Below are 144,179 nucleotides of genomic sequence, written 5' to 3'. Positions count from 1 at the left end.
ACCACCGTCGCTGGCAGTGCATTCCATGTACCTAACGAACAGTCTCTGAAAAGACCCTGATTGTATCCACCTTTAACACCGTCGCTGGCAGCGCATTCCATGTACCTACCGAATCGTTTCTGAAAAGACCCTGATTGTATCCACCTTTAACACCGTCGCTGGTAGTGCATTCCACGTACCTACCGAACACTGTCTGAAAAGACGCTGATTGTACCCACCTTTACCACCGTCGCTGGTAGTGCATTCCACGTACCTATCGAACAGTGTCTGAAAAGACCCTGATTTTACCCACCTTTAACACCGTCGCTGGCAGTGCATTCCACGTACCTATCGAACAGTGTCTGAAAAGACACTGATTGTACCCACCTTTACCACCGTCGCTGTCAGTGCATTCCACGTACCTACCGAACAGTGTCTGAAAAGACCCTGATTGTACCCACCTTTACCACCGTCGCTGGCAGTGCATTCCACGTACCTACCGAACAGTGTCTGAAAAGACCCTGATTGTACCCACCTTTACCACCGTCGCTGGCAGTGCATTCCACGTACCTACCGAACAGTGATTGAAAAGACCCTAATTGTATCCACCTTTAACACCGTCGCTGGCAGTGCATTCCACGTACCTATCGAGCAGTGTCTGAAAAGACCCTAATTGTACCCACCTTTACCATAGTCGCTGGCACTGCATTCCACGTACCTACCGAACAGTGTCTGAAAAGACCCTGATTGCATCCACCTTTACCACCGTCGCTGGCAGTGCAGTCCACGTTCCTACCGAACAGTGTCTGAGAAGACCCTGATTGTTCCCACCTTTACCACCTTCGCTGGCAGTGCATTCCACGTACCTACCGAACAGTGTCTGAAAAGACCCTGACTGTAGCCACCTTTACCACCGTCGCTGGCAGTGCATTCCACGTCCCTACCGAACACTGTCTGAAAAGACGCTGATTGTACCCACCTTTACCACCGTCGCTGGCAGTGCATTCCACGTACCTACCGAACAGTGATTGAAAAGACCCTAATTGTCTCCACCTTTAACACCGTCGCTGGCAGTGCATTCCACGTACCTATCGAGCAGTGTCTGAAAAGACCCTGATTGTACCCACCTTTACCATAGTCGCTGGCACTGCATTCCACGTACCTACCAAACAGTGTCTGAAAAGACCCTGATTGCATCCACCTTTACCACCGTCGCTGGCAGTGCAGTCCACGTTCCTACCGAACAGTGTCTGAAAAGACCCTGATTGTTCCCACCTTTACCACCTTCGCTGGCAGTGCATTCCACGTACCTACCGAACAGTGTCTGAAAAGACCCTGATTGTACCCACCATTACCACCGTCGCTGGCAGTGCATTCCACGTACCTACCTAACAGTGTCTGAAAAGACCCTGATTGTATCCACCTTTACCACCGTCGCTGACCGTTCATTCCATGTACCTACCGAACAGTGTCTGAAAAGACCCTGATTGCATCCACCTTTAACACCGTCGCTGACCGTGCATTCCATGTACCTACCGAACAGTGTCTGAAAAGACCTTGATTGTACCCACCTTTACCACCGTCGCTGGCAGTGCACTCCATGTACCTACCGAACAGTCTCTGAAAAGACCCTGATTGTACCCACCTTTACCACCGTCGCTGGTAGTGCATTCCACGTACCGATCGAACAGTGTCTGAAAAGACCCTGATTGTATCCACCTTTAACACCGTCGCTGGCAGCGCATTCCATGTACCTACCGAATCGTTTCTGAAAAGACCCTGATTGTATCCACCTTTAACACCGTCGCTGGCAGCGCATTCCATGTACCTACCGAATCGTTTCTGAAAAGACCCTGATTGTATCCACCTTTAACACCGTCGCTGGTAGTGCATTCCACGTACCTACCGAACACTGTCTGAAAAGACGCTGATTGTACCCACCTTTACCACCGTCGCTGGTAGTGCATTCCACGTACCTATCGAACAGTGTCTGAAAAGACCCTGATTTTACCCACCTTTAACACCGTCGCTGGCAGTGCATTCCACGTACCTATCGAACAGTGTCTGAAAAGACACTGATTGTACCCACCTTTACCACCGTCGCTGTCAGTGCATTCCACGTACCTACCGAACAGTGTCTGAAAAGACCCTGATTGTACCCACCTTTACCACCGTCGCTGGCAGTGCATTCCACGTACCTACCGAACAGTGTCTGAAAAGACCCTGATTGTACCCACCTTTACCACCGTCGCTGGCAGTGCATTCCACGTACCTACCGAACAGTGATTGAAAAGACCCTAATTGTATCCACCTTTAACACCGTCGCTGGCAGTGCATTCCACGTACCTATCGAGCAGTGTCTGAAAAGACCCTAATTGTACCCACCTTTACCATAGTCGCTGGCACTGCATTCCACGTACCTACCGAACAGTGTCTGAAAAGACCCTGATTGCATCCACCTTTACCACCGTCGCTGGCAGTGCAGTCCACGTTCCTACCGAACAGTGTCTGAGAAGACCCTGATTGTTCCCACCTTTACCACCTTCGCTGGCAGTGCATTCCACGTACCTACCGAACAGTGTCTGAAAAGACCCTGACTGTAGCCACCTTTACCACCGTCACTGGCAGTGCATTCCACGTACCTACCTAACAGTGTCTGAAAAGACCCTGATTGTATCCACGTTTACCACCGTCGCTGGCAGTGCATTCCACGTACCTACCTAACAGTGTCTGAAAAGACCCTGATTGTATCCACGTTTACCACCGTCGCTGACCGTTCATTCCATGTACCTACCGAACAGTGTCTGAAAAGACCCTGATTGTATCCACGTTTACCACCGTCGCTGGCAGCGCATTCCACGTACCTACCGAATCGTTTCTGAAAAGACCCTGATTGTATCCACCTTTAACACCTTCGCTGGTAGTGCATTCCACGTCCCTACCGAACACTGTCTGAAAAGACGCTGATTGTACCCACCTTTACCACCGTCGCTGGCAGTGCATTCCACGTACCTATCGAGCAGTGTCTGAAAAGACCCTGATTGTACCCACCTTTACCACAGTCGCTGGCAGTGCATTCCACGTACCTACCGAACAGTGTCTGAAAAGACCCTGATTGTACCCACCTTTACCACCGTCGCTGGCAGTGCATTCCACGTTCCTACCGAACAGTGTCTGAAAAGACCCTGATTGTACCCACCTTTACCACCGTCGCTGGCAGTGCATTCCACGTTCCTACTGAACAGTGTCTGAAAAGACCCTGATTGTACCCACCTTTACCACCGTCGCTGGCAGTGCATTCCACGTTCCTACCGAACAGTGTCTGAAAAGACCCTGATTGTACCCACCTTTACCACCGTCGCTGGCAGTGCATTCCACGTACCTACCTAACAGTGTCTGAAAAGACCCTGACTGTATCCACCTTTACCACCGTCGCTGACCGTTCATTCCATGTACCTACCGAACAGTGTCTGAAAAGACCCTGATTGTATCCACGTTTACCACCGTCGCTGGCAGTGCATTCCACGTACCTATCGAATAGTGTCTGAAAAGACCCTGATTGTACCCACCTTTACCACCGTCACTGGCAGTGCATTCCACGTACCTACCGAACAGTGTCTGAAAAGACCCTGACTGTAGCCACCTTTACCACCGTCACTGGCAGTGCATTCCACGTACCTACCTAACAGTGTCTGAAAAGACCCTGATTGTATCCACGTTTACCACCGTCGCTGGCAGTGCATTCCACGTACCTACCTAACAGTGTCTGAAAAGACCCTGATTGTATCCACGTTTACCACCGTCGCTGACCGTTCATTCCATGTACCTACCGAACAGTGTCTGAAAAGACCCTGATTGTATCCACGTTTACCACCGTCGCTGGCAGCGCATTCCACGTACCTACCGAATCGTTTCTGAAAAGACCCTGATTGTATCCACCTTTAACACCTTCGCTGGTAGTGCATTCCACGTCCCTACCGAACACTGTCTGAAAAGACGCTGATTGTACCCACCTTTACCACCGTCGCTGGCAGTGCATTCCACGTACCTATCGAGCAGTGTCTGAAAAGACCCTGATTGTACCCACCTTTACCACAGTCGCTGGCAGTGCATTCCACGTACCTACCGAACAGTGTCTGAAAAGACCCTGATTGTACCCACCTTTACCACCGTCGCTGGCAGTGCATTCCACGTTCCTACCGAACAGTGTCTGAAAAGACCCTGATTGTACCCACCTTTACCACCGTCGCTGGCAGTGCATTCCACGTTCCTACTGAACAGTGTCTGAAAAGACCCTGATTGTACCCACCTTTACCACCGTCGCTGGCAGTGCATTCCACGTTCCTACCGAACAGTGTCTGAAAAGACCCTGATTGTACCCACCTTTACCACCGTCGCTGGCAGTGCATTCCACGTACCTACCTAACAGTGTCTGAAAAGACCCTGACTGTATCCACCTTTACCACCGTCGCTGACCGTTCATTCCATGTACCTACCGAACAGTGTCTGAAAAGACCCTGATTGTATCCACGTTTACCACCGTCGCTGGCAGTGCATTCCACATACCTATCGAATAGTGTCTGAAAAGACCCTGATTGTACCCACCTTTACCACCGTCACTGGCAGTGCATTCCACGTACCTATCGAATAGTGTCTGAAAAGACCCTGATTTTACCCACCTTTACCACCGTCACTGGCAGTGCATTCCACGTACCTACCGAACAGTGTCTGAAAAGACCCTGATTGTACCCACCTTTACCACCGTCGCTGTCAGTGCATTCCACGTACCTACCGAACAGTGTCTGAAAAGACCCTGATTGTACCCACCTTTACCACCGTCACTGTCAGTGCATTCCACGTACCTACCAAACAGTGATTGAAAAGACCCTAATTGTATCCACCTTTAACACCGTCGCTGGCAGTGCATTCCACGTACCTATCGAGCAGTGTCTGAAAAGACCCTGATTGTTCCCACCTTTACCACCGTCGCTGGCAGCGCAGTCCACGTTCCTACCGAACAGTGTCTGAAAAGACCCTGATTGTATCCACCTTTACCACCGTCGCTGGCAGCGCAGTCCACGTTCCTACCGAACAGTGTCTGAGAAGACCCTGATTGTACCCACCTTTACCACCGTCGCTGGCAGTGCATTCCACGTACCTACCGAACAGTGTCTGAAAAGACCCTGATTGTACCCACCTTTACCACCATCGCTGGCAGTGCATTCCACGTACCTACCGAACAGTGTCTGAAAAGACCCTGACTGTATACACCTTTACCACCGTCGCTGGCAGTGCATTCCACGTACCTACCTAACAGTGTCTGAAAAGACCCTGATTGTATCCACGTTTACCACCGTCGCTGAACGTTCATTCCATGTACCTACCGAACAGTGTCTGAAAAGACCCTGATTGTATCCACGTTTACCACCGTCGCTGGCAGTGCATTCCACGTACCTACCGAACAGTGTCTGAACAGACGCTGATTGTACCCACCTTTAACACCGTCGCTGACCGTGCATTCCATGTACCTACCGAACAGTGTCTGAAAAGACCTTGATTGTACCCACCTTTACCACCGTCGCTGGCAGTGCATTCCATGTACCTAACGAACAGTCTCTGAAAAGACCCTGATTGTATCCACCTTTAACACCGTCGCTGGCAGCGCATTCCATGTACCTACCGAATCGTTTCTGAAAAGACCCTGATTGTATCCACCTTTAACACCGTCGCTGGTAGTGCATTCCACGTACCTACCGAACACTGTCTGAAAAGACGCTGATTGTACCCACCTTTACCACCGTCGCTGGTAGTGCATTCCACGTACCTATCGAACAGTGTCTGAAAAGACCCTGATTTTACCCACCTTTAACACCGTCGCTGGCAGTGCATTCCACGTACCTATCGAACAGTGTCTGAAAAGACACTGATTGTACCCACCTTTACCACCGTCGCTGTCAGTGCATTCCACGTACCTACCGAACAGTGTCTGAAAAGACCCTGATTGTACCCACCTTTACCACCGTCGCTGGCAGTGCATTCCACGTACCTACCGAACAGTGTCTGAAAAGACCCTGATTGTACCCACCTTTACCACCGTCGCTGGCAGTGCATTCCACGTACCTACCGAACAGTGATTGAAAAGACCCTAATTGTATCCACCTTTAACACCGTCGCTGGCAGTGCATTCCACGTACCTATCGAGCAGTGTCTGAAAAGACCCTAATTGTACCCACCTTTACCATAGTCGCTGGCACTGCATTCCACGTACCTACCGAACAGTGTCTGAAAAGACCCTGATTGCATCCACCTTTACCACCGTCGCTGGCAGTGCAGTCCACGTTCCTACCGAACAGTGTCTGAGAAGACCCTGATTGTTCCCACCTTTACCACCTTCGCTGGCAGTGCATTCCACGTACCTACCGAACAGTGTCAGAAAAGACCCTGACTGTAGCCACCTTTACCACCGTCGCTGGCAGTGCATTCCACGTACCTACCTAACAGTGTCTGAAAAGACCCTGATTGTATCCACGTTTACCACCGTCGCTGGCAGTGCATTCCACGTACCTACCTAACAGTGTCTGAAAAGACCCTGATTGTATCCACGTTTACCACCGTCGCTGACCGTTCATTCCATGTACCTACCGAACAGTGTCTGAAAAGACCCTGATTGTATCCACGTTTACCACCGTCGCTGGCAGCGCATTCCACGTACCTACCGAATCGTTTCTGAAAAGACCCTGATTGTATCCACCTTTAACACCTTCGCTGGTAGTGCATTCCACGTCCCTACCGAACACTGTCTGAAAAGACGCTGATTGTACCCACCTTTACCACCGTCGCTGGCAGTGCATTCCACGTACCTACCGAACAGTGATTGAAAAGACCCTAATTGTCTCCACCTTTAACACCGTCGCTGGCAGTGCATTCCACGTACCTATCGAGCAGTGTCTGAAAAGACCCTGATTGTACCCACCTTTACCATAGTCGCTGGCACTGCATTCCACGTACCTACCAAACAGTGTCTGAAAAGACCCTGATTGCATCCACCTTTACCACCGTCGCTGGCAGTGCAGTCCACGTTCCTACCGAACAGTGTCTGAAAAGACCCTGATTGTTCCCACCTTTACCACCTTCGCTGGCAGTGCATTCCACGTACCTACCGAACAGTGTCTGAAAAGACCCTGATTGTACCCACCTTTACCACCGTCGCTGGCAGTGCATTCCACGTACCTACCTAACAGTGTCTGAAAAGACCCTGATTGTATCCACCTTTACCACCGTCGCTGACCGTTCATTCCATGTACCTACCGAACAGTGTCTGAAAAGACCCTGATTGCATCCACCTTTAACACCGTCGCTGACCGTGCATTCCATGTACCTACCGAACAGTGTCTGAAAAGACCTTGATTGTACCCACCTTTACCACCGTCGCTGGCAGTGCACTCCATGTACCTACCGAACAGTCTCTGAAAAGACCCTTATTGTACCCACCTTTACCACCGTCGCTGGTAGTGCATTCCACGTACCGATCGAACAGTGTCTGAAAAGACCCTGATTGTATCCACCTTTAACACCGTCGCTGGCAGCGCATTCCATGTACCTACCGAATCGTTTCTGAAAAGACCCTGATTGTATCCACCTTTAACACCGTCGCTGGCAGCGCATTCCATGTACCTACCGAATCGTTTCTGAAAAGACCCTGATTGTATCCACCTTTACCACCGTCGCTGGTAGTGCATTCCACGTACCTACCGAACAGTGATTGAAAAGACCCTAATTGTATCCACCTTTAATACCGTCGCTGGCAGTGCATTCCACGTACCTATCGAACAGTGTCTGAAGAGACCCTGATTGTACCCACCTTTACCACCGTCGCTGTCAGTGCATTCCACGTACCTACCGAACAGTGTCTGAAAAGACCCTGATTGTACCCACCTTTACCACCGTCGCTGGCAGTGCATTCCACGTACCTACCGAACAGTGATTGAAAAGACCCTAATTGTATCCACCTTTAACACCGTCGCTGGCAGTGCATTCCACGTACCTATCGAGCAGTGTCTGAAAAGACCATGATTGTACCCACCTTTACCATAGTCGCTGGCACTGCATTCCACGTACCTACCGAACAGTGTCTGAAAAGACCCTGATTGCATCCACCTTTACCACCGTCGCTGGCAGTGCAGTCCACGTTCCTACCGAACAGTGTCTGAGAAAACCCTGATTGTTCCCACCTTTACCACCTTCGCTGGCAGTGCATTCCACGTACCTACCTAACAGTGTCTGAAAAGACCCTGATTGTATCCACGTTTACCACCATCGCTGACCGTTCATTCCATGTACCTACCGAACAGTGTCTGAAAAGACCCTGATTGTATCCACGTTTACCACCGTCGCTGGCAGCGCATTCCACGTACCTACCGAACAGTGTCTGAAAAGACCCTGATTGTACCCGCCTTTACCACCTTCGCTGGCAGTGCATTCCATGTACCTACCGAACAGTGTCTGAAAAGACCCTGATTGTACCCACCTTTACCACCGTCGCTGGCAGTGCATTCCACGTACCTACCGAACAGTGATTGAAAAGACCCTAATTGTCTCCACCTTTAACACCGTCGCTGGCAGTGCATTCCACCTACCTATCGAGCAGTGTCTGAAAAGACCCTGATTGTACCCACCTTTACCATAGTCGCTGGCACTGCATTCCACGTACCTACCAAACAGTGTCTGAAAAGACCCTGATTGCATCCACCTTTACCACCGTCGCTGGCAGTGCAGTCCAAGTTCCTACCGAACAGTGTCTGAAAAGACCCTGATTGTTCCCACCTTTACCACCTTCGCTGGCAGTGCATTCCACGTACCTACCGAACAGTGTCTGAAAAGACCCTGATTGTACCCACCTTTACCACCGTCGCTGGCAGTGCATTCCACGTACCTACCGAACAGTGTCTGAAAAGACCCTGATTGTACCCACCTTTACCACCGTCGCTCGCAGTGCATTCCATGTACCTACCTAACAGTGTCTGAAAAGACCCTGATTGTATCCACCTTTACCACCGTCGCTGACCGTTCATTCCATGTACCTACCGAACAGTGTCTGAAAAGACCCTGATTGCATCCACGTTTACCACCGTCGCTGGCAGTGCATTCCATGTACCTACCGAACAGTGTCTGAAAAGACCTTGATTGTACCCACCTTTACACCGTCGCTGGCAGTGCATTCCACGTACCTACCGAACAGTGTCTGAAAAGACCCTGATTGTACCCACCTTTACCACCGTCGCTGGCAGTGCATTCCATGTACCTACCGAACAGTGTCTGAAAAGACCTTGATTGTACCCACCTTTACCACCGTCGCTGGCAGCGCATTCCATGTACCTACCGAACAGTGTCTGAAAAGACCTTGATTGTACCCACCTTTACCACCGTCGCTGGCAGCGCCTTCCATGTACCTACCGAATCGTTTCTGAAAAGACCCTGATTGTATCCACCTTTAACACCGTCGCTGGCAGCGCATTCCATGTACCTACCGAATCGTTTCTGAAAAGACCCTGATTGTATCCAGCTTTACCACCGTCGCTGGTAGTGCATTCCACGTACCTACCGAACAGTGATTGAAAAGACCCTAATTGTATCCACCTTTAATACCGTCGCTGGCAGTGCATTCCACGTAACTATCGAACAGTGTCTGAAAAGACCCTGATTGTACCCACCTTTACCACCGTCGCTGTCAGTGCATTCCACGTACCTACCGAACAGTGTCTGAAAAGACCCTGATTGTACCCACCTTTACCACCGTCGCTGGCAGTGCATTCCACGTACCTACCGAACAGTGATTGAAAAGACCCTAATTGTATCCACCTTTAACACCGTCGCTGGCAGTGCATTCCACGTACCTATCGAGCAGTGTCTGAAAAGACCCTGATTGTACCCACCTTTACCACCATCGCTGTCAGTGCATTCCACGTACCTACCGAACAGTGTCGGAAAAGACCCTGATTGTACCCACCTTTACCATAGTCGCTGGCAGTGCATTCCACGTACCTACCGAACAGTGTCTGAAAAGACCCTGATTGTACCCACCTTTACCATAGTCGCTGGCAGTGCATTCCACGTACCTACCGAACAGTGTCTGAAAAGACCCTGATTGCATCCACCTTTACCACCGTCGCTGGCAGTGCAGTCCACGTTCCTACCGAACAGTGTCTGAGAAGACCCTGATTGTTCCCACCTTTACCACCATCGCTGGCAGTGCATTCCACGTACCTACCGAACAGTGTCTGAAAAGACCCTGATTGTATCCACGTTTACCACCGTCGCTGGCAGTGCATTCCACGTACCTTCCTAACAGTGTCTGAAAAGACCCTGATTGTATCCACGTTTACCACCGTCGCTGACCGTTCATTCCATGTACCTACCGAACAGTGTCTGAAAAGACCCTGATTGTATCCACGTTTACCACCGTCGCTGGCAGTGCATTCCACGTACCTACCGAACAGTGTCTGAACAGACCCTGATTGCATCCACCTTTACTACCGTCGCTGTCAGTGCATTCCACGTACCTACCGAACAGTGTCTGAAAAGACCCTGATTGTACCCACCTTTACCACCGTCGCTGGCAGTGCATTCCACGTACCTACCGAACAGTGTCTGAAAAGACCCTGATTGTATCCACCTTTACCACCGTCGCTGAACGTTCATTCCATGTACCTACCGAACAGTGTCTGAAAAGACCCTGATTGTATCCACGTTTACCACCGTCGCTGGCAGTGCATTCCACGTACCTACCGAACAGTGTCTGAAAAGACCCTGATTGCATCCACCTTTAACACCGTCGCTGACCGTGCATTCCATGTACCTACCGAACAGTGTCTGAAAAGACCCTGATTGTATCCGCCTTTACCACCGTCGCTGGCAGTGCATTCCACGTACCTACCGAACAGTCTCTGAAAAGACCCTGATAGTACCCACCTTTACCACCGTCGCTGGCAGTGCACTCCATGTACCTACCGAACAGTCTCTGAAAAGACCCTGATTGTATCCGCCTTTACCACCGTCGCTGGCAGTGCATTCCACGTACCGATCGAACAGTGTCTGAAAAGACCCTGATTGTACCCACCTTTAACACCGTCGCTGGCAGCGCATTCCACGTACCTACCGAATCGTTTCTGAAAAGACCCTGATTGTATCCACCTTTACCACCGTCGCTGGCAGTGCATTCCACGTACCTACCGAACCGTGTCTGAAAAGACCCTGATTGTATCCACCTTTACCACCGTCGCTGGCAGTGCATTCCACGTACCTACCGAACAGTGTCTGAAAAGACCCTGATTATACCCACCTTTACCACCGTCGCTGGCAGTGCATTCCACGTACCTACCGAACAGTGTCTGAAAAGACCCTGATTATACCCACTTTTACCACCGTCGCTGGCAGTGTAGTCCATGTACCTACCGAACAGTGTCTGAAAAGACCCTGATTGTATCCACCTTCAACACCGTCGCTGGCAGTGCATTCCACGTACCTACCGAACACTGTCTGAAAAGACGCTGATTGTACCCACCTTTACCACCGTCGCTGTCAGTGCATTCCACGTACCTACCGAACAGTGTCTGAAAAGACCCTGATTGTACCCACCTTTAACACCGTCGCTGGCAGTGCATTCCACGTACCTACCGAGCAGTGTCTGAAAAGACCCTGATTGTACCCACCTTTACCATAGTCGCTGGCACTGCATTCCACGTACCTACCGAACAGTGTCTGAAAAGACCCTGATTATACCCACTTTTACCACCGTCGCTGGCAGTGCAGTCCACGTACCTACCGAACAGTGTCTGAAAAGACCCTGATTATACCCACCTTTACCACCGTCGCTGGCAGTGCATTCCACGTACCTACCGAACAGTGTCTGAAAAGACCCTGATTGTACCCACCGTTACCACCGTCGCTGTCAGTGCATTCCACGTACCTACCGAACAGTGTCTGAAAAGTCCCTGATTGTATCCACCTTTAACACCGTCGCTGGCAGTGCATTCCACGTACCTACCGAACAGTGTCTGAAAAGTCCCTGATTGTACCCACCTTTACCACCGTCGCTGGCAGTGCATTCCACGTACCTACCAAACAGTGTCTGAAAAGACCCTGATTGTACCCACCTTTACCACCGTCGCTGGCAGTGCATTCCACGTACCTAGCAAACAGTGTCTGAAAAGACCCTGATTGTACCCACCTTTACCACCGTCGCTGGCAGTGCATTCCACGTACCTAGCAAACAGTGTCTGAAAAGACCCTGATTGTACCCACCTTTACACCTTCGCTGGCAGTGCATTCCATGTCCCTACTGAACCGTGTCTGAAAAGACCCTGATTGTACCCACCTTTACCACCGTCGCTGGCAGTGCATTCCACGTCCCTACTGAACCGTGTCTGAAAAGACCCTGATTGTACCCACCTTTACCACCGGCGCTGGTAGTGCATTCCACGTACCTACCAAACAGTGTCTGAAAAGACCCTGATTGTACCCACCTTTACCACCGGCGCTGGTAGTGCATTCCACGTACCTACCGAACAGTGTCTGAAAACACCCTGATTGTATCCAGCTTTACCACCGTCGCTGGCAGTGCATTCCACGTACCTACCTAACAGTGTCTGAAAAGACCCTGATAGTACCCTCCTTTACCACCGTCGCTGGCAGTGCATTCCAAGTACCTACCGAACAGTGTCTGAAAAGACCCTGATTGTACCCACATTTACCACCGTCGCTGGCAGTGCATTCCACGTACCTACCGAACAGTGTCTGAAAAGACCCTGATTGTATCCACCTTTACCACCGTTGCTGGCAGTGCATTCCACGTACCTACCGAACAGTGTCTGAAAAGACCCTGATTGTACCCACCTTTACCACCGTCGCTAGCAGTGCATTCCACGTACCTACCGAACAGTGTCTGAAAAGACCCTGATTGTACCCACCTTTACCACCGTCACTGGCAGTGCAGTCCACGTACCTATCGAACAGTGTCTGAAAAGACCCTGATTGTACCCACCGTTACCACCGTCGCTGGCAGTGCATTCCACGTACCTACCGAACAGTCTCTGAAATGACCCTGATTGTACCCACCTTTACCACCGTCGCTGGCAGTGCCTTCCACGTACCTACCGAACAGTGTCTGAAAAGACCCTGACTGTATCCTCCTTTACCACCGTCACTGGCAGTGCATTCCACGTATCTACCGAATAGTGTCTGAAAAGACCCTGATTGTACCCACCTTTACCACCGTCGCTGGCAGTGCATTCCACGTACCTACCAAACAGTGTCTGAAAAGACCCTGATTGTACCCACCTTTACCACCGTCGCTGGCAGTGCATTCCACGTACCTACCAAACAGTGTCTGAAAAGACCCTGATTGTACCCACCTTTACACCGTCGCTGGCAGTGCAGTCATGTACCTACCGAACAGTGTCTGAAAAGACCCTGATTTTATCCACCTTTACCACCGTCGCTGGCAGTGCATTCCACGTACCTACCGAGCAGTGTCTGAAAAGACCCTGATTGTACCCACCTTTACCACCGTCGCTGGCAGTGCATCCCACGTACCTACCGAACAGTGTCTGAAAAGACCCTGATTGTACCCACCTTTACCACCGTCGCTGGCAGTGCATCCCACGTACCTACCGAACAGTGTCTGAAAAGACCCTGATTGTACCCACCTTTACCACCTTCGCTGGCAGTGCATTCCATGTACCTACCGAACAGTGTCTGAAAAGACCCTGATTTTATCCACCTTTACCACCGTCGCTGGCACTGCATTCCACGTACCTACCGAACAGTGTCTGAAAACACCCTGATTGTAACCACCTTTACCACCGTCACTGGCAGTGCATTCCACGTACCTACCGAACAGTGTCTGAAAAGACCCTGATTGTACCCGCCTTTACCACCGTCACTGGCAGTGCATTCCACGTACCTACCGAGCAGTGTCTGAAAAGACCCTGATTGTACCCACCTTTACCACCGTCACTGGCAGTGCATTCCACGTACCTACCGAGCAGTGTCTGAAAAGACCCTGATTGTACCCACCTTTACCACCGTCACTGGCAGTGCATTCCACGTACCTACCGAACAGTGTCTGAAAAGACCCTGATTGTACCCACCTTTACCACCGTCGCTGGCAGTGCATTCCACGTACCTACCGAGCAGTGTCTGAAAAGACCCTGATTGTACCCACCTTTACCACCGTCGCTGGCAGTGCATTCCACGTACCTACCGAACCGTGTCTGAAAAGACCCTGATTGTACCCACCTTTACCACCGTCGCTGGCAGAGCATTCCACGTACCTACCGAACAGTGTCTGAAAAGACCCTGATTGTACCCACCTTTACACCGTCGCTGGCAGTGCATTCCATGTCCCTACTGAACCGTGTCTGAAAAGACCCTGATTGTACCCACCTTTACCACCGTCTCTGGCAGTGCATTCCACTTACCTACCGGACAGTGTCTGAAAAGACCCTGATTCTACCCACCTTTACCACCGTCGCTGGCAGTGCATTCCATGTCCCTACTGAACCGTGTCTGAAAAGACCCTGATTGTACCCACCTTTACCACCGTCTCTGGCAGTGCATTCCACGTACCTACCGAACAGTGTCTGAAAACACCCTGATTGTACCCACCTTTACCACCGTCGCTGGCAGTGCATTCCACGTACCTTCCTAACAGTGTCTGAAAAGACCCTGATTGTACCCACCTTTACCACCGGCGCTGGTAGTGCATTCCACGTACCTACCTAACAGTGTCTGAAAAGACCCTGATTGTACCCACCTTTACACCGTCGCTGGCAGTGCATTCCACGTACCTACCGAACAGTGTCTGAAAAGACCCTGATTGTACCCGCCTTTACCACCGTCGCTGGCAGTGCATTCCACGTACCTATCGAACAGTGTCTGAAAAGACCCTGATTGTATCCACCTTTACCACCGTCGCTGGCAGTGCATTCCACGTACCTACCTAACAGTGTCTGAAAAGACCCTGATTGTACCCACCTTTAACACCGTCGCTGACCGTGCATTCCATGTACCTACCGAACAGTGTCTGAAAAGACCTTGATTGTACCCACCTTTACCACCGTCGCTGGCAGCGCATTCCATGTACCTACCGAATCGTTTCTGAAAAGACCCTGATTGTATCCACCTTTAACACCGTCGCTGGCAGCGCATTCCATGTACCTACCGAATCGTTTCTGAAAGGACCCTGATTGTATCCAGCTTTACCACCGTCGCTGGTAGTGCATTCCACGTACCTACCGAACAGTGTCTGAAAAGACCCTGATTGTACCCACCTTTACCACCGTCGCTGTCAGTGCATTCCACGTACCTACCGAACAGTGTCTGAAAAGACCCTGATTGTACCCACCTTTACCACCGTCGCTGGCAGTGCATTCCACGTACCTACCGAACAGTGATTGAAAAGACCCTAATTGTATCCACCTTTAACACCGTCGCTGGCAGTGCATTCCACGTACCTATCGAGCAGTGTCTGAAAAGACCCTGAATGTACCCACCTTTACCACCATCGCTGTCAGTGCATTCCACGTACCTACCGAACAGTGTCTGAAAAGACCCTGATTGTACCCACCTTTACCATAGTCGCTGGCAGTGCATTCCACGTACCTACCGAACAGTGATTGAAAAGACCCTGATTGTACCCACCTTTACCACCGTCGCTGGCAGTGCATTCCACGTACCTACCGAACAGTGTCTGAAAAGACCCTGATTATACCCACCTTTACCACCGTCGCTGGCAGTGTATTCCACGTACCTACCGAACAGTGTCTGAAAATACCCTGATTGTACCCACCTTTACCACCGTCGCTGGCAGTGCATTCCACGTACGTACCGAACAGTGTCTGAAAAGACTCTGATTGTATCCACCTTCACCACCGTCGCTGGCAGTGCAGTCCGTGTACCTACCTAACAGATTCTGAAAAAACCCTGATTCTACCCACCTTTACCACCGTCGCTGGCAGTGCATTCCACGTCCCTACCGAACAGTGTCTGAAAAGACCCTGATTATACCCACCTTTACCACCGTCGCTGTCAGTGCATTCCACGTACCTTCCGAACTGTGTCTGAAAAGTCCCTGATTGTATCCACCTTTACCACCGTCGCTGGCAGTGCATTCCACGTAACCACCGAACAGTGTCTGAAAAGACCCTGATTATACCCACCTTTACCACCGTCGCTGGCAGTGTATTCCACGTACCTACCGAACAGTGCCTGAAAATACCCTGATTGTACCCACCTTTACCACCGTCGCTGGCAGTGCATTCCACGTACCTACCGAATCGTTTCTGAAAAGACCCTGATTGTATTCACCTTTAACACCGTCGCTGGTAGTGCATTCCACGTACCTACCGAACACTGTCTGAAAAGACGCTGATTGTACCCACCTTTACCACCGTCACTGTCCGTGCATTCCACGTACCTACCGAACAGTGTCTGAAAAGACACTGATTATACCCACTTTTACCACCGTCGCTGGCAGTGCAGTCCACGTACCTACCGAACAGTGACTGAACAGACCCTGATTGTATCCACCTTTACCACCGTCGCTGGCAGTGCATTCCACGTACCGATCGAACAGTGTCTGAAAAGACCCTGATTGTACCCACCTTTACCACCGTCGCTGGCAGTGCAGTCCACGTACCTACCGAACAGTGTCTGAAAAGACCCTGATTGTATCCACCTTTACCACCGTCGCTGGCAGTGCATTCCACGTACCGATCGAACAGTGTCTGAAAAGACCCTGATTGTACCCACCTTTACCACCGTCGCTGGCAGTGCATTCCACGTACCTACCGAACAGTGTCTGAAAAGACCCAGATTGTACCCACCTTTACCATCGTCGCTGGCAGTGCATTCCACGTACCTACCGAACAGTGATTGAAAAGACCCTGATTGTACCCACCTTTACCACCGTCGTTGGCAGTGCATTCCACGTAACTATCGAGCAGTGTCTGAAAAGACCCTGATTGTACCCACCTTTACCATAGTCTCTGGCACTGCATTCCACGTACCTACTGAACAGTGTCTGAAAAGACCCTGATTGCATCCACCTTTACCACCGTCGCTGGCAGTGCAGTCCACGTTCCTACCGAACAGTGTCTGAAAAGACCCTGATTGTTCCCACCTTTACCACCGTCGCTGGCAGTACATTCCACGTACCTACCGAACAGTGTCTGAAAAGACCCTGACTGTATCCACCTTTACCACCGTCGCTGGCAGTGCATTCCACGTACCTACCTAACAGTGTCTGAAAAGACCCTGATTGTATCCACGTTTACCACCGTCGCTGACCGTTCATTCCATGTACCTACCGAACAGTGTCTGTAAAGACCCTGATTGTATCCACGTTTACCACCGTCGCTGGCAGTGCATTCCACGTACCTACCGAACAGTGTCTGAACAGACCCTGTTTGCATCCACCTTTAACACCGTCGCTGACCGTGCATTCCATGTACCTACCGAACAGTGTCTGAAAAGACCTTGATTGTACCCACCTTTACCACCGTCGCTGGCAGTGCACTCCATGTACCTACCGAACAGTCTCTGAAAAGACCCTGATTGTATCCGCCTTTACCACCGTCGCTGGCAGTGCATTCCACGTACCTACCGAACAGTGTCTGAAAAGACCCTGATTGTATCCACCTTTAACACCGTCGCTGGCAGCGCATTCCACGTACCTACCGAATCGTTTCTGAAAAGACCCTGATTGTATCCACCTTTAACACCGTCGCTGGCAGTGCATTCCACGTACCTACCGAATCGTTTCTGAAAAGACCCTGATTGTATTCACCTTTAACACCGTCGCTGGTAGTGCATTCCACGTACCTACCGAACACTGTCTGAAAAGACGCTGATTGTACCCACCTTTACCACCGTTGCTGTCAGTGCATTCCACGTACCTACCGAACAGTGATTGAAAAGACCCTAATTGTATCCACCTTTAATACCGTCGCTGGCAGTGCATTCCATGTACCGAACAGTGTCTGAAAAGACCCTGATTGTATTCACCTTTACCACCGTCGCTGGCAGTGCATTCCACGTACCTACCGAACAGTGTCTGAAAAGACGCTGATTGTACACACCTTTACCACCGTCACTGTCCGTGCATTCCACGTACCTACCGAACAGTGTCTGAAAAGACACTGATTATACCCACTTTTACCACCGTCGCTGGCAGTGCAGTCCACGTACCTACCGAACAGTGACTGAACAGACCCTGATTGTATCCACCTTTACCACCGTCGCTGGCAGTGCATTCCACGTACCGATCGAACAGTGTCTGAAAAGACCCTGATTGTACCCACCTTTACCACCGTCGCTGGCAGTGCAGTCCACGTACCTACCGAACAGTGTCTGAAAAGACCCTGATTGTATCCACCTTTACCACCGTCGCTGGCAGTGCATTCCACGTACCGATCGAACAGTGTCTGAAAAGACCCTGATTGTACCCACCTTTACCACCGTCGCTGGCAGTGCAGTCCACGTACCTACCGAACAGTGTCTGAAAAGACCCTGATTGTATCCACCTTTACCACCGTCGCTGGCAGTGCATTCCACGTACCGATCGAACAGTGTCTGAAAAGACCCTGATTGTACCCACCTTTACCACCGTCGCTGGCAGTGCATTCCACGTACCTACCGAACAGTGTCTGAAAAGACCCAGATTGTACCCACCTTTACCATCGTCGCTGGCAGTGCATTCCACGTACCTACCGAACAGTGATTGAAAAGACTCTGATTGTACCCACCTTTACCACCGTCGTTGGCAGTGCATTCCACGTAACTATTGAGCAGTGTCTGAAAAGACCCTGATTGTACCCACCTTTACCATAGTCTCTGGCACTGCATTCCACGTACCTACTGAACAGTGTCTGAAAAGACCCTGATTGCATCCACCTTTACCACCGTCGCTGGCAGTGCAGTCCACGTTCCTACCGAACAGTGTCTGAAAAGACCCTGATTGTTCCCACCTTTACCACCGTCGCTGGCAGTGCATTCCACGTACCTACCGAACAGTGTCTGAAAAGACCCTGACTGTATCCACCTTTACCACCGTCGCTGGCAGTGCATTCCACGTACCTACCTAACAGTGTCTGAAAAGACCCTGATTGTATCCACGTTTACCACCGTCGCTGATCGTTCATTCCATGTACCTACCGAACAGTGTCTGAAAAGACCCTGATTGTATCCACGTTTACCACCGTCGCTGGCAGTGCACTCCATGTACCTACCGAACAGTCTCTGAAAAGACCCTGATTGTATCCGCCTTTACCACCGTCGCTGGCAGTGCATTCCACGTACCTACCGAACAGTGTCTGAAAAGACCCTGATTGTATCCACCTTTAACACCGTCGCTGGCAGCGCATTCCACGTACCTACCGAATCGTTTCTGAAAAGACCCTGATTGTATCCACCTTTAACACCGTCGCTGGCAGTGCATTCCACGTACCTACCGAATCGTTTCTGAAAAGACCCTGATTGTATTCACCTTTAACACCGTCGCTGGTAGTGCATTCCACGTACCTACCGAACACTGTCTGAAAAGACGCTGATTGTACCCACCTTTACCACCGTTGCTGTCAGTGCATTCCACGTACCTACCGAACAGTGATTGAAAAGACCCTAATTGTATCCACCTTTAATACCGTCGCTGGCAGTGCATTCCATGTACCGAACAGTGTCTGAAAAGACCCTGATTGTATTCACCTTTACCACCGTCGCTGGCAGTGCATTCCACGTACCTACCGAACAGTGTCTGAAAAGACCCTGATTGCATCCACCTTTACCACCGTCGCTGGCAGTGCAGTCCACGTTCCTACCGAACAGTGTCTGAAAAGACCCTGATTGTTCCCACCTTTACCACCGTCGCTGGCAGTGCATTCCACGTACCTACCGAACAGTGTCTGAAAAGACCCTGATTGTACCCACCGTTACCACCGTCGCTGTCAGTGCATTCCACGTACCTACCGAACAGTGTCTGAAAAGTCCCTGATTGTATCCACCTTTAACACCGTCGCTGGCAGTGCATTCCACGTACCTACCGAACAGTGTCTGAAAAGTCCCTGATTGTACCCACCTTTACCACCGTCGCTGGCAGTGCATTCCACGTACCTACCAAACAGTGTCTGAAAAGACCCTGATTGTACCCACCTTTACCACCGTCGCTGGCAGTGCATTCCACGTACCTAGCAAACAGTGTCTGAAAAGACCCTGATTGTACCCACCTTTACCACCGTCGCTGGCAGTGCATTCCACGTACCTAGCAAACAGTGTCTGAAAAGACCCTGATTGTACCCACCTTTACACCTTCGCTGGCAGTGCATTCCATGTCCCTACTGAACCGTGTCTGAAAAGACCCTGATTGTACCCACCTTTACCACCGTCGCTGGCAGTGCATTCCACGTCCCTACTGAACCGTGTCTGAAAAGACCCTGATTGTACCCACCTTTACCACCGGCGCTGGTAGTGCATTCCACGTACCTACCAAACAGTGTCTGAAAAGACCCTGATTGTACCCACCTTTACCACCGGCGCTGGTAGTGCATTCCACGTACCTACCGAACAGTGTCTGAAAACACCCTGATTGTATCCAGCTTTACCACCGTCGCTGGCAGTGCATTCCACGTACCTACCTAACAGTGTCTGAAAAGACCCTGATAGTACCCTCCTTTACCACCGTCGCTGGCAGTGCATTCCAAGTACCTACCGAACAGTGTCTGAAAAGACCCTGATTGTACCCACATTTACCACCGTCGCTGGCAGTGCATTCCACGTACCTACCGAACAGTGTCTGAAAAGACCCTGATTGTATCCACCTTTACCACCGTTGCTGGCAGTGCATTCCACGTACCTACCGAACAGTGTCTGAAAAGACCCTGATTGTACCCACCTTTACCACCGTCGCTAGCAGTGCATTCCACGTACCTACCGAACAGTGTCTGAAAAGACCCTGATTGTACCCACCTTTACCACCGTCACTGGCAGTGCAGTCCACGTACCTATCGAACAGTGTCTGAAAAGACCCTGATTGTACCCACCGTTACCACCGTCGCTGGCAGTGCATTCCACGTACCTACCGAACAGTCTCTGAAATGACCCTGATTGTACCCACCTTTACCACCGTCGCTGGCAGTGCCTTCCACGTACCTACCGAACAGTGTCTGAAAAGACCCTGACTGTATCCTCCTTTACCACCGTCACTGGCAGTGCATTCCACGTATCTACCGAATAGTGTCTGAAAAGACCCTGATTGTACCCACCTTTACCACCGTCGCTGGCAGTGCATTCCACGTACCTACCAAACAGTGTCTGAAAAGACCCTGATTGTACCCACCTTTACCACCGTCGCTGGCAGTGCATTCCACGTACCTACCAAACAGTGTCTGAAAAGACCCTGATTGTACCCACCTTTACACCGTCGCTGGCAGTGCAGTCATGTACCTACCGAACAGTGTCTGAAAAGACCCTGATTTTATCCACCTTTACCACCGTCGCTGGCAGTGCATTCCACGTACCTACCGAGCAGTGTCTGAAAAGACCCTGATTGTACCCACCTTTACCACCGTCGCTGGCAGTGCATCCCACGTACCTACCGAACAGTGTCTGAAAAGACCCTGATTGTACCCACCTTTACCACCGTCGCTGGCAGTGCATCCCACGTACCTACCGAACAGTGTCTGAAAAGACCCTGATTGTACCCACCTTTACCACCTTCGCTGGCAGTGCATTCCATGTACCTACCGAACAGTGTCTGAAAAGACCCTGATTTTATCCACCTTTACCACCGTCGCTGGCACTGCATTCCACGTACCTACCGAACAGTGTCTGAAAACACCCTGATTGTAACCACCTTTACCACCGTCACTGGCAGTGCATTCCACGTACCTACCGAACAGTGTCTGAAAAGACCCTGATTGTACCCGCCTTTACCACCGTCACTGGCAGTGCATTCCACGTACCTACCGAGCAGTGTCTGAAAAGACCCTGATTGTACCCACCTTTACCACCGTCACTGGCAGTGCATTCCACGTACCTACCGAGCAGTGTCTGAAAAGACCCTGATTGTACCCACCTTTACCACCGTCACTGGCAGTGCATTCCACGTACCTACCGAACAGTGTCTGAAAAGACCCTGATTGTACCCACCTTTACCACCGTCGCTGGCAGTGCATTCCACGTACCTACCGAGCAGTGTCTGAAAAGACCCTGATTGTACCCACCTTTACCACCGTCGCTGGCAGTGCATTCCACGTACCTACCGAACCGTGTCTGAAAAGACCCTGATTGTACCCACCTTTACCACCGTCGCTGGCAGAGCATTCCACGTACCTACCGAACAGTGTCTGAAAAGACCCTGATTGTACCCACCTTTACACCGTCGCTGGCAGTGCATTCCATGTCCCTACTGAACCGTGTCTGAAAAGACCCTGATTGTACCCACCTTTACCACCGTCTCTGGCAGTGCATTCCACTTACCTACCGGACAGTGTCTGAAAAGACCCTGATTCTACCCACCTTTACCACCGTCGCTGGCAGTGCATTCCATGTCCCTACTGAACCGTGTCTGAAAAGACCCTGATTGTACCCACCTTTACCACCGTCTCTGGCAGTGCATTCCACGTACCTACCGAACAGTGTCTGAAAACACCCTGATTGTACCCACCTTTACCACCGTCGCTGGCAGTGCATTCCACGTACCTTCCTAACAGTGTCTGAAAAGACCCTGATTGTACCCACCTTTACCACCGGCGCTGGTAGTGCATTCCACGTACCTACCTAACAGTGTCTGAAAAGACCCTGATTGTACCCACCTTTACACCGTCGCTGGCAGTGCATTCCACGTACCTACCGAACAGTGTCTGAAAAGACCCTGATTGTACCCGCCTTTACCACCGTCGCTGGCAGTGCATTCCACGTACCTATCGAACAGTGTCTGAAAAGACCCTGATTGTATCCACCTTTACCACCGTCGCTGGCAGTGCATTCCACGTACCTACCTAACAGTGTCTGAAAAGACCCTGATTGTACCCACCTTTAACACCGTCGCTGACCGTGCATTCCATGTACCTACCGAACAGTGTCTGAAAAGACCTTGATTGTACCCACCTTTACCACCGTCGCTGGCAGCGCATTCCATGTACCTACCGAATCGTTTCTGAAAAGACCCTGATTGTATCCACCTTTAACACCGTCGCTGGCAGCGCATTCCATGTACCTACCGAATCGTTTCTGAAAGGACCCTGATTGTATCCAGCTTTACCACCGTCGCTGGTAGTGCATTCCACGTACCTACCGAACAGTGTCTGAAAAGACCCTGATTGTACCCACCTTTACCACCGTCGCTGTCAGTGCATTCCACGTACCTACCGAACAGTGTCTGAAAAGACCCTGATTGTACCCACCTTTACCACCGTCGCTGGCAGTGCATTCCACGTACCTACCGAACAGTGATTGAAAAGACCCTAATTGTATCCACCTTTAACACCGTCGCTGGCAGTGCATTCCACGTACCTATCGAGCAGTGTCTGAAAAGACCCTGAATGTACCCACCTTTACCACCATCGCTGTCAGTGCATTCCACGTACCTACCGAACAGTGTCTGAAAAGACCCTGATTGTACCCACCTTTACCATAGTCGCTGGCAGTGCATTCCACGTACCTACCGAACAGTGATTGAAAAGACCCTGATTGTACCCACCTTTACCACCGTCGCTGGCAGTGCATTCCACGTACCTACCGAACAGTGTCTGAAAAGACCCTGATTATACCCACCTTTACCACCGTCGCTGGCAGTGTATTCCACGTACCTACCGAACAGTGTCTGAAAATACCCTGATTGTACCCACCTTTACCACCGTCGCTGGCAGTGCATTCCACGTACGTACCGAACAGTGTCTGAAAAGACTCTGATTGTATCCACCTTCACCACCGTCGCTGGCAGTGCAGTCCGTGTACCTACCTAACAGATTCTGAAAAAACCCTGATTCTACCCACCTTTACCACCGTCGCTGGCAGTGCATTCCACGTCCCTACCGAACAGTGTCTGAAAAGACCCTGATTATACCCACCTTTACCACCGTCGCTGTCAGTGCATTCCACGTACCTTCCGAACTGTGTCTGAAAAGTCCCTGATTGTATCCACCTTTACCACCGTCGCTGGCAGTGCATTCCACGTAACCACCGAACAGTGTCTGAAAAGACCCTGATTATACCCACCTTTACCACCGTCGCTGGCAGTGTATTCCACGTACCTACCGAACAGTGCCTGAAAATACCCTGATTGTACCCACCTTTACCACCGTCGCTGGCAGTGCATTCCACGTACCTACCGAATCGTTTCTGAAAAGACCCTGATTGTATTCACCTTTAACACCGTCGCTGGTAGTGCATTCCACGTACCTACCGAACACTGTCTGAAAAGACGCTGATTGTACCCACCTTTACCACCGTCACTGTCCGTGCATTCCACGTACCTACCGAACAGTGTCTGAAAAGACACTGATTATACCCACTTTTACCACCGTCGCTGGCAGTGCAGTCCACGTACCTACCGAACAGTGACTGAACAGACCCTGATTGTATCCACCTTTACCACCGTCGCTGGCAGTGCATTCCACGTACCGATCGAACAGTGTCTGAAAAGACCCTGATTGTACCCACCTTTACCACCGTCGCTGGCAGTGCAGTCCACGTACCTACCGAACAGTGTCTGAAAAGACCCTGATTGTATCCACCTTTACCACCGTCGCTGGCAGTGCATTCCACGTACCGATCGAACAGTGTCTGAAAAGACCCTGATTGTACCCACCTTTACCACCGTCGCTGGCAGTGCATTCCACGTACCTACCGAACAGTGTCTGAAAAGACCCAGATTGTACCCACCTTTACCATCGTCGCTGGCAGTGCATTCCACGTACCTACCGAACAGTGATTGAAAAGACCCTGATTGTACCCACCTTTACCACCGTCGTTGGCAGTGCATTCCACGTAACTATCGAGCAGTGTCTGAAAAGACCCTGATTGTACCCACCTTTACCATAGTCTCTGGCACTGCATTCCACGTACCTACTGAACAGTGTCTGAAAAGACCCTGATTGCATCCACCTTTACCACCGTCGCTGGCAGTGCAGTCCACGTTCCTACCGAACAGTGTCTGAAAAGACCCTGATTGTTCCCACCTTTACCACCGTCGCTGGCAGTACATTCCACGTACCTACCGAACAGTGTCTGAAAAGACCCTGACTGTATCCACCTTTACCACCGTCGCTGGCAGTGCATTCCACGTACCTACCTAACAGTGTCTGAAAAGACCCTGATTGTATCCACGTTTACCACCGTCGCTGACCGTTCATTCCATGTACCTACCGAACAGTGTCTGTAAAGACCCTGATTGTATCCACGTTTACCACCGTCGCTGGCAGTGCATTCCACGTACCTACCGAACAGTGTCTGAACAGACCCTGTTTGCATCCACCTTTAACACCGTCGCTGACCGTGCATTCCATGTACCTACCGAACAGTGTCTGAAAAGACCTTGATTGTACCCACCTTTACCACCGTCGCTGGCAGTGCACTCCATGTACCTACCGAACAGTCTCTGAAAAGACCCTGATTGTATCCGCCTTTACCACCGTCGCTGGCAGTGCATTCCACGTACCTACCGAACAGTGTCTGAAAAGACCCTGATTGTATCCACCTTTAACACCGTCGCTGGCAGCGCATTCCACGTACCTACCGAATCGTTTCTGAAAAGACCCTGATTGTATCCACCTTTAACACCGTCGCTGGCAGTGCATTCCACGTACCTACCGAATCGTTTCTGAAAAGACCCTGATTGTATTCACCTTTAACACCGTCGCTGGTAGTGCATTCCACGTACCTACCGAACACTGTCTGAAAAGACGCTGATTGTACCCACCTTTACCACCGTTGCTGTCAGTGCATTCCACGTACCTACCGAACAGTGATTGAAAAGACCCTAATTGTATCCACCTTTAATACCGTCGCTGGCAGTGCATTCCATGTACCGAACAGTGTCTGAAAAGACCCTGATTGTATTCACCTTTACCACCGTCGCTGGCAGTGCATTCCACGTACCTACCGAACAGTGTCTGAAAAGACGCTGATTGTACACACCTTTACCACCGTCACTGTCCGTGCATTCCACGTACCTACCGAACAGTGTCTGAAAAGACACTGATTATACCCACTTTTACCACCGTCGCTGGCAGTGCAGTCCACGTACCTACCGAACAGTGACTGAACAGACCCTGATTGTATCCACCTTTACCACCGTCGCTGGCAGTGCATTCCACGTACCGATCGAACAGTGTCTGAAAAGACCCTGATTGTACCCACCTTTACCACCGTCGCTGGCAGTGCAGTCCACGTACCTACCGAACAGTGTCTGAAAAGACCCTGATTGTATCCACCTTTACCACCGTCGCTGGCAGTGCATTCCACGTACCGATCGAACAGTGTCTGAAAAGACCCTGATTGTACCCACCTTTACCACCGTCGCTGGCAGTGCAGTCCACGTACCTACCGAACAGTGTCTGAAAAGACCCTGATTGTATCCACCTTTACCACCGTCGCTGGCAGTGCATTCCACGTACCGATCGAACAGTGTCTGAAAAGACCCTGATTGTACCCACCTTTACCACCGTCGCTGGCAGTGCATTCCACGTACCTACCGAACAGTGTCTGAAAAGACCCAGATTGTACCCACCTTTACCATCGTCGCTGGCAGTGCATTCCACGTACCTACCGAACAGTGATTGAAAAGACTCTGATTGTACCCACCTTTACCACCGTCGTTGGCAGTGCATTCCACGTAACTATTGAGCAGTGTCTGAAAAGACCCTGATTGTACCCACCTTTACCATAGTCTCTGGCACTGCATTCCACGTACCTACTGAACAGTGTCTGAAAAGACCCTGATTGCATCCACCTTTACCACCGTCGCTGGCAGTGCAGTCCACGTTCCTACCGAACAGTGTCTGAAAAGACCCTGATTGTTCCCACCTTTACCACCGTCGCTGGCAGTGCATTCCACGTACCTACCGAACAGTGTCTGAAAAGACCCTGACTGTATCCACCTTTACCACCGTCGCTGGCAGTGCATTCCACGTACCTACCTAACAGTGTCTGAAAAGACCCTGATTGTATCCACGTTTACCACCGTCGCTGATCGTTCATTCCATGTACCTACCGAACAGTGTCTGAAAAGACCCTGATTGTATCCACGTTTACCACCGTCGCTGGCAGTGCACTCCATGTACCTACCGAACAGTCTCTGAAAAGACCCTGATTGTATCCGCCTTTACCACCGTCGCTGGCAGTGCATTCCACGTACCTACCGAACAGTGTCTGAAAAGACCCTGATTGTATCCACCTTTAACACCGTCGCTGGCAGCGCATTCCACGTACCTACCGAATCGTTTCTGAAAAGACCCTGATTGTATCCACCTTTAACACCGTCGCTGGCAGTGCATTCCACGTACCTACCGAATCGTTTCTGAAAAGACCCTGATTGTATTCACCTTTAACACCGTCGCTGGTAGTGCATTCCACGTACCTACCGAACACTGTCTGAAAAGACGCTGATTGTACCCACCTTTACCACCGTTGCTGTCAGTGCATTCCACGTACCTACCGAACAGTGATTGAAAAGACCCTAATTGTATCCACCTTTAATACCGTCGCTGGCAGTGCATTCCATGTACCGAACAGTGTCTGAAAAGACCCTGATTGTATTCACCTTTACCACCGTCGCTGGCAGTGCATTCCACGTACCTACCGAACAGTGTCTGAAAAGACCCTGATTGCATCCACCTTTACCACCGTCGCTGGCAGTGCAGTCCACGTTCCTACCGAACAGTGTCTGAAAAGACCCTGATTGTTCCCACCTTTACCACCGTCGCTGGCAGTGCATTCCACGTACCTACCGAACAGTGTCTGAAAAGACCCTGACTGTATCCACCTTTACCACCGTCGCTGGCAGTGCATTCCACGTACCTACCTAACAGTGTCTGAAAAGACCCTGATTGTATCCACGTTTACCACCGTCGCTGATCGTTCATTCCATGTACCTACCGAACAGTGTCTGAAAAGACCCTGATTGTATCCACGTTTACCACCGTCGCTGGCAGTGCACTCCATGTACCTACCGAACAGTCTCTGAAAAGACCCTGATTGTACCCACCTTTACCACCGTCGTTGGCAGTGCATTCCACGTAACTATTGAGCAGTGTCTGAAAAGACCCTGATTGTACCCACCTTTACCATAGTCTCTGGCACTGCATTCCACGTACCTACTGAACAGTGTCTGAAAAGACCCTGATTGCATCCACCTTTACCACCGTCGCTGGCAGTGCAGTCCACGTTCCTACCGAACAGTGTCTGAAAAGACCCTGATTGTTCCCACCTTTACCACCGTCGCTGGCAGTGCATTCCACGTACCTACCGAACAGTGTCTGAAAAGACCCTGATTGTATCCACCTTTACCACCGTCGCTGGCAGTGCATTCCACGTACCGATCGAACAGTGTCTGAAAAGACCCTGATTGTACCCACCTTTACCACCGTCGCTGGCAGTGCAGTCCACGTACCTACCGAACAGTGTCTGAAAAGACCCTGATTGTATCCACCTTTACCACCGTCGCTGGCAGTGCATTCCACGTACCGATCGAACAGTGTCTGAAAAGACCCTGATTGTACCCACCTTTACCACCGTCGCTGGCAGTGCATTCCACGTACCTACCGAACAGTGTCTGAAAAGACCCAGATTGTACCCACCTTTACCATCGTCGCTGGCAGTGCATTCCACGTACCTACCGAACAGTGATTGAAAAGACCCTGATTGTACCCACCTTTACCACCGTCGTTGGCAGTGCATTCCACGTAACTATTGAGCAGTGTCTGAAAAGACCCTGATTGTACCCACCTTTACCATAGTCTCTGGCACTGCATTCCACGTACCTACTGAACAGTGTCTGAAAAGACCCTGATTGCATCCACCTTTACCACCGTCGCTGGCAGTGCAGTCCACGTTCCTACCGAACAGTGTCTGAAAAGACCCTGATTGTTCCCACCTTTACCACCGTCGCTGGCAGTGCATTCCACGTACCTACCGAACAGTGTCTGAAAAGACCCTGACTGTATCCACCTTTACCACCGTCGCTGGCAGTGCATTCCACGTACCTACCTAACAGTGTCTGAAAAGACCCTGATTGTATCCACGTTTACCACCGTCGCTGATCGTTCATTCCATGTACCTACCGAACAGTGTCTGAAAAGACCCTGATTGTATCCACGTTTACCACCGTCGCTGGCAGTGCACTCCATGTACCTACCGAACAGTCTCTGAAAAGACCCTGATTGTATCCGCCTTTACCACCGTCGCTGGCAGTGCATTCCACGTACCTACCGAACAGTGTCTGAAAAGACCCTGATTGTATCCACCTTTAACACCGTCGCTGGCAGCGCATTCCACGTACCTACCGAATCGTTTCTGAAAAGACCCTGATTGTATCCACCTTTAACACCGTCGCTGGCAGTGCATTCCACGTACCTACCGAATCGTTTCTGAAAAGACCCTGATTGTATTCACCTTTAACACCGTCGCTGGTAGTGCATTCCACGTACCTACCGAACACTGTCTGAAAAGACGCTGATTGTACCCACCTTTACCACCGTTGCTGTCAGTGCATTCCACGTACCTACCGAACAGTGATTGAAAAGACCCTAATTGTATCCACCTTTAATACCGTCGCTGGCAGTGCATTCCATGTACCGAACAGTGTCTGAAAAGACCCTGATTGTATTCACCTTTACCACCGTCGCTGGCAGTGCATTCCACGTACCTACCGAACAGTGTCTGAAAAGACCCTGATTGTACCCACCTTTACCACCGTCGCTGCCAGTGCATTCCACGTAACTACCGAACAGTGTCTGAAAAGACCCTGATTGTACCCACCTTTACCACCGTCGCTGGCAGTGCATTCCACGTACCTACCGAACAGTGTCTGAAAAGACCCTGATTGTACCCACCTTTACCACCGTCGCTGGCAGTGCATTCCACGTACCTACCGAACAGTGTCTGAACAGACCCTGTTTGCATCCACCTTTAACACCGTCGCTGACCGTGCATTCCATGTACCTACCGAACAGTGTCTGAAAAGACCTTGATTGTACCCACCTTTACCACCGTCGCTGGCAGTGCACTCCATGTACCTACCGAACAGTCTCTGAAAAGACCCTGATTGTATCCGCCTTTACCACCGTCGCTGGCAGTGCATTCCACGTACCTACCGAACAGTGTCTGAAAAGACCCTGATTGTATCCACCTTTAACACCGTCGCTGGCAGCGCATTCCACGTACCTACCGAATCGTTTCTGAAAAGACCCTGATTGTATCCACCTTTAACACCGTCGCTGGCAGTGCATTCCACGTACCTACCGAATCGTTTCTGAAAAGACCCTGATTGTATTCACCTTTAACACCGTCGCTGGTAGTGCATTCCACGTACCTACCGAACACTGTCTGAAAAGACGCTGATTGTACCCACCTTTACCACCGTTGCTGTCAGTGCATTCCACGTACCTACCGAATAGTGATTGAAAAGACCCTAATTGTATCCACCTTTAATACCGTCGCTGGCAGTGCATTCCATGTACCGAACAGTGTCTGAAAAGACCCTGATTGTATTCACCTTTACCACCGTCGCTGGCAGTGCATTCCACGTACCTACCGAACAGTGTCTGAAAAGACCCTGATTGTACCCACCTTTACCACCGTCGCTGCCAGTGCATTCCACGTAACTACCGAACAGTGTCTGAAAAGACCCTGATTGTACCCACCTTTACCACCGTCGCTGGCAGTGCATTCCACGTACCTACCGAACAGTGTCTGAAAAGACCCTGATTGTACCCACCTTTACCACCGTCGCTGGCAGTGCATTCCACGTACCTACCGAACAGTGTCTGAAAAGACCCTGATTGTACCCACCTTTACCACCGTCGCTGGCAGTGCATTCCACGTATCTACCGAACAGTGTCTGAAAAGACCCAGATTGTACCCACCTTTACCACCGTCGCTGGCAGTGCATTCCACGTACCTACCGAACAGTGATTGAAAAGACCCTGATTGTACCCACCTTTACCACCGTCGCTGGCAGTGCATTCCACGTACCTATCGAGCAGTGTCTGAAAAGACCCTGATTGTACCCACCTTTACCATAGTCGCTGGCAGTGCAGTCCACGTTCCTACCGAACAGGGCCTGAAAAGACCCTGATTGTATCCACGTTTACCACCGTCGCTGACCGTTCATTCCATGTACCTACCGAACAGTGTCTGAAAAGACCCTGATTGTATCCACGTTTACCACCGTCGCTGGCAGTGCATTCCACGTCCCTACCAAACAGTGTCTGAAAAGACCCTGATTGTACCCACCTTTACCACCGTCGCTGGCAGTGCATTCCACGTCCCTACCAAACAGTGTCTCAAAAGACCCTGATTGTACCCACCTTTACACCGTTGCTGGCAGTGCATTCCACGTACCTACCGAACAGTGTCTGAACAGACCCTGTTTGCATCCACCTTTAACACCGTCGCTGACCGTGCATTCCACGTACCTACCTAACAGTGTCTGAAAAGACCCTGATTGTATCCACGTTTACCACCGTCGCTGGCAGTGCATTCCATGTACCTACCGAACAGTGTCTGAAAAGACCTTGATTGTACCCACCTTTACCACCGTCGCTGACCGTTCATTCCATGTACCTACCGAACAGTGTCTGAAAAGACCCTGATTGTACCCACCTTTACCACCGTCGCTGGCAGTGCAGTCCACGTACCTACCGAACAGTGTCTGAAAAGACCCTGATTGTATCCACCTTTAACACCGTCGCTGGTAGTGCATTCCACGTACCTACCGAACACTGTCTGAAAAGACGCTGATTGTACCCACCTTTACCACCGTCGCTGGCAGTGCATTCCACGTACCTACCGAACAGTGATTGAAAAGACCCTAATTGTATCCACCTTTAACACCGTCGCTGGCAGTGCATTCCACGTACCTATCGAGCAGTGTCTGAAAAGACCCTGATTGTACCCACCTTTACCACCGTCGCTGGCAGTGCATTCCACGTACCTACCGAACAGTGTCTGAAAAGACCCAGATTGTACCCACCTTTACCATCGTCGCTGGCAGTGCATTCCACGTACCTACCGAACAGTGATTGAAAAGACCCTGATTGTACCCACCTTTACCACCGTCGTTGGCAGTGCATTCCACGTAACTATTGAGCAGTGTCTGAAAAGACCCTGATTGTACCCACCTTTACCATAGTCTCTGGCACTGCATTCCACGTACCTACTGAACAGTGTCTGAAAAGACCCTGATTGCATCCACCTTTACCACCGTCGCTGGCAGTGCAGTCCACGTTCCTACCGAACAGTGATTGAAAAGACCCTGATTGTACCCACCTTTACCACCGTCGTTGGCAGTGCATTCCACGTAACTATTGAGCAGTGTCTGAAAAGACCCTGATTGTACCCACCTTTACCATAGTCTCTGGCACTGCATTCCACGTACCTACTGAACAGTGTCTGAAAAGACCCTGATTGCATCCACCTTTACCACCGTCGCTGGCAGTGCAGTCCACGTTCCTACCGAACAGTGTCTGAAAAGACCCTGATTGTTCCCACCTTTACCACCGTCGCTGGCAGTGCATTCCACGTACCTACCGAACAGTGTCTGAAAAGACCCTGACTGTATCCACCTTTACCACCGTCGCTGGCAGTGCATTCCACGTACCTACCTAACAGTGTCTGAAAAGACCCTGATTGTATCCACGTTTACCACCGTCGCTGATCGTTCATTCCATGTACCTACCGAACAGTGTCTGAAAAGACCCTGATTGTATCCACGTTTACCACCGTCGCTGGCAGTGCACTCCATGTACCTACCGAACAGTCTCTGAAAAGACCCTGATTGTATCCGCCTTTACCACCGTCGCTGGCAGTGCATTCCACGTACCTACCGAACAGTGTCTGAAAAGACCCTGATTGTATCCACCTTTAACACCGTCGCTGGCAGCGCATTCCACGTACCTACCGAATCGTTTCTGAAAAGACCCTGATTGTATCCACCTTTAACACCGTCGCTGGCAGTGCATTCCACGTACCTACCGAATCGTTTCTGAAAAGACCCTGATTGTATTCACCTTTAACACCGTCGCTGGTAGTGCATTCCACGTACCTACCGAACACTGTCTGAAAAGACGCTGATTGTACCCACCTTTACCACCGTTGCTGTCAGTGCATTCCACGTACCTACCGAACAGTGATTGAAAAGACCCTAATTGTATCCACCTTTAATACCGTCGCTGGCAGTGCATTCCATGTACCGAACAGTGTCTGAAAAGACCCTGATTGTATTCACCTTTACCACCGTCGCTGGCAGTGCATTCCACGTACCTACCGAACAGTGTCTGAAAAGACTCTGATTGTACCCACCTTTACCACCGTCGCTGCCAGTGCATTCCACGTAACTACCGAACAGTGTCTGAAAAGACCCTGATTGTACCCACCTTTACCACCGTCGCTGGCAGTGCATTCCACGTACCTACCGAACAGTGTCTGAAAAGACCCTGATTGTACCCACCTTTACCACCGTCGCTGGCAGTGCATTCCACGTACCTACCGAACAGTGTCTGAACAGACCCTGTTTGCATCCACCTTTAACACCGTCGCTGACCGTGCATTCCATGTACCTACCGAACAGTGTCTGAAAAGACCTTGATTGTACCCACCTTTACCACCGTCGCTGGCAGTGCACTCCATGTACCTACCGAACAGTCTCTGAAAAGACCCTGATTGTATCCGCCTTTACCACCGTCGCTGGCAGTGCATTCCACGTACCTACCGAACAGTGTCTGAAAAGACCCTGATTGTATCCACCTTTAACACCGTCGCTGGCAGCGCATTCCACGTACCTACCGAATCGTTTCTGAAAAGACCCTGATTGTATCCACCTTTAACACCGTCGCTGGCAGTGCATTCCACGTACCTACCGAATCGTTTCTGAAAAGACCCTGATTGTATTCACCTTTAACACCGTCGCTGGTAGTGCATTCCACGTACCTACCGAACACTGTCTGAAAAGACGCTGATTGTACCCACCTTTACCACCGTTGCTGTCAGTGCATTCCACGTACCTACCGAACAGTGATTGAAAAGACCCTAATTGTATCCACCTTTAATACCGTCGCTGGCAGTGCATTCCATGTACCGAACAGTGTCTGAAAAGACCCTGATTGTATTCACCTTTACCACCGTCGCTGGCAGTGCATTCCACGTACCTACCGAACAGTGTCTGAAAAGACCCTGATTGTACCCACCTTTACCACCGTCGCTGCCAGTGCATTCCACGTAACTACCGAACAGTGTCTGAAAAGACCCTGATTGTACCCACCTTTACCACCGTCGCTGGCAGTGCATTCCACGTACCTACCGAACAGTGTCTGAAAAGACCCTGATTGTACCCACCTTTACCACCGTCGCTGGCAGTGCATTCCACGTACCTACCGAACAGTGTCTGAAAAGACCCTGATTGTACCCACCTTTACCACCGTCGCTGGCAGTGCATTCCACGTATCTACCGAACAGTGTCTGAAAAGACCCAGATTGTACCCACCTTTACCACCGTCGCTGGCAGTGCATTCCACGTACCTACCGAACAGTGATTGAAAAGACCCTGATTGTACCCACCTTTACCACCGTCGCTGGCAGTGCATTCCACGTACCTGTCGAGCAGTGTCTGAAAAGACCCTGATTGTACCCACCTTTACCATAGTCGCTGGCAGTGCAGTCCACGTTCCTACCGAACAGGGCCTGAAAAGACCCTGATTGTATCCACGTTTACCACCGTCGCTGACCGTTCATTCCATGTACCTACCGAACAGTGTCTGAAAAGACCCTGATTGTATCCACGTTTACCACCGTCGCTGGCAGTGCATTCCACGTCCCTACCAAACAGTGTCTGAAAAGACCCTGATTGTACCCACCTTTACCACCGTCGCTGGCAGTGCATTCCACGTCCCTACCAAACAGTGTCTCAAAAGACCCTGATTGTACCCACCTTTACACCGTTGCTGGCAGTGCATTCCACGTACCTACCGAACAGTGTCTGAACAGACCCTGTTTGCATCCACCTTTAACACCGTCGCTGACCGTGCATTCCACGTACCTACCTAACAGTGTCTGAAAAGACCCTGATTGTATCCACGTTTACCACCGTCGCTGGCAGTGCATTCCATGTACCTACCGAACAGTGTCTGAAAAGACCTTGATTGTACCCACCTTTACCACCGTCGCTGACCGTTCATTCCATGTACCTACCGAACAGTGTCTGAAAAGACCCTGATTGTACCCACCTTTACCACCGTCGCTGGCAGTGCAGTCCACGTACCTACCGAACAGTGTCTGAAAAGACCCTGATTGTATCCACCTTTAACACCGTCGCTGTCAGTGCATTCCACGTACCTACCGAACAGTGTCTGAAAAGACCCTGATTGTATCCACCTTTAACACCGTCGCTGGCAGCGCATTCCACGTACCTACCGAATCGTTTCTGAAAAGACCCTGATTGTATTCACCTTTAACACCGTCGCTGGTAGTGCATTCCACGTACCTACCGAACACTGTCTGAAAAGACGCTGATTGTACCCACCTTTACCACCGTCGCTGGCAGTGCATTCCACGTACCTACCGAACAGTGATTGAAAAGACCCTAATTGTATCCACCTTTAACACCGTCGCTGGCAGTGCATTCCACGTACCTATCGAGCAGTGTCTGAAAAGACCCTGATTGTACCCACCTTTACCACCATCGCTGTCAGTGCATTCCACGTACCTACCGAACAGTGTCGGAAAAGACCCTGATTGTACCCACCTTTACCATAGTCGCTGGCAGTGCATTCCACGTACCTACCGAACAGTGTCTGAAAAGACCCTGATTGCATCCACCTTTACCACCGTCGCTGGCAGTGCAGTCCACGTTCCTACCGAACAGTGTCTGAGAAGACCCTGATTGTATCCACCTTTACCACCGTCGCTGGCAGTGCATTCCACGTACCGATCGAACAGTGTCTGAAAAGACCCTGATTGTACCCACCTTTACCACCGTCGCTGGCAGTGCATTCCACGTACCTACCGAACAGTGTCTGAAAAGACCCAGATTGTACCCACCTTTACCATCGTCGCTGGCAGTGCATTCCACGTACCTACCGAACAGTGATTGAAAAGACCCTGATTGTACCCACCTTTACCACCGTCGTTGGCAGTGCATTCCACGTAACTATTGAGCAGTGTCTGAAAAGACCCTGATTGTACCCACCTTTACCATAGTCTCTGGCACTGCATTCCACGTACCTACTGAACAGTGTCTGAAAAGACCCTGATTGCATCCACCTTTACCACCGTCGCTGGCAGTGCAGTCCACGTTCCTACCGAACAGTGTCTGAAAAGACCCTGATTGTTCCCACCTTTACCACCGTCGCTGGCAGTGCATTCCACGTACCTACCGAACAGTGTCTGAAAAGACCCTGACTGTATCCACCTTTACCACCGTCGCTGGCAGTGCATTCCACGTACCTACCTAACAGTGTCTGAAAAGACCCTGATTGTATCCACGTTTACCACCGTCGCTGACCGTTCATTCCATGTACCTACCGAACAGTGTCTGAAAAGACCCTGATTGTATCCACGTTTACCACCGTCGCTGGCAGTGCATTCCACGTACCTACCGAACAGTGTCTGAACAGACCCTGTTTGCATCCACCTTTAACACCGTCGCTGACCGTGCATTCCATGTACCTACCGAACAGTGTCTGAAAAGACCTTGATTGTACCCACCTTTACCACCGTCGCTGGCAGTGCACTCCATGTACCTACCGAACAGTCTCTGAAAAGACCCTGATTGTATCCGCCTTTACCACCGTCGCTGGCAGTGCATTCCACGTACCTACCGAACAGTGTCTGAAAAGACCCTGATTGTATCCACCTTTAACACCGTCGCTGGCAGCGCATTCCACGTACCTACCGAATCGTTTCTGAAAAGACCCTGATTGTATCCACCTTTAACACCGTCGCTGGCAGTGCATTCCACGTACCTACCGAATCGTTTCTGAAAAGACCCTGATTGTATTCACCTTTAACACCGTCGCTGGTAGTGCATTCCACGTACCTACCGAACACTGTCTGAAAAGACGCTGATTGTACCCACCTTTACCACCGTTGCTGTCAGTGCATTCCACGTACCTACCGAACAGTGATTGAAAAGACCCTAATTGTATCCACCTTTAATACCGTCGCTGGCAGTGCATTCCATGTACCGAACAGTGTCTGAAAAGACCCTGATTGTATTCACCTTTACCACCGTCGCTGGCAGTGCATTCCACGTACCTACCGAACAGTGTCTGAAAAGACCCTGATTGTACCCACCTTTACCACCGTCGCTGCCAGTGCATTCCACGTAACTACCGAACAGTGTCTGAAAAGACCCTGATTGTACCCACCTTTACCACCGTCGCTGGCAGTGCATTCCACGTACCTACCGAACAGTGTCTGAAAAGACCCTGATTGTACCCACCTTTACCACCGTCGCTGGCAGTGCATTCCACGTACCTACCGAACAGTGTCTGAAAAGACCCTGATTGTACCCACCTTTACCACCGTCGCTGGCAGTGCATTCCACGTATCTACCGAACAGTGTCTGAAAAGACCCAGATTGTACCCACCTTTACCACCGTCGCTGGCAGTGCATTCCACGTACCTACCGAACAGTGATTGAAAAGTCCCTGATTGTACCCACCTTTACCACCGTCGCTGGCAGTGCATTCCACGTACCTATCGAGCAGTGTCTGAAAAGACCCTGATTGTACCCACCTTTACCATAGTCGCTGGCAGTGCAGTCCACGTTCCTACCGAACAGGGCCTGAAAAGACCCTGATTGTATCCACGTTTACCACCGTCGCTGACCGTTCATTCCATGTACCTACCGAACAGTGTCTGAAAAGACCCTGATTGTATCCACGTTTACCACCGTCGCTGGCAGTGCATTCCACGTCCCTACCAAACAGTGTCTGAAAAGACCCTGATTGTACCCACCTTTACCACCGTCGCTGGCAGTGCATTCCACGTCCCTACCAAACAGTGTCTGAAAAGACCCTGATTGTACCCACCTTTACACCGTTGCTGGCAGTGCATTCCACGTACCTACCGAACGGTGTCTGAACAGACCCTGTTTGCATCCACCTTTAACACCGTCGCTGACCGTGCATTCCACGTACCTACCTAACAGTGTCTGAAAAGACCCTGATTGTATCCACGTTTACCACCGTCGCTGGCAGTGCATTCCATGTACCTACCGAACAGTGTCTGAAAAGACCTTGATTGTACCCACCTTTACCACCGTCGCTGACCGTTCATTCCATGTACCTACCGAACAGTGTCTGAAAAGACCCTGATTGTACCCACCTTTACCACCGTCGCTGGCAGTGCAGTCCACGTACCTACCGAACAGTGTCTGAAAAGACCCTGATTGTATCCACCTTTAACACCGTCGCTGTCAGTGCATTCCACGTACCTACCGAACAGTGTCTGAAAAGACCCTGATTGTATCCACCTTTAACACCGTCGCTGGCAGCGCATTCCACGTACCTACCGAATCGTTTCTGAAAAGACCCTGATTGTATTCACCTTTACCACCGTCGCTGGCAGTGCATTCCACGTACCTACCGAACAGTGATTGAAAAGACCCTAATTGTATCCACCTTTAACACCGTCGCTGGCAGTGCATTCCACGTACCTATCGAGCAGTGTCTGAAAAGACCCTGATTGTACCCACCTTTACCACCATCGCTGTCAGTGCATTCCACGTACCTACCGAACAGTGTCGGAAAAGACCCTGATTGTACCCACCTTTACCATAGTCGCTGGCAGTGCATTCCACGTACCTACCGAACAGTGTCTGAAAAGACCCTGATTGCATCCACCTTTACCACCGTCGCTGGCAGTGCAGTCCACGTTCCTACCGAACAGTGTCTGAGAAGACCCTGATTGTTCCCACCTTTACCACCATCGCTGGCAGTGCATTCCACGTACCTACCGAACAGTGTCTGAAAAGACCCTGATTGTATCCACGTATACCACCGTCGCTGGCAGTGCATTCCACGTACCTTCCTAACAGTGTCTGAAAAGACCCTGATTGTATCCACGTTTACCACCGTCGCTGACCGTTCATTCCATGTACCTACCGAACAGTGTCTGAAAAGACCCTGATTGTATCCACGTTTACCACCATCGCTGGCAGTGCATTCCACGTACCTACCGAACAGTGTCTGAACAGACCCTGATTGCATCCACCTTTACTACCGTCGCTGTCAGTGCATTCCACGTACCTACCGAACAGTGTCTGAAAAGACCCTGATTGTACCCACCTTTACCACCGTCGCTGTCAGTGCATTCCACGTACCTACCGAACAGTGATTGAAAAGACCCTAATTGTATCCACCTTTAACACCGTCGCTGTCAGTGCATTCCACGTACCTACCGAACAGTGTCTGAAAAGACCCTGATTGCATCCACCTTTACCACCGTCGCTGGCAGTGCATTCCACGTACCTACCGAACAGTGTCTGAAAAGACCCTGATTGTATCCACCTTTACCACCGTCGCTGAACGTTCATTCCATGTACCTACCGAACAGTGTCTGAAAAGACCCTGATTGTATCCACGTTTACCACCGTCGCTGGCAGTGCATTCCACGTACCTACCGAACAGTGTCTGAAAAGACCCTGATTGCATCCACCTTTAACACCGTCGCTGACCGTGCATTCCATGTACCTACCGAACAGTGTCTGAAAAGACCCTGATTGTATCCGCCTTTACCACCGTCGTTGGCAGTGCATTCCACGTACCTACCGAACAGTGTCTGAAAAGACCCTGATTGTACCCACCTTTACCACCTTCGCTGACAGTGCATTCCATGTACCTACCGAACAGTGTCTGAAAAGACCCTGATTTTATCCACCTTTACCACCGTCGCTGGCACTGCATTCCACGTACCTACCGAACAGTGTCTGAAAACACCCTGATTGTAACCACCTTTACCACCGTCGCTGGCAGTGCATTCCACGTACCTAGCAAACAGTGTCTGAAAAGACCCTGATTGTACCCACCTTTACACCTTCGCTGGCAGTGCATTCCTTGTCCCTACTGAACCGTGTCTGAAAAGACCCTGATTGTACCCACCTTTACCACCGTCGCTGGCAGTGCATTCCACGTCCCTACTGAACCGTGTCTGAAAAGACCCTGATTGTACCCACCTTTAACACCGTCGCTGGCAGTGCACTCCATGTACCTACCGAACAGTCTCTGAAAAGACCCTGATTGTATCCGCCTTTACCACCGTCGCTGGCAGTGCATTCCACGTACCGATCGAACAGTGTCTGAAAAGACCCTGATTGTACCCACCTTTAACACCGTCGCTGGCAGCGCATTCCACGTACCTACCGAATCGTTTCTGAAAAGACCCTGATTGTATCCACCTTTACCACCGTCGCTGGCAGTGCATTCCACGTACCTACCGAACCGTGTCTGAAAAGACCCTGATTGTATCCACCTTTACCACCGTCGCTGGCAGTGCATTCCACGTACCTACCGAACAGTGTCTGAAAAGACCCTGATTATACCCACCTTTACCACCGTCGCTGGCAGTGCATTCCACGTACCTACCGAACAGTGTCTGAAAAGACCCTGATTATACCCACTTTTACCACCGTCGCTGGCAGTGTAGTCCATGTACCTACCGAACAGTGTCTGAAAAGACCCTGATTGTATCCACCTTTAACACCGTCGCTGGCAGTGCATTCCACGTACCTACCGAACACTGTCTGAAAAGACGCTGATTGTACCCACCTTTACCACCGTCGCTGTCAGTGCATTCCACGTACCTACCGAACAGTGTCTGAAAAGTCCCTGATTGTACCCACCTTTAACACCGTCGCTGGCAGTGCATTCCACGTACCTACCGAGCAGTGTCTGAAAAGACCCTGATTGTACCCACCTTTACCATAGTCGCTGGCACTGCATTCCACGTACCTACCGAACAGTGTCTGAAAAGACCCTGATTATACCCACTTTTACCACCGTCGCTGGCAGTGCAGTCCACGTACCTACCGAACAGTGTCTGAAAAGACCCTGATTGTATCCACCTTTACCACCGTCGCTGGCAGTGCATTCCACGTACCTACCGAACAGTGTCTGAAAAGACCCTGATTATACCCACCTTTACCACCGTCGCTGGCAGTGTATTCCACGTACCTACCGAACAGTGTCTGAAATGACCCTGATTGTATCCAACTTTACCACCGTCGCTGGCAGTGTATTCCACGTACCTACCGAACAGTGTCTGAAAAGACCCTGATTGTATCCACCTTCACCACCGTCGCTGGCAGTGCAGTCCGTGTACCTACCTAACAGATTCTGAAAAAACCCTGATTCTACCCACCTTTACCACCGTCGCTGGCAGTGCATTCCACGTCCCTTCCGAACAGTGTCTGAAAAGACCCTGATTGTACCCACCTTTACCACCGTCGCTGTCAGTGCATTCCACGTACCTACCGAACAGTGTCTGAAAAGACCCTGATTGTACCCACCTTTACCACCGTCGCTGGCAGTGCATTCCACGTACCTACCGAACAGTGTCTGAAAAGACCCTGATTGTACCCACCGTTACCACCGTCGCTGTCAGTGCATTCCACGTACCTACCGAACAGTGTCTGAAAAGTCCCTGATTGTATCCACCTTTAACACCGTCGCTGGCAGTGCATTCCACGTACCTACCGAACAGTGTCTGAAAAGTCCCTGATTGTACCCACCTTTACCACCGTCGCTGGCAGTGCATTCCACGTACCTAGCAAACAGTGTCTGAAAAGACCCTGATTGTACCCACCTTTACCACCGTCGCTGGCAGTGCATTCCACGTACCTAGCAAACAGTGTCTGAAAAGACCCTGATTGTACCCACCTTTACCACCGTCGCTGGCAGTGCATTCCACGTACCTAGCAAACAGTGTCTGAAAAGACCCTGATTGTACCCACCTTTACACCTTCGCTGGCAGTGCATTCCTTGTCCCTACTGAACCGTGTCTGAAAAGACCCTGATTGTACCCACCTTTACCACCGTCGCTGGCAGTGCATTCCACGTCCCTACTGAACCGTGTCTGAAAAGACCCTGATTGTACCCACCTTTACCACCGGCGCTGGTAGTGCATTCCACGTACCTACCAAACAGTGTCTGAAAAGACCCTGATTGTACCCACCTTTACCACCGGCGCTGGTAGTGCATTCCACGTACCTACCGAACAGTGTCTGAAAACACCCTGATTGTATCCAGCTTTACCACCGTCGCTGGCAGTGCATTCCACGTACCTACCTAACAGTGTCTGAAAAGACCCTGATAGTACCCTCCTTTACCACCGTCGCTGGCAGTGCATTCCAAGTACCTACCGAACAGTGTCTGAAAAGACCCTGATTGTACCCACCTTTACCACCGTCGCTGGCAGTGCATTCCACGTACCTACCGAACAGTGTCTGAAAAGACCCTGATTGTATCCACCTTTACCACCGTCGCTGGCAGTGCATTCCACGTACCTACCGAACAGTGTCTGAAAAGACCCTGATTGTACCCACCTTTACCACCGTCGCTAGCAGTGCATTCCACGTACCTACCGAACAGTGTCTGAAAAGACCCTGATTGTACCCACCTTTACCACCGTCACTGGCAGTGCAGTCCACGTACCTATCGAACAGTGTCTGAAAAGACCCTGATTGTACCCACCGTTACCACCGTCGCTGGCAGTGCATTCCACGTACCTACCGAACAGTCTCTGAAATGACCCTGATTGTACCCACCTTTACCACCGTCGCTGGCAGTGCCTTCCACGTACCTACCGAACAGTGTCTGAAAAGACCCTGACTGTATCCACCTTTACCACCGTCACTGGCAGTGCATTCCACGTACCTACCGAATAGTGTCTGAAAAGACCCTGATTGTACCCACCTTTACCACCGTCGCTGGCAGTGCATTCCACGTACCTACCGAACAGTGTCTGAAAAGACCCTGATTGTATCCACCTTTACCACCGTCGCTGGCAGTGCATTCCACGTACCTACCAAACAGTGTCTGAAAAGACCCTGATTGTACCCACCTTTACCACCGTCGCTGGCAGTGCATTCCACGTACCTACCAAACAGTGTCTGAAAAGACCCTGATTGTACCCACCTTTACACCGTCGCTGGCAGTGCAGTCATGTACCTACCGAACAGTGTCTGAAAAGACCCTGATTTTATCCACCTTTACCACCGTCGCAGGCAGTGCATTCCACGTACCTACCGAGCAGTGTCTGAAAAGACCCTGATTGTACCCACCTTTACCACCGTCGCTGGCAGTGCATTCCACGTACCTACCAAACAGTGTCTGAAAAGACCCTGATTGTACCCACCTTTACACCGTCGCTGGCAGTGCAGTCATGTACCTACCGAACAGTGTCTGAAAAGACCCTGATTTTATCCACCTTTACCACCGTCGCAGGCAGTGCATTCCACGTACCTACCGAGCAGTGTCTGAAAAGACCCTGATTGTACCCACCTTTACCACCGTCGCTGGCAGTGCATTCCACGTACCTACCGAACAGTGTCTGAAAAGACCCTGATTGTATCAACCTTTACCACCGTCGCTGGCAGTGCATTCCACGTACCTACCGAACAGTGTCTGAAAAGACCCTGATTGTACCCACCTTTACCACCTTCGCTGACAGTGCATTCCATGTACCTACCGAACAGTGTCTGAAAAGACCCTGATTTTATCCACCTTTACCACCGTCGCTGGCACTGCATTCCACGTACCTACCGAACAGTGTCTGAAAACACCCTGATTGTAACCACCTTTACCACCGTCGCTGGCAGTGCATTCCATGTACCTACCGAACAGTGTCTGAAAAGACCCTGATTGTACCCGCCTTTACCACCGTCACTGGCAGTGCATTCCACGTACCTACCGAGCAGTGTCTGAAAAGACCCTGATTGTACCCACCTTTACCACCGTCACTGGCAGTGCATTCCACGTACCTACCGAACAGTGTCTGAAAAGACCCTGATTGTACCCACCTTTACCACCGTCGCTGGCAGTGCATTCCACGTACCTACCGAGCAGTGTCTGAAAAGACCCTGATTGTACCCACCTTTACCACCGTCACTGGCAGTGCATTCCACGTACCTACCGAACAGTGTCTGAAAAGACTCTGATTGTATCCACCTTTACCACCGTCACTGGCAGTGCATTCCACGTACCTATCGAACAGTGTCTGAAAAGACCCTGATTGTACCCACCTTTACCACCGTCGCTGGCAGTGCATTCCACGTACCTACTGAACCGTGTCTGAAAAGACCCTGATTGTAACCACCTTTACCACCGTCGCTGGCAGAGCATTCCACGTACCTACCGAACAGTGTCTGAAAAGACCCTGATTGTACCCACCTTTACACCGTCGCTGGCATTGCATTCCACGTACCTACCAAACAGTGTCTGAAAAGACCCTGATTGTACCCACCTTTACACCGTCGCTGGCAGTGCATTCCATGTCCCTACTGAACCGTGTCTGAAAAGACCCTGATTGTACCCACCTTTACCACCGTCTCTGGCAGTGCATTCCACTTACCTACCGGACAGTGTCAGAAAAGACCCTGATTCTACCCACCTTTACCACCGTCGCTGGCAGTGCATTCCACGTTCCTACCGAACAGTGTCTGAAAAGACCCTGATTGTACCCACCTTTACCACCGGCGCTGGTAGTGCATTCCACGTACCTACCGAACAGTGTCTGAAAAGACCCTGATTGTACCCACCTTTACCACCGTCGCTCGCAGTGCATTCCACGTACCTACCTAACAGTGTCTGAAAAGACCCTGATTGTATCCACCTTTACCACCGTCGCTGACCGTTCATTCCATGTACCTACCGAACAGTGTCTGAAAAGACCCTGATTGTACCCACCTTTACCACCGTCGCTCGCAGTGCATTCCACGTACCTACCTAACAGTGTCTGAAAAGACCCTGATTGTACCCACCTTTAACACCGTCGCTGACCGTGCATTCCATGTACCTACCGAACAGTGTCTGAAAAGACCTTGATTGTACCCACCTTTACCACCGTCGCTGGCAGCGCATTCCATGTACCTACCGAATCGTTTCTGAAAAGACCCTGATTGTATCCACCTTTAACACCGTCGCTGGCAGCGCATTCCATGTACCTACCGAATCGTTTCTGAAAAGACCCTGATTGTATCCAGCTTTACCACCGTCGCTGGTAGTGCATTCCACGTACCTACCGAACAGTGTCTGAAAAGACCCTGATTGTACCCACCTTTACCACCGTCGCTGTCAGTGCATTCCACGTACCTACCGAACAGTGTCTGAAAAGACCCTGATTGTACCCACCTTTACCACCGTCGCTGGCAGTGCATTCCACGTACCTACCGAACAGTGATTGAAAAGACCCTAATTGTATCCACCTTTAACACCGTCGCTGGCAGTGCATTCCACGTACCTATCGAGCAGTGTCTGAAAAGACCCTGATTGTACCCACCTTTACCACCATCGCTGTCAGTGCATTCCACGTACCTACCGAACAGTGTCTGAAAAGACCCTGATTGTACCCACCTTTACCATAGTCGCTGGCAGTGCATTCCACGTACCTACCGAACAGTGATTGAAAAGACCCTGATTGTACCCACCTTTACCACCGTCGCTGGCAGTGCATTCCACGTACCTACCGAACAGTGTCTGAAAAGACCCTGATTATACCCACATTTACCACCGTCGCTGGCAGTGTATTCCACGTACCTACCGAACAGCGTCTGAGATGACCCTGATTGTATCCAACTTTACCACCGTCGCTGGCAGTGTATTCCACGTACGTACCGAACAGTGTCTGAAAAGACCCTGATTGTATCCACCTTCACCACCGTCGCTGGCAGTGCAGTCCGTGTACCTACCTAACAGATTCTGAAAAAACCCTGATTCTACCCACCTTTACCACCGTCGCTGGCAGTGCATTCCACGTACCTACCGAACAGTGTCTGAAAAGACCCTGATTGTACCCACCTTTACCACCGTCGCTGTCAGTGCATTCCACGTACCTACCGAACAGTGTCTGAAAAGACCCTGATTGTACCCACCTTTACCACCGTCGCTGTCAGTGCATTCCACGTACCTTCCGAACAGTGTCTGAAAAGTCCCTGATTGTATCCACCTTTACCACCGTCGCTGGCAGTGCATTCCACGTAACCACCGAACAGTGTCTGAAAAGACCCTGATTATACCCACCTTTACCACCGTCGCTGGCAGTGTATTCCACGTACCTACCGAACAGTGTCTGAAAATACCCTGATTGTACCCACCTTTACCACCGTCGCTGGCAGTGCATTCCACGTACGTACCGAACAGTGTCTGAAAAGACTCTGATTGTATCCACCTTCACCACCGTCGCTGGCAGTGCAGTCCGTGTACCTACCTAACAGATTCTGAAAAAACCCTGATTCTACCCACCTTTACCACCGTCGCTGGCAGTGCATTCCACGTCCCTACCGAACAGTGTCTGAAAAGACCCTGATTGTACCCACCTTTACCACCGTCGCTGTCAGTGCATTCCACGTACCTTCCGAACAGTGTCTGAAAAGTCCCTGATTGTATCCACCTTTACCACCGTCGCTGGCAGTGCATTCCACGTAACCACCGAACAGTGTCTGAAAAGACCCTGATTATACCCACCTTTACCACCGTCGCTGGCAGTGCAGTCCACGTACCTACCGAACAGTGTCTGAAAAGACCCTGATTGTATCCACCTTTACCACCGTCGCTGGCAGTGCATTCCACGTACCGATCGAACAGTGTCTGAAAAGACCCTGATTGTACCCACCTTTACCACCGTCGCTGGCAGTGCATTCCACGTACCTACCGAACAGTGTCTGAAAAGACCCAGATTGTACCCACCTTTACCATCGTCGCTGGCAGTGCATTCCACGTACCTACCGAACAGTGATTGAAAAGACCCTGATTGTACCCACCTTTACCACCGTCGCTGGCAGTGCATTCCACGTAACTATCGAGCAGTGTCTGAAAAGACCCTGATTGTACCCACCTTTACCATAGTCGCTGGCACTGCATTCCACGTACCTACTGAACAGTGTCTGAAAAGACCCTGATTGCATCCACCTTTACCACCGTCGCTGGCAGTGCAGTCCACGTTCCTACCGAACAGTGTCTGAAAAGACCCTGATTGTTCCCACCTTTACCACCGTCGCTGGCAGTGCATTCCACGTACCTACCGAACAGTGTCTGAAAAGACCCTGACTGTATCCACCTTTACCACCGTCGCTGGCAGTGCATTCCACGTACCTACCTAACAGTGTCTGAAAAGACCCTGATTGTATCCACGTTTACCACCGTCGCTGACCGTTCATTCCATGTACCTACCGAACAGTGTCTGAACAGACCCTGTTTGCATCCACCTTTAACACCGTCGCTGACCGTGCATTCCATGTACCTACCGAACGGTGTCTGAAAAGACCCTGATTGTACCCATCTTTACCACCGTCGCTGGCAGTGCATTCCACGTAACCACCGAACAGTGTCTGAAAAGACCCTGATTATACCCACCTTTACCACCGTCGCTGGCAGTGTATTCCACGTACCTACCGAACAGTGCCTGAAAATACCCTGATTGTACCCACCTTTACCACCGTCGCTGGCAGTGCATTCCACGTACCTACCGAATCGTTTCTGAAAAGACCCTGATTGTATTCACCTTTAACACCGTCGCTGGTAGTGCATTCCACGTACCTACCGAACACTGTCTGAAAAGACGCTGATTGTACCCACCTTTACCACCGTCACTGTCAGTGCATTCCACGTACCTACCGAACAGTGTCTGAAAAGACACTGATTATACCCACTTTTACCACCGTCGCTGGCAGTGCAGTCCACGTACCTACCGAACAGTGACTGAACAGACCCTGATTGTATCCACCTTTACCACCGTCGCTGGCAGTGCATTCCACGTACCGATCGAACAGTGTCTGAAAAGACCCTGATTGTACCCACCTTTACCACCGTCGCTGGCAGTGCAGTCCACGTACCTACCGAACAGTGTCTGAAAAGACCCTGATTGTACCCACCTTTACCACCGTCGCTGGCAGTGCAGTCCACGTACCTACCGAACAGTGTCTGAAAAGACCCTGATTGTATCCACCTTTACCACCGTCGCTGGCAGTGCATTCCACGTACCGATCGAACAGTGTCTGAAAAGACCCTGATTGTACCCACCTTTACCACCGTCGCTGGCAGTGCATTCCACGTACCTACCGAACAGTGTCTGAAAAGACCCAGATTGTACCCACCTTTACCATCGTCGCTGGCAGTGCATTCCACGTACCTACCGAACAGTGATTGAAAAGACCCTGATTGTACCCACCTTTACCACCGTCGCTGGCAGTGCATTCCACGTAACTATCGAGCAGTGTCTGAAAAGACCCTGATTGTACCCACCTTTACCATAGTCGCTGGCACTGCATTCCACGTACCTACTGAACAGTGTCTGAAAAGACCCTGATTGCATCCACCTTTACCACCGTCGCTGGCAGTGCAGTCCACGTTCCTACCGAACAGTGTCTGAAAAGACCCTGATTGTTCCCACCTTTACCACCGTCGCTGGCAGTGCATTCCACGTACCTACCGAACAGTGTCTGAAAAGACCCTGACTGTATCCACCTTTACCATCGTCGCTGGCAGTGCATTCCACGTACCTACCTAACAGTGTCTGAAAAGACCCTGATTGTATCCACGTTTACCACCGTCGCTGACCGTTCATTCCATGTACCTACCGAACAGTGTCTGAACAGACCCTGTTTGCATCCACCTTTAACACCGTCGCTGACCGTGCATTCCATGTACCTACCGAACGGTGTCTGAAAAGACCCTGATTGTACCCATCTTTACCACCGTCGCTGGCAGTGCATTCCACGTACCTACCGAACAGTGTCTGAACAGACCCTGTTTGCATCCACCTTTAACACCGTCGCTGACCGTGCATTCCATGTACCTACCGAACAGTGTCTGAAAAGACCTTGATTGTACCCACCTTTACCACCGTCGCTGGCAGTGCACTCCATGTACCTACCGAACAGTCTCTGAAAAGACCCTGATTGTATCCGCCTTTACCACCGTCGCTGGCAGTGCATTCCACGTACCTACCGACCAGTGTCTGAAAAGACCCTGATTGTATCCACCTTTAACACCGTCGCTGGCAGCGCATTCCACGTACCTACCGAATCGTTTCTGAAAAGACCCTGATTGTATCCACCTTTAACACCGTCGCTGGCAGTGCATTCCACGTACCTACCGAATCGTTTCTGAAAAGACCCTGATTGTATTCACCTTTAACACCGTCGCTGGTAGTGCATTCCACGTACCTACCGAACACTGTCTGAAAAGACGCTGATTGTACCCACCTTTACCACCGTTGCTGTCAGTGCATTCCACGTACCTACCGAACAGTGATTGAAAAGACCCTAATTGTATCCACCTTTAATACCGTCGCTGGCTGTGCATTCCATGTACCGAACAGTGTCTGAAAAGACCCTGATTGTATTCACCTTTACCACCGTCGCTGGCAGTGCATTCCACGTACCTACCGAACAGTGTCTGAAAAGACCCTGATTGTACCCACCTTTACCACCGTCGCTGCCAGTGCATTCCACGTAACTACCGAACAGTGTCTGAAAAGACCCTGATTGTACCCACCTTTACCACCGTCGCTGGCAGTGCATTCCACGTACCTACCGAACAGTGTCTGAAAAGACCCTGATTGTACCCACCTTTACCACCGTCGCTGGCAGTGCATTCCACGTACCTACCGAACAGTGTCTGAAAAGACCCTGATTGTACCCACCTTTACCACCGTCGCTGGCAGTGCATTCCACGTATCTACCGAACAGTGTCTGAAAAGACCCAGATTGTACCCACCTTTACCACCGTCGCTGGCAGTGCATTCCACGTACCTACCGAACAGTGATTGAAAAGACCCTGATTGTACCCACCTTTACCACCGTCGCTGGCAGTGCATTCCACGTACCTATCGAGCAGTGTCTGAAAAGACCCTGATTGTACCCACCTTTACCATAGTCGCTGGCACTGCATTCCATGTACCTACCGAACAGTGTCTGAAAAGACCCTGATTGTTCCCACCTTTACCACCGTCGCTGGCAGTGCAGTCCACGTTCCTACCGAACAGTGCCTGAAAAGACCCTGATTGTTCCCACCTTTACCACCGTCGCTGGCAGTGCATTGCACGTACCTACCGAACAGTGTCTGAAAAGACCCTGCCTGTATCCACCTTTACCACCGTCGCTGGCAGTGCATTCCACGTACCTACCTAACAGTGTCTGAAAAGACCCTAATTGTATCCACCTTTACCACCGTCGCTGGCAGTGCATTCCACGTCCCTACCAAACAGTGTCTGAAAAGACCCTGATTGTACCCACCTTTACCACCGTCGCTGGCAGTGCATTCCACGTCCCTACCAAACAGTGTCTGAAAAGACCCTGATTGTACCCACCTTTACACCGTTGCTGGCAGTGCATTCCACGTACCTACCGAACAGTGTCTGAACAGACCCTGTTTGCATCCACCTTTAACACCGTCGCTGACCGTGCATTCCACGTACCTACCTAACAGTGTCTGAAAAGACCCTGATTGTATCCACGTTTACCACCGTCGCTGGCAGTGCATTCCATGTACCTACCGAACAGTGTCTGAAAAGACCTTGATTGTACCCACCTTTACCACCGTCGCTGACCGTTCATTCCATGTACCTACCGAACAGTGTCTGAAAAGACCCTGATTGTACCCACCTTTACCACCGTCGCTGGCAGTGCAGTCCACGTACCTACCGAACAGTGTCTGAAAAGACCCTGATTGTATCCACCTTTAACACCGTCGCTGTCAGTGCATTCCACGTACCTACCGAACAGTGTCTGAAAAGACCCTGATTGTATCCACCTTTAACACCGTCGCTGGCAGCGCATTCCGCGTACCTACCGAATCGTTTCTGAAAAGACCCTGATTGTATTCACCTTTAACACCGTCGCTGGTAGTGCATTCCACGTACCTACCGAACACTGTCTGAAAAGACGCTGATTGTACCCACCTTTACCACCGTCGCTGTCAGTGCATTCCACGTACCTACCGAACAGTGATTGAAAAGACCCTAATTGTATCCACCTTTAATACCGTCGCTGGCAGTGCATTGCATGTACTGAACAGTGTCTGAAAAGACCCTGATTGTACCCACCTTTACCACCGTCGCTGGCAGTGCATTCCACGTACCTACCGAACAGTGTCTGAAAAGACCCTGATTGTACCCAGCTTTACCACCATCGCTGGCAGTGCATTCCACGTACCTACCGAACAGTGTCTGAAAAGACCCTGATTGTACCCAGCTTTACCACCATCGCTGGCAGTGCATTCCACGTACCTACCGAACAGTGTCTGAAAAGACCCTGATTGTACCCACCTTTACCACCGTCGCTGGCAGTGCATTCCACGTACCTACCGAACAGTGTCTGAAATGACCCTGATTGTACCCACCTTTACCACCGTCGCTGGCAGTGCATTCCACGTATCTACCGAACAGTGTCTGAAATGACCCTGATTGTACCCACCTTTACCACCGTCGCTGGCAGTGCATTCCACGTACCTACCGAACAGTGTCTGAAATGACCCTGATTGTACCCACCTTTACCACCGTCGCTGGCAGTGCATTCCACGTATCTACCGAACAGTGTCTGAAATGACCCTGATTGTACCCACCTTTACCACCATCGCTGGCAGTGCATTCCATGTACCTGCCACTCTCTGTGTGAAAAACTTACCTCTGGTATCCCCCTTGTACCTACTTCCAAGCACCTTAAAACTATGCCTCCTCATGTTGGCTCGTTCAGCCCTGGGAAGACACCTCTGGCTATCCACACGATCAATGCCTCTCATCATCTTATACAACTCTCTCAGGTCACCACTCATCTTCCATCACTCGTACTCACCCGTTTATTGTAAGGCATGCTGTTCAATCCAAGCAATGTTCTTGTTCATCTCCTCTGCACCCGATTTAGAGTCTCCACATTCTTCCTATAGTGAGGTGATCAGAATTAAACACAGTACTAAAAGTGGGGTCCAATGAAGGCATTATAAATCTGTAACAGTACCTCATGGCTTTTGAACTCAGTCCCATGGTTGATAAAGGCCTTCTTAAAAACTTTGTCAACCTGCACAACAGCTTTGCGTGAACTATTTATACGAACCCCACGATCTCGCTTATCCTCCAAACTGCCAAGAGTCTGATCATTAATATTGTATTCTGTCTTCAAGTTGGACCTACCAAAATGAACCCCTGGGTAGAACTCCATCTGCCAGTTCTCAGCCCAGTTCTGCATCCTGTCGATGTCACGCTCCACTGTGACAACCATTCAGACTATCCACAGCACCCCCTACATTTGTGTCATCGACAAACTTACTCACCCACCCTTCTGCTTCCTCATCAAGCTCATTTTTAAAAATCACAAAGCGGGGAGAGGAGAGGGTCCCAGAACAGATCGCTGCAGAATATCACTGGTCACCATCCTCCATGCAGAATACAAACCAGCGACAACCACCTTTTGCCTTCTGTGGACAAGCCAGTTCTGGATCCACAAAGCAGGTCTCCTTGCATCCTTCCTCGTTACTTTTTCAATGAGCCTCGTATGGGGAACCTTATCAAATGTCTTACTGAAAACCACGTACCCTACATCCAATGTACTACCTTCATCAATGTTACATCCCCAAAGAGTTCAATCAGGTTGGTAAGGCATGACCTGCCCTTGACAAAGCCATGCTGACTACCCCTAATCTGATGCTCATTACTCCTCCCGCTTAGGATCTTGTCCAACAAATTTCCCACGACTGATGCAAGACTCACTGGTCTATAATTTCCTGGGTTACCTCTACTCCCTTTCTTGAACAATCCTCGGGTGCTTCTCCCATCCCTATCGATGAGACAAAGATCATCGCCAGATGCTCAGCAATCTCCTCCCTCACTTCCCACAGTCACCTGCGGTATATCTCAACTTGAGTTGAACTGGGCAATATTATGATGGAACAAGAGCTCACATTGAGAGAAGATCTTATAGAAATATGCAAAATTATGAGAGGGATAGATAAGATAGAGGCAGGAAAGTTGTTTCCACTGGTAGGTGAGACTACAACTAGAGGACGGTTTGGGGCATTTAGGACGGAGATGAGGAGGAACTGCTTTACCTGAGGGTGGTGAATCTGTGGGTTTCTCTGCCCAATGAAGCACTGGAGGCTTCCTCAGTAAATGTATTTGAGACAAAGTTGGATAGATTTTTCCATAGTAGGGAAATTAAGGGCGATGGAGTAAAGGCAGGTTGGTGGAGATGGGCCAGATGACGTTCTCGTGTTCCGATTTCTTATGTTCTCACCACAGACTAAAATCTCACCTGAATAATTGTTCTTCACCCACTGATGTCCTTTCAATTATTCTTACAGGTCTGAAATGGCAGAACAGTTGTTCAGGGGAATCTCAACATGTCAGTTTTGCTCTCTCTGACTGGATATATAAGGAGTCACCAAATACTTGCTTTGCAAGACGAACACATCTGTTGTCGATCCTTGGAAATCAAGAAGTATCTCATCAAGAAGTGAAGTTTTCTTTTCTAACTCAGTGTTACCTGCTGGAACCAGAGTGCTGAGAAAGCACCAGCATTTGTTCACTGAAGATCAATTCTTCAATTGCAGTGAGATATCATTGTCCTTCTCTCAGTGAGGGAAGGGATTCACTCACACCCTACCCGCAGACACACCAGTGAGTTCACCGTGGGGAGAGGCCGTTCACCTGCTCTGTGTGAGGGAGGGGAACGACTCAGTCATCCAGCCTGAAAATACATCAGCAATTTCACACCACAGTGAGATGCTCCACTTGTTCTGACTGTGAGAAGCAATTCATTCTGTCGTTGATTCTAAAGATATATCTGAAAGTTCATCAGTGAGAGGACGGTATCTGGCTTAGCTGGTGAGAAGGCATTCGCACACTCAACCACATTGACACCAGTGAGTTCACACTAGGGAGAAGCCATTCACCTGCTGTGTGTGAAAGGATTCACTCAATCTTCTCAACTGAACGAACACCAGTGAATTCACACTGAGAAGATGCCGTTCACCTGCTCAGACTGTGGGAAGCAATTCACTCGCTCATCAACACTACAGAGACACCAGCGAGTCCACACTGAGGAGAAGCCATTCACTTGCTCTGAATGTGGGAAAGGATTCACTCAGTCGTCTCAACTGGAGGTGCATCGGCGAATTCACACTGGGGAGTGGCCATTCGTGTGCTCTGCATGTGGGAAGAGATTCACTTGGTCATCCAACCTTGTGAGGCACTACCGAGTTCACACTGGGGAGAAGCCGTTCACTTGCTCAGAATGTGGGAAGGGATTTGCTCGGTCATATCAAATGATTGAACATCAGCGAATTCACACTGGGGAGAAACCATTCAGCTGCTCTGAATGTGGGAGGAGATTCAAAGAGTCAGACGCACTTGTGAAACACTACCGAATTCACACTGGGGAGAAGCCATTCACGTGCTCTGAGTGTGGGAAGGGATTCACTCACTCATCAGATGTTAAAATACATCAACGAATTCACACTGGGGAGAAACCATTCATCTGCTCTGAATGTGGGAAGGGATTCACTCACTCATCCAGTCTTGTAAAGCACTGCCGAATTCACACCGGGGAGAAACCGTTCATCTGCTCAGATTGTGGGAAGGGATTCACTGACTCATCCAAACTTGTGAGGCACTGCCCAATTCACACTGGGGAGAAGCCATTCAGATGTTCTGAATGTGGGAAGGGATTCACTCGGTCAACCAGCCTTGTGAGGCACAGCCAAATTCACACTGGGGAGAAACTGTTCACCTCCTCAGATTGCGGGAAGGAATTCACTCGGTCATCAGACTTTAAAGTACATCAACAAATTCACACTGGCCACTCGCCTGTTCTGAATGTGGGAATGGATTCGCACATACATCTCAATTGAATGAACATCAGCGAGTTCACACAAGGGAGAAACTTCAACTGCTCAGACTCTGGGAAGGAGTTCACTCAGACATCTCACCTACCGACACACCAGACTGTTTTCAGCAGAGAAAGGACGTCGACCTGCTCAGACTGTCGGAAGGCATTCACACACTGATCTACACTGCAGAGACAGTGACGGGTTCACACTGTGGGGAGGGTGGTCACCTGCTCAGACTGTCGGAAGGCATTCACACACTGATCCACACTGCAGAGACAGTGACGGGTTCACACTGTGGGGAGGGTGGTCACCTGCTCAGACTGTCGGAAGGCATTCACACACTGATCCACACTGCAGAGACAGTAGTGGGTTCACACTGTGGGGAGGGTGGTCACCTGCTCAGACTGTGGGAAGGCATTCACACACTGATCCACACTGCAGAGACAGTGACGGGTTCACACTGTGGGGAGGGTGGTCACCTGCTCAGACTGTGGGAAGGCATTCACACACTGGTCCACACTGCAGAGACAGTGACGGGTTCACACTGTCGTGAGGGTGGTCACCTGCTCAGACTGTGGGAAGGCATTCACACACTGGTCCACACTGCAGAGACAGAGGTGGGTTCACACCGTGGGGAGGGTGGTCACCTGCTCAGACTGTGGGAAGGCATTCACACACTGATCCACACTGCAGAGACAGAGGTGGGTTCACACCGTGGGGAGGGTGGTCACCTACTCTGAATGTGTGATGGGTTTCAGTCTGTCACTCATCCTTGTGTCGCCCTACCGAGCTTTGATCCATCGTGAATTGGAGAGATCAGAAGCTTGAGAGGACGTAATTCACTCAGGTTCACCAATGGAGTATTAAAGGCAATGGTTCAGGGCAGGTTATTTTTGAGCTTTCAGCAGTGACCAATCAGCATCAGGTCAGGCAGGAGCAAGTAGAGTGGCCAGTGTCAGAGTGGGCAGAGTCAGAGAGGAGACTTTGAGGCTTTATCTCTTTGAGGTTTCAGTGAGGAAAGCATCCAATCAGAGAAGGTAAAATCATGATGGAACTAAAATTTTTATCTTAACATTTGCTCAGTTAGAACAGTAGAGATGCCAGGCGGGATAGTGGAAAGCTCCTTTGCGGGATGTGTCCCTGATAACCACACCTGTGAGAAGGGCATCCAGCTTCAACTCCGAACAATCTACATTACGGAGCTGGAACTGGATTAACTCCAGATCATTCGGGAGGCTGAAGGGGTGAGAGGTAGGACATATAGAGAGGTAGTTGAACCCAAGGTGCACATGCACAGGAAATTGGGTGACAGGAAGGGGAAAAGGGGGAAACAGCGAGTGCAGTTTACCTCTGTGTCCATCCCCCTGAACAACACAGGTATCACTTTAGATTCTGTCAGGGATGGTGGGATGACCTGGCAAAGGAAAGTCACAGCAACAGGGTCTCGTCTGGCTCTGAGACTGAGAAGGGAAGGGTGGAGACGAGGTGAGCTGTGGTCAGAGGTGATTCAGCAGCTCGGAACCGACTGGATGTTCTGTGGGTGAGAATGAGATTCCAGGATGACATGTTGCCTCCTGTGTGCTCGGGTCTGTGATATCTCCGGTCGACTGCTCAGCATTTCCCAGGAGGGTGAACAGTGAAGGTCGTGGTCCATGTGGGTAACAACGATATAGGGTGGTCAAGTAACGAGCTTCTCAAAGGCAGTTCAGGGAGTGTGCTGCTAAATTAAATGGCTGCTCGTCCAGGGCTGTGACCTCAGGACTGCCATCTGTGCCACGGGCCAGGAAGAGGAAAAATAAACTGTTTAACACGTGACTGAGGAGTTGGTGCAGGAGGGAGTGTATAAGATTTCTGGATCTTCTGAGCTGGTGAAAATTGCTGTGTGCAGAGGAGTGTGAGTGTGTTGGGGGAAAGTGCACATTGCTGATGGTGTGTGACTGGGCAGGCAGGTCTCTCACACACACAAAGACATGCAGTGGAGTGGGAGGGAGTGGAGTGAGAAAGGAAAAGGGGAATGAGGGGGATGGAGTTAGGACTCCTTCACTAATTCCCAGACTCACCCACCCCTCCACCTCTGGAATTGGTCCCATTCCCTACCCAGGCTGGGAGTGAGCAATGAGTTGCCTTGTCAAGAAGAAAAGGAATTAATTGTTTGATAGCATTTTGTTCACACAGTTTGATAATAAATTTATGTTGAACTTGAACAATGATACGTATTGTTTGTAAAACATGTACTGATGAGAAATGGCCTCAGTGAAGGTCCGAGAGTGGAAAACGAACCGGTGTTCAGCCCCACTGCTCCGTGCCAGACAAGAACCTCTATCGGAGTCTGTCCCATCTCTCTGTCCTTGACACGTCTCACTCTAAAGTTTCTTCCTTCTGTACCTGTCCCATTGTCTGTTATTTTCCTTCTCAACCCCATTCTCCTGCCTTCCCCCATGACCTTTGACACCCTTACTAATCAAGTACTGATCAAATTCTGTTTAAACCTGATAACTTGGCCTCCGAGCCGTCCATGGCAATGAATTCCACAGCTCCCTCATCTCTCCAAATGCATGCTGTCTGGGCTTAGACATTTTGACACGGACGGTTAAAAATGGTGGCTATCTACTCTCTCTATCCCTCTCTTATTCTGATCAAGTTCTCTCAGGTCACCCTGAGCTGCCTCCACACCAGAGAAAACAGCCCAAGTTTGTCCGAACTCTCCTTCCACAGCAGTTCATGCCTCTAATCCAGACACATCCTGGTGAACCTCTTCATTGCTGTCCTAAACACCAGCGGCGTAACGGGCTTTAAGTAAGTAAATGGTGGGTTGCTGATTAATAAGGCTGTTGAAGGTGAAGGGTAGAGAGCAGCAGAATGGGGTTTAGAGGGAAAATCCTATAGCCATGATCAAATGGTGGAGAAGACTCAATGAATGGAATGAGTATTTCATTTCCTGTGTCTTGTGGTGTAGTGGTGAGATGGCGAAGCCGTGGGGAGTAAGGTGCAGGTATGATTGGGTGTCTGGGTAGGAGGTGGTGTCAAGCACCTTTTCACGTTGTCTTATGACCAACAATTAACTCAAAAGAGTGTATCAATCGTAACAGCGCTTATTTTTACTTGCAGCAAGGGAAGACCGGCACAAGAGCTGGTAATAGCTGTTCTCCAAAAAAGCACAAGCGTGTACATTCACTGCTTTGGACACAAGTTCAAGGTCAGGGTGCATTCCGTCTGTCTGCTTAATCAGCGTATTCCACATTTTCCCAGTAACACAGCTGCCGGTCTGCAGTCGCGTGCTCAGGTACCGTCAGCATCATGATGCACGAGCATTATTAGCAAAGCACTCTGATGCAATACAGGTTCCAGCTGGTTATAGACAAAAATGGTAGAAGTGAAGTGCATTCCCCCAGTGGTGGAGAAACATTGCTACACCACTCGCTGTCTGTGAAAATGGTTCCAAACCCTACAGCTCTCTCCATTTCTGTTGACATCTCCGATCCATGTAGCCTCCGCCATCTGTGACAGCCCTTCTACACCTACACCCATCACCATTCTGTGAACCCGTCTGACCCCTACTCCACTTGCCATCTCTGTAAAACCCTCCACCATCCACCCTGGCAGATTCAGATGACAGTAGACCCGAGAAAGACACCGACTATGGGCTCACCAAACACATTCACAGGAGCTGACATTTTTCATAAACCTCCCGATTTGTACGGTTGTCTTGACTAAACAGCTTCCTGGCTTCCTATCTTTACCTCCCCAGCCCCACCCCCAACTTCCTGCTTTCCACAAGGATTCCATTCATCCCTTCCCACTCATTCCCCCCCCCCGGAATATATCCTTGCAAGCAAGGGAAGTTCTATACACTCCCATTTACTTCCTCTCTCAGTCCCAATCTGGATCACGAACAGTCCTTCCAGGTGAGGCAACACTTCACCTGCGAGTCTGTCAGGTTGCTGTGATGTACCTGTTGCTCCCAGTGAGGCCTCCTCTACGTCGATGAGACCCGATGTTGATCAGGAGTCCACTTTGTCCAAGTCCGTTCGCTCCGACCGCAACAAACGGAATTTCCCATTCACGAGCAAGCGTAAATCTGCAGATGCTGGAAGTCCAAGCAGCACACACGAACTCATTACAGATGATTTCAAGTCCCCTGGCCCCGATCATCTTATTTTCACTGTGGATACCCCGTCCATTTACACATCCCCCTCCCACCAGGAAAGTCAAAGAGCTTTCTCCATTTCCTTCTGGACACCAGACCCAACGTGTCCCCCTCCACTACCACTCTCCTGCTCTTTGACTTGACTTCTTTGTTAGAGCTGAGCCCTACTGTCATCTTGTAGTAAGCTGGTGCTGTTTTCCCTTGGGGCTTTGGATTCAGAAGACAAGATGGGTTCAGCTGATCCGGTTGGAGTGCACCAAGACGGAATATAAGGTGTTGCTCCTCCACCCTGAGCCCGCGCTCATCAATTAGCAGAGCAGCTTCGCACCGTCCGCCACAAGTAGAACTTCACAGCGCCAGAGATTTTAATCCTGATTCCCATTCAGGGTTGTCAGAGGTTAAAGCGGGACATCATTAGGAGGCAGGAACAGGCTGAGAATTGGCAGGGGGTGTTCAGCCCACTTCCGTGTGAATGATTCATTTTGGTCTGTCAAATTTGTAGACACAACTCAGTATTAATGTTAAGACTCCTGGCAGTGTGGAGAATCAATGAGTCGGTGTCCGTAGGACACTCAAAAACGACAGCACGGGTTGACATGTTGCTAGGAAGGCGTATGGTGTGATGGCCTTCATCAGCTGTGGAATTGAGTTCAAGAGTCATGCGGTAATGTTAGATCTATATAGACCTTGTTAAGAGCCCACTTGGATTACTGCTTTCAGTTCTGGTCACCTCACTGCAGGAAGAATGTAGATGCTATAGAGAGTGTGCAGCGGCGGTTTACAAGGATGGTGCAGAACACGCCTTATGAGTATAGCTTGAGTAAACTTGACCTTTTCTCTGTGAAGGGACGGATGACGAGAGGTGACCTGATCGACATGTATAAGATGATGAGAGGCATTGTTCGTGTGGGTAGCCGGAGGCTATTTCCCAGGGCTGAAATGGCTAACACAAGGGAGCATATTTTTAAGGTGCTTGGAAGAAGCTTCAAGGGGGATTTCAGAGGTAAGTTTTTACACAGAGAGTGGTGTGTGTGTGTGTGTGTGTGTGTGGAATGCACTCCCAGGGGCAGTGGTAAAGGCGGGTACAATGGGGTCTTTTAACAGATTCTTAGATAGGTACACGGAGCTTAGCAAAATAGTGGGCCACGCTTCAGAGGAATTCCAGGCAGCTGCCAGAGTAGGTTACATGGTCGGCACAACATTGCAGGCCAAAGGGCCTGTAACGTGCTGTGGTTTTCTATGATTCTGTGGAGCTCCATGCCACACAAAGGTAGTTTTTGAGAAGGTGATGATTGCTTTCCTGGATATTGATTGTGCTGTTTCAAACTCTGGGTGACTGGAAGGGAAGACTGTCGCAACGATATGACTCTTCCCATTACAATCAAACAACTAATCACCGAATTTGAAGGACAGCTTGTCTGGTACAGGGGTTGGAGTCAGGGGATTTCTGTGGGTACGACATATCTCGTATGAAGTAGTGCTCCGTCAGATGTTTCGGTTCATTCTTGAACAGTACGTCACTTCATGAGCTCGTTGTTTACGTTTCTTTCTGCACCTTCTGGAGCATTTCCTTGTGTGACGACCTGAAGACACAAACCTGTTCACTTGGAGGACCATATCTTCCAATGCTGACAGTTCAGCTCCGTCTGCCCAATAATCCCGAACAAATATTGAACATCTATTCGTAGATGCAGGCCATCCTTTCTGTATTGTCTCCCTGCGTACCTTCATTGATGCAGCCGTCCCTGCTGGTGTCCTAATCTTCTCTGTTCTATCAGCAGATATTGGAATAGAGGTAACAATCGTGTACACATAGGACATGTACATCAGCATTAATCTCTTGGTAAGTCTTTTATTTCTTGTTGACAATGCATTAGTAGCAAATATAAACTCCCTAGCGTGTCGCAACAGACAGTCGGCCATTCTTGTCTGGCGCGTTTCGGATTAACGCGGTCACAATATGAACGTTACTGACTCGACCCTTTGTGTATTTTACGAGACCGTGTGGCTAGCACAACGCTCAACCCAGCATGGATGGAAGACGTGCCGGGGTGGGGCTGGGGTGTGGCCCGACTTGGATTCGAACTCACGAGCCTGCGTTCCGGAGTCCAGCGCTGATGTCACCACCACCAACCAACAGGAAACACCAGAGAGAAACCATAGCAACACACAGAGAATGGCAGTGCTCCCCACCACCAAGCAACAGGAAACACCAGAGAGAGACCATAGCAACTCAGACAGAATGCCAGCGCCCACCACCACCAAGCAACAGGAAACACCAGAGAGAGAACATAGCAACACACACAGAATGTCAGCGCCCCCCACCACCAAGCGACAGGAAACACCAGAGAGAGACCATAGCAACACACAGAGAATGTCAGCGCGCCCCACCACCAAGCGACAGGAAACACCAGAGAGAGAGACCATAGCAACACACACAGAATGTCAGCGCCCCCCACCACCAAGCGACAGGAAACACCAGAGAGAGACCATAGCAACAGACACAGAATGTCAGCGCTCCCCACCACCGAGCAACAGGAAACACCAGAGAAACCACAGCAACACACACAGAATGTCAGCGCCCCCCAACACCCAGCAACAGGAAACACCAAAGAGAGACCATAGCAACACACACAGAATGTCAGCGCCCACCACCACCAAGCAACAGGAAACACCAGAGAGAAACCATAGCCACACACACAGAATGTCAGCGCCCACCACCACCAAGCAACAGGAAAGCACCAGAGAGAAACCATAGCAACACACACAGAATATCAGCGTTCCCCCACCACCAAGCAACAGGAAACACCAGAGAGAGACCATAGCAACACACACAGAATGTCAGCGCCCCCCACCACCAAGCAACAGGAAACACCAGAGAGAGACCATAGCAACACACACAGAATGTCAGCGCCCCCCACCACCAAGCAACAGGAAACACCAGAGAGAGACCATAGCAACACACACAGAATGTCAGCGCCCCCCACCACCAAGCGACAGGAAACACCAGAGAGAGACCATAGAAACACACAGAGAATGTCAGCGCCCCCCACCACCAAGCGACAGGAAACACCAGAGAGAGACCATAGCAACACACAGAGAATGTCAGCGCCCCCCACCACCAAGCAACAGGAAACACCAGACAGAGAAACCATAGCAACACACAGAGAATGTCAGCGCCCCCCACCACCAAGCAACAGGAAACACCAGACAGAGAAACCACAACAACACACACAGAATGTCAGCGCCCCCCACCACCAAGCAACAGGAAACACCAGAGAGAGACCATAGCAACACACACAGAATGTCAGAGCCCCCCACCACCAAGCAACAGGAAACACCAGAGAGAGACCATAGCAACACACAGAGAATGTCAGCGCCCCCCACCACCAAGCAACAGGAAACACCAGACAGAGAAACCACAACAACACACACAGAATGTCAGCGCCCCCCACCACCAAGCAACAGGAAACACCAGAGAGAGACCATAGCAACAGACACAGAATGTCAGCGCCCCCCACCACCAAGCGACAGGAAACACCAGAGAGAGACCATAGCAACACACAGAGAATGTCAGCGCCCCCCACCACCAAGCAACAGGAAACACCAGACAGAGAAACCATAGCAACACACAGAGAATGTCAGCGCCCCCCACCACCAAGCAACAGGAAACACCAGACAGAGAAACAACAACAACACACACAGAATGTCAGCGCCCCCCACCACCAAGCAACAGGAAACACCAGAGAGAGACCATAGCAACACACACAGAATGTCAGAGCCCCCCACCACCAAGCAACAGGAAACACCAGAGAGAGACCATAGCAACACACAGAGAATGTCAGCGCCCCCCACCACCAAGCAACAGGAAACACCAGACAGAGAAACCACAACAACACACACAGAATGTCAGCGCCCCCCACCACCAAGCAACAGGAAACACCAGAGAGAGACCATAGCAACAGACACAGAATGTCAGCGCCCCCCACCACCAAGCGACAGGAAACACCAGAGAGAGACCATAGCAACACACACAGTATGTCAGCGCCCCCCACCACCAAGCAACAGGAAACACCAGAGAGAGACCATAGAAACACACAGAGAATGTCAGCGCCCCCCACCACCAAGTGACAGGAAACACCAGAGAGAGACCATAGCAACACACACAGTATGTCAGCGCCCCCCACCACCAAGCAACAGGAAACACCAGAGAGAGACCATAGCAACACACACAGAATGCTGAAGGATCTCAGCAGGTCCAGCGGCATTAATGGAAAAGAGAACAACTTCAGTCAACAAAAACTGTTGTTTGCCCGACAGCTGGACGTGTCAAAGGCTCCCTCTCTCACGAGCAACATCACTCATTTTCACAGCAGACGGGGAGACTGACAGTTGCTGTTATTATATTAAAAGTGTTCCGCAGCGAAATCCCGATGTTCCCTAGCCTGCGACGCCTCTGTCAACAACACCAGCCTCAGATCAAGCATCCACAGGTCCGCACACCGGAGGCGGGCCTGGAGAATGTCAAAAACCGTTCGGCCAAAGAGCACCCGGATCTGGAACCCATCCACCATAAAAGAAAATAGGTTGCGAATGCCATTAAAAAATCGGGGCCTCGATGTTACCCGACCAACCCTGAAAAGGGAAAGATGAGATATTAAAGGCAAGAATTAGGCTGTTTTTTCATAATTCTGCCCTTATTTCTTTGCTTTTCTGTTGCTTTGGGTCACAACATGAGTTCTGCCCGCCTCCCCCCTTTTTCATAGTATGCACTGTTACCTCGGCCTGTGCAGTTCCCCGGCCTGTGCTCGTGTGCTTTCTGCTGTCTGTGTCACGGTCCCAACTGTTAATTCCCCATATTCTCCTAATTCCCCTTGTTGCAACACACCTGATTCTCATCTAAACCTGCAGCGTAAATACCCCGGCTTTGCATCCACTCATCGCCAGGTCGCCGTGTCGGCCGGTGTGGTAATTCACGTTCCCAGCCGCTTCGGATCGTGATTTCTAAGTTTTACTTCAGTGCCGAGGTTTACCCGTGTCGCTCTGTCTCTTCCTGTCAAGCTAAGTTTTGCCTGCCGCCTGTCTCCTGTTTGCCCTTCAGCTCCAGCAACGCCCTGTGTCAAGGTAAGTTTTGCCTGCCTCCTGCTTTTCCGTTCACCCTCCTGTTTGCCAGCCCCAGCCACGCTCACGCCCTCGTCTGCATCCCAACTCTATCTCTGTGCCAGCGTCCCGCGTTTGAGTTTGCCCTTTCCTTGCCACAGTCCAGCACATATCCACGGCCTTTGGCAACAAGTCATTTTCCTCACGGAGCTGTCTTTCTCTGAGCCTATTATCTGTTATTCCACAGACTGTTTTGTCCCCATCTGGTAAGTCTGTCAAATCTCCAATATCACAGGACTTATTCAGTATGTGCAGCTCAGCTCAGTATTGGTCTCAAATAACAACTTGTTTCTGGTCGCAGGAAAAAAAGGTTACTTCCCTCAATCGTGATGTTTTTTTTTTATTTGGAACAAAATACACCTCAAATTCTGTAAAGGCAGTTTCCTCAATTTGAAAGCTGTTTTAGATATCCACAGCATCTTTGCCAATTACATGTGGAAACACATACGCTTTCAAAAGTGGGAACTTACCGCTTTTCCTGGCGAACAGAGTGAAGGTGTTTGTGGAGCGACCTCTCAATCTACACTGCATCTCGCCAATATAACACAAGCTCCACCGGCAGCACTGTATACAGTATGTGACACAAACACACTCGCTGGTGAAGTGCGGCCTCACGTGTAAACACTCCCTGAATGGTAGTGAGAGAGAGGAGGTGTGGCAGTTGTTCGGCAGCAAGGAAAAGTACCAGGAGGGAGATCAGTGGGTGGGACGAGCTGCCAAGGGAGACGTGTAGACCACTTCGGCGTGGTCCTTTCTTCTGTCTGACCCAGGCGGGATCTCCTGATGGCCATTTCAATATAGCTTCCCATTCACATTGCCACACGTTAGCACAAACTTTCCTGTACCCACTGTAAGCCCAGGATGATGGCTTCCAATTCTGCTGTGGCTGCCAGTGAATGGTTAGTAAGTCATTTCTTCATCGTTACCTATCATCCGGGCACAAAAACAACCACAGCAAATTTTCCAGTTAAATTATCCTTTGATTTATCTGTGAAAAAAGGGTTCTCGCATCATAATAATCGTGCTTAATATATGATCACACAACAGGCAGAACAGAATGCTTAGACGTGATTAAATCGTGTAAGCTGAAATCAGCTGAAGGTTTTGGAACAACGGAGGTGGGGGTTACCAAGAAAGACACATCGCATAATCCAACAGACCCATATTGCTAGAGTGGTGAGTATATAGGCACCCAAAACTAAAAATGCTCTTCTTGTAATGTTGCCAAGGGAATCCCCCAGGGCAGCATCTAATTCTGCGAGAACACCATCTTGCCAGCCAGGGCTGTATGTTGCTTCCTCAGCGACAAGCCCCGGATCGCCAGCGACCTGAAAGAACCTCTGAATAAGGAGAAGAAAGCCTTCAGGTGTGGAGACAAGGCAAGCACCGAGGCAAGAGCAGAGTGAACGGAGGGTAGGGCTGAGGTAGGTTTGAAGGTCCCTACAAGAGGAAGCTGGAGTACGAGCTCCAGCAGAGGTGCATAGCGGGCGAGTAGTCGGGTACGAAGCAGGTCACCGGCTTCAAGGTTAAAGGAAGGAAGACCGGGGGCTTGCCTGGACAGGGCCAATGAAGTGAATTTGAGGGGACCTACTGCTGTCCCCTCTCCCACTAACAAGACCACATACCCTCCCTGCCGTCGAGGCAGGTTGAAGGGACAGCTGGAGAGACTAGAGCAAGGTAAGACTGCTGGCCCAGACGGTATCAGCCCCGGGGTACTGAAGGGCAGTGCGAGCCACCTGTCTGGTATTTTGTAGCACCTCTACAATTTGAGTCTGAGTCTGGAAAAGATACTGGAGTCGCGGAAGACTTCTTGCTTAGTTCCCCTACCCAAGAAGGCGACTAAATCGGGTCTTTATGACTACAGACCAATTGCCCTAACATCTCATGCGATGAAGGGGCTGGAATGGCCGGTGTTGGGCCGCAGTTGAGATCTTCAATGGACCCTCTCCAGTTTGCCAAGCAGCTTCTTGCGGGAGTGAATGATGCCACCGTCTACCTGTTGAAGCGAGCTTGCCCACACCTGGACAATGCTGGTGGCATTGTGAGCACCACATTTTTTGATTTCTCTTCTGCCTTCAATACAACCCAATCACGTTCTGTGCAAGAAGCTGCAAAGGATGGGCGTAGATAAATCCACTCTCTCCTGGATCACAGCCTTCCTGACAGACAGACACCAGTTTGTACCGCTCGGTGGTTCTCTGCCTGAGGCGGAGCTGAGTGTCACTGGAGCCCCACAAGGGACTGTCCTGTCTCCGTTTCTGTTCACCTCAGACGTTCAGTACAACTCTGAGTCTGGCCACTTGCAGAAGTTCTCTGATGACTCTGCGGTAGTTGGGTGCATCAGAGACGGGCGGGAGTCGGAGCACAGAGAACTGTGTGCAGCAGGATGTTGGAGATCTTTTACCAGTCAGTTGCAGAGAGTGCCGTCCTCTTTGGTACTTTATGTTGGTGCAGCAGCATTGGTACTTGGTGATGGAAAAAGACTGAATAAACTCATCAAAAAGGTTGACGTGCAGGAGCGCAGGTCAGGAAACATACTGTTATTCATTATGGACAATCTGGCACATCCTCTGCATGACCTACTGAATAAGCAGCGGATCATCTGTTTGAATAAACTCTGCTGTCAGAAGGATTGTTACAGAATAAGCGTATACAACAGTTCAGACATCATAGTACAGTAGTCTCTGCTTTAATATTTCCTACATTATTATTGAAAATTGGTACATTATTATTCATTCTACATTTGATTTTGAGTTAAGTGTGTTTTTAAACGATGCCGCCAAAATGATAGAAATTGCAACGCGGAATCAGATGCGCATGCGTAGAGGACTCAGCTGATCCCGGATATCGCGCATGCGCTCAGTAGACGAGAGGCTCACGAGGATCGGCGCAGGTCAGAGGCAGCTCCGGATGGGCAGTAATCATCAGCGTTTGAGCCGCGATTGAAGAACAATTACCGTGAGCCCGGCCCGCACTACTGCTACACCCCTGGGCAGATCACGGTCTTTTCCGTCTTTTTCAGCCCCAGAGAGATTTCGGCTGGTGACCGTTGGCGCGGCCGCGATCTCGGCGGCGCATGCGCCTCGCCTTCGCTGGCGCGCCTTTGATGGCGGATAGATCGGTTTTTAGCTCGTGGGGGCTTCTGGGTAAAGAGGCAGCCATGCGGAACCACATCGGCATTGCCCTCGTACAGTCGGAGTAAATAGGAGCGGATGTATCTCCCAAACACGGCCGAACTCCAGCGATGTGAATCCAAGCATTAGGGACTCGGAACAAAAGTATATTTCCCAGTTAATCTCCGATGGAGTGTCTATCTTCTAGTCAGTGAAAATGTCAATTAATGCTGTTTGGCAAAAAAAAAATCCTTCCGTCAGCTTTAGTTCTCGCTGGGTAAATAACGGTATGAAAGACCTTTGTCATCGATGACAAGAGACTTGTGGCTTTCACATCGCAAAATTACCACATTCCAATGAGAGTAACCACTACCATCCCCTTCATGTTCGTTGGCATTGCCATCGATGGGTTCATCACTGTCAAGTGCTTGTTGGGAGGGAATTAAAGTCATTAGAAAATCGACAGGATCAGACATGTAATAATAAGTGTGCTTTGTAGTGCTGTGGGACGTGACAAGAACTTGAAATAACATCAAATGGACAGAGTCAAATTGAGGCAACTCACAAGTTAATTGAGGGCAGAAATCGCCTATTCTCATACAGACAGGAACACAGGCAGCGAATTTGTTGGTTAGTCAGGATGCCTTGTCAGAAGATGAGGAATTTATAGCTATATATAGAAATTTATAGCACAGTACAAGCCCTTCAGCTCCAACGGGAGATGAACTTCATAACATTGTGATGCCAGAGCTCCTGACAGACTAAGATCTCACCTGAAATATTCTGCTTCACCCACTGATGTCCTTTCAAATATTTTTACAGGTTTGAAATGGAATCTCAACATATCAGTTTTGCTGTCTGTGTCCAGATATATAAGAAGTGACCAAATACTTTCTTTGCAAGACCAACACATCTGTTATCGATCCTTGAAGATGAAGAGTTAATCTCATGCCAGCTGGAAATGTATTTTGTGTCTGAAATGAAGTTTTCTGTTGTAACTCAGTGAAATCCACTGGAACCGGGGTGCTGAGAACACACTCACAGCCTACCCGCAGACAGTCCAGTGAGTTCACAGTGGGGAGAGGCCATTCACCCACTCTGTGTGAGGGAGGGGAACTACTCAGTCATCCAGCCTGAAGATACATTAGCAAGTTCACAGCACAGAGTGATACTCCACCTGTTCTGACTGTGGGAAGCAATTCAATCTATCATCAAGGCTGAAGATATATCCAAAAATACACCAGTGAGGGGATATTGACCTGCTTGGACGGTGGGAAGGGAAAACTGTGACACCAGCAGGTTCACACACAGCCATTCACCTGCTCTGTGTGGGAAAAGATTCATTCAATCACCTCGACTGAACGAACACCAGCAAGTTCATTCTGAGAAGATGCCGTTCACCTGTTCCGACTGTGGGAAGGGATTCACTCGCTCATCCGCACCACAGAGACAACAGCAAGTTCACACTGGGGAGAGGCTATTCACCTGTTCCGACTGTGGGAAGGGATTCACTCACTCATCCGCACCACAGAGACAACAGCGAGTTCACACTGGGGAGAGGCCATTCACCTGTTCCGACTGTGGGGAGGGATTCACTCGCTCATCCGCACTACAGAGACAACAGCGAGTTCACTCTGGGGAGAGGCCATTCACGTGCTTAGACTGTGGGAAGGGATTCACTCAGTCATCTCACCTACTGACACACCAGTCAGTTCACACTGGGGAGTGGCCATTCACATGCTCTGAATGTCGGAAGGGATTCACTCAGTTATCCACCCTTGTGAAGCACTACCAGATTCACACCAGGGAGAGGCCATTCACCTGCTCAGACTGTGGGAAGGGATTCACTCAGTCAGCACACCTACTGAGACACCAGTTAGTCCACACAAGGCAGAGGCCTTTCACATGCTCTGAATGTGGGAAGAAATTCACTTGGTCTTCTCAACTGAAGGTACACCAGCGAGTTCACACTGGGGAGAAGCCATTCAGCTGCTCAGACTGTGGGAAAGAATTCACACAATCGTCTGACTTGAAAATGCATCAACGAATTCACACTGGGGAGAGGCTGTCCACCTGCTCAGATTGTGGGAAAGGTTTCACTCGGTCATGCATGCTACAGAGACACCAGCAAGTTCACACTGTGGGGAGGGTGGTCACCTGCTCAGACTGTGGGATGGGTTTCGATCAGTCATTCATCCTTGTATCGCCCGACCGAGCTTTGACCCATGGTGATTCGGAGAGATCAGGCACTTGAGAGGACGTAATTCACTCAGGTTCACCGACGGAGTATTAAAGGCAGTGGTTCAGGGCAGGTTATTTTTGAGCTTTCAGCAGTGGCCAATTTGTATTTAGGGTTGATTATCAAGAACAACTTCAAGTCAGGCAGGAGCAAGTGGAGTGGTCACTGGTGGAGTGGACAGAGTTGGAGCGGAGACTTTGCGGCTTTAGCTCTTTGAGGTTTCAGTGAGGAGAGCCTCCAGTCAGAGAAGGCAAAATCATGCCAAAGGTAGAATTTTTTTTGCCCCCTTTTCATTTTAAAACAGTAGAGATGTCAGGCAGGCTAATGGAAAGCTCCTTTGCGGGATGTGGGAAGGCAGGGGACCCTCCTGTGTCCCTGATAACCACACTTGTGAGAAAGGCATCCAGCTTCAGCTCCGAACAATCCACATTAAGGAGTTGCAGCTGGAACTGGATGAACTCCAGATCATTCCGGAGGCTGAAGGAGTGATAGGTAGGACATTTGAGAGGTAGTTGCATCCAAGAAGCACTGCACAGGGAACTGGGTGACTGTCAGGAAGGTAAGGGGGTAACAGCGAGAGCAGTTTACCCCTGTGTCCATCCCTCTGAGCAACGCAGTTATCACTTTAGATACTGTCAGGGATGGTGAGGATGACCAAGTAAAGGAAGGTCACAGCAGAAGGGTCTCCGGCATTTAGTCTGGCTCTGAGACTGAGGAGGGAAGGGAGGAGAAGAGACGAGCTGTGGCCAGAGGTGATTCATTCCTTCAGGGAACTGATTGGACGTCCTGTGGGTGAGAATGAGATTCCAGGATGGCATGTGGTCTCCTGCATGCAAGGTTCTGATATATAGTCTGGTCGAGTAACGAGGTTCTGCAAAGGGAGTTCAGCGAGTGAGCTGCTAAGTTAAAGGGCGGCTCATCCAGGCCTGTGATCTCAGGACTGTCACCTGTGCCACGTGCCAGGAATCAGAAGATTATACAGTTTAACACATGGCTAAGGAGTTGGTGCAGGAGGGAGGGTATAAGATTTTTGGATCTTCTGAGCTGGTGAGGATTGTTGTGTACAGAGGAGTGCGAGTGTGTTGGGGGGGGGGAGAGCACATCATTGATGGAGTGCGACTGTGCAGGCAGTCTCTCACACACAGACACATGCAGTGGAGTGTGAGGGAGGGGAGTGAGAAGGGAAAAGAGGAATGAGGAGGATGGAGTTAGGGCTCCTTCACAAAGTCCCAGACTCACCCACCCCACCCCCTTTGGAATTGGTCCCATTTAATTTTGCAGTACTTTAAGTTTCCTCTCACTTAAAGTTCTTATTAAAGAGCTTTTTGTATGGGCACGTTGAAGCATTGTCTCATTAGTTACCCTATCTCTATATGCTATTTTCAGCATTCTTCTAAGAAACCGCATTTCTGTTGCTTCGAAGTTTCTTTGCAGTTCTGGTGTTTCCAGTCCATGTTTCTGAAGCAAACAGCAAGATTGACCAGATCTTACACTTTAGTAGCCTAAACCGTGTGATCATAGAATTGTGTTTGTTGGTAAAAATCGTTTTTTGGACGTTGGTTTTGGTAATACTAATTCTACTTTTTATTTCTTCTTTACTTCCAGCATCTTGTGATATACATTATTGTGACAGACATACATTATTGATCCCAAGGGAAATTGGTTTTCATTACAGTTGCACCAACCATGAATAGAGTAGAAATATAGCAAAATAAAACCAGAAATAATAGTAAGTAAATTATGCCAAGTGGAAATAAGTCCAGGACCAGCCTATTGGCTCAGAGCAGATGACACTCCAAGGGAGGAGTTGTAAAGTTTGATAGCCACAGGCAGTAATGACTTCCTACGCATCTCAGTGAAATGAGTCTCTGGCTGAATGCACTCCTGTGTCTAACCAGTACATTATGGAGTGGATGGGAGACATTGTCCAAGATGACATGCAACTTGGACAGCATCCTCTTTTCAGACACCACCGTCAGAGAGTCCAGTTCCACCCCCACAACATCACTTGCCTTGCAAATGAGTTTGTTGATTCTGTTGCTGTCTGCTACCCTCAGCCTGCTGCCCCAGCACACAACAGCAAACATAATAGCACTGGCCACCACAGACTCGTAGAACATCTTCAGCATCGTCCGGCAGATGTTAAAGGACCTCAGTCTCCTCAGGAAATAGAGACGGCTCTGACCCTTCTTGTAGACAGCCTCAGTGTTCTTTGACCAGTCCAGTTTATTGTCCATTCGTATCCCCAGGTATATGTAATCCTCCACCATGTCCACACTGACCCCTCAGGTGGAAACAGGGGTCACCGGTGCCTTGGTCCTCCTCAGGTCCACCACCAGCTCCTTAGTCTTTTTCACATTAAGCTGCAGATGATTCTGCTTGCACCATGTGACAAAGGTTCCCACCGTAGCCCTGTACTCAGCCTCATCTCCCTTGCTGATGCATCCAACTATGGCAGAGTCGTCAGAAAACTTCTGAAGATGGCGAGACTCTGTGCAGTAGTTGAAGTCCGAGGTGTAGATGGTGAAGAGAAAGGGAGACAGGACAGTCCCCTGTGGAGTCCCGGTGCTGCTGACCACTCTGTCTGACACACAGTGTTGTAAGAGCATGTACTGTGGTCTGCCAGTCAGGTAATCAATAATCCATGACACCAGGGAAGCATCCACCTGCATCACTGTCAGCTTCTCACCCCTCAGAGCAGGGCGGATGGTGTTGAACACACTGGAGAAGTCAAAAACATGACCCTCACAGTGTTCGCCGGCTTGTCCAGGTGGGCGTCGTCACGGTTCAGCAGGTAGACGATGGCTTCCTCAACTCCTAGTCGGGGCTGATAGGCGAACTGGAGGGGGTCTAAGTGTGGCCTAACCATAGGCCGGAACTGCTCTGGAACAAGTCTCTCCATGTCTTCATAATGTGGGAGGTCAATGCCACTGGTCTGTAGTCATTGGAGCCACGGGGGCGCGGCGTCTTCGGTGCAGGGACGAGGCAGGACGTCTTCCACAGCATAGGAACCCTATGGAGACTCAGGCTCAGGTTGAAGACATGGTGAAGTACCCCACATAGCTGGGGGGCACAGGCTTTGAGCACCCTGGGGCTGAGGAGAGGTTTCAGGTGTCTTCTCACCTGTTCAGCTGTGAAGCCTACCGTGGTGGTTCCAGGTGGGGGAGGGATGTAGTCATGAGAGCAGGGTGGGGGGCTGTGAGGAGGGGTAGGAGGGGAGAGTGGAGTATGTGTTGGCTGGGGGCTGACAACAGATGAATCGTGGGGGATGGGCAGGGGCCAGAGTGTCAAATCTGTTGAAGAACAGGTTAAGTTTGTTGGCCCTGTCCACACTGCCTTCAGCTCCTCTGTTGCTAGTTTGCCGGAACCCAGTGATGGTCCTCATCCCACTCCAGACCTCTCTCATGTTGTTCTGTTGGAACTTCCACTCAAGCTTCCTCCTATAACTGTCTTGAACCTCCCTGAACTTGGCTTTCAGGTCCCTCTGTCTTGTCCTCAGCTCCTCCCTATTTCCATCTCTAAACGCCCCCTTTTTAGTGTTCAGGATATCATTAATGTCCTTTGTTACCTATGGCTTGTTATTTGAATAACGAATAACAAGTAACAAGGTAAAGCTACCAAAGTAATTGAAGCTGGCGTTTTGTTCAACCTCTTGGTTACTGGTGTACAACTTGCCGTTGGGAGTATCCTGCTGTTTCGATGTTACCATACTTTTTTTTTACAGTTGATGGTTAGACCAGAATCTGCACTTGTTTGCATTACTTTGGGCAGGAAGATTTGTAGTGTTACGGATTCAGGCAACAATAAATATATGAGTTAGGCAAGGGTTTTTGTAACAAATAACATGTTTATTAAACACTGGAAACAAACCCCCCCAAAAGTAAACAAATCACGAATGTAACCGGAAATCGGCTGCTGTGCAGCAGCTTACACAGTTCTGAAAGCAATGTAGCTTAAACAGTTCTTCAAAGTAGTACTGCAAAAAGTTCAAAATGCTCACAGTCCATTTAAGGAAGAGACTTTTTAAAACGATTTAAATTCTCTTTCACGTCGTGTTGCTTCGGTTCCCAAATCGAACTTTTTCCCCACGAAGAATTTACGTAACGAAACGGTTTAAAGGCACTGACCTTTCCTTTAAAACACTGTTCTCAATCCTTTCTACTATTTCGCAGGGATTAACACGAGAACAGTCAACGAATTCCTTCCGAATGGGGGTCAAACAAGGTCGAACCCGTTGCACCGTCGAAATCGATTCTCCTCGATCTTCTATCTCCTGAACTCCGATCTTCACTCTCCACTGATTCTTAACTAGCAGTATTGTAAAGAAACTGCTGGCAATGACCTTTTAAACTTTAGGCATTAGATGAAACTTCATCTTTCAACTGCCCCTCCTCACAGGGAGGGGTGCTCCTTTTATACCCTGTAAAAAAAACTGTCACATGACCTCTACTGGCGGGAAAATGGCATCACTCCACCATCACAAGACGATTGCTTCGTCCAGTATAGCTTCAACCCCAGTCACGTGATAAGGGTACCATTGTCAAGTGTCACGAGTACGTAACAGTAGGTCTTCTGTAGCACTTGCTATTAGGATGGTATCGTCCGCATATCTTATATTGTTGATGTTAACACCTCAAATTTTTATCCCATCTAGGTCTTCTATTTCTCTGAGAATCATTTCACTATAGATATTTAAAAATTCCAATGAGGCAACGCATCTCTGTCTAAATCCTCTTTGAATTTTAGTCCAACTCCTTATATTATCATCAGTTTTTACCACTGCCATTTGGTTCCAATATGAATTGTGAAGTAGTTGTTGTTCCCTTCCGTCAGTATTTAGTTTAGCGAGAATTTGAAATAATACAAAGTAACAAAATGTCTTATGCCATATTGGGCGATTTCCGATCGGCTGTTTTTAGTTAAATTAAGGGTTAACCCTTTTAACATCAGCATAATCCAAGCCTACGCACCAACAAATGATGGGGACGAACAGGATAACAACAAGTTTTATGAAGATCGCGACAGGGCAATGTAAATCTCGGGATATAAAACTAGTCATGGGAGATTTTAACGCCAAAGTTGGACAGAAAACGGTTGATAATATTATAGGACCCTTTGGACTAGGGGAGAAAATTGAAAACAGAGAATGGTTGTGTCAGATACAACCAAGTGATCACCAATACTTGGTATAAAAACCATCCACGCAGATTGTGTACTTGGATTAGCCCTGGAGATAGAACAAGGAATCAAATAGATTTCATTACCATCAATGAACCCTTTAGAAATAATGTCACAAATTCTAAATCCTACTCAGGAGTAGACTGTGGTTCAGATCACCATCCAGTAATAGCTACCATCAAAACAAAATTAAAGAAACTGAAACGTGGAAAAAAGAGAAGTCCATGTTGGGAGAACAAAAAAAAGATGGCATACTTAGCAACAATTCAAGACAGCTGTAGAAGAACACATAAATGAAAACGTAACAATACCTATTTGGGACAGATTTAAATATGCTATACAGCAATCAGCAGGGGAGATAATCCAAATACAAGAAACACAACACACCAACAAGGGGTGGATAACCCAAGAAATTCTACATCTGATAGAACAAAGAAGGTTAGTGAAGAATAATGAAGTGCAATTCAGAGAGCTAAACAGACAAGTGTGCAATATTGCAAAGGAAGAATGGTTAAATCCAAAATGCAATGAAGTAGAAGGCCATATTAACAATGGCAAAGAAATGGACAATAAAATTAAGGAAATTACTGGAATTTAGAAAACCTCCTCTACAGAATGCATAAAATCAGCAGACAGATCCAGATGAAGTATGTGGGATGAGGATTCAGTATATAGAGCAGCTGTCTGAGGATAATAGAGGGGAACCCCCAGATATTAAACACCCTAATTCTGGCCCACCTATTACCAAAGAAGAAAAAACTAAAGCAATGAAAAGCATGAAACGTGGTAAAGCCACTGGAGTTGAGGAAACCTCAGTTTGCAAGCCCTAGAAGATCTGGGCATAGATATTCTTTTTGAACTGTTTAATGGCATATATGAGTCTGCTGTATTACCTGATGATTGCTTGAAGTCAGTACTTATAGCTCTGCCAAGAATTCCTGGAATTATTGACGGCAAAAATTATAGAACAATCTGTCTTACGACTCACCTAATAAAGATTTTGTTGAGAATTGTTCTGAGACGAATTAAAAATAAGTTGAGGCCAGAAACTTCCAAGTAAAACATGTACTGATGAGAAATGGTCTCAGTGAAGGTCCGAGAGTGGAAAACGAACCGGTGTTCAGCCCCACAGCTCTGTGCCAAACAAGAACCCCTGTCTGAGTCTGTCCCATTTTTCTGTGCTTGACAGATCTCTCTCTAAAGTTTCCTCATTGTGTACCTGTCCAATATCTTTTATTTTCCTTCTCAACCTCATTCTCCTACTTTCTCCCCATAACATTTGACGCCTTTACAGAAAATCTTTGGGATCAACGGCAATACACTTATTCAACAGTTCATCTTTCTGTGACAGGAGAACACACTTCAGAGATCAACACTCTGCATTTTTATTTCATACATTATTATTCCGCATTGGTGCAGTATTTTTGTGTGTATTATTATTCCCGGTTTATTTTTAGTAAAGTCTTCACACTGCTAATTGTGTTTCTAAATGTCGCTGCTGTAAAGAAAGAATTCCCCACTCGGGATCAATAATGTATTTATTTATTATTATCAACATCATCATTCTTATTCTGCAGTCCTTTTATCCCTTTCATCAATTTTCCTCACGCCCGACCAATCTGACCTATCACCTCCCCTCCACCCCACATTCTTTCACCCTCCCTTCCTTTCCAGTCCTGAAGAAGGGTGTGGGTCTGAAACGCCGACTGTTCTCTCCTCTCCATCGTTGCTTTCTGCCCCCCTGAGTTCCTCCAGCATTTTGTGGGTGTTGTTTTGAATTTCCACATCTGCAGAATTTTTTTAAAATACTGTTTAAACAAATGCGCATGCGTGGGCGTCACAGCCAATCGCGAATATTGCGCATGCGCTCAGTAGATGAGCGGCTCGCAGGGATCGGACGCAGGTAGGAACGGGGCCTCAGGCGGGAGCTTAATCACCGGCGTCTGCACCGCGATTGAAGGAACATTACTATGAGCTCCGTCCCCACTAGTCCTGCACCTCAGGGCAGTCCCAGTCCTTTCCGTCTCTCTCAGCCCCACGATTTACCCGAGTGACGGGGAGTTTACGGCTGATTGAGAGCTGGCGGCGCCGCCATTTTTGCCGCGCATGCGCATTGCTGGGTCCTTCGATCGCGGATGGACAGGTTTCTTGTTCTTGGTGTCTGCTGGGTAAGGAGGCAGCCATGGGTGACACTACCAGCATCGTCCCCTTCGAATATGCCCAAATACTGCGACCTCCAGCCATGTCAATCCGAGGACCAGTACCTCGGGACAAAAATATAGTGTCCAGTCAGTGGAAATGTAAATCAGTGCTGTATGGCTAAAGAAATCCTCCCGTCAGCTTTAGTTCTCTGTGTAAATAACGATATGAAACACCTTGTTCTCGTTGACAAGTGACTTGTAGCTTGCACATCACAAAGGTGCCACACACCAAAGAGAATAACTACTGCCCACCCCTTCATAGCCATTGCCATCGATGGGTTCATCACTGTCAATCAGCTGGGGGTGGGAGGGGATCCCAGTAATTAGAAAATGTCCAGGATCCGACATGTTCACTTTGTTGTGTTGTGGAGCATGACCAGTGCTTGAAATGATACCAAAAATCAGGACAGATTGAGCCAAGACACAGGTTGATTGAAGGCAGAAATAGCCTATTCTCATACAGAGGGAATACAGCCAGAGAATTTGATGGTCAGTCAGGATGGCTGATTTGTGCCTTGTTAGAAGATGGGGAGTTCATATCTAAACATAGAAACAGAAGTCTGCAATACATTACAGGTCCTTCGGCCCACAATATCATGCTGACCATAAAACCTACTCTCAAAACTGTCTAGAGTTTCACTACCACATAGACCTCTATTATTCTAAGATCCACATACGTACCTAACAGTGTCTGAAAAGACCCTTATTGTATCCGCATCTACCACCGTCGCTGGCAGTGCATTCCATTTTACCTGCCACTCTCTGTGTGAAAAACTTACCTCTGGTATCCCCCTTGTACCTACTTCCAAGCACCTTAAAACTATGCCCCCTCATGTTGGCTAGTTCAGCCCTGGGAAGAAACCTCTGGCTATCCACACGATCAATACCTCTCATCATCTTATACAACTCTCTCAGGTCACCTCTCATCTTCCATCGCTCCAAAGTTTACTCAGCCTACTCTTGTAAGGCATGCTCTCCAATCCAAGCAACATCCTTGTCAAACTCCTCTGCACCCTATTTAGAGTGTTTTTTCCTGTAGTGAGGTGATCAGAATTGAACACAGTGCTAAAAGTAGGGCCTAACGAAGGCCTTTTATATCTGTAGTAGTACCTCACCACTTTTGAACTCAGTCCCATGGCTGATGAAGGCCTTCTTAAAAACATTGTCCAGCTGCGTAGCAGCTTTGCATGAACTGTTGACACAGATCCCACGATCTCGCTGCTCCTCCAAACTGTCAAGAGTCCTATCATTAATATTGTATTCCGTCTTCAAATTGGACCTACCGAAATGAACCACCAGGTTGATCTCCATCTGCCAATTCTCAGTCCACTTCTACATCCTATCGATGTAACACTCTACTGTGACAACCATTCAGACTATCCACAACACCCACTACATTTGTGTCATCAACAAACGTACACACCCAACCTTCTACTTCCTCATCAAGGTCATTTTTAAAAGTCAGAATGAGGAGAGAGGAGGGGTCCCAGAACAGATCACTGCAGAATATCACTGGTCATATCCTCTTTGCAGAATACAGACCATCGACAACCACTCTTTGCCTCCTGTGGCCAAGCCAGTTCTGGATCTGCAAAGCAGCTCTCCTTGGATCCTTACTGGTTACTTTCTCAATGAGCCTCGTATGGGGAACCTTATCAAAAGTCTTACACTACATCCAATGTTCTACCTTCATCAATGTTACATCCCCAAAGAGTTCAATCAGGTTGGTAAGGCGTGACCTGCCCTTGACAAAGCCATGCTGACTACCCCTAATCTGATGCTCATTACTCCTCCCACTTAGGATCTTCTCCAACAAATTGCCCACCACCGATGCAAGACTCACTGGTCTATAATTTCCTGGGTTACCTCTACTCCCTTTCTTGAACAATCCTCGGGTGCTTTTCCCATCCCTATCGATGAGACAAAGATCATCGCCAGATGCTCAGCAATCTCCTCCCTCGCTTCCCGTAGTCGCCTGTGGTATATCTCTACTTGAGTTGAACTGGGTAATATTATGATGGAGCCAGAGCTCACATTGAGAGATCTTATAGAAACATGTAAAATGATGAAATGGATAGATAAGATTGTGGCAGGAAAGTTGTTTGCACTAGTAGATGAGACTAGAACTTTAACACTGGGGGCATTTGGGATGGAGATGAAGAACTGTGGTGAATCTGTGGATTACTCTGCCCAATGAAGCAGTGGAGGCTACCTCAGTAAATGCATTTGAGACAAAGTTGGATAGATTTTTGCGAAGTAGGGAAATTAAGGGTGATGGGGAAAAGGCAGGTTGGTGGAGATGGGCCAGGTGACGTTCTCGTGCTCCTATTTCTTATGTTCTCACCACAGACTAAAATCTCACTTGAAAAAATTGTCCTTCACGCATTGATGTCCTTTCAAATATTTTTACAGGTTTGAAATGGCAGAACACTTGTGCAGTGGCTGTCTCTTTCCGGATATATAAGGAGTGGCCAAATAGTTTCTTTGCAACAACAATACAACTGTTTTTGATTGTTGGAGATGAATTATCTCATCCCAGCTGGAAATGTGTTTTGTGTCTGAGTTGAAGTTTTCTGCTGTAACTCTGTGAAATCCACTGGAACCGGGGTACCGAGAACACACCAGCATTTGTTCACTGAAGATCAGTGCTTCAACTGCATTGATTGTACAAGGGATTCAAACGTCTGACTGTCTGAATTGCCAGATGATTGATCGCAGTGAGATGCCATTCTCCTTCTCTCAGTGTGGGAAGGGATTCACTCACACCCTACCCACAGACACACCAGTGAGTTCACCGTGGGGAGAGGCCATTCACCTGCTCTGTGTGAGGGAAGGGAACTACTCAGTCATCCAGCCTGAAGATACGTCAGCAAGTTCACACCACAGTGAGATGCTCCACCTGTTCTGACAGCGGGAAGCAATTCATTCCGTTGTCGATCTTAAAGATAGATCCAAAAATTCCCCAGAGAGAGGACGGTAACCTGTTTACATGGTGGGAAGGCATTCACACACTCAACCACGCCACAGTGACACCAGTGAGTTCACACCAGGGAGAGGCCAATCACCTGCTCTGTGTGGGAAAGGATTCACTCAATCATCTCAACTGAATGAACACCGGTGAGTTCACACTGAGAAGATGCCGTTCACCTGCTCAGACTGTGGGAAGAGATTCACTCATTCATCCACACTACAAAACCACCAGCGAGTTCACACTGGGGAGAGGCCATTCACGTGCTCCGAATGTGGGAAGGGATTTACTCAGTCATATCAACTGAAGGTTCATCAGCGAATTCACACTGGGGAGAAACCTTTCAGGTGCTCTGAATGTGGGAAGGGATTCGCTGACTCATCTCACCTTGTACAGCACTACCGAATTCACACTGGGGAGAAGCCATTCACCTGCTCTGAATGTGGGAAGGGGTTCACTCAGTCATCTCATCTGAAAGTACATCAGCGAATTCACACTGGGGAGAAGCCGTTCAGCTGCTCTGAATGTGGGAAGGGATTCGCTGATTCAGACTCCCTCGTGAAGCACTGCCGAATTCACACTGGGGAGAAGCCATTCATGTGCTCTGAATGTGGGAAAAGATTCACTCGGTCATCTCATCTGAAGGTACATCAGCGTGTTCACACTGGTGAGAAACCGTTCAGCTGCTCTGAATGTGGGAAGGGATTCGCTGACTCATCCCACCTTGTGCAGCACTACCGAATTCACACTGGGGAGAAGCCATTCACGTGCTCTGAATGTGGGAAGCGATTCACTCATTCATCCACACTACAAAGACACCAGCGAGTTCACACTGGGGAGAAGCCATATACTTGCTCCGAATGTGGGGAGGGATTTACTCAGTCATATCAACTGAAGGTGTATCAGCGAATTCACACTGGGGAGAAACCGTTCAGCTGCTCTGAATGTGGGAAAAGATTCACTAAGTCATCTCAACTGAAGGTGTATCAGCAAATTCACACTGGGGAGAAACCTTTCAGCTGCTCTGAATGTGGGAAGGGATTCACTCACTCATCGCATCTGAAGGTGCATCAGCGAATTCACACTGGGGAGAGGCCATTCACGTGCTCTGAATGTGGGAAGGGATTCACTGCGTCATACTCCCTTGTGAAGCACTGCCAAATTCACACTGGGGAGAAGCCATTCACATGCTCTGAATGTGGGAAAAGATTCACTCGGTCGTCTCATCTGAAGGTACATCAGCGTGTTCACACTGGGGAGAAACCGTTCAGCTGCTCTGAATGTGGGAAGGGATTCACTGACTCATCCCACCTTGTAAAGCACAGCCGAATTCACACTGGGGAGAAGCCATTCACATGCTCTGAATGTGGGAAAGGGTTCACTCAGTCATCTCATCTGAAAGTACATCAGCGAGTTCACACTGGGGAGAAGCCTTTCAGCTGCTCTGAATGTGGGAAGGGATTCGCTGATTCAGACTCCCTCGTGAAGCACTGCCGAATTCACACTGGGGAGAAGCCATTCACATGCTCTGAATGTGGGAAAGGATTCACTGATTCATCTCACCTCGTGAAGCACTGTCGAATTCACACTGGGGAGAAGCCATTCACGTGCTCTGAATGTGGGAGGGGATTCACTGAGTCATCCAACCTGGTGAGGCACTGCCGAATTCACACTGGGGAGAAACCGTTCACCTGCTCAGATTGTGGAAAGGGATTCACTCAGTCATCAGGCTTCAAATTCCATCAGCGAGTTCACTCTGGGGGACGCCAGTCACCTGTTCTGATTGTGGGAATGAATTCGCTCAGACATCTCAACTGACTGAACATCACCTGCTCAGACGGGAAGGAATTCACTCAGACATCACTGAGCAAACATCAGTGAATTCACACTGTATAGAAGCCGTTCATCTGTTCTGACTGTGGGAATTAATGCATACATTCATCTCGGCTGATGAAAGACCAGACTGTTTTCAGCAGTGAGAAGGCGTTGATCTGCTCAGACTGTCGGAAGGCATTCACACACTGATCTACACTGCAGAGACAGTGGTGGGTTCACACTGTGGGGAGGGTGGTCACCTGCTCAGACTGTGGGAAGGCATTCACACACTGATCCACACTGCAGAGACAGTGGTGGGTTCACACTGTGGTGAGGGTGGTCACCTGCTCAGACTGTGGGAAGGCATTCACACACTGATCCACACTGCAGAGACAGTGGTGGGTTCACACTGTGGTGAGGGTGGTCACCTGCTCAGACTGTGGGAAGGCATTCACACACTGATCCACACTGCAGAGACAGTGACGGGTTCACACTGTGGGGACGGTGGTCACCTGCTCTGAATGGGATGGGTTTCGATCAGTCATTCATCCTTGTGTCCCCCAACCGAGCTTTGACCCATGGTGATTCAGAGAGATCAGACACTTGAGAGGATGTAATTCACTCAGGTTCACCGATGGAATATTAAAGGCAGTGGTTCAGGGCAGGTTATTTTTGAGCTTTCAGCAGTGGCCAATCTGTATTTAGGGTTGATTATCAAGAACAACTTCAAGTCAGGCAGGAGCAAGTGGAGTGGTCACTGGTGGAGTGGATAGAGTTGGAGCGGAGACTTTGCGGCTTTAGCTCTTTGAGGTTTCAGTGAGGAGAGCCTCCAGTCAGAGAAGGCAAAATCAAGCCAAAGGTAGAATTTTTTTTGCCCCCTTTTCATTTGTTCAGTTAGAACAGTAGAGATGTCAGGCAGGCTAATGGAAAGCTCCTTTGCGGGATGTGGGAAGGCAGGGGACCCTCCTGTGTCCCTGATAACCACACCTGTGAGAAGGGCATCCAGCTTCAGCTCCGAACAATCCACATTACGGAGTTGGAGCTGGAACTGGATGAACGCCAGATCATTCGGAAGGCTGAAGGGGTGATAGGTAGGACATTTGAGAGGCAGTTGCATCCAAGAAGCACTGCACAGTAAACTAGGTGACTGTCAGGAAGGGAAGGGGGAAACAGTGAGTGCAGTTTACCCCTGTGTCCATCTCCCTGAGCAACACAGTTATCACTTTAGATACTGTCAGGGATGGTGAGGATGACCAAGTAAAGGAAGGACACAGCAGAAGGGTCTCTGGCATTTAGTCTGGCTCTGAGACTGAGGAGGGAAGGGTGGAGAAGAGACGAGCTGCGGCCAGAGGTGATTCATTCCTTCGGGGAACTGATTGGATGTCCTGTGGGTGAGAATGAGATTTCAGGATGGCATGTGGTCTCAAGATGACGCTTATGGAGTGAAGCGGTTTTAGGCTTTGCTCCAATCCTTTTACTTTTATTTTACCTACAAACTCCCCCTAATATACCTTTTTATACCTATTCTAAAGGGGTTCAGATGTATGAAATCTTTTTCAATTGTTTGAATCATTTTCAACTCGTTGAAATGTCTAAAGCAAAGAAATCGAAACAGACAAAAGAACCGTTAACTTTAGAAGCAATTGCGAAGCTTATGGACGACAGACTTGAAAAACTGGAGAATAAATTAACCTCAAAGCTTTCTACGTTGGATGAAATTTTAAAGACACGACGCAAAACTTCAATCACTTACACTGGATTCACAAAAACAACAAGCAAGTATTTTAGTTCTTGAAGATGTCGCTCGCCAGAGAGATCGCATAATTGAAACTCTGCAACAACAGCAAGCTTCGACTTCTCAACTGCTGGATCGTTATAAATCTAAAATCACTGATCTTGAAAACCGCTCTCGAAGACAAAATCTACGGATAATTGGGATTCCGGAAAAATTTGAGAACGGTGATCTCGCAGTATTTTTCACCAAATTTTTAATGGATGTCCTCAGTTCAGAAGTACTGGATACCCCTCCAATAATCGACCGTGCACATCGCATTTCTCGTTTTCATTCAGATTCAAGTTTGAAACCACGACAAGTAATGCTCCAGATCCATTATCCTCATACCAAAGAGCGTTTGATTTGGGCTGCCCGGAAAAGGGTATGATCAGCTTTCAAGATTTTAAATTCTGTATTCTGGAAGACTATAGTCCCGAAGTTTTAAGGGCAAGAATGGCTTTTATATTGGTTATGTTAGAAATTCATTAAGAAGGCTGCAAGCAAGCGCTGTTATTTCCAGCACATTTGAGAGTTACTCTCAATGATGGAACTTATCGGCTGTTCAAATCTCCAGCGGATGCTCAAAGATTCCTTGAAGAATAACACTTTATTGTTTCTACGAGTTGACTAATGTCATAATAAGATTATAGACTTGGATCTTTTATAAAATGATGATTTTTTTTACGTGATGGCTTACACGTATTTCTTACACACGGTAAAATCCATTTTTGGTTTATTCTGAGTTTGTTCTTTTTATATTATTATTCTGTTAGTTGTGAAAGTAATTCATTGGGCTTTCTTTTAAGTTCATATACAATTTTTAATATTTTTAACGTTTAAGTATTAAGATTTCTAAAAAAAATAAAATGTCGTTTCTTCTTCCCGAAAGACCTTAGTGCTTGGATACATCATATCTGTTTTGATGTGTCTGAATAAATTTGAGGACTTTCTTTTAAAACACTAATACAATATTATCCATTTATGGGTTTTATCGTTTTAATTTTTTTTAATGTTTTATATGTATAATACTAATTGTATACTTTTAATCTTTGTTACACTAACCCTTTCTTATAATATGGGTGGTTTGTATCTTTTATTTAACTTTTTTTGTTTGAGTTGCCGTCTTGAGACATGGGGATAAATTTAGTATTAGATTGCTTGCTTGCCTCTTTATGGCTTTTTTCCTGTGGTTTTGAGGGTGGAAGGAGGGGGATTTTTCTTTTTGCTTGCTTCACACTTAGTTTTACTTCCTGGCCTGATTTGAAACTACAAAAATGGTTGCAGTGTCATGACTTCCGGTTCCTCCTTGAACTTACTTCCCTCTTCCGGATTCATGAGTTCATCTTTTTTTTAAACTTATGTGTTAATTGTAATAAATATTGTCAATATGGATAAGATTATTAACTTTGTTTCTTGGAATACTAATGGTTTAAATCATCCAATCAGATGGAAAAAAATATTCGAAGTGTTCCACAGAATGAATGCTAATATTATCTTTGTACAAAAGACTCATGTGAGGAAGGTTTTTCAGGTTTTGTAAAGGCCAACAGTATCACTCGAATTCCCAAGCCAAAGTAAGAGGCGTTTCCATTTTTATAGATTCTTCAACCTCCTTTAAACACTATGAAACAATTTCAGACCCACAAGGTAGATTTTTGCTTATTACTGGTCTACTTTTTAATCAAAAAGTTGTTTTAGTTAATGTTTATGCTCCAAACACTGATTGCCCTGAATTTTTTAAGGGTCTATTTACATCCTTTCCTAATTTGAATCAGTACATGCTGATAATGGGTGGGGATTTTGACTGTTGTTTAAACCCTTCGATGGATAGATCTAAGCCCACCCAAGCTCTTCCGAATAAATCGGCCTCTCTTATTAATTACTTTATGATTGATTCTGGTATTTCCAAAATTTGGCGTTTTTTACACCCCAATTTCAAAGAGTTTTCATACCTTTCTCATGTTTATCATAACTATTCAAGAATTGATTACTTTTTTACTGATCACCGTTTACTTACAGATGTTAATGATTGTAAATATGACTCCATTACCATTTCTGACCATGCACCTTTGAAGCTATTTATTAAGACAATGGACTCATCTACCAATGCTAAATCTTGGAGGTTCAACTCTATTTTATTGCAGGACCCAGACTTTCTTAATTTTATTAAACAACAAATTGATTTGTTTTTCTCAACAAAAGAGATCTCTAGTGGAATTTTATGGGACACTTTTAAAGCACTTACTCAGGGTCAGATTATTCCATACTCTGCTGGAGTTAGGAAATGAACTAATTCTAAAATATTAACATTGGTTGATAAAATCAAAGCAATTGATAAGATTTATTCAGTGACCCCCCCCCCCAGCAAAGAACTTTATAAAGAAAGAGTTGAACTTCAAATGAAGCATAGTTTGTTATTATCCTCTTCGATTGAAAATCAGTTAATTAAATCTAGAAACCAGTTTTATGTACATGGAGATAAGTCTGGCAAATTATTGGCTAATCAATTGAAAACTGCTTCGGTTAAACGACAAATTACTAGGATTCGTAAACGAGATGGCACTCTGATGATAAATAAAGCCTTTCAAGATTTTTATAATTCTTTATATCAATCAGAATTTGTTGAGGATTCTTCTATAATAGATGAATTTTTAAGAAAATTGAATATCCCAAAATTAACAACAGAGGATAGTGTATTCCTAGATGCACCTATTACGGAAAATGAAATAAAGGAGGCTACTTTTTCAATGAATTCTGGTGAAGCTCCTGGTCCGGATGGTTATACTGTAGAATTTTTTAAATCCTTTTCCTCTATACTTTCTCCTTGGCTTTGTAAAATTTTTAAAGATGCGTTAACTATAGGTAAATTGCCACAATCTTTTTATGAATCCTATATCCTTGCTGAATACAGATTTTAAGATTTTTAGTAAGATTTTGGCCACTAGATTAGAAAATATATTACCTCAAATTATTTCTGAAGATCAGACTGGATTTATTAAAAACCGCTACTCATCTTTTAACATTAGAAAATTAATTAATATTATTTATACTCCTTCACCCAAAATACCAGAATGTGTCATTTTCTTAGATGCTGTAAAAGCATTTGATAGAGTTGAATGGCCATATTTATTTAATATGTTGCAGCATTTTAATTTTAGTTTGAAATTTATATCATGGATTAAATTAATATACTATAAACCCTTGGCTTCAGTCTTTACCAATAATCAAAGATCTCCTTTTTTATCAGTTATTCCGTGGTACAAGGCAAGGCTGTCCTTTAAGTCCTTTACTATTTGACATTGTTTTGGAACCTTTAGCTATAGCCATTCGTGAATCACCTAATATTTTGGGTATTACTCGTGTGGAAGGGACTAATAAGTTATCATTATATGCTGATGATTTGTTACTATACATAACCGACCCTGAGAGATCGATTCCTGCTATTTCGTCCTTGCTTGCTCAGTTTAGTAACTTTTCTGGTTACAAATTGAATTTTAATAAGAGCAAATTATTTCCATTAAATATGCAAGTTCCAATTTCTAAACATTTACAATTTAAAGTTGTCACAGATTATTTTACTTATTTGGGTATTAAAATTACCAAAAAAAAATACAAAGATTTATTTAAAGTTAATTTCTTAGCTTTAATTGACCAAATTAAGCAACTTGTTACCAGATGGTCTCTGTTATCTTTGTCATTGGTTGGTCGAATCAATGCTATTAAGATGATGGTATTACCCAAATTCTTATATTTATTTCAAGCATTACCAATTTTTATTTCTAAATCTTTTTTTGATATTATTGACTCCAAAATATCTTCCTATCTGTGGCAGAATAAAAATCCTAGACTAAGCAAAAAATATTTACAGAAGCCTAAGAAGGAGGGTGGTTTGGCCTTGCCAAACTGGAGATTTCAGTATTGGGCAGTTAATATACGATATTTAATATTTTGGACACAATAATCGACTATAGCAGCTTGCCTACAATGGGTAAATTTGGAATGTAAATCTGTACAAGACTTTTCATTGTTTTCAATTTTAGGATATTCACTTCCTTTTTCTTTATCTAAATTGAATAAACAAATAACTAATCGTATAGTTAAACATGCATTGCAAATATCGTTTCAATTTTGTAAATTTTTTGGCTTGAATAAGTTCATCTTATCAAGCCCTATAATATCTAACTTTCTTTTTCGGCCCTCTTTTATGAATCAAGCCTTTGTTTTATGGAAAACAAAAGGTATAACATGTTTTTGTGATCTATTTTTATATAATAGTTTTATGTCCTTTGAACAGCTATCTAATAAATATAATTACCTAAAACTCATTTTTTTTAGATATTTGCAAGTTAGAAATTTTTTGAATGATGAGTTACAGTCTTTTCCGAAACTATGTCCATCGGACATTACGGAAAAAAATTTAGCTCTGAATCCTTGTCAGAAGGGTTTAGTAGCCATCATTTATAATATGATCATGAAAATACAGCCAGAAGTATCAGAAATAATTAAGAAGGAATGGGAAAAAGAACTTCATTGCCTTATACCCACAGAGCAGTGGGAGAAAATTTTACAATTAATCAATTCTTCTTCTGTTTGTGCTAAACATGCCTAATACAATTTAAGGTTGTACATAGAGCTCATATGTCTAAGGATAAACTTGCTCGATTTTATTCTTATGTTAATCCAACCTGTAACAGATGTCATTCTGATGTTGCTTCATTGACCCACATGTTTTGATCTTGCCTTTTGTTTGCAAAATTACTGGAAAGATATTTTCGGTACTATTTCAACAGTTCTGAATATCAATTTCCAACCGCATCCTATTACTGCAATTTTTGGTTTACCAATGATGGATAATAGTCATTTATCCCCCTCATCTTGACGGATGATTGCATTTGTTACATTAATGGCTAGAAGGTCTATTTTACTAAATTGGAAGGAAATTAATCCTCCAACTATATTTCAGTGGTTTTCTCAAACTATCTCTTGTTTGAGCTTAGAAAAAATGAGGAGTGTTGTCTTTGATCCTTCAGTTAAATTTGAAGAAACTTGGACACCATTTATTCAACATTTTCATATTCTTTTCCTAAACCTCACTTTTATTATCTTTAATTATTTGGATGGAGGTTCGGAGTTATTGGCATTACTGTATATATTTGACATATTGCAATGGCCCATGTTGGTTAGTTTTTTGGGTTTTGTTTTACTACTTTTGTTCGCAATTACCATGTGTTTGGGAGGGTATTATATATTGATTGTCATCTATTTGAATGTTTATTTAAACTATTAACTATGTACTATCAAACTCTCTGTATTCATGTTTCATTTATGTTTGTTTAAAAATTAATAAAAAAATTTAAAAAGAAAAGAAAGGATGGCATGTGGTCTCCTGCATGCAAGGTTCTGATATATGGTCTGGTCGAGTAACGAGGTCCTGCAAAGGGAGTTCAGGGAGTGAGCTGCTAAGTTAAAGGGCGGCTCATCCAGGGCTGTGATCTCAGGACTGTCATCTGTGCCACATGCCAGGAATCAGAAGATTATACAGTTTAACACATGGCTAAGGGGTTGGTGCAGGAGGGATCTTCTGAGCTGGTGAGGATTGTTGTGTACAGAGGAGTGCGAGTGTGTTGGGGGGGGGAGAGCACATCATTGATGGAGTGCGACTGCGCAGGCAGTCTCTCGCACACAGACACATGCAGTGGAGTGTGAGGGAGGGGGGTGAGAAGGAAAAAGGAGAATGAGGAATGAGGAGGATGGAGTTAGGACTCCTTCATAAAGTCCCAGACTCACCCACCCCACCCCCTTTGGAATTGGTCCCATTCCTTGGGGGCTGGGAGTGGGCACTGAGTTGCCTTGTCAAGAAGACAGCATCAGGTTAACACGCTTTGATAATAAATTTACGTTGAACTTGAACATTGAAATGTATTTTATGTAAAACATGTCTTCTTCTTCTCCATGTGGTTTGTGCGTTACACGCTTGGGTGATCATGGCTTTCCACATCGAACAATCGCACGCAGCATCAATGGTATCTCGCACACTTAGTTCTTTCACAGTGTCCATATATCTTCTTTTTTGCCTTCCTCTTCTGCATTTCCCAGGCATACGGCCTTGTAAGGCATTCTATTTCTTCCTTTCTGATGACGTGGCCCAGTAATTTAAGTTTCCTCTCACTTAAAGTTCTTATTAAAGAACTTATTTTTTAAAGTTCTTATTTTTGTATGGACACTTTGGAGCATTATCTCATTAGTTACCCTATCTCTATATGCTATTTTCAGCATTCTTCGCAGAAACCGCATTTCTGTTGCTTCGAAGTTTCTTTGCAGTTCTGGTGTTTCCAGTCCGTGTTTCTGAAGCATACAGCAAGATTGACCAGATGTCACATTTTAGTAGCCTAAACCATGTTATCATAGAATTGTGTCTGTTGGTAAAAGTCGGTTTCATTTTTTAGAAGTTGGTTTTGGTAATACCAATTTTTCTTTTTATTTCTTCTTTACTTCCAGTATCTCATGATACAGACAGACAGACAGACATACTTTATTGATCCCGAGGGAAATTGGTTTTCGTTACAGTGGCACCAACCAAGAATAGAGTAGAAATATAGCAAAATAAAACCAGAAGTAATGAAATAATAATAAGTAAATTATGCCAAGTGGAAATAAGTCCAGGACCAGCCTATTGGCTCAGAGCGGCTGACACTCAGAGGGAGGAGTTGTAAAGTTTGATGGCCACAGGCAGAAATGACTTCCTATGCATCTCGGTGAAGTGAGTCACTGGCTGAATATACTCCTGTGCCTAACCAGTACATTATGGAGTGGATGGGAGACATTGTCCAAGATGGCATGCAACTTGGACAGCATCCTCTTTTCAGACACCACCATCAGAGAGTCCAGTTCCACCCCCACAACATCACTTGCCTTGCAAATGAGTTTGTTTATTCTGTTGGTGTCTGCTACCCTCAGCCTGCTGCCCCAGCACACAACAGCAAACATAATAGCACTGGCCACCACAGACTCGTAGAACCTCTTCAGCATCGTCCTGCAAATGTTAAAGGACCTCAGTCTCCTCAGGAAATAGAGACGGCTCTGATCCTTCTTGTAGACAGCCTCAGTGTTCTTTGACCAGTCCAGTTTATTGTCAATTCGTATCCCCAGGTACTTGTAATCCTCCACCATGTCCACACTGACCCCTCAGGTGGAAACAGGGGTCACCGGTGCCTTGGCCCTCCTCAAGTCCACCACCAGGTCCTTAGTCTTTTTCACATTAAGCTGCAGATGATTCTGCTTGCACCATGTGACAAAGGTTCCCACCGTAGCCCTGTACTCAGCCTGATCTCCCTTGCTGATGCATCCAACTGTGGCAGAGTCATCAGAAAACTTCTGAAGATGGCAAGACTCTGTGCAGTAGTTGAAGTCCGAGGTGTAGATGGTGAAGAGAAAGGGAGACAGGACAGTCCCCTGTGGAACCCCAGTGCTGCTGACCACTCTGTCTGACACACAGTGTTGTAAGAGCATGTACTGTGGTCTGCCAGTCAGGTAATCAATAATCCATGACACCAGGGAAGCATCCACCTGCATCACTGTCAGCTTCTCACCCAGCAGAGCAGGGCGGATGGTGTTGAACGCACTGGAGAAGTTAAAAGACATGACCCTCACAGTGTTCGCCGGCTTGTCCAGGTGGGCGTCATCACGGTTCAGCAGGTAGACGATGGCTTCCTCAACTCCTAGTTGGGGCTGATAGGCGAACTGGAGGGGGTCTAAGTGTGGCCTAACCATAGGCCGGAACTGCTCTGGAACAAGTCTCTCCATGTCTTCATAATGTGGGAGGTCAATGCCACTGGTCTGTAGTCATTGGAGCCACGGGGGCGCGGCGTCTTCGGTGCAGGGACGAGGCAGGACGTCTTCCACAGCACAGGAACCCTATGGAGACTCAGGTTCAGGTTGAAGACATGGTGAAGTACCCCACATAGCTGGGGGGCACAGGCTTTGAGCACCCTGGGGCTGACACCATCGGGGCCTGCAGCCTTGCTTGGTGGTGGAGAGGTTTCAGGTGTCTTCTCACCTGTTCAGCTGTGAAGCCTACCGTGGTGGTTCCAGGTGGGGGAGGGATGTAGTCATGAGAGCAGGGTGGGGGGCTGTGAGGAGGGGTAGGAGGGGAGAGTGGAGTATGTGTTGGCTGGGGGCTGACAACAGATGAGTCATGTGGGGGATGGGCAGGGGCCAGAGTGTCAAATCTGTTGAAGAACAGGTTAAGTTTGTTGGCCCTGTCCACACTGCCTTCAGCTCCTCTGTTGCTAGTTTGCCGGAACCCAGTGATGGTACTCATCCCACTCCAGACCTCTCTCATGTTGTTCTGTTAGAGTTACCTGTCTTTAACCTCCCTGATCTTGGCTTTCAGGTCCCTCTGTATTGTCCTCAGCTCCTCCCAATTTCCATCTCTAAACGCCCCCTTTTTAGTGTTCAGGATATCTTGAAAGTGCTTTGTTACCTATGGCTTGTTATTTGAATAATGAATAACAAGTAACAATATAAAGCTACCAAGGTAATTAAAGCTGGCGTTTTGTTCAACCTCTTGGTTACCGATGTACAACTTGCCGTTGGGAGTATCCTACTGTTTCGATGTTACCATACATTTTTTTTTACAGTTGATGATTAGACTAGAATCTGCACTTGTTTGCATTACTTTGCCTAGGAGGATTTGTAGGTCTTCTGTAGCACTTGCTATTAGGATGGTATCGTCCGCATATCTTATATTGTTGATGTTAACACCTCAAATTTTTATCCCATCTAGGTCTTCTATTTCTCTGAGAATCATTTCACTATAGATATTTAAAAATTCCAATGAGGCAACGCATCTCTGTCTAAATCCTCTTTGAATTTTAGTCCAACTCCTTATATTATCATTAGTTTTTACCACCGCCGTTTGGTTCCAATATGAATTCTGAAGTAGTTGTTGTTCCCTTCCGTCAGTATTTAGTTTAGCGAGAATTTGAACTAATACAAAGTATCAAAATGTCTTAAGCCATATTGGGCGATTTCTGATCAGCTGCTTAAATTAAGCAGTTAAATTAAGGGTTAACCCTTTTAACATCAGCATAATCCAAACCTATGCACCAACAAATGATGGGGACGAACAGGATAACAACAAGTTTTATGAAGATCTCGACAGGGCAATGTAAATCTCAGGATATAAAACTAGTCATGGGAGATTTTAACGCCAAAGTTGGACAGAAAACGGTTGATAATATTATAGGACCCTTTGGACTAGGGGAGAAAATTGAAAACAGAGAAAGGTTTACTGACTAGTGTGTCAGATACAACCAAGTGATCACCAATACTTGGTATAAAAACCATCCACGTAAATTATGTCCTTGGATTAGCCCTGGAGATAGAACAAGGAATCAAATAGATTTCATTACCATCAATGAACCCTTTAGAAATAATGTCACAAATTCTAAATCCAGTAATAGCTACCATCAAAACAAAATTAAAGAAACTGAAACGTGGAAAAAAGAGAAGTCGATGTTGGAAGAACTTAAAAAAGATGGCATACTTCAGCAACAGTTCAAGACAGCTGTAGAAGAACACATAAATGAAAACGTAACAACACCTATTTGGGACAGATTTAAATATGCTATTCAACAATCAGCAGGGGAGATAATCCAAATACAAGAAACACAACACACCAATAAGGGGTGGATAACCCAAGAAATTCTACATCTGATGAAACAAAGAAGGTTAGTGAAGAATAATGAAGTGCAATTCAGCGAGGTAAACAGACAAGTGTGCAATATTGCAAAGGAAGAAAAGCTAAATCAAAAATGCAATGAAGCAGAAGGCCATATTAACAATGGCAAAGAAATGGACAAGAAAATTAAGGAAATTATGGAATTTAGAAAACCTCCTCTACAGAATGCATAAGATCAGCAGACAGATCCAGATGAAGTATGTGAGAGGAGGATTCAGTTTATAGAGCAGTTGTCTGAGGATAATAGAGGGGAACCCCCAGATATTAAACACCCTAATTCTGGCCCACCTATTACCAATGAAGAAAAAACTAAAGCAATGAAAAGCATGAAATGTGGTAAAGCCACTGGACTTGAGGAAACCTCAGTTTACAAGCCCCAGAAGATCTGGGCATAGATATTCTTTTTGAACTGTTTAATGGCATATATGAGTCTGCTGTATTGCTTGATGATTGCTTGAAGTCAATACTTATAGCTCTGCCAAGAATTCCTGGAATTATTGACGGCAAAAATTATAGAACAATCTGTCTTACGATTCACCTAATAAAGATTTTGTTGAGAATTGTTCTGAGACAAATTAAAAATTAGTTAAGGCCAGAAACTTCCAAGTAAAACACGTACTGATGAGAAATGGTCTCAGTGAAGGTCCGAGAGTGGAAAACGAACCGGTATTCAGCCCCACAGCTCTGTGCCAAACAAGAACCCCTGTCTGAGTCTGTCCCATCTGTCTGTGCTTGACAGTGTCAGTGTCTTTTATTTTCCTTCTCAACCTCATTCTCCTGCCTTCTCCCCATAACATTTGACGCCTTTACAGAAAATCTTTGGGATCAACGGCAATACGCATATTCAACAGTTCATCTTTCTGCAACAGGAGAACACACTTCAGAGATCAACAGTCTCTGCATTTTTATTTCATACATTATTATTCCGCATTGGTGCAGTATTATTGTGTGTATTATTATTCCCGGTTTATTTTTAGTAAAGTCTGCACACTGCTAATTGTGTTTCTAAATGTCCCTGCTGTAACTAAAGAATTCCCCACTCGGGATCAATAATGTATTTATTTATTATTATCAACATCATCATTCTTATTCTGCAGTCCTTTATCTCTTTCATCAATTTTCCCAGCTCTTTACTTCACGCCTGACCAATCTGACCTATCACCTCCCCTCCACCCCACATTCTTTCTCCCTCCCTTCCTTTCCAGTCCTGAAGAAGGGTCTCGGTCTGAAACGCCGACTGTTCTCTCCTCTCCGTAGATGCTTTTTGCCCCCCGAGTTCCTCCAGCATTTTGTGGGTGTTGTTTTGAATTTCCACATCTGCAGAATTTTTTTTAAAATACTGTTTAAACAAATGCGCATGCGTGGGCGTCACAGCCAATCGCGAACATTGCGCATGCGCTCAGTAGATGAGCGGCTCGCAGGGATCGGACGCAGGTAGGAACGGGGCCTCAGGCGGGAGCTTAATCACCGGCGTCTGCACCGCGATTGAAGGAACATTACTATGAGCTCCGTCCCCACTAGTCCTGCACCTCAGGGCAGTCCCAGTCCTTTCCGTCTCTCTCAGCCCCACGATTTATCCGAGTGACGGGGAGTTTACGGCTGATTGAGAGCTGGCGGCGCCGCCATTTTTGCCGCGCATGCGCATTGCTGGGTCCTTCGATCGCGGATGGACAGGTTTCTTGTTCTTGGTGTCTGCTGGGTAAGGAGGCAGCCATGGGTGACACTACCAGCATCGTCCCCTTAGAATATGCCCAAATACTGCGACCTCCAGCCATGTCAATCCGAGGACCAGTACCTCGGGACAAAAATATAGTGTCCAGTCAGTGGAAATGTAAATCAGTGCTGTATGGCTAAAGAAATCCTCCCGTCAGCTTTAGTTCTCTGTGTAAATAACGATATGAAACACCTTGTTCTCGTTGACAAGTGACTTGTAGCTTGCACATCACAAAGGTGCCACACACCAATGAGAATAACTACTGCCCACCCCTTCATAGCCATTGCCATCGATGGGTTCATCACTGTCAATCAGCTGGGGGTGGGAGGGGATCCCAGTAATTAGAAAATGTCCAGGATCCGACATGTAGTAACAAGTTCACTTTGTTGTGTTGTGGAGCATGACCAGTGCTTGAAATGATACCAAAAATCAGGACAGATTGAGCCAAGACACAGGTTGATTGAAGGCAGAAATAGCCTATTCTCATACAGAGGGAATACAGTCAGAGAATTTAATGGTCAGTCAGGATGGCTGATTTGTGCCTTGTTAGAAGATGAGGGGTTCATATCTAAACATAGAAACAGAAGTCTGCAATACATTACAGGTCCTTCGGCCCACAATATCATGCTGACCATAAAACCTACTCTCAAAACTGTCCAGAGTTTCACTACCACATAGACCTCTATTATTCTAAGATCCATGTAGGCACCTAACAGTGTCTGAAAAGACCCTGATTGTACCCGCCTTTACCACCGTCGCTGGCAGTGCATTCCACGTACCTACCGAACAGTGTCTGAAAAGACCCTGATTGTACCCACCTTTACCACCGTCGCTGGCAGTGCATTCCACGTACCTACCGAACAGTGTCTGAAAAGACCCTGATTGTATCCACCTTTACCACCGTCGCTGGCAGTGCATTCCATGTACCTACCGAACAGTGTCTGAAAAGACCCTGATTGTATCCACCTTTACCACCGTCGCTGGCAGTGCATTCCACGTACCTACCGAACAGTGTCTGAAAAGTCCCTGATTGTATCCACCTTTACCACCGTCGCTGGCAGTGCATTCCACGTCCCTACCGAACAGTGTCTGAAAAGACCCTGATTGTATCCGCCTCTACCTTTGAAAAACTTACCTCTGGTATCCCCCTTGTACCTACTTACATGCATCTTAAAACTCTGCCCCTGCATGTTAGCTAGCTGAGCCCTGAGAAAAAACCTCTGGCTGTACGCTTGATCAATGCCTTTCATCATCTTATACAACTCTCCTTTGCACCCTTTCCAGAGTATCCACATACTTCCTATAGTGAGGTGATCAGAATTGAACACAGTACTAAAAGTGGTGTCCAGTGAAGGCCTTATATATCTGTAACAGTACCTCACAGCTTTTGAATTCAGTCCCATGGTTGATGAAGGCTTTCTTAAAAACATTGTCAACCTGCACAGCAGCTTTGCATGTACTATTGACACGGACTGCAAGATCTCACTGATCCTTCCAAACTGACAAGAGTCCTATCATTAGTATTGTATTCTGTCTTCAAATTAGACCTACCAAAATGAACCACCAGGTTGAACTCAATCTGCCAATTCTCAGTCCAGTTCTACATCCTATCGATGTAACGCTCTACTGTGACAACCATTCAGACTATCCACAACACCCACTACATTTGTGTCATCGACAAACGTACAAACACACCCTTCTACTCCTCATCAAGGTCATTTTTTAAATTCACAAAGAGGAGCGGTCCCAGAACAGATCACTGCAGAATATTACTGTTCACCATCCTCCATGCAGAATACAGACCATCAACAACCACCCTTTGCCTTCTGTGGCCAAGCCAGTTCTGGATCCACAAAGCAGGTCTCCTTGGATCCTTCCTCGTTACTTTCTCAATAAGCCTCATATGGGGAACCTTATCAAAAGTCTTACTGAAAACCACGTACCCTACATCCAATGTTCTACCTTCATCAATGTTACATCCCCAAAGAGTTGAGTCAGGTTGGTAAGGCATGACCTGCCCTTGACAAAGCCACGCTGACTACCCCTAATCTGATGCTCATTACTCCTCCCGCTTAGGATCTTCTCCAACAAATTGCCCACCACCGATGCAAGACTCACTGGTCTATAATTTCCTGGGTTACCTTTTCTCCCTTTGTTAAACAATCCTCGGGTACTTCTCCCATCCCTATTGATGATACAAAGATCACAGCCAGATGCTCAGCAATCTCCTCCCTCGCTTCCCACAGTCACCTGCGGTATATCTCAACTTCAGTTGAACTCAGTAATGCCAGAGCTCAAATTGAGTGAAGATCTTATAGAAACATGTAAATTTATGAAAGGGATAGATAAGATAGAGGCAGGAAAGTTGTTTCCACTGGTAGGTGAGACTAGAACTAGGGGACATAGCCTCAAGATTCAGGGCATTTGGGATGGAGATGAGGAGGAACTGCTTTTCCCTGAGGGTGGTGAATCTGTGGATTTCTCTGCCCAATGAAGCACTGGAGGCTTCCTCAGTAAATGTATTTGAGACAAAGTTGGATAGATTTTTCCATAGTAGGGAAATTAAGGGCAATGGAGTAAAGGCAGGTTGGTGGAGATGGGCCAGATGATGTTCTGGTGCTCCAATTTCTTATGTTCTCACCACAGACTAAAATCTCACCTGAATAATTGTTCTTCACCCACTGATGTCCTTTCAATTATTCTTACAGGTCTGAAATGGCAGAACAGTTGTGCAAAGGAATCTCAACATGTCAGTTTTGCTCTCTCTGACCAGATATATAAGGAGTGACCAAATACTTTTTTTGCAAGACCAACACATCTGTTGTCGATCCTTGGAAATGAAGAAGTATCTCATCCCAGCTGGAAATGTGTTTTCTGTCTGAAATGAAGTTTTCTTTTGTAACTCCGTGTTATCCACAGGAACCGGGGTGCTGAGAACACACCAGCATTTGTTCACTGAAGATCAATTCTTCAACTCATTGATTGTACAAGGGATTCAAACATCTGACTGTCTAAATTGCCAGATGATTGATCGCAGTGAGATATCATTCTCCTTCTCTCAGTGTAGGAAAGGATTCACTCACAGCCTACCCACAGACACGCCAGTGAGTTCACAGAGGGGAGAGGCCATTCACCTGCTCTGTGTGTGGGAGGGGATTCACTCACAGCCTACCCGCAGACACGCCAGTGAGTTCACAGTGAGGAGAGGCCATTCACCTGCTCTGTGTGAGGGAGGGGAACTACTCAGTCATCCAGCCTGAAGATACATCAGCAAGTTCACACCACAGTGAGATGCTCCACCTGTTCTGACAGCGGGAAGCAATTCATTCTGTCGTCGGTGCTGAACATACATCCAAAAATTCACCAGTGAGAGGACGGTAACCTGTTTACATGGTGGGAAGGCATTCACACACTCAACCACGCCACAGTGACACCAGTGAGTTCACACCGGGGAGAGGCCAATCACCTGCTCTGTGTGGGAAAGGATTCACTCAGTCATCTCAACTGAATGAACACCGGTGAGTTCACACTGAGAAGATGCCGTTCACCTGCTCAGACTGTGGGAAGGTATTCACTCACTCGTCCAAACTACATAGACACCAGCGAGTCCACACCGGGGAGAAGCCATTTACTTGCTCTGAATGTGGGAAGGGATTCACTGATTCACACTACCTTGTGAAGCACTGCCGAATTCACACTGGGGAGAAGCCGTTCGTGTGCTCTGAATGTGGGAAGGGATTCACTGAGTCATCTAACCTGAAGGTACATCAGCGAGTTCACACTGGGGAGAGGCCGTTCACGTGCTCTGAATGTGGGAAAAGATTCACTCAGTTATCTCAACTGAAGGTACATCAGCGAATACACACTCGGGTGAGACCATTCAGCTGCTCTGAATGTGGGAAGGGATTCGCCGATTCAGACTCCCTTATGAAGCACGGTCGAATTCACACCGGGGAGAAGCCATTCACGTGCTCTGAGTGTGGGAAAGGATTCAGTCAGTCATCTAATCTGAAGGTACATCAGCGAGTTCACGCCGGGGAGAAACCGTTCAGCTGCTCTGAATGTGGGAAGGGGTTCACAAAGTCAGGCACCCTTGTGAGACACTACCAAATTCACACTGGGGAGAAGCCATTCACGTGCTCTGAATGTGGGAAAGGATTCATTCAGTCATCTCATCTGAAGGCACATCAGCAAATTCACACTGGGGAGAAACCATTCAGCTGCTCTGAATGTGGGAAAGCATTCACTCTGTCATCCAACCTACAGAGACACCAGCGAATTCACACTGGGGAGAAACCGTTTAGCTGCTCTGAATGTGGGAAGGGGTTCACTCGGTCATCTCAACTGAATGAACACCAGCGAGTTCACACCGAAGTGACGCCGTACACCTGCTCAGACTGTGGAAAGGGATTCACTCGCTCATCCACACTAAAGAGACACCAGCGAGTCCACACTGGGGAGAGGCCATTCACTTGCTCTGAATGTGGGAAGGGATTCACTGATTCATACTCCCTTGTGAAGCACAGCCAGATTCACACTGGGGAGAAGCCATTTATTTGCTCTGAATGCGGGAAGGGATTCACTGATTCATACTCTCTTGTGAAGCACAGCCGAACTCACACTGGGGAGAAGCCAATCATGTGCTCTGAATGCGGGAAGGGATTCACTGATTCACACTCCCTTGTGAAGCACAGCCGAACTCACACTGGGGAGAAGCCAATCATGTGCTCTGAATGTGGGAAGGGATTCACTGATTCATACTCCCTTGTGAGGCACAGCCGAATTCACACTGGGGAGAAGCCATTCACTTGCTCTGAATGTGGGAAGGGATTCGCTGATTCATCCCACCTTGTGAAGCACTGCCGAATTCACACTGGGGAGAAGCCATTCACTTGCTCTGAATGTGGGAAGGGATTCACTGATTCACACTACCTTGTGAAGCACAGTCGAACTCACACTGGGGAGAAGCCATTCGTGTGCTCTGAATGTGGGAAGGGATTCACTGAGTCATCCAATCTGAAGGTACATCAGCGAGTTCACACTGGGGAGAAGCCCTTCACGTGCTCTGAATGTGGGAAAAGATTCACTCAGTTGTCTCAACTGAAGGTACATCAGCGAATGCACACTCGGGAGAGGCCATTCATGTGCTCTGAATGTGGGAAGGACTTCCCTGATTTAGACTCCCTTATGAAGCACTACCGAATTCACACTGGGGAGAAGCCATTCACCTGCTCTGAGTGTGGGAAAGGATTCACTCAGTCATCTAATCTGAAGGTACATCAGCGAGTTCACACTGGGGAGAGGCCGTTCACCTGCTCCGAATGTGGGAAGGAATTTGCTTGGCTATCTGGACTGATTACACATCAGCGAGTCCACACTGGGGAGAAACCGTTTAGCTGCTTGAAATGTGGGAAGCGATTCACAAAGTCAGACACCCTTGTGAGACACTACCAAATTCACACTGGGGAGAAGCCATTCACCTGCTCTGAATGTGGGAAAGGATTCTTTCAGTCATCTAATCTGAAGGCACATCAGCGAATTCACACTGGGGAGAGGCCGTTCAGCTGCTCTGCATGTGGGAAGGGATTCACTCGGTCATCAGACTTCAAAGTACATCAAAGAATTCACACTGGGGAGAAACCATTCAGCTGCTCTGAATGTGGGAAGGGATTCACTCGGTCATCTGACTTTAAAGTACATCAACGATTTCACACTGGGGAGAAACCATTCACGTGCGCTGAATGTGGGAAAGGATTCGCTCAGTCATCTCATCTGAAGGCACATCAGCGAGTTCACAATGGGTGAGAAACTGTTCAACTGATCAGACTGTGGAAAGGAATTCACTCAGTCATCTCACCTACCGACACACCAGACTGTTTTCAGCAGAGAAAGGACGTCGACCTGCTCAGACTGTGGGAAGGCATTCACACACTGATCCACACTGCAGAGACAGTGGTGGGTTCACACTGTGGTGAGGGTATTCACCTGCTCAGACTGTGGGAAGGCATTCACACACTGGTCCACACTGCAGAGACAGTGGTGGGTTCACACTGTGGTGAGGGTGGTCACCTGCTCAGACTGTGGGAAGGCATTCACACACTGATCCACACTGCAGAGACAGTGGTGGGTTCACACCGTGGGGAGGGTGGTCACCTGCTCAGACTGTGGGAAGGCATTCACACACTGATCCACACTGCAGAGACAGTGGTGGGTTCACACTGTGGGGAGGGTGATCACCTGCTCAGACTGTGGGAAGGCATTCACACACTGATCCACACTGCAGAGACAGTGGTGGGTTCACACTGTGGGGAGGGTGGTCACCTGCTCAGACTGTGGGAAGTCATTCACACACTGATCCACACTGCAGAGATGGTGGTGGGTTCACAGTGGGGAAGGTGCTCACCTGCTCAGACTGAGGGATGGGTTTCAATCAGTCATTTATCCTTGTGTCGCCCTACCGAGCTTTGACCCATCGCTAATCAGAAAGATCTGAGTCTAGAGAGGACGTAATCCACTCAGGTTTGCCAATCGAGTATTAAGGGCGGTGGTTCAGGGCAGGTTATTTTTGAGCTTTCAGCAGTGGCCAGTCAGCATTCAGGATTGACTGTCAAGAAGATATTAAAGTCAGGCAGGAACAAATGGAGCGGTCACTGTTGGAGTGGACAGAGTCGGAGCGGAGACTTCAAGGCTCTAGCTCTTTGAGGTTTCAGTGAAGGGAGCATTCAGTCAGAGAAGGCAAAATCATCATGGAAGTAAATTTTTATCTTAACATTTGCTCTGAACAGTGGAGATGCCAGGCAATTTAGTGGAAAGCTCCTCTTGCGGGATGTGGAAGGCAGGGGACCCTCCTGCGTCCCTGATAACCACACCTGTGAGAAGGGCATCCAGCTTCGGCTCCGAAAACAATCCACGTTAAGGAGTTGCAGCTGGTACTGGGTGAACTCTAGTTCATTCGGGAGACTGAAGGGGTGATAGGTAGGACATTTGAGAGGTAGTTGCACCTAAGGCACACGGCACAGGAAACTGGGTAACAGTCAGGAAGGGGAAGGGGGAAACAGAGAGTGTAGTTTACCCCTGTGTCCATCCCCCTGAACAACACAGATATCACTTTAGGTACAGTTGGGGATGGTGGGATGACCTGGCAAAGGAAAGTCACAGCATCAGGGTCTCTGGCACTTAGCATGGCTCTGAGATTGAGAAGGGAAGGGAGGAGACAAGGTGAGCTGTGGTCAGAGGTGGTTCGATTGCTATAGAAACTGAATGGATGTTCTATGGGTGAGAATGAGAATCCAGGATGATATGTTGCCTCCTGCATGCTCGGGTCTGTGACATCTCCAGTCGATCGCTCAGCGTTCCTCAGGAGGGTGAACAGTGAAGGTCGTGGTCCATGTGGGTACCAATGACATGGTCTGGTCGAGTAACGAGGTTCTGCAAAGGCAGTTCAGGGAGTGTGCTGCGAAGTTAAATGGCAGCTCATCCAGGGCTGTGACCTCAGGACTGTCATCTCTGCCATGGGCCAGGAATAGGAAGAATAAACTGTTTAACACGTTGCTAAGGAGTTGGTGCAGCAGGGAGGGCATTACATTTGTGGATAATTTGAGTCCGCAAGGATTGCTGTGTGCACGGGAGCATTGGGGAAGAGGGCTTATTGTTGAAGGAGGGTGAAGTGGGCAGGCAGGTCTCTCGCACAAACACATGCAATGGAGTGTGAGGGAAGGGGAATGAGGAGGATGAATGAGGAGGGCTCAGAAGTCCCAGATTCAACCACCCCTCCCTCTCTGGCATTGGTCCCATTATCTACCCTAGGCTGGGGATGGGCATTGAGTTACGTTGACAACATGTTTGTAAATTGTTCGATAACGTCTGGTTAACACACTTTGATAAAAAAAAATTTACATTGAACTTGATTTGAACTTACGTTGAAAGTATTGTTTGTGAAACATGCTGATGAGAAATGGTCTCAGTGAAGGTCCAAGAGTGGAAAATGAACCGTTGTTCGGCCCCACTGCTCCGTGCCAGACAAGAACCCCTATCGGAGTCTGTCCCATCTGTCTGTGCTTGACACGTCTCACTCTCATGTTTCCTCTTTCTGTACCTGTCCCAGTGTCTTTTATTTTCCTTCTCAACCCCATTCCCTGCCTTCTAATCAAGCACCTTTACTGATCAAGCACTGATCGGCCTCTGTTTTAAATAAACCTGATGACTTGGCCTCTGAGCCGTGGCAATGAATTCCACAGATCTTCATCTCTCTAAATGCATGCTCTCTGGTATTGGATATTTTGATACAGAAGGTTAAAAATGGCAGCTGTCTACTCTCTCTATCCCTCTTGTAATCTGATCAAGCTCTTTCCGGTTACACTGAGCCTCCTCCACTCCAGAGAAAACAAGCCCAAGTTTGTTCGAACTCTCCTTCCACAACAGCTCATGCCTCTAATCCAGACATCCTGGTGAACATCTTCATTGCTGCCCTAAACACCAGCGGCGTAACGGGCTTAAGTCATAAATGGTGGGTTGTTGATTAATAAAGGTGTCAAAGGTGACGTGCAGAAAGCAGCAGTCTGGAGTTTGAAGGGAAAATCCAATAGCTGTGTCTGAGTAGTGAAGAAGATTCAGTGGACGGAATGGGTATTTCAGTTCTCCTGACTTGTGGTGTAGTGGTGATACGGCGAAGCCACGGGTAGTACGGTGAGGCTGCAGGTAAAGATTGGGTGTCCGGGTAGGAGGTGGTGTCAAGCACTTTTACTCTTCATCTTATTGCCAACAATTAACTCAGAGTGTATCAATCATGAGTGTGTTTATTTTTACTTGCAGCAAGGGAAGACTAGCACCGCACAAGAGCTGGTGATAGCTTTGTCCAAAAAAAAAACCCCACAAGCCTCTACACTCACTCCTTCAGACACAAGTTGAAGGACAGGGTGCATTCTGTTTGCCTGCTGAATCAGTGTGTTTGACTTCCTTCCAACACACACAAAATCTCTTCAATGATTTCAACTTCGCTCCACCCGATTATATTCTCACTGCAGATTCCCAGTCTATATACACCTCCACCTGCCACCAGGAAAGCCACAGTGCTCTTTGTTTCCTTCTGGACACCAGACCCAATAAGTTCCCCTGCACCGCCAACGTCCTGCTCTTTGTTTCGCTTGTCTTCTTTGTTTGAGCTGAGCTCTGCTGTCACTTCTGATGGCCACCCATCTCAGCACAATTTCCCATTCACATTGCGACATGTCAGCCCATGGCCACCTCTGCACTCACACTCATGTTCCATGGGGGACAGCCTCCAAACTGATGGCATGAACACCAATCGCTTGAAGTTCGGGTCAGGGCATCTCAACCCTTTCTCTCCTTGACCCTTCCCCATTTCTCTGTCCCTTTCTAACCTTACTTCCTTATATTCTCATCACTTCCTTCTGGTGCCGGTCCAACTTCCCTGGTCTTCTGTTGTCTCCTGTCAAATTGTTTGTTCTTCTTCCTGGTCTTCTTCTGACTTTTAATGGCAGTTGGCAGATCAACTTAAAGATGCATTGCTGCCAATAATTGGACTGGATGTGTGGTCAGAAATGGGAAATAAAAGCCTTATTACTTCTTTCATGTTATCCCAACATGCCTCTTAGATTGTAAGTAATGAAAGATGATACTGTGAATTGAACTAACCTCACTCCCAAAACTTAAAAAGATTAAAATTAAAACTATCAACCCCCGAATATTGTCAGGAAACCTGCATTTGGTTCTTTCAATCTGATTTGCTTCACACAGTAATAGTATGTGTTCAACTGTTTCACAAACCTACACAACCCAGAATGATGTTCACCAACAAGATATAAGGAACAATTTAGCATAGTGTACCCGATTCTAAATCGTCTGACTATAATTCCATCTCTTCTTGTTTTGACCGCCTGCTCCCTTAAACCCAACGGTTTTATGTATTCTGTGTAGTTGTCCCCCCTTATGCCCATTACCCCACAAGTTGTACCATAACCCACTGATTCTTATCCCTACATCAGCTTCTGATTTGCCAAATGGAAGGTATACAACCATTGTTGAACTTTTAACAGCTTTTTTAGCTGAACAATCAATCCGCCCATGACGCTCAACACCCTTATGTGCGGGGACCAAGAAGAAGAAATGCAAGCAAATGCCTTGAATATGAGACAATGTTTGATGAGTTTCCAACAGTAAATCTGATCTACTGCTCAGAGGATCCGTTTTAAGACTCATCAAAAGGGCCAATGAATTGAATTTGTTTTTTCAACAGGTTCAGTATGGGACCTACTGCTGTCCTCTCCCCCACTTGCGAAGACCACACACCCTCCCTACCCCCGAGTCCTTCTCCCTTCTCCATCGGTGTTCTCGTGTTCCGAACCCTGCCCCCCAACGTACATCAAGGCAAGGCTGCTGGCCCAGACAGTATTAGCCCCAGGGTACTGAACTCCTGCAGGAGCCATTTGTTTGGTATTTTGTAGCACCGTTCCAATCTGAGTCAGGAAAAGATACCGGTTCCTGCTTGGTTCCCCTACCCAAGAAGGCGACTCAATCTGGATTTAATGACAACAGACCAATTGCCATAACATCTCATGGGATGATGAGTAGGGTAAAGGAAAACCCCAAGGAACTCTTCAATTATGTGAAGAGCAAAAGGATGACAGGAGTGAAGGTAGGACTGATCAGAGATAAAAGTGGGAAGATGTGCCTGGAGGCTGTGGAAGTGAGCGAGGTCCTCAATGAATACTTCTCTTCGGTATTCACCACTGAGAGGGAACTTGATGATGGTGAGGACAATATGAGTGAGGTTGGTGTTCTGGAGCATGTTGATATTAAGGGAGAGGAGGTGTTGGAGTTGTTAAAATACATTAGGGCGGGTAAGTCCCCGGGGCCTGACGGAATATTCCCCAGGCTGCTCCATGAGGTGAGGGAAGAGATTGCTGAGCCTCTGGCTAGGATCTTTATGTCCTCGTTGTCCACAGGAATGGTACCAGAGGATTGGAGGGAGGCGAATGTTGTCCCCTTGATCAAAAAAGGTAGTAGGGATAGGCCGGGTAATTATAGACCAGTGAGCCTTGCCTGTGGTGGGAAAGCTGTTGGAAAAGATTCTTAGAGATAGGATCTATGGGCATTTAGAGAATCATGGTCTGATCAAGGACAGTCAGCATGGCTTTGAGAAGGGCAGATCGTGCCTAACAAGCCTGATAGAGTTCTTTGAGGAGGTGACCAGGCATATAGATGAGGGTAGTGCAGTGGGATGTGATCTACATGGATTTTGGTAAGGCATTTGACAAGGTTCCACACGGTAGGCTTATTCAGAAAGTCAGAAGGCATAGGATCCAGGGAAGTTTGGCTAGGTGGATAGAGAATTGGATTCCCTGCAGAAGGCAAAGGGTTGTGATGGAGGGAATACATTCAGATTGGAGGATTGTGACTAGTGGTGTCCCACAAGGATCTGTTCTGGGACCTCTACTTTTCGTGATTTTTATTAACGACATGGATGTGGGGGGCAGAAGGGTGGGTTGGCAAGTTTGCAGACGTCACAAAGGTTGGTGGTGTTGTAGATAGTGTAGAGGATTGTCGAAGATTGCAGAGAGACATTGATAGGATGCAGAAGTGGGCTGAGCAGTGGCGGATGGAGTTCAACCCGGAGAAGTGTGAGGTGGTACACTTTGGAAGGACAAACTCCAAGGTAGAGTACAAAGTAAATGGCAGGATACTTGGTAGTGTGGAGGAGCAGAGGGATAGAGTTTAAGAGACACGATGTAATGATGCAGCTTTATAAAAGTCTCGTTCGGCCACACTTGGAGTGCTGTGTCCAGTTCTGGTCAGCTCACTACTGGATGGATGTGGAAGCATTGGAAAGGGTACAGAGGAGATTTACCAGGATGCTACCTGGTTTAGAGAGTATGGATTATGATCAGAGATTAAGGGAGCTAGGGCTTTTCTCTTTGGAGAGAAGGAGGATGAGAGGAGAAATGATAGAGGTATACAAGGTATTAAGAGGAATAGACAGAGTGGATAGCCAGCGCCTCTTCCCCAGGGCACCACTGCTCAGTACAAGAGGACATGGGTTTAAGGTAAGGGGAGGGAAGTTCAAGGGGGATATTAGAGGAAAATTTTTCACTCAGAGAGTGGTCGGTGCGTGGAATGCACTACCTGAGTCAGTGGTGGAGGCGGACACACTAGTGAAGTTAAGACACTACTAGACAGGTATATGGAGGAATTTAAGGTGGTGGGTTATATGTGAGGCAGGGTTTGAGGGTCTGCACAACATTGTGGGCCGAAGGGCCTGTAATGTGCTGTACTGTTCTATGTTCTATGTTCATGAAGGTGCTGGAGAGGCTGGTGCTCACTTGCCTTGGACCCTCTACAGTTTGCCAAGCAGCTTCTTGCGGGAGTGGCTGTTGAAGCGCGCTCACTCATACCTGGCATTTTCTGATTTCTCCGGTGCCTTCAATACAATTCAGCCACTTCTTCTGAGGGAGAATCAGCAAAGATGGGCGTCGAACATTCCAGTATCTCCTGAATTACCGACTACCCGGCATGCTGCTGAGTGGTTCTCTCCCTGAGCTGGAGGTGAGTGGTACTGGAGCCCCACAAGGGACTGTGCTGTCCCCCGTTTCTGTTCACCTCAGACTTTCAGTACAACCCTGAGTCTGGCCACTTGCAGAAGTTCTATGATGACTCTGCGGTAGTTGGGTGCATCAGAGATGGGCAGGTGTCGGGGTACAGAGGACTGGTGGGCAGGTTTGTGGAATAGTGAGGGAGGAGTCACCTGCTCCTGAATGTGGCCAAAACCGGGGAAAGGGTGATTGATTTTAAAAGGAAGAGGACTGTGAAACACGTCCTGTATACATTCTGGCAGAAGCTGCGGTGGTGGAGGGGAATAAATACTTCGGTGTTCAACTCGGCCAGAGACTTGACTGGAAAACCAACACCAAGGCTGTTTACACGAAGGTGATCAGCAGACTCATTTTCGAAGGAAGCCGAAATCCTTCTATGTGTGCAGCAGTGTGTCGCAGATCTTTTACCAGTCAGTTGAAGCGAGTGCGGTCTTCTTTGCCGATTTACGTTGGGGGGAGAAGGATCGTTACAGAAAATCTTTCCTAACAAATACAATAAGCACATACAGCAGTTCATCCCCGTGCGACAGGGGAACACACAATAGTCTTCGCTTTATCATTTAATACATTATTATTCCTCTGTATTTTATTTTTAGGTAAGTCTGCCCAGTGCTAAGTGTGTTTTAAAATGTTGCTACTGTATCGAAAGAATTTCTCACTCATTATCAGTAAAATATTATTATTATCATCATCATCATTATTATTCTCCAGCCCTTTATCTCGTTCATTAATCAACTTCCCAGCTCTTTACCTCTCCCGGTTTCACCTATCACCTCCACTCCCGCCACGTTCTAACTCCCTCCCTTCCTTTCCAGTATTGAGGAAGGATCTTGGTCTGAAACCTCGACTGCTCACTCCTCTCCATACTTGCTGCCTGCCCTCCCGAGCTTCTCCGGCATTTTGTGCGCGTCGTTTCGGAGATATTCTGTCCTGTTGGATCAAATGCGCACGCGCATTGGTCTTGGGGGGAGGGGGGCCTAATCGTCCCCCATTAACGCGCATGCGCTCAGTAGACGGGAGGCTCGGGAGGATCGGCCGCAGGTAGGAACGGGGATCTGGGTGGGACATTAATCGCCGGCGTCTGGACAGCGACTGAAGGACAGCTATTGTGTGTGCCGACCGCAGTGCTCCTGCACCCCGGGACAGCCCTATCCCCCCTCTCTCAGCCCCACGATCGGCAGGCAGGCCCAGGGAGATTTCGGCTCAGCGGCGCTGGCGCCGACGCCATTTGTGCGGCGCATGCGCATCGCTGGAATCCTGGATGGCGGATAGATAGGCTTCTCGTGCGTAGGGGCTTCTGGGTAAAGAGGCAGCCATGGGTGATACAAACAGCAATTTCCCTGTACAGTCGGAGGAAATGGGCGAAGACTGCCGAACTCCAGCGGTATAGTTCGAGGTTTAGGAACTCGGAACAAAAGTATAATTCCCAGTTAATTTCGCATGAAGAGTCTACCTTCCAAGTCAGTGAAAATGTCAATTAGCGCTGTATGGCAAAAAACAATCTTTCCTTCAGTTTTAGTCTCTGGGGAAATAACCTCGATTGTCCTCGATTACAAGTGACTTGTGGCTTTCACATCACGAAAGTGCCACACTCCAATGAGAATAACTACTGCCCACCCATTTGTATTCATTGGCATTGAGATAGATGGGTTCATCACTGTCAGTCAGCAGGGTGGGGGGGGGGGCGTAATTAGAAAATCTCCAGGATCAGACATGTAGTAACAAGGTCTCTTTGTAGTGTTGTTGAACATGACCTGAACTTGAAATAACACCAACAGAGACAAATTGAGCCAAGTCACAAGTTGATTGAAGGCTGAAACAGCCCATTCTGATATAGAGAGGAATACAGTCAGGTAATTTGATGGTTAGTCAGGATGCCTGATCTGTGCCTTGTTAGAAGATGAGGTTCATATATAAACATAGGCCAACAATGTTGTTCCCTTCCACATAGCCCTCTATCCTACTAAGCTCCATGTACCTATCTAACAGTCTCTTAAAACACCCTATTGTGTCTGCCTCAACCACCTTCACTGGCAGTGCATTCCATGCACCCATGACTCGTGTGACAAACATACCCCTGACATCTCCCCTTTGCACCTACCTCCAAGCACCTTAAAACTATGCCCCCTCATGTTAGCCATTTCAGCCCTGGGAAACAAGACTTTGGCTATACATACGATCAATGCCTCTCACCACCTCATACACAACTGTCAGATCACCTCTCATCTTCCTTGGCTCCAAAGTTCACTCAACCTATTCTCATATGGCATGCTCTCCAATCCATGCATCATCCTTGTAAATCTCCTCTGCCCTCTGTCTATAGTATCCACGTCCTTCCTGTATGTAGGGGACCAGAACTGAACACAGCAGCAAAAGTGAGGTCTAACTAAGGCCTTATATCTGTAAATCTCCTCTGCCCTCTGTCTATAGTATCCACGTTCTTCCTGTATTGAGGGGACCAGAACTGAACACAGTACTCCAAGTGGGGTCTAACTAAAGCCCAGTTAGAAGATGAGGATTTTATACATAAATATAGAAACATAGAAATCTACAGTACATTTACAGGCCCTTCAGCTTGAGACGAACTTCGTAACATTATCAGAGCTCATGATAAGACTAAAATTGCACCTGAAATATTGTCCTTCACCCACTGACCTCTTTTCCAAACATTTTTACAGATTTGAAATGGCAGAACACTTGTGCACGGGAATCTCAAGCCCAACAACATGTCAGTCTTACTGTCTCTGTCCGGATATTTAAGGAGTGACCAAATATTTTCTTTGCAACACCAACACATCTGTTGTCGATCCTTGAAGATGAAGAATTATCTCAACCCAGCTGGAAATGTGCTTTGTGTCTGAAATGAAGTTTTCTGTTGTAACTCACTGAAATCCACAGGAACCGGGGTGCTGAGAACACACCAGCATTTGTTCACTGGAGATCAGTTCTTCAACTGCATTGATTGTACAAGGGATTCAAACATCTGACTGTCTGAATTGCTAGATGATTGATCGCAGTGAGATATCATTCTCCTTCTCTCAGTGAGGGAAGGGATTCACTCACAGCCTAACCGCGGACACGCCAGTGAGTTCACAGTGGGGAGAGGCCGTTCACCTGCTCTGTGTGAGGGAGGGGAACTACTCAGTTATCCAGCCTGAAGATACAACAGCAAGTTCACACCATAGTGAGATATTACACTTGTTCTGACGGTGGGAAGCAATTAATTCTGTCATCGATGCTAAAGACATCTCCGAAAATTCACCAGTGAGAGGACATTGACCTGCTCAGACTGTGGGAAGAGATTTATTTGGTTATTTCAACTGTAGGAATATCAGCGGGTTCACACTGGAGAGCGGATGCTCACCTGCCCTGATTGTAGGAAGGGGTTCACTCGGTCATTTCAGCTGAACGAACGTCAGCGAGTTCACACTGAGAAGATGCCGTCTACCTGCTCAGACTGTGGGAAGGAATTCACTTCGTCATCTTACTTGAAAGTACATCAGCGAGTTCACTCTGGTGAGAAACCGTTCATTTGCTCAGACTGTGGGAAAGGATTCACTCGGTCATCTCACCTACTGAGACACCAGTTAGTTCACACTGGAGAGAGGCCATTCATCTGCTCTGACTGTGGGAAGGGATTCATTTGGTCTGCTGAACTGAACGCACATCAGCGAGTTCACACTGGGGAGAGGCCGTTCACCTGCTCGGACTGTGGGAAGGGATTCACTCGGTCATATCATCTATACGCCCATCAGCGAGTTCACACTGGGGAGAGGCCGTTCACCTGCCGTGAATGTGGGAAGGGATTCACTGACTCATCCTCATTACTGAAACACCACTTAGTTCACACCGGGGAAAAACCGTTCAACTGTTCTGAATGTGGGAAAGGATTCGCACAGTCGTCCACCCTTGTGAAACATTACCAAACTCACACTGGGGAGAGGCCATTCACCTGCTCTGAATGTGGGAAGGGGTTCATTCAGGCTGTTCTGCTGAAGGACCATCAGCGAATTCACAATGAAGAGAAACCCTTCACCTGCTCAGACTGCGGGAAGGGATTCACTCGATCATCTCAACTGAAGGTGCATCTGAGAATTCACAACGGGGAGAAACCATTCATCTGCTCAGACTGCGGGAAGGGATTCATCTGGTCATCTCAACTGAAGGCACATCAGCGAGTTCACACTGGGGAGAGGCCGTTCACCTGCTCGGAATGTGGGAAGCGATTCACTCGGTCATCGCAACTACACTCACATCAGCGAGTTCACACAGGGGAGAGGCCGTTCACCTGTTCTGAATGTGGGAAGGGATTCACTCGGTCATCCAGGTTACTGAAACACAAGCTAGTTCACACCGGGGAGAAACTGTTCACCTGTTCTGAATGTGGGAAGGGATTCACTCGGTCATCTCAACTGAAGGCACATCAGCGAATTCACACTGGGGAGAGGCTGTTCACCTGCTCAGACTGTGGGAAAGGATTCTCTCGGTCATCCAAGCTACAGAGACACCAGTTAGTTCACACTGGGGAGAAACTGTTCACCTGCTCTGAATGTGGGAAGGGGTTCATTCAGGCTGTTCAGCTGAAGGACCATCAGCGAATTCACAATGAAGAGAAACCGTTCACCTGCTCAGACTGCGGGAAGGGATTCCCTCGGATATCTCAACTGAAGGTACATCGGCGAGTCCACTCTGGGGAGAAACCGTTCATCTGCTCAGACTGCGGAAAGGGATTCATCTGGTTATCTCAACTGAAGGCACATCAGCGGGTTCACACTGGAGAGAGGCCGTTCACCTGCTCAGACTGTGGGAAGGGATTCATTCGGTTAGCTCATCTATACACACATCAGCGGGTTCACTCTGGGGAGAGGCCATTCACCTGCTCAGACTGTGGGAAGCGATTCACTCAGTCATCTCAACTGACGGTACATCGACGACTTCACTCTGGGGAGAGGCCGTTCTCCTGCTCAGACTGTGGGAAGGAATTCACTCACTCATCCTCATTACAAAGACACCGGTGGGTTCACACCAGGGAGAGGCCATTCACCTGCTCTGAATGTGGGAAAGGATTCACTCATTCATCTGAATTACTGAAACATCAGCGAGTGCACACCGGGGAGAAACCCTTCATCTGCTCAGACTGTGGGAAGGGATTCACTCGATCAGCCACGTTACAAAGACACCGGCGGGTGCACACTGGAGAAGGCTGTGCCCTTGCTCTCAGTGTGGGAAGAGATGCACTCAGTCACCCGATCTCGTGACGCACCATGATCACACTGGAGAAGGCCGTTCTCCTGCTCTGAACTTGGGAAGAGATGAACTCAGTCACCCGATCTCGTGACGCACTATGATCACACTGGAGAAGGCCGTTCTCCTGCTCTCAGTGTGGGAAGAGATGCACTCAGTCACCCGATCTTGTGACGCACCATGATCACACTGGAGAAGGCCGTTCTCCTGCTCTGAACTTGGGAAGAGATGAACTCAGTCACCCGATCTCGTGACGCACCATGATCACACTGGAGAAGGCCGTTCTCCTGCTCTGAACTTGGGAAGAGATGCACTCAGTCACCCGATCTCGTGACGCACCATGATCACACTGGAGAAGGCCGTTCTCCTGCTCTGAACTTGGGAAGAGATGCACTCAGTCACCCGATCTCGTGACGCACCATGATCACACTGGAGAAGGCCGTTCTCCTGCTCTGAACGTGGGAAGATATTCACTCAGTCACCCGATCTCGTGGTGCTCTACGGAGCTTTGACCAGAGGCCTACTGGAGAGATGCGAAGCTCAAGTTTTCCGATCGAGTGTTAAGGGCAACGACGCTGGGCCATTTTGCTGGGAGTTTTCAGCAGCCGCCAATCACCATTCGGGATTGATTAGCAGGAGCGAAGGGAAGTGAGACAGGGCGAGTGGAGCGGCCCCCGCCCCCGCCCCCCCCCCCCCCCCCCCGTCAGAGCGGACAGAGTCAGAGTGGGGATTTTGGGGCTTCAGGGACGAGCGGCTTCAATCAGAGAAGGCAAAAGTAAGCTGTCTTCTCCTTTCTTTACATTTAGAACAGTAGAGATGCCAGGCAGGATAATGAAATGTTCTTCTTGTGGATGTGGGAAGGCAGGGAGAGATCTCTTTGAGAAGTGCATCCAGCTGCAGCTTCTAACAATCGCGTGTAAGGGGTTCCTTCTTTATGTTAATCAAAAAGGTTTCTTTGTTATGTTAAAAGTACAAATGCTTCTTTGTTATGGTAACTGGTGAGAGAGCAGCTGACTCGCAGCTCCTTTGGGTTATAATTACTGTTAACCATTTGGGGTTTTATGTTATTCTTTCTTGTGGGGCTGTAAGCTGGTGTCGCGCAGGCTATTGGGGAGTCGGAGGGGAGATCGAGAGGAAGACAGACGTGCTGGGAGTGGCCTGGTCGATCAGTTCCAGGTGGTCCCAAGCTGTGAGTTGTGGGGTCGGAGCAGATCGCAGGGGAAGAAGGAAGGTCCCGAGCTCTAACTGTGTGTGCACGAAGAAACTGAACTGTGATAAGTCGGGCGCCTTTTCTTGTTTCCATTCATTCCTTTTTGTATTGTATCTTTATTAATCTCATAGTCCAAGTAAGATTTATAAAGTGTAATTTGTAAAATGTACATTGTGTGCTGGCTGGTGAATGATGTTTGAGGCCGTATCGGGTGGCATTGCACAGCGACCGATGGATGGATGGGGGACGAGGTCTCCCCGAGATGCCATAGATTAGAAGGATGAGGGGGGAACTTCATAGAAACATTTCGAATGTTAAAAGGCATGGACAGAGTGGATGTGGCAAAGTTGTTTCCCGTGGTGGGGGAGTCTGGTACGAGGGAGCATGGCTAGAGGATTGCAGGGCGCCCATTCAGAACGGAGATGCAAAGAAATTTTTTTAGCCAGAGGGTGGTGAATCTGTGGAATTTGTTGCCACGAGCGGCTGTGGAGGCCGGGTCATTGGGTGTGTTTAAGGCAGGGCATCGAAGGTGATGGTGAGAAGGCGGGGGAATGGGACTAAAGGGGCGATTGGATCCGCACATGATGAAATGACGGGGCAGACTCGATGGGCCGAATAGCCGACTTCTCCTTTGTCTTATGGATGCGTTCGAGCTGATGTAGCTGAGTGTTACGCGCGGTAAGGTGTTGGAGCTGGAACCCGATGAGCTCCGGATCATTCGGGAGGCTAAGGGGGTGACGGAGAGGACATACAGAGAGTGCCGTGGTTTTTCGTGCCTCACAAATGACCAGGAGACGCAGAAGATTCTTCAAGAAGGGTTAAACTTTAATTTGCAAATCAAAGCTGAGACAGTCATTGAGCTAGTCGCTGATTGCCCACCGATCTCTGGACACAGCATTTTTTATAGTATATGTCCAGTTGTATTAGCATATGTAATCGATCTATAGTTGCATATTACACGTACATCATGTCCCTATTGTTCCTATCAATTGGCTTAATCATGTTCTAATCTACATCTCTTAGCTACCTCTCATTAACATACCATTGTCTTCTACATTTTTAAGACTTCAGTCTCCTACCAAATTGGGTACATGCATAGCAAATAATAAACTCAGAACTGACCAATGTTCTAATCTACATTTCTTTAGCTACCTCTCATTAACACACCATTGTCTTCTACATTCCTAAGATTTCATTCTACTAAATTGAGTACATGCATAGCAAACTGACTAGTTACACAGCAAATGATACAAGTTTTATACTCCATAATATTTTTGTACTCCAAAAATATTAGTCGGCACCCAGGGCGCAGGACACAGGAAACTGGGGGGCAGACAGGTAGGGGAAAGGGGTTAAGAAACCAGTGCCGAACAGCCCTGTGGCCATCCCCCTCAACAACTGATATATCAGTCTGGATGCTGCTGGGAGGATGAGCTCGCAACAGAGGAAAGTCACAGCATCTGGGTCTCTGGCACCGAGTGTGGCTTAGAAGGGAAAGGGGGAGGAGAGGCAGACTGCGGCGATGGGTGATTCATTAGTTGGAGGAACTGTTCTGTGGGTGAGAATGATCTTCCCAGTGCCAGGGTCTGAGACATCTCGGACTGACTCCTCAGCATCCTTAGTCGTCATGAGGTTCTGCAAAGGGAGTTCTGGGAGTGAGGCACGAAGTTAAAAGGATTGCCACGCGTGCCACGCGCCAGAAATGGCAAGATCATGTGGCTTACCGGGCGGCTACGGAGTCGATGTGGGAGGGAGAGCGTAAGACGTTTGGATCATTGGAGCCTGCGAGGGTTGTGGTGTGCAGGAGTGTGTGTGCATTGAGGGAGAGCGGGCACCAGTGATGGGCAGATACAATCGCATACGGCTTGTGGTGGGGGGAGGGGGGAATGGAGGGCAACAGAGGAAAAGAAGGTGAGGAAGCTGCGAGGGAGGGGAAGAAGGAGGGAGGAAGCAAGAAGAGGATTGAGGGGTCGGGGTTGGGCAAGTCGGTGGGAAGTTGGGGAGAAGATGGAGGTAGGGCTCCATCATGATGTCCAAGACCCCTGTGTCTGGAATTGACCCCATTTCAATTGGGGGGGTGGGGGAGCTGAGCTTTGTCTCCGTGCCGACAGGAAAATGAATCGTTAGACAGCGTATGGTAGTATTTGATAATAAATTTAGTTTGAACTTGAACTTTGAAACATGTTGTCCGTAAACGTGGGAAGGGTTTGACTGTTTTCTAAATGCAGAGAGAGAGAGAGAGAGAGAGAGTACAGTAAAACAGAGGCAGGGAGGGACCTGGGTCCTTGCGCAGGATTTTCCGAAAGGTTCACTGCAGTTTGAGTCACTGGTGAGGAAGGCGAAAGCTATGTCAGCACTCATTTCAAGTGGACTAGAATATAAAAGCAGGGATGTAATGTTGAACGCTATTAAGTCCTTACCTGAAGTATTGCGAGCAACATTGGGCCCCTTGTAAGACAATAAAATTTAGACCATTGGGCCCATCGAATCTGCTGCACCATTTCATCACGGCCGATCCATTTTTCCCTCTCAGCCCCAGTCTCCTTTCCCCAATCAAGCTAAATATACGTAAAGACGGCCTCCACAGTTGCCTGTGGAAACAAATCCCAGAGGTTCACCACTCCCTGGCTGAAGAAATCCCTCCTCATCTCCGTTCCATAAACAAGTCCCTCCCCATCTCCGTTCCATAAACAAGTCCCTCCCCATCTCCGTTCCATAAACAAGTCCCTCCTCATCTCCGTTACATAAACAAGTCCCTCCTCATCTCCGTTCCATAAACAAGTCCCTCCTCATCTCCGTTCCATAAACAAGTCCCTCCCCATCTCCGTTCCATAAACAAGTCCCTCCCCATCTCTGTTCCATAAACAAGTCCCTCCTCATCTCCGTTACATAAACAAGTCCCTCCTCATCTCCGTTCCATAAACAAGTCCCTCCTCATCTCCGTTCCATAAACAAGTCCCTCCCCATCTCCGTTCCATAAACAAGTCCCTCCTCATCTCCGTTCCATAAACAAGTCCCTCCCCATCTCCGTTACATAAACAAGTCCCTCCTCATCACCGTTCCATAAACAAGTCCCTCCTCATCTCCGTTCCATAAACAAGTCCCTCCCCATCTCCGTTACATAAACAAGTCCCTCCTCATCACCGTTCCATAAACAAGTCCCTCCTCATCTCCGTTCCATAAACAAGTCCCTCCCCATCTCCGTTCCATAAACAAGTCCCTCCTCATCTCCGTTCCATAAACAAGTCCCTCCCCATCTCCATTCCGTAAACAAGTCCCTCCCCATCTCCGTTCCGTAAACAAGTCCCTCCCCATCTCCGTTACATAAACAAGTCCCTCCCCATCTCCGTTACATAAACAAGTCCCTCCGCATCTCCATTCCATAAACAAGTCCCTCCCCATCTCCATTCCATAAACAAGTCCCTCCCCATCTCCGTTCCATAAACAAGTCCCTCCCCATCTCCGTTACATAAACAAGTCCCTCCCCATCTCCGTTCCATAAACAAGTCCCTCCTCATCTCCATTCCATAAACAAGTCCCTCCCCATCTCCGTTCCATAAACAAGTCCCTCCTCATCACCGTCCCATAAACAAGTCCCTCCTCATCTCCGTTCCATAAACAAGTCCCTCCCCATCTCCGTTCCATAAACAAGTCCCTCCTCATCTCCGTTCCATAAACAAGTCCCTCCCCATCTCCGTTCCGTAAACAAGTCCCTCCCCATCTCCGTTCCATAAACAAGTCCCTCCCCATCTCCGTTACATAAACAAGTCCCTCCGCATCTCCATTCCATAAACAAGTCCCTCCCCATCTCCGTTCCATAAACAAGTCCCTCCCCATCTCCGTTACATAAACAAGTCCCTCCTCATCTCCGTTCCATAAACAAGTCCCTCCTCATCTCCGTTCCATAAACAAGTCCCTCCTCATCTCCGTTACATAAACAAGTCCCTCCTCATCTCCGTTCCATAAACAAGTCCCTCCGCATCTCCGTTACATAAACAAGTCCCTCCTCATCTCCGTTCCATAAACAAGTCCCTCCCCATCTCCGTTCCATAAACAAGTCCCTCCGCATCTCCGTTACATAAACAAGTCCCTCCTCATCTCCGTTCCATAAACAAGTCCCTCCCCATCTCCGTTCCATAAACAAGTCCTTCCCCATCTCCGTTACATAAACAAGTCCCTCCCCATCTCTGTTACATAAACAAGTCCCTCCTCATCTCCATTACATAAACAAGTCCCTCCTCATCTCCGTTCCATAAACAAGTCCCTCCGCATCTCCGTTACATAAACAAGTCCCTCCTCATCTCCGTTCCATAAACAAGTCCCTCCCCATCTCCGTTACATAAACAAGTCCCTCCCCATCTCCGTTACATAAACAAGTCCCTCCGCATCTCCGTTCCATAAACAAGTCCCTCCCCATCTCCGTTCCATAAACAAGTCCCTCCTCATCTCCGTTCCATAAACAAGTCCCTCCTCATCTCCGTTCCATAAACAAGTCCCTCCTCATCTCCGTTCCATAAACAAGTCCCTCCTCATCTCCGTTCCATAAACAAGTCCCTCCCCATCTCCATTCTAGAAGGATGCCCGCAATTTTGAGGCTGTATTCTCTGGTCTGAAACACTCCCGTGGTAGGAATAACATCAAGGGTTATCAATATTCGATAGGTTTCAATTAAGTCGCCCGTCATTCTTCTAAATTCCAGTAAATTAAAGCCCAGAGACATCCACTGCTCTTCGTATGACAAGCCATCTAATACTGGAGTTATTTTCGGTATCAACGTCCTTTGAACCATTTCCAGTTTCAGCACATCCTTTCTAAGATACTGCCTGTATGTCTCAAAGCTGCATACATCTTGCTAAGTCACGTCATTACATCCTTGTTTTGACATTCTCGTCCTGTTGTAATGAATGCTAACACCGCACTTGCCTTCCTTACCACAGGCCCCACCCGCAAATTAACCTTTATGGAATCCCGCTCAAGAACTCCCAAGTCCCCTTTGGATCGCAGTTATTTTGTTCGTATTTTCTCTCCAGTTAGAAAATAGTTGACCCTTTCATTTGTTCTGCCACAGTGCATAGCCGTACACTTCCCATCGCTGTATTTCACTTGCCATTCTTCTCTCCATTCTCCTAATCTGGCCAAGTCCTTCTGCAGCCTCTCTGCTTCCTCAGAACTGTCTTCGTCCTCCACCTATCTTCATATCGTCTGCAAACTTTCCAACAAAGCAACCAGTTCCCGGCATCCGGATGCGGCGTAAGCAGACTCGGTCTGAACACAAACTCCTGTGGGAAAACCACTAGTTACCGGCAGCCGTTCGGAAAAAGGCCCCCTTCATTCCCACTCTTTGCCTCCTGCCAATCGGCCACTGCTTTATTTACACTAGAACCTTTATTGTAATACCATGGGCTTGTTAAGCAGCCTCATGTGCGGCACCTTGTGAGACGCCTTCTGAAAATCCAAGTACACGGCGTCAACCTATGTTGAAAGGAGAATCAGCCAATCCTCCTTTGTCTGACCTGCTTGTTATCTCTTCAAAGAATTCCAACTGGTATGTCAGGCAAGATTTTCTCTTTAGGAGGCCATGCTAACTGCAGTCTATGTTATCATGTGCCTCCAGGTACCCCGAGACCTCGTCCTTAATAATCGACTCCAACATCTTCCCAACCGCTTAGCTCAGACCAGCTGGCCGAGAGTTTCCTTTGATCCGTCCCTCTGCTTTCCTGAAGAGTGGAGTGACATTTGCCATCTTCCAGCCTTCCAGAATGTAGTGAATTCTTGAAAGATCATTACTCAGTCACCACATTCAGAACTCTGGTGTGTTCAGACCTTTCAACTTTCAAAGAACCTTCTCTCTAGTTTTGGTAACTTCTCATGCTTCCTTATTTCCTTGTCCCCCCCCCCCCCATTACTATTTCTCCAGCGGTCTGATATTCACTGTCACCTCTCTTTTATGTATCTAAAGAAACTTCTGGTATCCTTTTGGCTAACTCGCTTTCATATTCCATCATGACACTGTAGTTGCATTCTGTTCATTTTGAAAGCTTCCCGATCCTATAAATTCCCATGAGTCTTGTTTCTGCTCTATTGCACGCCCCCTCCTTGGCTTTTATCTTGATGTTGACCTCTCCCGTTAGCCACAGTTGTGTCATCTTGCATTTAGAATGTTGTTCCTCTTTGGGATGGTGCATGTTGATGGGATTGAGCAGTTTAAATGGTATCAGCACAGACTAGATGGGCTGAAGGGCCTGTTTCCCTGCTGCACTTTTCTATGACTCTATATATCTTGCACCTTCCAAGTTGCTTCCAGAAATTCCAGCCGTTGCTGCTCTGCCGTCAGCCCTGCCAGTGTTATTTTCCAATCAATCCTGGCCAACTCTCTCTCTTGCCCCTGTAATTCCCTTTACTCCATTGTAATAGTGATACATCAGACTTTTACTTCTCTTCGACTTTCAGGCTGAATCCAATCATATTATGATCAGCTGTCCCTAAGGTTTCTTGTACCTTAAGCTCTCAAACCAATTCTGGTTAACTGCACAACAGCAAACCCCAGACAAGCCAGTCCCCGAGTGGGCTGGAGAATGGGCTGCTCTTTTGCCTCATCATCAGCTTCTCCTTGCTAGGAGTCTCACTGCAGATTGCCGCTGTATGTAAACCAACTACCTCATTCTCAACACTTTCACTCCAGTTCCCACCCCCGCCAAATTAGTCTAAAGCCACCGGAACAGCTCCAGACTACTTGCTGGCAGAGATATTGGACCCCTTCCGGTTCAGGTGTAACCCATCCCTTTGTACAGGTCCTACCTTCCCCAGAAGAGATCCCAATGATCCATAAATCTTAACCCCCCCCCCCCCCCACCGCTCCAGTTCCTCAGCCGAGCATTCAAGTCATCCTATTCCTACCCTCAATGGCACACGCGGACAAGGCAGCAACTCAGAGAATAGTACCCGAGAGGTCCTGTTTTTCAACTTTGTGCCCAGCTGTCTAAAATATCTCTAAAGGATCTCTTGGCCTTGACTACCTCTGTCACTGGTGCCAATATGTACCAAGACTTCAGTCTGCTCACCCTCACCCCTTGAGAATGTCATGGAGCCCGATCCGAGACATCACGGATCCTGTCACAGGGAGGCAATGTACCAACCAGGTGTCTCCATCTCACTCACAGAACCTAGTTTCTGTTTCTCTGCTGTAGGAATCTCTGATTAACACTGCAGTCCTCCGATCCAGCCACTAAGGCTCCTCCCAGTAGGCTGTCCCCTCAGTACTATCAAAAGTTGTACTCTTATTATTGAGGGGGAACGGCCACAGGTGTTCTCTGCGCTGGCTTTGCGTACACCTGACAAGTCACCCACTTAGCTGTCGCCTGCTGCAATCTAAAGGTGACTACATCCCTGTAGCCCCCGTCTACCACCTCCTCATTCTCCCGTGTGCTCAAAGGTCATCAGCTGAAGCTCCAGGTCCTCAGTATGTTCTCTCAGGAGCTGGAGCTCGGTGTAGCTGTGTTTATCAAATAGTCTGTCGGTCTCCCAGACTTCCGATAAATATAGGAATTAAGTACCTTAACGGAACCATCTGTCAGACACAACATTGAAATTAATTATGTCACTGTAGCACTTGAAATTGTATGGAATCACCTGCTGTTAGCTTTCTCCTCCAGTGTATGAGCATTTGAACTCATTTGTTTTGGGGGTGTGGGGGTGGGAACTGTACCGAGAGAGTCTTCGAGAAAATTGTCTGTCTGTGATAATGAAGAAGCACTCTCAGATCTTCGAGACCTTCCAGAGACAATTGGTTGCTCGTCCAGGGCCCTGCCCTTACCCTAATGTAGCCATCAGACTCAGCAGTCTCATTTGGAGGGGGGGGGGGTGTGAATGTATTAATCGTCACCCCGGATGTCTCAAAGAATATGGCGGAGATTTGGAGAGGTGGATAAGAATGCCGTGTGTGTGTGTTTTGTGTTTATATGTGTATTTGGAATTTGTACGTCTCCGTGTGTGTGTGTGTGTGTGTGTGTGTGTGTGTGAGAGAGAGAGAGAGCGAGAGAGAGAGAGGGGGGGAGACACACTTAGTGTGTGTTTTGTGTTTATATGTGTATTTGGAATTTGTACGTCTCCGTGTGTGTGTGAGAGAGAGAGAGCGAGAGAGAGAGGGGGGGGGAGACACACTTAGTGTGTGTTTTGTGTTTATATGTGTATTTGGAATTTGTACGTCTCCGTGTGTGTGTGTGTGTGTGTGTGTGAGAGAGAGAGCGAGAGAGAGAGAGGGGGGGGAGACACACTTAGTGTGTGTTTTGTGTTTATATGTGTATTTGGAATTTGTACGTCTCCGTGTGTGTGTGTGTGTGTGTGTGTGTGAGAGAGAGAGAGCGAGAGAGAGAGAGGGGGGGAGACACACTTAGTGTGTGTTTTGTGTTTATATGTGTATTTGGAATTTGTACGTCTCCGTGTGTGTGTGTGTGTGTGTGTGTGAGAGAGAGAGCGAGAGAGAGAGAGGGGGGGGAGACACACTTAGTGTGTGTTTTGTGTTTATATGTGTATTTGGAATTTGTACGTCTCCGTGTGTGTGTGTGTGTGTGTGTGTGTGTGAGAGAGAGAGAGCGAGAGAGAGAGAGGGGGGGAGACACACTTAGTGTGTGTTTTGTGTTTATATGTGTATTTGGAATTTGTACGTCTCCGTGTGTGTGTGTGTGTGTGTGTGTGTGAGAGAAAGCGAGAGAGAGAGGGGGGGGGAGACACACTTAGTGTGTGTTTTGTGTTTATATGTGTATTTGGAATTTGTACGTCTCCGTGTGTGTGTGTGTGTGTGTGTGTGAGAGAAAGCGAGAGAGAGGGGGGGGGGAGACACACTTAGTGTGTGTTTTGTGTTTATATGTGTATTTGGAATTTGTACATCTCCGTGTGTGTGAGAGAGCGGGGGGGGGGGAACACACTGTTAGTGTGTGTCAATTATATGTGTGAGTGTGTGTGTGTTTTGTGTTTATATGTGTAGTTGGGATTTGTATGTCTGTGGGTGTGTGTGAGAGAGAGAGGGAGGGAGACACACTGTTAGTGTGTGTCAATTATATGTGTGAGTGTGTGTGTGTTTTGTGTTTATATGTGTAGTTAGGATTTGTATGTCTGTGTGTGTGTGTGAGAGAGAGAGGGAGGGAGACACACTGTTAGTGTGTGTCAATTATATGTGTGACTGTGTGTGTGTTTTGTGTGTATATGTGTATTTGGGGTTTGTACGTCCCCGTGTAGCTCCGTGTGTCTGTGTGTGTATGTATCAATACGTGTGTCAGTTTTGTCTGTCCATGTCTGCTGGTGTGTGCGTGAGTGTTTTCATGTGTCTGTTTGTGAATGTGTGTGCCTCTGTGTCTAGGTCTATGTATTCGTGTGTTCCTATGTATGTGTGTGGGTGGACATGTTTGTAAGCGCATCTGCGTGTATGTTTGTGACTGGTTGTGTGTGCACAGGTGTGTCTGTGAGTATAACCCTGTGAGTGTGTGTCCGGATCTGAATGGGTGTGCCTGTTTGTGTCTCCGTATGTGTGTGGGTGATCTTGTCTGTTGTATGTGTTTTGTATCTGTTTGTGTAGGTCGGCTGTCCATGTATTTTGTCTGTGTGTGTGAGTGAGTGTCTTTGTGTCTGGGTGAGTGTGTTAGGATCCGTCTCTGTCAGTATGTTTATAGTGCTTGTGTGTGCATGTGTCAGCGGCCCCAGCGTCCGAACCGCGACTGAAGGAAACTGACTGTGCTGCATCACTCCGCACCCCGGGACAGTCACAGTCCCTTTCCCTCTCTCTCTCAGACCCACAATCCGTAACCCGACCCCGGGGAGCTTTCTGCCAATGAGGGAACGTGCTGGCGTCAATCCTGTGATGTATGCGCAACGCTGGGACGATGGCGGATAGGGTCGATTCCCGATCGTGGGGCTTTCTGGGTAAAGAGATAGCCATTGATGATACCACCACCAATTTCCTGCCAAGCCAGCAACTTCCTTGTAATTTTTTTTCTGTAATCGTTTAACCTTGTTTACATATTTTTCTGCAGGTCGGTGACCACAACTGCACGCAATGCACCAAATTAGGCTTCACCAATGTCAACAACTTCAACAGTACGTCCCGCCAGCTGCATTCAATACGTTGATGTCTGAATGGCCAAAGCTTTCTTTATGACCCTATCTACCCGTGACGCCACTTTCAATGAGCGATAGACCCGTATTCACTGTGCTGCTCACTGTGTAAGACCTACCCTGGCTGTTCCAACCGAAAAGGCGAGACCTCGCACCTGTCTGCATTAAGTTCCATTGCCACTTCCAGCCAAATTTTTTCCAGCTGATCCAGGTCCCTCTGCAAGCCACGATAGTCTTCCCCACCGCCCGCTGCAGCCCCCAACCTTGGTGACATCCACAGATATCCGTCCGTGAGAACAAGCGGGATCTCCCAGTGGCGAACCAGTTCGACTTCGTGTTCCCGTTCCGATATGTCCATCCACGTCCTCCTCTACTGTCGCGATGATGCCACCCTCAGGTTGGAGGAACAAGGCCTTATATTCCGTCTGGGTGTCCTCCAATCCGATTTCTCGAACTTCTGGTAATGACACCCCCTTCACCATTCCCTAATGGCCTTTTCACTCTCTCGCCTTATCTCCTTGCCTGCCCATAGCCTCCCCCTCGTGCTCCTCGCCCTTTTCTTTCTCTCTTATCGGACTCCTCCTTCTCCGGCTCTGTATCTCTTCCACCGATCGACTTCCCGGCTCTTCACTTTATCCTTCCCTCCCCAGGTTTCACCCATCACCTTGTGTCTCTCGCTGCTCTCCCCCACCCCCCACGCTTAAGATCTACTCCTCATCTCCTTCGGTGGACCATCCCTACCAAAGGGTCTCGGTCCGAAACCGGTCTACGTTTTTCCCATAGACGCTTTTTTTTTCCCGTAGACGTTTTAACGGGTCTCGGTCTAAGTTTCTCCCCATAGACGCTGCCGCCTGGCCTGCTGAGTTCCTCCAGCATTTTGTGCGTGTTGCTTGTATCTCCAGCGTCTCCAGATCTTCTCTTGTCTGCAAATACGCTGACTCGGTTAACCGCATTGTCATCCAGATCTTAATATAGAAGGGAAAAACAAACAACAAGAAAGGACCCAGCACCAGTCCCTGCGGCACACTACTGGTGAAAGGGTTCCAGTCAGAGAGGCAGCCATCCACAATCACTCTCTGGCTTCTCCCTCAAAGGCAAAGCGTCTTCTATTTACTACTTCCTCCTGAATGCGGAGCGTCTCAACAGTCTTGACCAGACTGCCATGCGGGACCTTGTCAAAGTCCATGTAGACAATGTCCACTGACTTGCCTTCACCCACTTCCCCATGTCCCCTCATGCCCTGACTGATAAGAATCCACTCACCTCTGTCTTAAATACACCCAGTGACTCGGCCTCCGCAGCTGCCTGTGGCAGTGAATTAGACAGACTCCCCACTCCCTGCCTGAGGACATTCCTCTTCATCTCCATTTTGAAATGACACCCTTCTATTTCGAGGTGGTACCCTCTGGTCTGAGACTCTCCCACCGTAGGAAACATCCTTTCCACATCGACTGTATCGAGACTTTTCTTCTGAATTTCAGTGAGTGGAGGCCAAGAAGACGTCAAATGCTGCCCACATGACAAGCCTGACCCTGGAATCATTTTCAGGGACCTCCTCTGAAGCCTCCCCAGTGGATAAGCACATCATTTCTTAGATGAGGGGCCCAAAACTGCTCAGGATATTCCACGTGAGATGTCACCAGTGCTTTATACTTTGCATCCTTGCTTTCATTTTCAAGTCCCCTCACATTCAATGCACGCATACATTTGCCTTCTACTGCTTCAACCTGTAAGTTAATGCAGGGTTCTCAGTAACGTTAACCGTTAAGGCTAACAAAATGGCTTCTCTGTAATATTGACTGATGAGGTAACGGTTCTCTGCGGCTGCGATGTTTGGCTTGTGTTATGTACCCCTAGGGTTCATGTTTTCTGTGGACAGTCACTTTAAAATGTCAGTAGAATGAGGCTGGCTTTTGGACACTGACCCCCCCCCCCCCCACCCCGTGAACTGGTGCTGCTAACGAGAGGGAGATGAAGAACAGAGGGGGAGGGAGAGTCATGCAACACATGAGAGAGAGAGAGAGAGAGAGAGAGACATAACTCAGTATCTTGGCGTCTTCACTGATTGTTTACTTTTGCTCCAAGGACTTTGCCTGCTTGTGTGAATCCCTGCTGACACAGCGAAGTGGTGCTGGGTGCCTGCTGAGACAGCAGGGAGTGGCCAGTTTGATGGACACAATCATTTGATGGATGGCTGATACCCCGTCGGGGGAGATAAAAGACGGGTCTGCGGAGACACCGAGAGACACTGCAAGAGTGTTGTGCACTCACAGGAAGGTGGGTGGGGGGGGGGGGGGCTTGGAGGACCGAATCGGGAGATCGGTTACAAAGCTCACAGTGTGACGGCAGGGCCGGTGTGTACGTATGTGCGTCCACACGCCAGAGTGACGAGTCCGCCACGGAAGAACGGTCTAGCTGAGAATGGAGGGGTGATAACCGAATGACAAGCATTGGTACAACGGAACGAGAAGACAGTGGAAGGTTTGCCTGCTGCAGCTGCTCAAATCTCTCTTTCTCTCTCTCTCTCTCTCTCTCTCTCTCTCTCTCACACACACACTCACTCTCTCTCTCTCACTCTCTCACTCTCTTTCTCTCTCTCACTCTCTTTCTCTCTCTCACTCTCTTTCTCTCTCTCACTCTTTCTCTCTCTCTCTCTCTCTCTCACTCTCTCTCTCTCTCACTCTCTCTCACTCACTCTCTCTCACTCTCACTTTCTCACTCTCTCTCTCTCACTCACTCTCTCACTCTCTCTCTTTCTCTCTCCCTCTCCCTCTCTCTCTCTCTCTCCCTCTCCCTCCCTCCCTCCCTCCCTCCCTCCAACGTTACACCAACAACTACTTCGACCTAAGCTGAACTTTCATCAGCTCCTAAGACTATTCATTTACCCCTAGACTTTGGAAGTGCTTGGTTTTTGATTCCTTTTACCACACTTCTGTACGTATAATTCTAACCCGTAATATCTACATATTTGCATTTTATTTTTGTACTGTATTACTTAGTTGCTCATAAACTTTATTAGTTACTAGTAATTACAGACTCCAACATACATTCCATTTCTGCTGGTTTGACAACCCGGTTACGGGGTACGTAACAGTTGTAATTACAAATAACAGGGAACTACCCAAAGAATGACCTGTTATGCTATCCCGTATGGTGGGGACCGAGAGAGGGTTCGCAGCCTTGTCGGCGAGGCGAGTGAAGAGGAAGGGCGAGTTTGGGAATGGCTGGCAGGTTCCCGGACAGCGGATACCGGAATTCGAACGGTTCGGAGGTCGTTTGTGGATGGATGGGGAAGGCGTGAGCTCCAATGAATTAACTTTGTGCACAAAACTGATAAATTTACTGAGTGGCGCCTTTGTTTAATTTGTTTCTACCAACCACACCACCAAGAAGAGTTATAAAGAGTCATCATTTAATCGTACATTGTGCACGGTCTGATATTTCACGTCGTGGACTTGTACCGGGGTGCATTACACGGTAATGATTTGTATGACAGAATTGATGGCTTTGTGCCAAGTCTGTGAATGATACGAGGATGGGTGAAGAGGTAGTGTTGACGAAGAAGGGAGTTTATAGAAGGAATTGGGCGGATAGGAAAATGAACAAAGAAGTGACATGGAATACAACATAAGGATTTCAGCGAAGTCTCTGATAGGGTACTGAATGGTAAACTGGGATGAAAAGTTGGATCACTTGGGATCCAGGGGGAAACTAGCTGGTTGGGTTGATTCAGGATGATGTTGGAAGATTGTCTTTCAGACTGGAGCAGTTGCTCAACCGCATGCAAATCAGTATAGGGTTAATAAAACCAGACAGCTAAAGGTGTGGCTCAGAGATTTGTGAGGGAGAAGTAGGTTTGAATTATTAGGACATTGGCATCAGTATTGGGGAAGCAGCCTGAAATTAGATTCTTATACTTTTCTAAACTTATTCTTTATTCTGGAGAGTAAGCCAAACTGCAGAATAAAGAATAAGATGAAAAAGTTTATGAAGGTGTAAGAATTTAATTTTAGGCAACATGGAGACAAAGTTGAAAGGTTGGTGAAAATGGGACTAAAAGTGCAATATTTGTATTCACATAGTATACAAAATAAGGTAAATGATCTTACAGTGGAGTTAGAAATTGGCTGATATGACATTGCCAGCATCACTAAGTTGTGGCTGAAAGAAGATCATAGTTGGGAACTTAGTAAAATGAATTCAACAGTGGCTGGATGGGAGATGCCAGAGAGTAGTGGTGGATAACTGTTTGTCAGGATGGAGGCCGGTGGCTACTGGTGGGCCTCAGGGATCTGTACTGGGACCAATGTTGTTTGTCATATACATTAATGATCTGGATGATGGGGTGGTAAATTAGATTAGTAAGTATGCAGGTGATACTAAGATAGGTGGTGGTGTGTAGATTTAGGCCAGTTAGAAGAGTGGGCTGAAAGATGGCAAATGGAGTTTAATGCTGATCAGTGTGAGGTGCTACATTTCGGTAGGACTAATCAAAATAGGACATACAGGGTAAATGGTAGGGCATTGAGGAATGCAGTAGAGCAGAGTGATCTAGAATAATGGTGTATAGTTCCCTGAAGGTGGAATCTCATGTGGATAGGGTGGTGAAGAAAGCTTTTGGTATGCTGGCCTTTATAAATCAGAGCATTGAGTATAGGAATTGGGATGTAATGTTAAAATTGTACAGGGTATTGGTGAGGTCAAATTTGGAGTATTGTGTACAGTTCTGGTCACCGAATTATAGGAAAGATGTCAACAAAATAGAGAGAGTACAGAGGAGATTCACTAGAATGTTACCTGGGTTTCAGCACCTAAGTTACACAGAAAGGTTGAACAAGTTAGGTCTTTATTCTTTGGAGCGTAGAAGGTTGAGGGGGGGACTTGATAGAGGTATTTAAAATTATGAGGGAGATAGAGTTGATGTGAATAGGCTTTTTCCATTGAGAGTAGGGGATATTCAAACAAGAGGACCTGAGTTGAGAGTTAGGGGGCAAAAGTTTAGGGGTAACACGAGGGGGAACTTCTTTACTCAGAGAGTAGTAGCTGTGTGGAATGAGCTTTCAGTAGAAGTGGCAGAGGCAGGTTCGATATTGTCATTTAAAGTAAAATTGGATAGGTATATGGACAGGAAAGGAATGGAGGGTTATGGGCTGAATGCAGGCCAGTGGGACGAGGTGGGAGTGAGCGTTTGGCACTGACTAGAAGGGCTGAGATGGCCTGTTTCTGTGCTGTAATTGTTATATAGTTATAAGGCTCCTCCGAGACTTCCTGTTTGCCGATGATGCAGTTGTCGCAACTCACTCACTGCAGGATCTCACGACCCACTTTGCGGACGCCTGCAGAGAGTTCAGCCTGAAGAAGACATGGGTGATGGGGCAAGACATCAACGAAAAGCCATCCATTAACATCGTTGGCAGTGAGCTGGAAGTCATCCACGAATTTGCATGCCTGGGCTGCACGACCTCGGATAACCAGTCACTCGAAAGCAAGATCGACAAGGGTATTGGAAAAGCAGCCACGAACTTCTCAAGGTTGGCTAAGAGAGTCTGGGCCAACAACAGACTCACCATGAACACCAAAGTCCAGGTGTACGCGGCCCGTGTGTTGAGCACTTTGCTCTGCACCGGCGAAACTTGAACCCCGTGCACGAAACAAGAGAAGCGACTCAACGCTTTCCAGATGTGCTGCCTCAGACGCCTACTTGGTATCGCCTGGGAAGGCAAGGTCACTGACAACACGAAAGCAGGCACCACTGCATGTTCACCTTCCTCAAACAGAGGCGTGTGCGCTAACTAGGCCATGTCTTGTGCATGGCAGATGGGCGCATACCAAAGGACCTTTGGGGAGCTGGAGTCTGGAAGGAGGTCAACAGGAAGACCCCAACTACGCTACAAGGACAGCTGCCTCGGCGTTCTGCTGTACACAGTGTGGCAAAGTCTGTCACTCCCACGTTGGACTCCACAATCACTGCAGACGCTGCTTAACTCGGTCCACCAGAGGCCCAAACTCATGATCCCCTGGGATTGACGGCCATACCTGGCAGCGCATTGCAGGCATCCAGGACTTTGAGTCAAAAAACTTACCCCTCACATCCCCGATGAACCTGCACTCTCTCACCTTCAATGGATGCCCTCTGGTATTAGACGTTTCAACCCTGGAAAACAGATACCCCCTGTCCACTCTATCTGTGGCTCTCATAAACTTGTAAACCTCTATCAGATCTCCGCTCAGCCTCCGCCGCTCCAGAGAAAACCACCCAAATTTGTCCAGCGTCCCGTGATAGCACATCCCTTCTGAACCAGTCAACATCCCTCTTCAAAGTCAGCATCCCTCTTCAAAAGTACCTCTTCTGCACCCTCTCCAAAGCCTCAGCATCCCTCCTAAAGTGGGGTGACCAGAACTGTACACAGTATTCCAGATGCTGCCTAACCAGAGTTTTATAAAGTTGCAACAGAACCTCTTGACATTTGAAATCAATGAGTCGACTTATAAAAACAAGCACTCCCTAAACCTTCTTAACAACTTCATCAACCTGGGGAGCCACTTTCAAGGAGATATGGACTGGGATCCCAAGATCTCTCCGCTCAGCAGCACGGTTAAGGATCTTGCCCCTAATGGGGTATTGTCTCCTTGTGTGGTGCCCTGGTTTGATACATCGCTTTGTTTTGTTATGCTGTCTGGTATTTTATTTTCTTGCAGAATTTATGGAAATGCAACACATGTTCCCTGGAATGACCATTTAATGGAAAATGAAAAATACGAGTTTTTCATTCTTGCAGTTTCAATTTAAAAAAAAATAGTTGATTAGGTTGGGCTTATTGAATTGGCCAATAGAGGGTATCTTGTTAAATTATTGAGTGAGCGCTTGACCGAAGAAGGAGAATGGAAACGCACAACAAACATCTGAGAGGAACATCCACAGAATCAATTTGGAAGGACAGATACTGACGTCGGGAAATCCTCGCGCAGTTCAATGGCCTCGCAGGAGGAGGTGCAGATAACTACTACACACGGCATTGAAGAAAGTTTGACACCTTTTTTAGGTGGAAGTTGTGTGAACATTCGTTTCCCTGGGGCGGGTTCTTCAGCACAAGACCGTTTCAGTACCGTGAGTAAATTATATCTGTTCCGTATATAGAAAATAGGTATTTATTTTGTATTATATAGTACTATTGTGTTAATTTAAAATACTTTGTCAATACAATCTGACGTGGACATGCCAGGAAAAGGTGTTTGCAATTAACTGTTCTTAGTTCCTAACTAATACCCCTGTATGTTGGGTACGATAGGGTCTTTAAAGAGACTCCTGGACAGGTACATGGAGTTTAGAAACATAGAGGGCTGTGGGTAACCCTAGGTAATTTCTAAGGTAAGGACATATTCGGCACAGCTTTGTGGGCTGAAGGGCCTGTATTGTGCTGTAGGTTTTCTATGTTTCTATGTTGCCCTGCTCCAGTTTAAAACTCCCCTGCAAGGACTGTACCTAACCTCACCTAGAGTTGTCCTGAACGTTAAGGAGTTGTGGTCACTCCTTAACTCACTGAAAGGTCAGTCGCCTGTCCAGATTCATTACCCAACACCAGGTCCAGCATGGATCCTCCTGTCGCTGGACTGTCCATATACTGTTTTACGAAACCTTCCTGGATTCACTTAGCAAATTCTGCTCTACCTAAACCCATTTGCACTATGAAGGTCCCAGTTTATATTGGGTAAGTTGAAATCTCCCAGGTCAGCAACCCTATTATTTTTACACATTTCTCAATCTGATTGCATGTCTGTTTTTCAATATCCCGGTGGCTATGGGGGAGTGTGTCTAGTGTGATTGCACCCTTTCCTATTCCTGAGTTCTGCCCAAATGGACTCTAAAACTGACCTCTCCATTGTGTTTCACCTGAGTGCGACTGTGATATTGTCCCTAATTAGTTCTGTGACAACCCCCCACCCCCACCGCCATTTTTACCTCCTCCTCTATATTTCCTAAAACATCGAAAGCCTGGTATATTAATCGCCCGTTCCTGCCCCTCTCTCCACCAATTTTCAGTAATGGCCACAATATCATAGTTTCATTTACTCAGTTGAGAAAAAGACCTTGGCAATTGTGGGGACGACTTACAGCGGACTAAAACGCTTGAGCATATAGGTATTAAGAAAGAGGGTGTGCTGAAGCTTTTGAAAAGCGTTAAGTCACCGGAACCGAATGAGATATACCCCCACGCTACTGTAGGAAGTGAGGGGGAGATTGCTGAGCCTCCGGCGATGATCTTTGCATCATCAATGAGGACGGTAGAAGTACTAGAGGATCAGAGGGCTGAATATGTTGTTCCCTTGTTGAAGAAAGGGAGTGGAGATAACTCAGGAAATTACAGACCAGTGAGTCTGACTTCAGTGGTGGGCAAGATGTTGGAGAAGATCCTGAGAGGCAGGATTTATGAGCATTTGGAGAGAACTATTTTGATTAGGGATAGTCAGCGTGGCTTTGTCAAGGGCAGGTCATGCCTTACGAGCCTGTTTGAATTCTTTGAAGATGTAACAAAACACACTGATAAAGGTAGACCAATGGATGTACTGTATATGGATTTCAGCAAGGCATTTGATAAGGTTCCCCATGCCAGGCTCCTTCAGAAAGTAAGGAGGCATGGGATCCAAGGAGACCTTGCTTTGTGGATCCGGAATTGGCGTGCCCACAGAAGGCAAAGAGTGGTTATAGATGGGTCATGTTTTTGCATGGAGGTTGGTGACCGGTGGTGTGCCTTGGGGACCCATCCTCTTTCTGATTCTTATAAATGATCTGGATGAAGAAGTAGAAGGGTGGGTTTAGTAAGTTTGCTGATGACACTAAGGTTGGGGGAGTCGTGGGCAGCGCGGAGGGCTGTCAGAGGTCATGCAAAACATCGATGTGATGCAGAGCTGGGCTGAGAAGTGGCAGATGGAGTTCAACCCAGATACGTGCGAAGTGGTTCATTTCAGTAGGTCAAATTTGATGACAGACTACAATATTAATGGGAAGACTCGGCAGTGTGGAGGATCAGAGGGATCTTGGGGTCCGAGTCCATAGGACACTCAAAGCTGCTGCGCACGTTGACAGTGTTGTTAGGAAGGCGTCTGGTGTGATGGCCTTCATCAACCGTGGGATCGAGTTCAAGAGCCGTGAGGTGATGTTACAGCTCTATAAGACCTTGGTCAGGCCCCATTTGGTTTCATTTCTGGTGATCTCACTACAGGAAGGATGTGGATACTGTAGAAAGAGCGCAGAGGAATTTACAAGGATGTTGCCTGGATTAAAGAGTGTGCCTTATGAGAATTGGTTGAGTGAACTTGGCCTTTTCTCCTCGGAGCGACAGAGGATGAGAGGAGACCTAATAGAGGGGTACAAGATGATGAGAGGCATCGATCGTGTGGATAGTCAGAGGCTTTTTCCCCAGGGCTGAACTGGCTAACGCAAGGGGGCATCATTTTAAAGAAGTCGGTATAGAGGGGATGTCGGGGGTGAGTTTTTCACACAGAGTGGTGGGTGCGAGGAATGCACCATCGACCTGTAATGTGCTGTCAATTACCAGTCAAATTCCATGATAGTGGTCTAGAAAAGTACGAGGGGTAAAGCTAGGGTAAATGGTGAGGGGCATTGATCATGTGGAAAGCCAGGGGCCTTTTCGCAGGACTGAAATGCCTAGCACAAGGTGGCATAGTTTTAAGGTGCTTGGAAATGTCAGGGGTAGGTTTTTCCACACACAGAGTGGTGGGTGTGTGGAATCCACTGCCGGTGGTTGTGGTGGAGGCAGATACCAGAGGGTCTTTTCAGAACCTCTTGGAGAGGTACATGGAGCTTCTAGGGAAATTCTAGGCAGTTTCTGGAGTAGGTTACATGGTCGGTACAGTATTTGGGCCGAAGGGCCTGTAATGTGCTATAGATTTCTATGTTCTATATTCTATATAATGAGCCATGCTCTTAAGTTCATCAACCTTATAGATGACAGTCCCAGCATTAAAATATACACAATTCTAACTATCCAGCCAACATACCTATTATTTCGATTTTGCCTTTCAATACTTTACCCGACATCTACCTTCTGGTCCGACTCTTTCCTTAGTGACCAGCTAATCCTGCTCCCTGCCCCCTACAAAACTAGTTTAAACTCTCCGGAGTAGTACTGGCAGACCTCCCGGCCGCGATCTTGGCTCTCCTCCGTTCCTCTTGTACACGTCGTCCCTTCCCCAGAAAAGGTCCCAACCATCCAAGAAGTTGAAAATCGTATCTGCTCCCCTGTACCATGTCCTCAGCCCCTTCATTCATCCCTACTGTCACCCCATTCCTATCTGCACTAGCGGAGACCGGCATGGAGTCCCGGAGAAGCAAGGCAAAGCAGCATTGACCTCATGGACCCGATACAGATTATAGAGTTGGAGATGTTTGTTCTCTGGTAAATTAGGGTGGATAAATGCCCAGGGCCTGACAAGGTGTTCCCTTGGAACCTGTGGGAGGGAGGAGGAGAAATTGCAGGGGCTCCAACATCCTTAGTGACAGGTGAGACACTAGGGGATGGAGGACAGCTGATGTCCCACTTGTTTAAGAAAGTTGTGGGAAGATATTCTAAGATACTGGATATATGAGCATTTGGATTGACATGGACTGATTAGAATCAGCAGCATGGATTCACGTGTGCCAACCAATTTTACAGAGCTTTTTGAGGAAGCTACCAGGAAGGTGGATGAAGGTAAGGCAGTGGATGCTGCCGACATGGACTTTAGCAGGACATTTGGCAAGAACCTACATGGGAGGTTGGCCAAGAAGTTCCAGTCGCCTGGCATTCAAGGTGAGATAGTAAATTATTTTAGACATTGGCCTTGTGGGAGAAGTCAGCAAGTGGTAGTATCGTGTTGCCTCTCTGACTGGTGGCCTGTGACTATTGGTGTGCTGGGTCCGTTGTTGTCTGCATCAATGATGTGGTTTACTGGGTCTTCAAGTGTGTGGGTGGAACCAGGATTGGGGGTACACTGGACAGGAAGGAAGACTACCGATGCTTGCAGTGGGATCTGGACCGGCTAGAAAAAGTGCCGGGATGGAATTTAATGCGGACCAGTGTGAGGTGCTGTACTTTGGTAGAAACAAGCAGGGCAAGTCCTGCGCAGTGACAGGTAGGGCACTAAGGAGTGTGGTGGAACAAAGTGATCTGGCTTGACGGGTCCATTAGCTGTCAGAAACACACTGAGTCTCAGCAATTTGCAGAACGGTAAACTTTATTTTTCGAGACTGCAGAGTCGGACCCAACCAGCTCCTGCTAGATTGAGTGCCGAATTACACTTTGCACAGTTTTTTATACCCTACTTGTTTACGACTTTGTGAGTTGCACCCATGTGAGGTGCAGACATTCTTCCTTAATCTCATTACAAAATTACAAATGTGATTACCCTTTGGCCCACTTATCAGCCTCAGCGCATTAACACCGTTATTGTTCAACCGTTAAGCATGTCTTCCCGTTACCTGTATCGCTTCTTTAATCAGCAAGCTATTGTTTCATCCTGATTTTGCAAATTGGTTTATACGTTGCCCTGCAAGTTGCTTTGCACGTTCTTTCTGTGTCAGCACATTCTAAATGGACTCCTTAAGAACCGTCTTTAATTTAATCATTTCTCTCAATTAGCTCATTGAGAGTGGCGTCGCGGAGAGGCAGGGTTGTAAAGAAAGCTTTCACAGATTTTGGTGGAGGGGATGGGATATTATCTTTGTGTTGTGTAATACATTGGTGAGACCTCATTTGGAGCACTGTGTGCAGTTTTGGCCACTTACCTACAGGAAAGAAATGAAATATCCACCCCTGGATATGACAACCTTACGGGACTGACGCGTAAGTACTATCACTACCAATAAATTCACAAATATAGACAGACAGACATACTTTGTTGATCCCGAGGGAAACTGGGTTTCGTTACAGCCGCACCAACCAAGAATAGTGTAGAAATATAGCAATATAAAACCGTAAATAATAAGTAAGTTATGCCAAGTAAAGTAAGTCCAGGACCAGCCTATTGTCTCGCTGTTGAGGTGCACTTACGACGCAAGTTAAAAGGTAAACAGCATGATGCTCCTAGCACTTCATACATCATGAGACCCAGGTGGTGGCCGGCGGTTCTTCAGTTTTATGGCCTGGGGAGTAAGCTGTTTCCCACCCTGACATCCTTTGGTCACCTACCGACAAGGAGGTTTAATTCACGAGGATGTTGCTTGGGCTGGAGGACCTGAATGACAGGGAAAGATTAGAACTGTGGTCGTTGGAAAATAGGAGACTCGGTGGGGGGGGGGGGGGGGGGATGTCTGACAGAGGCATACAAAATCATCAGGGGTATAAATTGCGTAAACGCGAGTGGGCTTTTTTTCCACTGCAGCTGGGAGGGACAGCAAGAGCCCACAGGGGGAAAAGATTGAGAGGAACATGAGGGGCAGCTTTCTTCACTCAGAGGGTGGCGAGAGAGTGTGGAATGAGCTGCCGGTGCAGGTGGGGCAAGCGAGCTCCATTTTAGGATTTAAGGGGTGTTTAGATAGGCACATGGTTGGCAGGGGGATGAAGCCAATGATTGATAGGACCAGGCAGATTAAATGTTTGGCACGGACTAGAAGGGCTGAAGGGGCTGTTTCTGTGCTGCACTGTTGTATGACTGTAAGAAACGATGGCCTCACTGGCCTGAGGGATCCAGCACCAGATGATATTCAAAAAATATGTTCTCAAAGAACCAAAAGCGACGAGCTTGTTTATCCCGAGCCGCTGTACGAGGGGTGATTGATGTGTCCGTGGCCTAAGGTAGAAGGAGTCAATTTTAGAAAACCTAGCACATTTATTTTTCAACATAGTCCCCTCCCACATTTACACACTTAGTCCAGCGGTCGTGGAGCATACGGATGTTGGACCTCCAGAAAGTGTCCACAGATGGGTGATTGATAAGTTCATGGCCTAAGGTAGTAAGAGATGAGTTATACAGCTCTCGTTACATGCGCGTGCAGGTCAACTCTTTGAGTGATTGTGCAGAAATTTGAAGTTGATAACTCATCTCTTTCTACCTTAAGCCACGAACTTATTAATCACCCTCGTGACTAACAGCTTAATTCACTGGAAGCTTGGACCCAGCGTTTTCTCTTAGGCCTCTGTCTCAACTGTTCCCATTGGTTACCAAGGTCTGGACATCAGCTGCTTTTGGCCACCAGACCTGATCTCAGTGTTCCACTTCAACTGCTTGTATGCGAAAGATGCAGCATACGTTTTCAATATAACCATAGAACAATCACAGCATGGAAACAGGCCATCTGGCCCTCCTAGTCCGTGCCGAACTCTTAATCTCACCTAGTCCCACCTACCCGCACTCAGCCCATAACCCTCCACTCCTTTCCTGTCCATATACCTATCCAATTTTACCTTAAATGACACAACTGAACTGGCCTCTACTACTTCTACAGGAAGCTCATTCCACACAGCTATCACTCTCTGAGTAAAGAAATACCCCCTCGTGTTTCCCTTAAACTTCTGCCCCCTAACTCTCAAATCATGCCCTCTCGTTTGAATCTACCCTACTCTCGATGGAAACAGCCTATTCACGTCAACTCTATCCATCCCTCTCAAAATTTTAAATACCTCGATCAAATCCTCCCTCAACTTTCTATGCTCCAATGAATAGAGACCTAACTTGTTCAACCTTTCTCTGTAACTTAAGTGCTGAAACCCAGGTAACATCCTAGTAAATCGTCTCTGCACTCTCTCTAATTTATTGAAATCTTTCCTATAATTCGGTGACCAGAACTGTACACAATATTCCAAACTTGGCCTTACCAATGCCTTGTACAATTTGTACAGCATCAAGCGAGATAAACTTGCGGAAAATTTTTTCACCGGAGTTACAAATCCTCAGGTTTCGACAGCTGTGCCTGGGAGGTCCAGCGCACTGGTTCCCAGAAACTTGCGTCCGCAGAACACCCACTCCTTCGGCACAACTTTGGATTCTCACACTTGATTTGCAGAGATACTACATTCCTAAGCTCAGAGACTTCTGGGTAAGAACAGTGCCATTGAGGGCATTGCTTCCCCTCTACCAAGCTGGTCAATACACTTTATGGAATCTCAGTAGCCAGTTTAACTCAGCAAGCAATATTCTTAATGTCATCAGGCATTGTTGTTGTGTCCTTTATATGTACCGTGGGTTACTAATTACTAACAATATTCTGGAAGAATAAAAACTTTTATTCAACAGCAACAAAAGCACAATTCTTACAGACCCATGTTTCTCAATCATCACATCATTTCTGCGCGTGCTCGGTACTCTGTCCAATCAACAGTGCCATTGAAAGCATTGCTTCCCCTCTCACAAGCCAGTCAATACATTTTATGGAATCTCAGTAGCCAGTTTAACTCAGCAAGCAATATTCTCAATGTCAACAGGCATTATATCAACAATCAAAATTAACCTAATTTTACTCTGTCAATCAGCATCCAACTGTTGCTACCCTGACACTGCATACCTCAACTGTTTCCCTGCTCCTCATCTTATCTTCTTACCCCTACCACTGTCCGGAGCCCCACGCTGTGCCCGAGGCTAACCCGTCTCTGGTTGCAACTCTGCCCCGCTGAACATGGTTCCTCATTCTGCTTTCAGAATTTAGGGGGCAGCAGTGCATTATAACAACACAGCAGTGTGACGCGCAGCCCTTCAGAAGCAGCGAAAATGCATCAAAATGTAGAAATGAGCAGGGAATAATTAGGTTAGCTACCAACGTCATTCTTCCTCGGCTCAATCGATTTGACGGACGTAACTGCAGTCAGCCATCCTCTTCAGTCTGCAGAAAGTCCACGCAGGAAGTTCAAGGAAAAGCTCTTCACCCACAGAGTGGTGACTGTTTGGAACCCATCACCCACAGGGAGAGTGAGAGGGGAACAGTAGGGATGGATTGAAAAGGACTGAAACAGAAACACTGGCAGGGGCCAGCTGGGCTGAGTTGACTCCCTACTGTACACTGGGTGTGTTAGAAATTCACTAAGTACCAGAGATAAAGTTTAAAAATATAACCGGTTTATTTTTCACAAATCCAGAACGTTAACCTACAGTCCCATTAAAGGTGCTCCCTCCCACACCCAGTGACCAGGCAGAAAAACTGGGTTTGATGAACAGCTGCGATAATTGCAGACTTCGGCACAAAAAAAAAATCACTTTTGAAGTGAACTCTGGATTCAGCAACAGTGATGGCTGAATACCAAGCACAGTTTCCCCATGTGTGAACTCGGCAGTGCGTCACAATGTGGGATGACCGAGTCAATCTCTTCCCACGTTCGGAGCAGGAGAATGGTCTCGCCCCAGTGTGAACTTGCTGGTGTGTCTGTAAGTCGGATGATCGATTAAGTCCCTTTCCACAGTCCGAGCAGGTGATTGGTCTCTCCCCAGTAGGTCAGATGAGTGAGTGAATCCCTTGCCACGGTCAGAGCAGGAGAATGGTCCCCTGCTAGTGTGAACTGACTGTTCCGTTGTTGTGTCCACGGCTGGGCTGAGTGACTGAGTCTCTTCCTGCACACGGAGTGAGTGAACAGCCACTCACGGCTGTGACTTCTCTGACGTCTCTTCCGGCCGGACGACTGAGTAGATCCTGTCCCGTACACAGAGCAGGTGAATGGCCTCTCCCCACTTCTGAAATCATTGGTGACTCTGCTGGTCAGCTGAGATGGAAAATAGCCTCCCACATCCGGGGCAGGCGAATGGCCTCTCCACACTGCAAACTCACTGGTGTGCCTGCGGGTTGGCTGAGAAAGAGAAATCCCTTCCCTTATATGAGACAAGAAGAATCTTGTAACTCATAGTCAGATGTCAAGTCAGATTTTTTTTTTAATGCCGAAGTCTGCAATTATCGCAGCTGTTCATCAAACCTAGTTTTGCTGCCTGGTCACTGGGTGTGGGAGGGAGCACCTTTAATGGGACTGCACCAAGTAGTGAATCCCTCGTACAATCAATGCAGCTGAAGAACTGATCTCCAGTGAACAAATGCTGGTGTGTTCTCAGCACCCCGGTTCTAGTGGATTTCACTGAGTTACAACAGGAAACTTCATCTCAGACACATTTCCAGCTGAGATGAGAACCTTCTTCATCTCCCAACATCAACAACAGATATATTGGTTTCACAAAGGAAATATCTGGTCACGCCTTAGATATCCAGACAGGGACCGCAAAACTGATGTGCTGTTATGTTTGGGATTCCCGTTCACAAATTATTTGTCATTTGTAACCTGTAAAAAGATAAACAAAAGACATCAATGGGTGAAAGACGGCATTTCAGATTAAATAATTTCAGTCTCTGTAAGCAAGTAGTGCATAACTAGTTTTTTCCCCCCCAAAGATGGAGAAATGTAGTGGTGGTTAACAGTGTTCTGCCAATGGGAGGAGCTCACATACTGCGGTCAGGGTTGTCAAGGAAGTTCAGTTTAGTATCCTGCATGCTGCTCTGCTGGCGTGCTCTGCACTGACCCCGAATAACGAACACAACGCGGTGTCAGAAGTGGTCGGTCGTCGATGAACCAATGCTACAAGCCCAGTGAGATCCTCAACAAGGCCGAGTTTACAGTGAGGCTGCTCTTGTTCACACCTATCTACGAGAAATAGCCAGAGACTTGTCTTCCCGAACTGCCTCTGCCAGTTCGCTAATTGTGTGCACCATGAGGCATGAGCTGAAAAGGGGGCCAGGGTTGCTAGGCAACACGTTTAAGCTACACCCACAGGTAGACATATTGTAACAATCTGTGGGCCGCTAGCCTGGGGAATTGCAAAGAGACACAGACAGAGCCGAGAAGTCAGTCAAACTCTCGGGGCGAGAAAAGGAGACTTCTGTTCTTGCTATTGAGGGAGTGCAGCGTAGGTTAATTCCCGGGATGGCGGGACTGTCATATGTTGAAAGATTGGAGCGGCTGGGCTTGTGTACACTGGAGTTTAGAAGGATGGGAGGGCATCTGATTGAAACATATAAGATTATTAAGGGATTGGACACGCTGGAGGCAGGAAGCATGTTCCCGCTGATGGGTGAGTCCAGAATTAGAGGCCCCAGTTTAAGAATAAGGGGTAGGCCATTTAGAACGGAGTTGAAGAAAAACTTTTTCACCCAGAGAGTGGTGGATATGTGGAATGCTCTGCCCCAGAAGGCAGTGGAGGCCAAGTCTCTGGATGCTTTCAAGAGAGAGAGAGATAGAGCTCTTCTAGATAGCGGGTTCAAGCGATATGGGGAGAGGGCAGGAACGGGGTACTGATTGTGTATGATCAGCCATGATCACGGCGAATGGCGGTGCTGGCTAGAAGGGCCAAATGGCCGACTCCTGCACCTACTGTCTATTGTTATCCAAATAAATAAAATAATAAACAGGACAAATGGAGCAAATAGCTGCGGTGCCTACATCTACCCAAATGACTTGGAGGACTCTGTTAGGTGATTTCTCTAAACTTTGAGAGATGGCTCAGGCACTGAGTGATATAGGATTGCAAGCAATCCCGCTCTGGTTGAAGAAGATCAACAAGTTTAACACACTGAAACACTACGTGGGTGACAAAGCAGGTGACATCGTGGGTGAATTAGGACTGCCAGGTTCTCAGAACAGGAAGTGCAAACCGGTGAATGAGAAATTAAAAGAATATTTCACAGGAAAGTGAAATGTGATATATGAGAGGGGAAGTCCAACTCCAGGAAACAGGAGACAGATGAAAGTGTAAATGACTTCATCACAGCATGATATGCCCCGTCAGACATCTGAGAGGTGAGCTAATTGGAGACAAGATTGCTGTCTGCCTACTAGACGCCAAATTGTCAGCTAAACTACAGTTGCAGGGAAATCTCACACTAGAGGAAGCGACTACTATGGTCAGGTAGAGTGAAAATGCTCGTCAACAACAGGTAGAGGCCAGGCACGAAAAAGCTGGAAGCTGTACAGGAAAGGGTTCAAACAGGACGCAGTCAGAAAGAGGTGACAGCAGAGCTTGGCTCACACAAAACAGACAAGGAAACAAATAACGGGTAAAATGGCCAGCTGCAGATGCGGCAAGCCTCCATCCACGTCAAAGAGCAAAATAACTGAAGTGCCACCAATGGCCAATATAAAAGCAAATGTCACTGAAAAATAGTTCTTCAGGAGTTCGAAGAACACCATGATTCAGTCCACAAGAGAGAGCTTTCCTTGGGACTCCCAGTCAAATAGACAAAGCCGGTGTACAAAGGTTAAGTTTGTCAGGTTGGAAGGAACCCAGACGGAATATAAGATGTTGCTCCTGCATCCTGAGGGTGGCTTCATCATCGGATGCAGCTCCACACCATCCTCCTCAAGCAGGAGTTCCTGGTGCCCAGTCATTTTAAAATCCGATCCCCATTCCCGTCCAGTGTGTTGGTCCGAGGCCTCCTCTAGTGGCAAGGTGAGGCCACCGTCCGAATTGAGGAGCAACACTTTATATTCCGTCTGGGCACCCTCCAACCTGATGGCATGAATATCGGCTTCTCCTTCCAGCAAACAAATTCCAACACCCCCGCCCTCAACACTTCCTCTCTTCTCATCTTTACTTCTCAGCTGCCTGTTGCTTCACCCTGGGACCCCTCCTCCTCAATCTCTCTCCTGGGGTTGTGCTGGCGCGTGGCCAAGCGGTTAAGGCTTTGGGCCTAGGGATCTGACGGTCGTTAGTTCGAGCCTCACTCAGCTGAGGCAGCGTGTGTGTCCTAGAGCAAGGTACTTAACCGCACACCGCTCCTGCACGTTCACAGCCCAGTGGCGGCGGTTGGTGCAGTATGGACAAGACAAGACTCTCCTTTCCTATCAGATCCTTTCTTCTCCAGCCCTGGACCTTGCCCAGCCACCTGGCTTCACCTAACACCCTCCAGCTAGCCTCTTTTCCCCCTGTACACATTTCTGTACATTTTTTTTAATTCTGGCATCTTCCCCCTTTCTTCTCAGTGCTGAAGAAGGGTAGCAGCCTGAAACTGCAACTGTTTATCTTTTATCTGTGTACTCCGCCCGAACGGCTGAATTCCTCCTGCATTTTGGTTTAGCGATCAAACGCGCATGCGCAAGGGGCGCCCCGCTTTCCGGGACGTCGCGCATGCGCTCAGTGGTCAAAAGGCTCCCGGAGACTCGACAGCGGCGTCCGAACCGCGTCTCCGGGATAATTACTGAGAGCTTCGGACGCACCCAGGATCCGCATCCCGGGCCAGTCCCGGTCCCTTTCCCTCTCTCAACCCCACGGTCCGCACCCGGGCCCCAGGGGGAGCTTTCCGCCAAGGTGGCGGCGTCCTCTCTGTGGCGCATGCGTTCCGCCGGGACCGTGGCGGATAGACGGGTCTCTCGCACGTGGGGGTTTCTGGGTAAGGGAACAGCCATGAGTGACGCACCCCGCCCCCCCCCCAGCGCTTTCCCCGCCAGTTCACAGGGCATGTGCCAAAGGGCAGCGTGAGGGAATGGGAGCAGACGGACCTAAATCCAAGGATTAGGAACTCTGAATGAAAATATAATTCCGAATTAATCTCCGATAAAGAGTGTTCCCTCCAGTCAATGAAAATGGCAATTAGTGCTGCACGAAAGAAAACCAAAATTCTTCCATCTGCTTTACTTCTTGAGAAAATCACTTATGGTCTAACTCCTCGTGCATTGGACCTGTGGCTGTGTGGCTAAGCATAGCTCCAACAGCGT

At 48.1% G+C, this 144,179-nt stretch overlaps 3 protein-coding genes and 2 pseudogenes across 7 annotated transcripts in view; all 5 read left to right on the top strand.

Moving 5' to 3' along the window:
- The window catches only part of LOC132385860 (gastrula zinc finger protein XlCGF8.2DB-like), a 306,382-nt gene extending 248,932 nt beyond the window's left edge, over positions 1-57,450 (top strand). For all 3 annotated transcript variants that reach the window (XM_059958088.1, XM_059958087.1, XM_059958090.1), the window contains one exon: positions 53,757-57,450. In XM_059958088.1, the coding sequence (XP_059814071.1) occupies positions 54,417-55,304 (888 nt within the window). In that variant the 5' untranslated portion in view covers positions 53,757-54,416 and the 3' untranslated portion in view covers positions 55,305-57,450. The remainder of the gene's footprint in view (positions 1-53,756) is intronic.
- A 3,759-nt stretch (positions 57,451-61,209) lies between these two features.
- LOC132385854 (gastrula zinc finger protein XlCGF49.1-like) lies at positions 61,210-74,977 on the top strand. The gene is made up of 3 exons (XM_059958082.1): positions 61,210-61,273; positions 68,526-69,830; positions 74,893-74,977. Exons 2-3 carry the CDS (start codon positions 69,094-69,096, stop codon positions 74,975-74,977), a joined length of 822 nt encoding a protein of 273 aa, XP_059814065.1. The 5' UTR covers positions 61,210-61,273; positions 68,526-69,093.
- A 4,823-nt stretch (positions 74,978-79,800) lies between these two features.
- Positions 79,801-89,241, top strand: LOC132385863 (gastrula zinc finger protein XlCGF57.1-like; annotated as a pseudogene).
- Positions 89,242-95,009: 5,768 nt separating this feature from the next.
- On the top strand, positions 95,010-104,801 carry LOC132385866 (oocyte zinc finger protein XlCOF6-like; annotated as a pseudogene).
- Positions 104,802-108,946: 4,145 nt separating this feature from the next.
- On the top strand, positions 108,947-127,924 carry LOC132385862 (gastrula zinc finger protein XlCGF57.1-like). 3 transcript variants are annotated; one of them, XR_009509320.1, is made up of 4 exons: positions 108,947-108,983; positions 110,621-113,961; positions 124,422-124,485; positions 126,589-127,924. XR_009509320.1 is itself a non-coding variant. In XM_059958091.1 (2 exons), the coding sequence occupies exon 2, from the start codon at positions 111,299-111,301 to the stop codon at positions 113,198-113,200; it is 1,902 nt and encodes a 633-aa protein (XP_059814074.1). In that variant the 5' UTR covers positions 108,947-108,983; positions 110,621-111,298; the 3' UTR covers positions 113,201-116,210. The 3 variants fall into 3 exon arrangements, 1 of the variants encoding a protein (XP_059814074.1); XR_009509321.1 differs by lacking the exon at positions 124,422-124,485; XM_059958091.1 differs by lacking the exons at positions 124,422-124,485; positions 126,589-127,924 and having other exon boundaries at positions 110,621-116,210.
- Positions 127,925-144,179: the final 16,255 nt, after the last annotated feature.

The sequence above is a fragment of the Hypanus sabinus genome (assembly GCF_030144855.1).
Source record: "Hypanus sabinus isolate sHypSab1 chromosome X2 unlocalized genomic scaffold, sHypSab1.hap1 SUPER_X2_unloc_3, whole genome shotgun sequence".
Taxonomy (NCBI): domain Eukaryota; kingdom Metazoa; phylum Chordata; class Chondrichthyes; order Myliobatiformes; family Dasyatidae; genus Hypanus; species Hypanus sabinus.
Note: the sequence above shows the minus strand (reverse complement) of the source record. Positions and strands in the feature narration are given on the sequence as shown.

What these genes read in the sequence shown, in the direction of transcription:
- LOC132385854 (XM_059958082.1), top strand. Translation starts at nt 69,094, where the DNA reads ATGCCGTTCACCTGTTCCGACTGTGGGAAGGGATTCACTCGCTCATCC. An exon ending in TGCATGCTACAGAGACACCA is followed by an intron (nt 69,831 to 74,892) that starts GCAAGTTCACAC and finishes TTTTAACATCAG; the next exon opens with CATAATCCAAGCCTACGCAC.
- LOC132385862 (XM_059958091.1), top strand. Translation starts at nt 111,299, where the DNA reads ATGCTCACCTGCCCTGATTGTAGGAAGGGGTTCACTCGGTCATTTCAG.